Source organism: Pan troglodytes, chromosome 9 (assembly GCF_028858775.2).
Source record: "Pan troglodytes isolate AG18354 chromosome 9, NHGRI_mPanTro3-v2.0_pri, whole genome shotgun sequence".
NCBI lineage: Eukaryota > Metazoa > Chordata > Mammalia > Primates > Hominidae > Pan > Pan troglodytes.
In genome coordinates this window covers 104866126-105010304 of record NC_072407.2, presented here as the reverse complement: position 1 = coordinate 105010304, position 144179 = coordinate 104866126, and the positions used below count along the sequence as shown (strand labels likewise).

General features: G+C 39.8%; 3 protein-coding genes, 1 non-coding gene and 1 pseudogene across 4 annotated transcripts in view; 4 read left to right on the top strand and 1 right to left on the bottom strand.

The window, feature by feature from the left end:
• MMP13 (matrix metallopeptidase 13) overlaps positions 1–15684 on the top strand; it is a 15858-nt gene extending 174 nt beyond the window's left edge. The window contains exons 1-10 of the mRNA XM_001154361.6: positions 1–3093; positions 3186–3427; positions 4073–4221; positions 4402–4527; positions 6507–6668; positions 8452–8569; positions 9521–9654; positions 10628–10787; positions 12927–13030; positions 14309–15684. The exon at positions 1–3093 is cut by the window's left edge and continues 174 nt beyond it. Of these exons, the coding sequence (XP_001154361.1) occupies positions 2974–3093; positions 3186–3427; positions 4073–4221; positions 4402–4527; positions 6507–6668; positions 8452–8569; positions 9521–9654; positions 10628–10787; positions 12927–13030; positions 14309–14409 (1416 nt within the window). The 5' untranslated portion in view covers positions 1–2973 and the 3' untranslated portion in view covers positions 14410–15684. The remainder of the gene's footprint in view (positions 3094–3185; positions 3428–4072; positions 4222–4401; positions 4528–6506; positions 6669–8451; positions 8570–9520; positions 9655–10627; positions 10788–12926; positions 13031–14308) is intronic.
• A 39019-nt stretch (positions 15685–54703) lies between these two features.
• On the top strand, positions 54704–54765 carry LOC112204873 (U7 small nuclear RNA). The gene has a single exon (XR_002938619.1). It is a non-coding gene; the product is annotated as a U7 small nuclear RNA (small nuclear RNA).
• A 23248-nt stretch (positions 54766–78013) lies between these two features.
• Positions 78014–78439, bottom strand: LOC100610735 (bolA-like protein 3; annotated as a pseudogene).
• Positions 78440–83970: 5531 nt separating this feature from the next.
• On the top strand, positions 83971–95905 carry MMP12 (matrix metallopeptidase 12). Its single transcript, XM_508724.8, has 10 exons — positions 83971–84093; positions 85810–86057; positions 86972–87120; positions 87205–87330; positions 90853–91014; positions 91531–91654; positions 92476–92609; positions 92989–93148; positions 94677–94783; positions 95732–95905. The coding sequence occupies exons 1-10, from the start codon at positions 83992–83994 to the stop codon at positions 95830–95832; spliced, it is 1413 nt and encodes a 470-aa protein (XP_508724.5). The 5' UTR covers positions 83971–83991; the 3' UTR covers positions 95833–95905.
• Positions 95906–115218: 19313 nt separating this feature from the next.
• Positions 115219–123128, top strand: MMP3 (matrix metallopeptidase 3). The gene is made up of 10 exons (XM_508723.5): positions 115219–115493; positions 116025–116269; positions 116362–116510; positions 116662–116787; positions 118341–118505; positions 118682–118826; positions 119691–119824; positions 120221–120380; positions 121530–121633; positions 122703–123128. Exons 1-10 carry the CDS (start codon positions 115389–115391, stop codon positions 122801–122803), a joined length of 1434 nt encoding a protein of 477 aa, XP_508723.2. The 5' UTR covers positions 115219–115388; the 3' UTR covers positions 122804–123128.
• The last annotated feature ends 21051 nt before the right edge of the window (positions 123129–144179 follow it).

Below are 144179 nucleotides of genomic sequence, written 5' to 3'. Positions count from 1 at the left end.
AGGTAGAACAAAGCAACCATCAGAGAGTGTTTACAAAAAATTATTACTTCGTGCACTTGCAGAGTCAAATCACTTACATTTTAGAAAAATAAACACACCGCTAAGTGCCATCGACAATGAGTTTTTACTATACTCTAAACTGAAGCCAAAATCTTGATCTTAATCGTTCTTTTACTTAAAGATTTTTCATAATTTTAATCTAACTCAAATGGCCAATTGTTCATGTTATTCCTAGTCTGGGACCCCTCTGTGCTTTAGTATCTGGCTGTTCATAGACATTTTTCGTTCCCGTTTGGGTGACGTTTTGAACTTGAAAACTGATGATGACCTATGTTTTAAAAAGTCCCATATTGCTAATGTCTGAATCAGCAGTAAATACATAATTCTAATTTAGTCCAGTTTTGTTTGTTCATTCTACAGGTTTTCAAATTTCCCAGTGATTTGGTAGACTTGTTAGAACCATTTTTAAATACCAGCTGAGCCCTATTGTGTTAAAGATGACATCTGAAACCACAAATCATTTCACAGTGGTAACCAGAAGGCTTGACTTTAACAATTAACAACCTGATATAAGGACTTGTGTTGACAAGCAGTTTGCCAACACATTATGATGTGATGACACATCCCTATCACCATCTAAAAACACTTTTCCCTGAACAATATTCTATAAACGAGCAGTCTGATTATTTTCTTAATGAATTAATGTTTATTTTAATCTTCAGAGGAATTTTTATTTATTTCTACTTAAGAAAACTACAGAACATATAATAATATGTTCTCATTAACCTTTCTGTGTTTTTTCTTTTGCGCTGATTATGTTCTTAAATGGAATGAGAAACTAGTAAAATACTAAAGTTGTTTGATAATAAACTTTATTTTTAAAGTTGAAAAATAGTGGCATGTATTTATTTTCATTTGTTATTAAAAATGTTTTTTTTAATGGGGGAGGTAATATTGTAATGATCCTCAGAAAAAGGCCCTCATTTTAGCCTTCATTTCATTTCCATAGACACTAGCATGGTATCCTATATGGTTGATGCTCAATTAATATATTCATTAAATTGATAGATAAAAAAGCTTCTTTTCTTCTAGTTTGAAGTAGTAACATTTCTACAAATATGTGAAAATCTATAAGAACAGTTAGCCTATTTGATTCTTTTTCTCCACTTTCAAATGTTTAATAAAATGTTATTTGTTTTCCAGCTTCTTAAGCACTTCTTATCTAATGAGATTTTAATATATTATGAAAATTTATTTGTAAAAACAAATGCTTTCTAATAAACTAACTTTTATAAGCTTAGTCGATGAATCAAACTTTTTTGGATAATTTTTCACTTAATCTCAAAATTAAATATTATGATACATGGAAGCAACTTAAAATAAATTATTGCTTTGCATTCCTGATTGAGCAACAATCTAATCTTGAACTCACTGGAAACAATCTATTTGAAAGGGTATATTTGGCTGTATTTTGTTTGGATAAAGGCATATAGTAAATTTCCCTCAAATGATCACATACATGTTGTAGGCTTTTCTGATTTTTTCTAAGGCACTGGCTACTCTAGATTATAGGATTTTACTCATATGTTAGGATACCCATTTCGTACTCACCCTAAAGCTGTATTCATGCTCCTTCTCTTTGTCTTGCTATGTTCCTGACCTGAGCAGCATTTTCTTTCTGACTCTTAGTCACTCAAATTAACCTGCATTTCCAATCATTTATTTAAAGAAGTCCAATAAATCCAAAGATCATGGCCTATATTGCTCTACCCATTTACTTCTGCAGGGGACCAAAGATGGCACTTTGATTTCACGGTACTGAATGTGTGATGTTCTGAAAGGAATAATAGGGTAGAGGCCCCTAGGACTATTTTCCTGATGGTTGGACCAAGATTACTTCTATTATTCAAACTTAAAAATTGAGAAACTTGAAATTGGCCTACTGCAGCCCTAGTTTTCTTGGGCACTCCCTGAGATGTAGGAACCAAACAGCTCAGCTTTTAAGAAAATATCTGAGAATGGAAAGGGTGGAGGTCATAATTAGACAGGGACGGTGGTCCAGAACATTGAGTTTTGAGTTATTGGCCTAGGTTCAAATCCTGGTATCATTTATAAACTATATGACCGTATACAAGTATTTAACTTCTCAGTGTATCAGATTATTCATATGTAAAATGGAAAACAAGCTTTCTGACAGCACCTATGTGGCTGTTGTAAGGATTAAATGAGATAATGCCTTTTAAACCTAGAATGCAGTAATCCCTGTTTGTGCTAGCCATTACAGTTGTTCCGTTCCAGTGTAATTCTTCTACCTCTGTCTGGATCTGTAGGGAATTTATGCAGGACTCCATATTTGTCGAGAGGTCATGCCAGTGTGTTTAAATTCCAACCGTGGGGCTCAATCCTGCGGTTGTGCTGTAGCACTTCCAAGTCATCAAGCCTGGTTTTGGTCCAATATCGTGAACTTCAGGTAGACACAAGACATCTCTCTGTAGTTATTCTAGAGAAAATGCAGTTTATAATTTACCAGGCTGTAGTAAACATTCTAGAAGCAGTACTAAGTTTCTCTTCATGGAAGTAAACATGCCATCTTGATACACTTATTATTCGAAGAAGCAAAAGTAGATACGTTCTTACAGAAGGCAAAAAAAATTTTTTTTGCTAAGTGAAGTAAAAAATGTACTACTCTCTGCTTCTTCCCACAGTATTCATAAATATGCTGAGGCCGTTTATTTTGCCAGATGGGTTTTGAGACCCTGCTGAAACAAGAGATGCTCTCATTTATATTTCCCTCAAATTCTACCACAAACCACACTCGGGAGGGAAAAGAAAAAGTCGCCACGTAAGCATGTTTACCTTCAAGTGACTAGGAAGTGGAAACCTATCCATAAGTGATGACTCACCATTGCAGGCCTATAAAAGTAAAGGTAATCTCTGCGGAAAGACAACAGTCCCCAGGCATCACCATTCAAGATGCATCCAGGGGTCCTCGCTGCCTTCCTCTTCTTGAGCTGGGCTCATTGTCGGGCCCTGCCCCTTCCCAGTGGTGGTGATGAAGATGATTTGTCTGAGGAAGACCTCCAGTTTGCAGAGGTAGAGTATCTTGCCAATCCTGATGATGCGGTTGGTACATCTCAGAAATGTCCTTCTCTTTTAAACGCAGTTCATTTTGGTGTCTTTTCTAGCGCTACCTGAGATCATACTACCATCCTACAAATCTCGCGGGAATCCTGAAGGAGAATGCAGCAAGCTCCATGACTGAGAGGCTCCGAGAAATGCAGTCTTTTTTCGGCTTAGAGGTGACTGGCAAACTTGACGATAACACCTTAGATGTCATGAAAAAGCCAAGATGCGGGGTTCCTGATGTGGGTGAATACAATGTTTTCCCTCGAACTCTTAAATGGTCCAAAATGAATTTAACCTACAGGTAAATCATAGGCTATCTTTCTTTCATATTTGTTAGCCTTTTCTTGTAGTATTAAATGTCTAATATTAAGTAGGCCTTATTATTTAATTGGCAGTTAAATTCCAGAATAGCTTTAATATGGTTTCAGAGAAGGCCTCATAACATCTATTATTGTTACATTAACTCAGCATTATTTTTTAGTGGGCATCTCGAAGTATTTCTTTTAGAAATGAAATCAAAAGAGAAATAAAAGTAGATTAAAGAAAATTTGCAAACATAGTACATTAGGTGTATTTATTACAACAGTGCTCAAGATGAAGAGTTCCACTCTTTCTAGAAACTTTACAGAGCTATTTCATTTATTTGGGCTTTATCAATGTAATCTAAACTTTTAGCATACAAAATAAATTATATTAAACATTGGAATATTTTAAATTTAAGATGCCATATGGTCAGATATTTGGAGATACTCAAATGTGACTGAACTTTTGACTTTTTATTCCTGTATGGCATCATAAATAATACATTATTTGAAACAATAAACCTCTAGTAGAACTTTCAAAGAAATTATCGCATTTTGAATTGAAAAGCAATATACCAAGAAAATGTATTCTAAAATAGCTGTCACTTTCCAAAAAGTTCATTGAAACTTTCTCTGTTAAATAGAATTGTGAATTACACCCCTGATATGACTCATTCTGAAGTTGAAAAGGCGTTCAAAAAAGCCTTCAAAGTTTGGTCCGATGTAACTCCTCTGAATTTTACCAGACTTCACGATGGCATTGCTGACATCATGATCTCTTTTGGAATTAAGGGTAATGATGCACATTTATTTTACAAACATTTTTATATTCTAATTCTTAGTTGGTTCCATTTTTAAATTATTTCTTTCAGTCATTCATTACTTTTTAAAGCATTCAACACTAATTTACCAAACACCTGTGCTAAGTACTCCTGGATGTGATAAGACTCCTAACCCTTGCTTTTGTGTGTAGAGCATGGCGACTTCTACCCATTTGATGGGCCCTCTGGCCTGCTGGCTCACGCTTTTCCTCCTGGGCCAAATTATGGAGGAGATGCCCATTTTGATGACGATGAAACCTGGACAAGTAGTTCCAAAGGTAATATTTCTTATAAAGATATCATTTATGTGTTATTAGATTAGACAGTGAACACACTGGTATGAAGTTAAAACACATAAAAGTTAAATATATTTGGGATTTGACTATATTTTCTTAAATAAAGTTTATCTTAGATGTATTAGTGTCTCTACAAGTGACATTTCTACAAATTGATATCAACATTAAAAAATGAACAAAATCTACTTAATCTGTCACTGTGGCTTGAGGGATACTAATGAACTTTGAAGTAGGACCAAAATGTTTATGTTTGTCAGCCAACATGTTATTACTGCAAATTACCTTTTGGCATGTTGAAGAAGTACAGTTTATTATAAATATCTAACTAAAAACTACCAGGGCTGGATCTATGGGTCATACATGAATTAGATGTGAATTGAAATAGTTTTTTGCTTGGTAGAAATATGTTCAATCAAATTTCTGTTTCCCATTATATGAGTTGCTTGATTCAGTCTTGTCTATATATTGTAAACACTATTCTTAAAAACCTAGACAGACTCTTACTCCAAACAGCATGAAACAGACAAGATGATGGTTGTATTTACAAGAGCAAAATGAAACTGAATGTTGAATGAGATCAGTTAGTAGTTAAATCTTCAAGTCTCAAAATAATTGGGAATGTTAACTTAGGAAGAAAAGCCATAGATTGTTCTAACTAGGACTTAGTTATGACAAGTAGATGTTGTCTTCAAAGACAGCTGATTTTTATTTTTCATTTACATAAAAAAGATTATTTCTCCAAAGAATAAAACTGGGCCTTACATGATCAGTGTCTCAACTCTAATACCTCCATTCTGTCTATGGAGGGAAAAGTGAAAATTTATATATTTATGTTCTGGGTATTTCACAGGTAAGAATGGTTTCAGGAAGAAGAAATAATATCCAGCATTGTTAAGGCAGAATCACAGTAAGCCTCAAATTTAGGTTCCTTTATAAATTCTGGGTTTGAAATATTTAATTGAAGTGAATAAAAACATCCACAAACAAGTCTGGATTCATTTTTAGTGGAAGGCCAAGAGCGGTATCCATTACTAGTCATTCAATGAAGAATTAGTTAACACTCAGATTATGTGACCTCTAATTGCTCTCATGGTCTGCAAGATTTGCTAGGTTGGTTCATTTTCTTCATGCAGAGGCTACAATAGCAAAGGGTATTTAAGGTCAAATGGAATCCACTGGCTCTAGTTTTCAGGTAATCTAAGCACAAGTAACAACAATCCTATTGCCTTACACTTCTTATTTTTCTTTTAGTTTTTTATTTTCTTTTTTCCAGTTTGAAATACCTGCATTAGGAAGCTCAAAATTGGCAGACAGAATGCTTAGAGGGAACAATGTAAATACAGTGACATAGTAGTCTTCTAGAGTAGAGAAAAGATGGCTAATCATGTCTAGAGTTTCTGTTTCTCCAGAACCCAGAGTCTAGAGACGTTCTGGAAAGAATCATTTGGTTGGAATTTGCTCCCAAGAGTATACACAGAGAACCTATTTAGTGCATCCTCCATCCTTGGTACCGTCCCTTTGGATGCTGCCTCCTGATTGGAGGATGTTCTGGGCAGCACCCTAGCTAGGTACCACCCTATGTGATTTCCCCACTCGTTTAAGGTAATCTCTGTCCACTTCCCTCACCTGAACTGAGAATACTAAGCGCAAATCAGGAGTTCTAGTGTATTCACAGTAAATCCTTATTAATTACTAATTACATGAGAGTAATCTGTTGACATTCTAATTGTGTAGGCAGGTATAATCAAAAGAACACTAAATTATTTATAAGGATTAAATCAATACTTTGAATCTTCCTTCAAGCAACTGAATATTGATTTTAAAAAGTAAGAGACTGAAGAAAGAGAAAAGAAAGTATATAGCCAAGAAAGAAACATACCAAATAGATAAAATGATATTCCTTTCATTACATGGTCACTGGAATTCCTTTTTTCCCTCATTGTTTCTTTGTTTTCTTACAGGCTACAACTTGTTTCTTGTTGCTGCGCATGAGTTCGGCCACTCCTTAGGTCTTGACCACTCCAAGGACCCTGGAGCACTCATGTTTCCTATCTACACCTACACCGGCAAAAGCCACTTTATGCTTCCTGATGACGATGTACAAGGGATCCAGTCTCTCTATGGTAACTCAGTTATAGAAATAGAATGTATCAGTTATAAAAGCAGAAGAAACCCATGCGTTTATTTTCTAAATTGCAGTCATGCTGCATAATGATGTTTTGGTACAGTGAAGCGCATGCATGACAAAGATTTCATAATACTGTAATACAGTATTTTTAATGTACCTTTCTTATATTTAGACACACTTAATACTCACCATTGTGTTATATGTGCCTACAGTACTCAGTACAGTAATATGCTGGACAGGTTTCTAGCCTAGGAGCCATGGGCTGTTCCATATAGCCTATATCTGTAGTAGGTTATATATCTAGGTTTGTGTAAGTACATGCTACGATGTTCACCCAATGACAAAATCTCCTAACAACACATTTTTCAGAATGTATCCCTGTTGTTAAGCAACACATGACTCTACTAATTGAATTCACCACTGCCAATGCTGCTTTCTTGGTTTTGTTGTTAAAACCTAGGAAAACATACCCATTTTTTCTTTCCAAATCTAACTACCCACTCAAATAGAAAAGATTTCATTCTCCAAATTTTTGCAGACTATAACTCCTCGTATTTGTACTTTATACATTGCAATGTGCATTTGATATCCTCCAAACACCTCTGCAATAAGAAAGAAAAATATTTTATTCCCCATTTAACCAATGAAGAAACAAAGCCCTGTAGAGTTTAAGTAGCATACCTATAGTAACAAGGTTGGTGGTGAAAGTGAGATCCTAAGGCTTTTAGAAATTCCAAGTACTCTTTCAACCAGTCCAATCTGGCACAGTAGAAACCTCTCAAGTGGCCTGTGGTAGTTTTTAATCAACATCTACAGTAACCATTGTAAAAAAAAAATTCTTCCTTTTCACTTCCCCCCCCAAGTTTTCAATAATATTTACAAAATTATTAAACTTCAACCCAAGTATTTATTTATAGATGACCTGTTATAGAGTTAAAGCCACAGTACACAGTCATCAGTGTAAACACTTCTAGAGCACATAGCTCAGAAAACTTGCTCATAGCATCCAACCCATTCTTTTACCCTCTAGATTTCAATCTATCACAGTAGCTAGCATAGCCATGGGCATGAACTTGAAGATGGCAAAGGGAATTTGCAAATTTATTTTGCAATTATTATTTCTACATTGTTATGACTCAGGGACTGATGAAAGAACTAATAAAAACTAGACAGAAAGAAAAACAGTGTAGGATTATTATTATTATATACTGCACCCCCATCCTGTCTGCACTCATGGGAGACAGTTGGAAATTTACCAACATGTGGCAAGTCACATAAGTGCTGAAGGCCTGGCTTGTCACAGCTGAGATACAGCTGCACCATGGCAAACTGGTGAAGCAACATTAGCTGATGTTGACAGCTGGTAAAATAGTCAAGAGGAGGAGGCAAGATGAGGGCTTTTGCAGGAAAAATACGCCATCAAAAATGGCTTTAAGGGGAATCTAGTTTTCAAGAGCAATCTGTCAATAGATTGTGCAAGGTGTAGGGAAAATTTCTCAAATTCTGTGGCTTTTTTCCCTCCTTTTTATCATCAACCTCAAGAAACCTAAGTTTATACTTCTAAAGAATCTCGAGAGGTCTTGAAGGATGGAAGTGGAGGGGAGGAAGGAAGTAAGATTACACGGTACTTGCACCATGATGTAGGAGCCCCAGGACCTACAGCTTTTCCCGGAGAAACCCTCTCCCACTGTCCATCAGCAGATCAGCCTGTTGTGCTGTGACTCAGGTTATCAGTAATGTCACACTCATAACTTGTCTCTTGCCTTTCACGACTACAGGTCCAGGAGATGAAGACCCCAACCCTAAACATCCAAAAACGCCAGACAAATGTGACCCTTCCTTATCCCTTGATGCCATTACCAGTCTCCGAGGAGAAACAATGATCTTTAAAGACAGGTACTCTTGAGATTCTTTCATAAAGTCTGTATGCGACAAACATCTGTGAAGCTGCTTCTGCATATTGCCAAAACATCCTGTCACACTTCCAAAGGCGAAGTTAGCAGTAAAAATGGGCAGGCAGTTTATTTACATATTTCAGATCAAATAAATGACTGATGGATAAATGTTTTACTTTTCAACGTATAACCTTGACATTGTGTAGCTTCCTTTTACATCTCTAGTTACAGTCTTTCTTATAAATATAACCAAGAAAATCTAGAAATCCAATTTGTTTTAAAAACAGACAAGCATTGAAAGTAACTGCTGTATTAATAAATGGTTACTCGTTAGGCCCACACGGATTCATTTTGGTATGGAAAGACTTTGATTCTAGATACATGTTGGAATTTGAGGGATGAAATGAAATGAACCTAGAAATGCAATATAAAATTTTAATTTCTACACTGTTCTAGTATGCTTGTTTATTCATTCATTCATTGATCCCTCATCTGTGATCCAATAGCATGTTTATCCCCTCTGTTATAACTCTAATTACATTGTACTCGTGGGGCGGGGGGTGGTTCTCATGTATGTTTTCCCAGGCCATGAGACCATGGAAGACATAGTTCATATAACTCATATCTTCTCTCTGGAGGCCAACAAAATGCCTGGCACATTTGCTTGCCCCTGGCAAGATACCCAAAATTGAGCAAGACAGTTTCAACCCGCAAAGAACTCAGAGACCTCACACAGGCTCTGTGAGATTTCAAAGTTGAATACCTTACGCTAGTTAGGATAGCACAACTTGTCACTGGCGCTTAAAGGGTAATGGAATTTTTTTTCCCTTCACAGGTGGGAGGTATTGGTTGTATCTAACTTGTCTGTGTTGATGTGGAGAGAGGTGACTAGCAGGATAGAAATATTGCATTTAAAAATGTGACAGAAAACTCCATTTTACTTTTGTGTTAGATTCTTCTGGCGCCTGCATCCTCAGCAGGTTGATGCGGAGCTGTTTTTAACGAAATCATTTTGGCCAGAACTTCCCAACCGTATTGATGCTGCATATGAGCACCCTTCTCATGACCTCATCTTCATCTTCAGAGGTAAGCTTTCCACAGAGGAGGCCTCGCACAAGACCAGGGGAGGCAGTGCTGAATTTGATGCCACTAGAGATTCAGTAAAATGATCACTACTGAAAATATACCTAAATTAAAGACCAAGTATTAAAAAAATGGAAGCCAGAAAGTACCTGAAACCATTCTACCATGAATCTCCAAATTGAACATAGAAAAGGTCTACATTATTAGTCTTGTCATATCCACTCTTTCTTTCATATGAATCATGTCAGTTTTTTCTCTTAGTTCTGCTTAAAAATTGTTTATTGAGAAAACATTATACCAATATATTCTGAAAAAGTGGAAAAAATATTATGAATCATTCTTCCTTCTGAAAACTCAGTTTATTTCATTTGCTCATTTTCATTATGTAATACAAATTTTTACATATTTATTTTCATAGTATAGATACATTTTTATATTCTACTGCTTTCCTTGACATAAAATTATGACCAATTTCCAAATTGCTACTTTATCTTTATGACCATAATTTAAAATGATTACATAACTTCCTGCTGACACTGTTTCTATTGTTCAACTATTTATAATATTAATGTTATAATAAAGCTACTTTTTAGAGAATAAAATAACTTTCAAACTGGTATAACGTTTGAGTTTTCAGTCTAATTTACTCTTCCTACTGTGTTGTTTGTTCATGTACAAATTTTAATGTATTTTTTTACCTAGCTTTAAACTTAATATTCAGAGCTAATAAATTGCCAAGTTAATTGTGATATTTGATTAGCTATATTCATAATTGGGAAGTTAAGATCCTAAATTTTATTTTTTTGTTTCAAGAATGCTTATATTTTTATGTTTCATAAACATGATGACTGTAAATACTAAATATTTTATTAATATTTCTCAATGTAAAAGTGGGCCTGTCTTTAAGCACATGTCTATATATGTAAGTCCTAATAGATTCCCTTGGATAACAGAACTGTTATTTCACTCATTCCAGGTAGAAAATTTTGGGCTCTTAATGGTTATGACATTCTGGAAGGTTATCCCAAAAAAATATCTGAACTGGGTCTTCCAAAAGAAGTTAAGAAGATAAGTGCAACTGTTCACTTTGAGGATACAGGCAAGACTCTCCTGTTCTCAGGAAACCAGGTCTGGAGGTATGGCAGCAGTAGGTACTGACCCATCTGTGTCATAGCCGCAAAGTGCCTCAAACATCTGTCACTACTATACATTATTCCTACACACTACTGTAAATGTCATACTAGTCATTCATTTTCATTCCATGTCAGCTCTTTCAGGCAGCCCCTCAGACATGTATTTAAAAGTCTCAAGCTCTCTTGAACACACACACACACACACACACACACACACACACACTACTCAAACATTCCTCTTCTCAAACACTCTTTTCTTAGCCATTTGTTGTGCCTCTCAACCATCTTTGGCACCCCCTCTTTCTTTCTTTTTTTTTGAGACTGAGTCTTGCTCTGTTATCCAGGCTTGAGTGTAGTGGCATGATCTTGGCTCACTGTAACCTCTGCCTCCTGTATTGAAGCAATTCTCGTGTCTTGTGTCTCAGTCTCCCAAGAAGCTGGGATTACAGGCATGTGCCACTACACCCAACTAATTTTTGTATTTTTAGTAGAGATGGAGTTTTGCCACATTGGTCAGGCTCCTGGCTTCCAGCAATCCACCTGCCTCAGCCTCCCAAAATGGTGGAATTACAGTCGTGAGCCACTACACCTGATTGGCACCTTCTCTTTCTAATCTTTCTCCTGTATTCTCTTTCTTGTCACTTTCTCCTAATTTACATGTAGCTCCATCTTCCGTGGCCAAAGAGGATACCAGCATGAGTACAGGAAAAGATTGGTTTAGAGAAGGCCCTCCTATCTGCAGAGTTAGCTGAGCCACTGAAGAGGTTGACCAGGAAGCTGACAGGCCCATAGTTTATAAAGTGAAACTTTCTGAAGGGCGAGTGAAGCTGGAATGTTTAAAACATATGTAAAGATTTAGGCAGCATTGACATCAACAACATTTAAGAGTCCAGATTCAAGTCTATATTTGGGAATGGGAATATCTCATCAGTACCCTATATTCTAAATGTTTAAAGTGGAAACTTTCCTCCATCTCTACATATACACAGTCACACACACACATGCATACCCGCACACACGCACATACCCGTATATATCATCTTTGCCTTTTGACTTATTTCTGACAATGACATTTACAACATTCTAGAAATCACTGCCAGCTTCTACCAGGTACCGCATTTCATTCCCTACCTCCATAAGAAGTATATGGTTCAGTCAGGATTAATTGCTTACTGCATCTCAGATATGCTGTTTTTTATATCCCCTTAAGCTTCTCTTAGGCAATTTTTTTTTGCCAGAAGATCCTTCCCTGCATCTCTCCCTCTTGAAATTCTATCCATTGTTTAAAGTTCATTCGAAATATCTTTTCATCTACAAAGCCTCTTTTGATTTCCCCATTCAGGGATGATTGCCCGGCTTCCTGTACTCCCATGACATTTCATGATTACTCTCTCATGCTTGACTTCTATTGCCTGGCGTTGCAGTTATGTGTATACACATGCCTTAGCTTTATTGGTAGTTTAGTGGTTCTTATCTTTTACTTGTTGGAATATACCTCCAAGATATTCAAAAAGCTCTCATCAGTAACAGTAGTGGCACCTTATGGGAGCCTGTTTTCCTAGGTTAATTTTAGGATATGTTTGCCTGGTTAGGGTGTGGCTGTGGGCAGGGGAGAAGGAGCTTGAAATATGCAGTTATGGAGGGGGAAAGCTATGCTTCCCTTCCTACCTTTAGTATTACCATATGCCCCTACAACTTTTTAGTACAGAAATTAAACCTTAAATATTTTTGTAGCCATTACTGTACACTAAGTAAGTAAGTGCAAGTAAGTGCAAGTTGTCTTACAAATAGTGAGAGATCAACAGCTAATTGTTCTATGCACAAACATGCATTTATTTCATGCTTAAGAACATGTTCCTAATGACATACTTTTATAACAGATATATCATTTGTGAAATGGAAATGAGCTTGTAACTCTCTTTAAAGAGATGGCCTTTGGGCAAGTCAACAAATACTCATCAAGCATCCACTGTACACTCAGTATTCTCATTCCTAATTTTAAAAAGCTACCAGATGTTTAAAATGGACTGAAAATTTTAAAATTCTTGTCAATTTTGAAAGATGCCATTGTATCTATTGTATTATTTCTAAGGTACTTTCTAAGAAATATAACTGACTTAGGAGTTTTTTTTCTTTAAATAGATATGATGATACTAACCATATTATGGATAAAGACTATCCGAGACTAATAGAAGAAGAATTCCCAGGAATTGGTGATAAAGTAGATGCTGTCTACGAGAAAAATGGTAAGTAGTTACATTGCATTGACTTTAAAGAGGAGCTTCTGTAGCCCCTCAAAACTCTTTTCTGTACAAAGCATGTTTATATAGGACCTAGATGTGTTAATAAATGTATGGCAGTTAAGGAATTAATCGTTCCTGTGTGACTACCTACAAAGACAGCAAACCAAAAAAAACATGGTTAGAATAAATAAGAATTTTACTTAATGATTGCTAATTCTATAAATACGAGATGCTAAACCTTCAACATTACCTTAATCTATGCTTAAAGATGCCAGAATGCAAGGATATTGCCAGAATTCAAACTGACTGTGGAGTGGGAAGTAATTTATATATAAAGACTCATAACTACCATAACTATATAGTGACTTTTTACTTTAATTATGTTCTCAACCTTTTTTTTTTTTTTTGACAGAGTCTCACTCTGTCGCCCAGGCTGGAGTTCATTGGCGCAATCTCAGCTCGCTGCAACCTCCGCCTCCTGGGTTCAAGAGATTCTCCTGCCTCAGCCTCAGGAGTAGCTGGGATTACAGGTGCCTGCCACCATGCCCGGCTGATTTTTGCACTTTTAGTAGAGATGGGGTTTCGCCATGTTGACCAGGCTGGTCTTGACCTCCTGGCCTCAAGCGATTCACCCACCTCGGCCTCCCAAAGTGCTCAGATTACAGGCCTGACCTCACCGACCTCCTTTAACTATGAAAAGAGATATTATTGATAACTTATAACAAATAGGCTGGGTGCGGTGGCTCATGCCTGTAATCTGAGCACTTTGGGAAGCTGAGGTGGGAGGATCACTTGAGGTCAGGAGTTCAAGACCAGCCTGACCAACATGGCGAAACCCCATCTCTACTAAAAATACAAAAAAAAAAAAAAAAAAAAAAAAAAGCTGGGCGTGGTGGCATGCACCTGTAATCCCAGCTAGTCAGGAGGCTGAGGCAGGAGAATCACTTTAACTTAGGAGTCAGAGGTTGCAGTGAGCCAAGATCACTGCCACTGCACTCCAGCCTGGATGACAGAGTGAGACTCTGTCTAATATACACACACAAAAATCGATAATCCAAGTAGCAAAACTGTGTAGGAAGATTCACACCTTAAAAGAACAACTAAAAAATAAAAATAAAAAAATAAAAAATTTGAAAAGGAACAACTATTAAAGCACTAATAGAGTTTAAAAAGAAAAAGTTTGAAATTCCTACAAATGGGATCTAAGAGATTGAACCATTAACTGGATTAAAACCTTATTATTTTCAAACTCTGAAATTGTCTTTATGCTTTTTCTTATAGGTTATATCTATTTTTTCAATGGACCCATACAGTTTGAATACAGCATCTGGAGTAACCGTATTGTTCGCGTCATGCCAGCAAATTCCATATTGTGGTGTTAAGTGTCTTTTTAAAAACTGTTATTTAAATCCTGAAGAGCATTTGGGGTAATACTTCCAGAAGTGCAGGGTGGGGGAAGGAGAGCTATCAGGAGAAAGCTTGGTTCTGTGAACAAGCTTCAGTAAGTTATCTTTGAATACGTAGTATCTATATGACTATGCGTGGCTGGAACCACATTGAAGAATGTTAGAGTAATGAAATGGAGGATCTCTAAAGAGCACCTGATTCTTGTTGCTGTACAAAAGCAATGGTTGATGATACTTCCCACACCACAAATGGGACACATGGTCTGTCAATGAGACCATAATTTAAAAATATATTTATAAGGAAATTTTACAAGGGCATAAAGTAAATACATTCATATAATGAATAAATCATTCTTACTAAAAAGTATAAAATAGTATGAAAATGGAACTTTGGAAGAGCCATACATAAAAGAAATAAACCAAAGGAAAATGTCTGTAATAAATAGACTGTAACTTCCAAATAAATAATTTTCATTTTGCACTGAGGATATTCAGATGTATGTGCCCTTCGTCACACAGACACTAACAAAATATCAAAGTCATTAAAGACAGGAGACAAAAGAGCAGTGGTAAGAATAGTAGATGTGGCCTTTGAATTCTGTTTAATTTTCACTTTTGGCAATGACTCAAAGTCTGCTCTCATATAAGACAAATATTCCTTTGCATATTATAAAGGATAAAGAAGGATGATGTCTTTTTATTAAAATATTTCAGGTTCTTCAGAAGTCACACATTACAAAGTTAAAATCGTTATCAAAATAGTCTAAGGCCATGGCATCCCTTTTTCATAAATTATTTGATTATTTAAGACTAAAAGTTGCATTTTAACCCTATTTTACCTAGCTAATTATTTAATTGTCCAGTTTGTCTTGGATATATAGGCTATTTTCTAAAGACTTGTATAGCATGAAATAAAATATATCTTATAAAGTGGAAGTACGTATATTAAAAGAGAGACATCCAAATTTTTTTTTAAAGCAGTCTACTAGATTGTGATCCCTTGAGATATGTAAGGATGCCCTTTTTTCTCTGCACTTAAAAAAATCCCCCAGCACTTCCCACAGTGCCTATTGATACTTGGGGAGGGTGCTTGGCACTTATTGAATATATGATCGGCCATCAAGGGAAGAACTATTGTGCTCAGAGACACTGTTGATAAAAACTCAGGCAAAGAAAATGAAATGCATATTTGCAAAGTGTATTAGGAAGTGTTTATGTTGTTTATAATAAAAATATATTTTCAACAGACAATTGCTATATGGTACATTTTGTCTTTAGGTATAATTTCCATCTTTCCTCACCCAAAGAGGGTTCATTGCCAATATTTTTATTTTTGGAGACAGAGTCTCGCTCAGTTGCCCAGGCTTGAATGCAGTGGTGTGATTCCAGCTCACTGCAACCTCCACTTCCCGAGTTCAGGCGATTCTCCTGCCTCAGCCTCCCAAGTAGCTGGGATTACAGGTGAGCGCCACCATGCCCGGCTAGTTTTTGTATTTTTAATAGAGATGGGGTTTCACCATATTGGCCAGGTAGTCTTGAATTCCTGATCTCAGGTGATCTGCCTGCCTCAGCCTCCCAAAGTCCTGGGATTACAGGTGTGGGCCACTGCACTGGACCCTTCTTTCTTTTTTTTTTTTTTCTTTTTAAGAAAAGATGTTTAGGCCAGGTTCAGTGGCTCATGTTTACACTCCCAGCACTTTGGGAGACCAATTGTTTGGGCCCAGGATTTCAAGATTAGCCTGGGCACCATGGTGAAACACAGTCTCTACAAAAATAAATAAATAAATAAAATTAGCTGGGGGTGGTGGTATGTGTCTGTAGTCTCAGCTACTAGGGAGGCTAAGGTGGGAGGACTACATGAGGCAGGGAGAGGTCAAGGCTACAGTGAAATGTGATCACACCACTGCACTCCAGCCTGAGTGACAGAGCAAGACCTAGTCGAAGAAGAAGAAGAAGAAGGAGAAGGAGAAGGAGAAGGAGAAGGAGAAGGAGAAGAAGCCAGGTCCCAGCTACTCAGGAGGCTGAGGCAAGAGGATCACCTGAGCTCAGCAGGTTGAAGCTGCAGTGAGCTATGCTTACACCACTGCACTCCATCCTGGGTGATAGAGTGAGACCCTGTCTCAAAAAATAAACAAACAAAAATAAAAAAGATGTTTAACTTGATTTCAGAAACATGTTCCCTATGTTTGACCATTTTCTTTCATGATACTTCTCTCTCATGGATAGACAGACAGACAGACAGATATACATAAAGATATATAGATATAAAGATATACATAAAGGTATATAGAAAAATATATATAGTCAAGATTGTTTCCTGACTTCCACCTTTACTCCAGTCTCAATTCAAAATTCCAAATCCAATTGGTGTTACCTTGATGAGTGTCCTTCCACAGTAACCAAATCATCGAATTCAAATTATAGCAAATGTTTATTTGGAGTTTACCACTGGTGATAGGGGTAGCATTAAAGAGAGCTGATTATGAACTGAGCAGATGGTCCTAATAGAATCTTCTATGAAATAGGTTACAGGTAAAATACAGATAGCCAGTTTGTATAGATATTCACGAATGGGGCTGAGAAGACCAGATGAATGTTTTATGAGAAGTAATATTATATTCACAAATTAAAGTGAGAGTGCATTTACCTAGAGCTAATGTACTAGGCAAATGCACTGTCTTAAAATTGAATTGCAGCTAGTAATGGCCTCTTCATCAGATAATAAGGGTAAAAGGTTTGAAAAACTCCTCAAAGTGAACCAATAGCATACTTGTATTTGGAATAGGAGAAACTGACAAGATCTTATATTGGTGTAACAAATTTTGCTCTTGGAATTATCCTGGGAGAACTTTTGTATTAAAGCAAAAATATTGTCCTGGATTTCCATATCCTCATGTCAGAATAAAAACACGAAAACATATATAACAGAAAGATAGCCACCATAAAAGCTACCAGGTTTAACTCACTTCCCATTTAGAAAAAAAAGTGCAGCTCTCTGCACGCACAGCTTTCTCAGAGCCAACAGGAGTGGATTAAGCCCTGGTCACAGAAAATACCTTGATTTACGGATTCATCACGACGCTGTGAGATTTACAATACTTCCACTAGGTGGCACCAGCAACACCCTTTTTAAAAAGGTTGAACTGGTCAGAGAATTCAATTAAGTCACAAAACCAGTGCTTTGTTCTTTAACATAAGGTTGAGCAACTTAGCCACATCGCTGATTGTTTAACTCCTGACTTTACATTACTGACTTTCAAGTAAGATTTAATAGCTATGGAATTCAAGAACAGCTTGCTCCAGGTTTCTTAGTTTTTGTATATGAGTTCCCCTCACTGATCTCTCAGAGGTGAGTCGGAATTCTGTGTCATCCTGACTTGGTGGCTTGATGAAGCCACCAAGACCTGAAGCATGCACCCCTTAGAGCTAGGGCTTGTGAGTCATCACAGGCCCCTGGGTGACAGACTCCAACGTGAACTACAAAATGCACAATCTACACAACCAATAGAATCAGCACTCCAAAGAGAAAAGAAACCAGCACTGTTCTGGCACCAAGAGGGAGGAAAACCCAAACTACCAGGCATGATAAATTTTGTTTTCTAAATAAAAAAGTGGGCTGGGCACGGTGGCTCACGTGTGTAATCCCAGCACTTCTGGAGGCTGAGACGGGTGGATCACCTGAGGTCAGGATTTGGAGACCAGCCTGACCAACATGGTAAAACCCCGTCTCTACTAAAAATACAAAAATCAGCCAGGCGTGGTGGCGGGCACCTGTAATCCCAGCTACTTGGGAGGCTGAGGCAGGAGAATCCCTTGAATCCAGGAGGTTGAGATTACCAACCAAAAAAGTGAACAATTGCTTATTACCTGAGGACAATGGCGAGTTTAGAGGAAGAAAGGCTTTACAGTTTCCGAAGTTTCTTTCTCACATGGTTTAGTTTTTCTAATTTTTTTGGACTTTTATAACTGCCTGGTATATTGAAGTATGCGAAATGCTGATTTAAGATTCCTTGATTTTGTTCTACCTCACTGCTTACAAGACACTCAAATTGAACTGCAGCTAATAATGATCTCTGGAAAATAAAAAATGTGCTGAGTTAATAGCAACAGCGTGGCTATTTTTGTAAGAGTTTATCATGATGTCTTAATTGACCTGAATTGCCAAAACTGCCAAAGGTGTGTGAACCAGAGCAATTCCATCTTAAATAGGAGCTGGGTAAAACAAGGCTGAAATCTACTGGGCTGCATTCCCAGACCGTTAAGGCCTTCTACGTCACAGGATGAGATAGGAGGTCGGCACAAAATACAGGTCATAAAGACCTTGCTGATAAAACAGATTGCAGTAAAGGAGCTGGCTAAAACCCACCAAAACCAAAATGGCGATGAGAGTGACCTCTGGTCATCCTCACTGCTACATTCCCACCAGCACTGTGACAGTTTACAAATGCCATGGCAACATCAGGAAGTTACCCTATGTGGTCTAAAAAGGGGAGACATGAATAATCCACCCCTTGTTTAGCATATCAGCAAGAAATAACCATATAAATGGGCAACCAGAAGCCCTTGGGACTGCTCTATGGAGTAGCCATTCTTTTATTCCTTTACTTTCTTAATAAACTTGCTTTTACTTTGCACTGCAGACTCACCCTGAATTCTTTCTTGCATGAGATCCAAGGACCCTCTCTTGGTGTCTAGATCGGGACCCCTTTCCTGTAACAAAACTATACCCTAAAATTAGGTTCTGTGAGAAGGAAAATTTCTCTTTCATACATGAGCCCGAATAGGTAAAATTCTATTGCATAAATGCTATCTGAGTTGTACACACATGGAGAAACACACACAAGTATATGCAAAATTCATTGTAACCCACTCTAGAATTACTCATTCAATAATGTCATCACACATCAACTGGGCAAGGAACAATTGTAAGTATGTGATATCCAGAGAATTCTGTCTCTTAAATTTTGATTGCAATGAAACTGGACTTACTATCCAAATCCACCTGTTACGCCTTACAGTTTTTTATAAGTGAAGATAGTGATGCTCTTTTTTCATAATTAATGCTGGATTAAAGGACATTGCACAAGCATCCTTATCTGTGTTCCATCTTTTGCGCTTATCTGTGTCCGATCTCTTGCGCCAAAAATATGTAAAATTAGCAACTAAAAAGGTTTGTTTATTTATTTTTTGTTTACTTGTTTTTAAATGGTTACATATACCAGTAGCCTTCCTTTTCTGGACAATCTTCTCTTTCCTTTATTAGACTGGGCACTAAAAGCCTGTACAGGTCACAAGCAAAACCATTCACGTGGCCCTTCCAATTCTATCTAAAAAGGAGTGTTGTATTCTGGAGTTGAGAGCATCTGCCTTCCTGGGTTGTATCCTTTGGCCAGCTCGTGCCTCGGCTCAGTGAGTGCTCAGGGCCTTGTGGCTTTGCTTCCAAAACAACGCAAGGAAAAAGAAGTCTGAGTTGTGTTTCTGAGCACATGGGGTACAATGTGTACACTAGTGCTGGCTCAGTTTTTGGCCAACTCTAGTTCTGAGTATTTTGAGCTGAGCAGAGGTCTGGGACACAGCATCAACTGTGCCTCCAGCCACATCCTTTTCTGAACCCATTTATAAGGCTTTATCCCTTAATAAATAAGATATCTCCTAAATACTTGCATTCCTAATTTCATAGGAAACACCTAAATTGTTTTATGGTTTGAATAACAGCAAGATAAGATACAGGTTAAGGAAGCAGAATCTCAACGAAGTGAAATAATGGACAATATTTTGCAGTCATCGTAATGGAAGTCAGATACTTGGCAACAAAAATTACCCAGGCATTACGTGGGATTAACTGGAATATGAATTAAGCGCTCAGAGCTATTTTATGAGAAATGCACTGTACACTCTGTATATGAAATATGCTTCTACTTGGTATTTACTTTTAAAACATTTCCTGAAATCTTTCAATGGGGCAGCTTTGGGGACTAGAGAAATATGGCAATATTGTGTGTCCTGTGTTTACATAAGATACAAAAATTTAGAGAAACATATTAGATCATCTGATTTCAATTCCTTCAGTTTACAAATAAAAATCTGGGGCCAAGAGAGAGGAAATGATCCTTTCAAGAGCATACAATAATGCTGAAGACTAGGCCATAAACATCATCCACTTTTCTCCTTCTATCTTGTTAACTCCTCTACTCTCTTCCACAGGCCAGGGCATAGATTGTCTATCAGGGGGCATGAAATGTAATTCTACTGGAATGATACCACTAGCCTGATGGCATCCATGTCCCAGAGTCAAGGAAAGCTGAGCTGATGTCTCTATATTATCTTGGATGCTCAGCCTTTGCTGACCATCTTCTCCCCACTGCTGAGGCTGCTTGACCATGACTGACCTTAGTCAAAAGAGATTGAGGGAGTTGAAACTCAGCTGTCTGCAGCTCAATGAAAAATCCTTGCCAGAACAACTTTGACTTTGTATCTAGTTTTGAAAACTGGGTTTCTGTGTTTTCCCCAAGACTGAGTCCCCACTTTTGCTACAGCATAGAAAACTGGATCTCTCCATTATCCTCTATGCCAGAGTCTCGGCTTTTTATTTTTATTTTATTTTTAACTCTTATCTTAGATTCAAGGGTACATGTGCAGGTTTGTTGTATAGGTAAACTTGTCTCACGGGGGTTTGTTCAGATTATTTAGTCACCTGGGTACTAAGCTTAGTACCCAATAGTTACCTTTTCTGATCCTCTCCCTCTTCCCACCCTCCTCCCTCAAGTAGGCCCCAGTGTCTGTTGTTCCCCTTTTTGTGTCCGTGTGTTCTCATCATTTAGCTCCCACTTATAAGGAGAACATGTGGTATTTGGTTTTTGGTTCCTGTGTTCATTCATTTGCTAAGGATAATGGCCTCCAACTCCAACCATATTCCTGCAAAGGACATGATTTTGTTCTTTTTTATGGCTGCATAGTATTCCATGGTGTATACGTACCACATTTTCTTTATCCAATCTACCACTGCTGGGCATTTAGGTTGATTTCATGTCTTTGCAATAGTGACTGGTGCTGCAATGAACATGATGTGTGCCTTTGTCTTTGTGGTAGAATGATTTATATTCATTTGGGTATATACCCAGTAATGAGATTTTGGGGTCAAACGGTAGTTCTGTTTTTAATTCTCTGAGAATTGCCAAACTGCTTTCCACAATGGTTGAATGAATTTGCACTCCCACCCACAGTGTATAAGTGTTTCCTTTTCTCCACAACCTTGCCAGCATCTGTTATTTTCTGACATTTTGCTGATAGCGATTCTTACTGATGTGAGATGGTATCTCACTGTGGTTTGATTTGCATTTCTCTAATGATTAGAGATATTGAGCTATTTTCATATACTTCTTGCCTGCATACATGTCTTCTTTTCAAAAGTGTTCGTGTTCTTTGCTCACCTTTTAATGGGGTTGTTTGGTTTTTGCTTGCAAATTGGTTTATGTTCCTTATAGATGTGGGATATTAGAGTCTCTGCTTTTTAAATACTCTTTTCCCAGTGGATGCTTTTTTTTTACAGACAGGAATCTTGCTATGTTGCCCAGGCTAGAGTGTCATGGCTATTCACAGATGCAATCATTATGCACTACAGCCTCGAACACCTGGGCTCAAGCGAACCTCCTGCCCTCAGTCTCTTGAGTAGCTGGGACTACAGGCACCTGCTATTGTGTCTACCTTCTTTCCATTTGGTTGACTCGAGGGGCTCAAGTTCTGGTTCCTGCCAGAGGTTGTGTCCCACTATTTGTGAATGAGAGGCTGGCCTCTGCCTTTAGTGAAGACATAAATATTGAGACAAATACATACAACAATCTTACATTTCACTCTATTTCACACAGCTTATATTTTTCCTCTCTCTTTTGCCTTTAGCCATAAAGTTGACTTCTTTCTTCAGAAAGAAAATAGCTGTCAGCCAGCCATGGTGGTTCATGCCTATAATCCCAGACCTTTGAAAGGCTGAGGCAGGTGGATTGCCTGCAGGAGTTTGAGACCAGTCTGGCCAACATGGGTTTAGTAGAAACCCTGTCTCTAATAAAAATACAAAAATAAGCTGGGAATGATGGTGGCGCCTGTAATCCCAGCTGCTCTGGAGGCTGAGGCGGGAGAATCACTTGAACCAAGGAGGCAGAGGTTGCAGTGAGCTGAGATTGTGTCATTGTACTCCAGCCTGGCTGACAAGAGCGAGACTCCATCTCCCTCTTCCCCCCCCGAAAAAATAGCTGTCAACTGCAAAGACCTGCACCCCCACTCACATGAGTGCACACCCTATAGCGTTGCTTGAGACATTGTCAGAATAAATGCCAATCCCAACCTTTATTCTTCCAGCTCCCTCACTGTCATCTCCTGCAACAATACATGTTCTTTGACCTCCTCAAGTCCACCTTTACCAGAGTCCAGGCCTGTCCCTGACACTTATGAGGCCCCTCCTCTGGGCTGGTTCTTCTCTTCCGATCCCTGGCTTTGCTCTGCATTGCAAGGGACTTTAGGTGCAAGGGTATGGACATGCCACCTATAGGTCCCTCCACATCTGCTGACCCAGTAGTCCATTGGCCACCACTAGGGGTGTGCACATCATTGAGGGGTTCCACCCTTGGGAGAATGAGCCTGTGGAAGAGGCCCACTGAGGCCTTGGAAGTACGAAATTCAAGGGACCTGTGGTCTAGAGCAGCCCTGTCTAAGAGAACTATAGCACAAGTCACATGCAGAAGTCTACATTTTCTAGTGACCACATTAAAAGCAGTAAAAAGAAATAGGTAAAATGAACTTAAATGATATATTTTATCTTTTTTTTTTTTTTTTTTTTTTTTTTTTTGAGACAGAGTCTCATTCTGTCACCCAGGCTGGAGTACAATGGCATGATCTCGGCTCACTGCAACCTCCGCCTCCTGGGTTCAAGCGATTCTTCTGCCTCAGCCTCCCGAATAGCTGGGATTACAGGTGTGCACTATCACGCCCAGCTAATTTTTGTATTTTTAGTAGAGATGGGGTTTCACCATGTTGGCCAGGCTGGCCTCGAACTCCTGACCTCAGGTGATCCACCTGCCTCGGCCTCCAAAGTCCTGGGATTACAGGCGTGAGCCACCATGCTCAGCTAATGAAGATTTTTTAAAAAGATGGTTTTACCTCCTGTTTCTCACATAAAGTCTTCAAAATCTGGTGTGTGTTTCATCCTTAACAGCATATCTCAATTCTGACCAGCCACATTTCCAGTGCTCAGTCGCTACCTGCAGCTACAGAAAGGGACAGTATAGGAAATGGGTGGGTACAGGCATCTGAAGGCACATCTCTGAACCTGCAGAGAGCTGCAGCCTGGGGAGAGCAAAGCAGGCCCAAATACAGGGTGGCGCTGTCACCTTTTCTAAATCTAATAGCCTCCTTTTGTCTCACTGTATTCTGAATCTACCCCAGACCTCTCGACAACAATCCTGCTCCTTTGCCCTTTTCACCACTCCAGCCTACCAACACTTCTATTTCCTTTCAAAATGAGGAACGTGGAGGAGTTGTTGGAGGAAAACACAAAGCTGTTGGAATCTGAAGTCTCCACCTTCAGGAGTATTGGATTTTATTTTTTTATTCTTTATTCTTTATTTTTATTTTTTGGGGGTGGGGATGGAGTCTCGCTCTGTCACCCACGCTGGAGTGCAGTGGCGCGATCTCGGCTCACTGCAACCTCCGCCTTCCAGGTTCAAGCATTCTCCTGCCTCAGCCTCCCGAGTAGCTGGGACTACAGGCGCACGCCACTGTGACCGGCTAATTTTTGTCTTTTTAGTAGAAATGGGGTTTCACCATTTTGGTCAGGTTTGTCTTGAACTCCTGAGCTCAAGTGATCCACCCGCCTCAGCCTCCCAAAGTGCTGAGATTACAGGTGTGAGCCACCACACCTAGCCAGGAGTATTGGTTTGATGATGAGGATGCTCCTGGGTGGCTGCAGTAAAGAAACTGGAGCCAATGTGATAATACAGACAAGAAATTATCTATAAAACATTGTGTAAATCAGCCTCAAGGCAGTTCTTAACCTGCTCCCAGAAGAATGATGTGAAACACTGAAGAAACTAAGTAGCCCCCAAAAGTCTCAGTTTCTAAAATATGGCTAATCATAGTAACAAACATGTATACTTTTCTATGTGCCAGGGATGTTTACATGCTTCACATATATTAATTAACTTATTGTCACAAAAGTTCTATTTTTGTTCTTATGAGTGAGGAAGAAAGCACAGAGAGGTGAAGAGACTTGCGCTAGGTCACACAACCAGTATGTGGAAGAACTGGGATTTGAACCCAGCCATTCTACCTCTAGAACTATGCACTAAACTGAAAGAATGGGTCTACAGCACTTAGCAGACTCCTTGGCACATAGCAAGTGCTCAGTAAGTCATAGCTGCTACTTCCTCCATCCTGAAGATGGCGGTAAAAGTGGGTCATGGGTGGTAGAGGTATGGGTGAGAGGTCTAACGAAATCACACACAAACCTCACCCTCAACACCAGTATCTGAAGTCTTTCTTTCAGGTTTACAGCAGTGGTCCTCAAGTACTTCCTCTGTCTGTACAACCTCAGGGCCACTTCTCAGTTTAGTCAAATAATTAAGTGTTTGTATATCTACTGTGTATTTTTGAGGATATAAAGTTCTGTTTTAAAAATTCAAAAAAATATATCTAGAATTAAAACGAAAAACATGAATCAGGGTTTTTTTTATTTGCAACTAATAAGTCTTGCCTCCCTTCATTTGGTTCTGGACAAACAGAGGGTCCTTCCTCAATGGGTGGTGGAATCAGAAGACCCTTCTGCCCTTTGTGAAGACCATTCAACCTTTTAGCCAACTACTGAACTGTCCACACTAATGGTGATTATTGGCATGGGAATATGGTGGCTTAGGAAACAGGAACAAATGCCCAAGAAAAGATGCATTATTATTGGTCCACAGAATAAAGTTTAAGCTTTGTTTGAGGAAACAGTTTTTCTTTTACTAGATATCTTAGTTAGGCTAGTTTTAAAATTCATCTGTATTTCCTGAGCATATACAAAGCCAAGGGGGAACGACCCAGTGGTTTCTAAAATACAAAGAATATTAGCCAGTCATCAGGAATTTCTCTCAGGGAAAGGTGAAGACCAGATGGGATGATGGAAGCACTGTATTTGGGACATAAAACATCTGAGACTAAAATCTTGCTGGATCCTCAAGTGGGCACAGACAAAAAGTGTTGACATCCAACGCTTCCCTGAACCTATTTACTCCCATACTTACACAACTTGGCCATGCCATATGACCCAGTCAGCTGAAGTACAAGGTAGTCATTTTTTCCAAACATATGCCTGCCTTTATTTCTACATCAGTAATTGAATCAACTCTGAGGACTCATAGAGTTGCTGAAAACACCAAATCCTCTTGAGCCTTAACCCATTGTTTTAAAACCACGTGGAGTGTATGTAGTCATTCCACAGACAGCACGTCGACGTGGCCACACCCTTTGATCACTGAAACGTGTCTCACGCTACCCGGAGGATATGTTCATATCTCTCTGCCAAGTCCAGTAGTAACTGACAGTTGATGCTATCAACTCCCAATTCCTCCTTGAGAAAAGGAAGAAGATAGTTTAAGGTGTTCCCTTCAGTGGTATAGTCATTAATGATTCTTTACTTAGTGAAGAAGGATTAAGACTTTGGACCTGGGGGTAAAAACACACCCTGTAGAAGCATAGTTTTATACCAGCTGATTGCATGTTACTGAACATGAAATCACAATCATCAGAATTGAGTCAAGTTTGAGAAGGCTCTCTGTATATCCCCTCTAGGCTAATTCCCATAGCTGGAGCTCTCAGGAGGTGGGCAAGCTACCATTAATAAAACTGTCATCCAAATTTCTTAAAATAAAATTTAACTCTGAGTTTTTGTTCATTCCTTCCTAATTCACTAGGGATAGCAATACTGTGTATATAGCAAGTCAATTCTGATTACTGAGGTTGTTGGTATATTTCTCAGGGAGGAACTAAAATTAGGTTTAGGTTTAAAACTGAGCCAAGCCACTCATGTGAGAAGTTTAAGTAAAAAGTGCCAGAATAACATACAAAAGACACTTCAAAAGAAAAAAAAAATTGAAAGTAGCAGGACATATTTAGTTCATCATATAAATTGACTGGCAGGTTAGAGTTGCAAGATATCAGATTATTTGATCTATATAATTTTACCACCTAGGGTTACACATCATTCCCATGGCAAAGTAGGTACATTCTCATGGTTGCTGACCACTGGCAACATACTTGGTGACCAAGGGCAGAGTAGTTTGGGGAATAACAGGTCCCTGAAATTAATTGGGTCTCCCTTCTTACCCTCAATGAAAGTGCAAAAACTTCCAGTATTCCAGTGACTCCCCGTGTAGCTTCTCTCCGAGGTAGTATAGTTCTACTGCAATCCCTAGACAAACACTCTGTTAAGACAGAGACTCATTTTATCTGTGTGGCACTGAGTAGTTTCATCTTTTACCTGTGACAAAGGATAGCGACTTTGGCATGCCCTCCCAGGCTGGCAGTCCCCGTTGTGATGGTTCCTGTACCTGAGCCATGGTGACGAGGTGACTGTGATGATCACCCGCACGCCAGGGCTGGCTGTAGGACCTTAAATGAATCTAGCAGGTTTTCTGCTTTGGTGAGAGTCACGTTGGCTACAAAGCTTCCCAGCTTCATGGTCTTATTCTGACTCAGAAACACCCCTGTGTATGAAATGCTGGTCACTGGCTTAGAGGAGGGTTTAGACAACAGAAGCTGATTACAGTGTGCAAGGAGAAAGGGAAGAGAAATGGGAGGAAATAAGGGGCCTTGGAATGGAATAAAAGAAAGAAAAGACTGCATATTCTGCAGCTATTCACCCTGCTACAAACTGCTGTGCCCAAAGGGCACTTGGGAGATGTGCCTCCCACCCCAAATGAGTACACATTAAACAGTGCAGAAGTGGAATATGCTGTCTGGAGTGTGTGTGTTTGTGTGTGCTCATCAGGGGAGCTATTACATCCACCTAGTCCTATTTTCCTGCAGCATGGACCACAATAAGAGCACATGAGCCCTAGAGCACAGTGACTGGAAGATCGACAGCCCAAGACTAGAGGTGGTCCCACAGCCTCTGCAGACCCAAAGATACACATTTAAATTCCCTCTCTGGAGATACCCAGAATTTCTTTTGGTGTTCTGGCCACAGCAGCACAGCTGTCAAATGTGATAATGCAGCACAGTAATGCCAAAAAAATAAAATATCAAAGTTTGAATTTGAGCTCTAGCACTTTCAAGCACCTCTGTATTTCACATTCTTGTGCATTAAAATGAAGATAGAAATACTTGCCTTGCCTACCTCACAGGGTTGCTCTAAAGATCATATAAAATAGCATCCTTGAAACATGTAAATGATAAAGTATGTATTAACATGAAGTATTATTGGTTATTCCTAGATCCCAGCTCCCTCTCCCTCCTTCCCTTTTTTCCTTCTTTCCTCCCCTCCCTCCCTTTCCTTCCTTCCTTCCTTCCTTCCTTCCTTCCTTCTTACATTCCTACTATCTTCTAAGATCTCCAAAGGCTAAGTGCTAAGCAATGGGGAGTTTGGCTTGCATCACTGGAAGTTATTGTTCAAATCATCTCTGAATGAATTCACTTATACCTCCTCACATTTAAACTGAAGGAATCATAAAGTAACAAACACTAACAGGAAGGAATAGAGGCACAGCAAGTTCATAGGGCATATTTAGAGCTCGTTTATTATATAGAAAAGCATCTTTCAGATTTTCTAGACTAATAAATATTTTGTCCCTTTCTTCAGTTTTTGGTAGTTCTTTAAAATCTGTTCCTTCAAAACCTTTTGACTTTGGAATTAGGATCTTTAAGGTGTTGTACCAATAAATTTAGAAAAAGACTTCTGTCATTACATGATGTCTAAGCCAGTACAAACTAGACAGGGAAAATACAGCCCTGGAACAAGCTGAATCTTGTAGTTCATTTGTGGTTTTAAAACGATTAACTTGTGGGAAAGGAAAAGCAATTATACTGTAATAAACCTTATTACAGAGAAGAGCTTTAAAGCAAGCACATGTTTAATTAGTAACCTAGACATTATTACTCACTCACAGCCTTCCTTGCCTTTCATGTGGTAATATATGTAATTTATTAACCATTTTGGAAAATCTGTTTGGCCATGAAGCTCCAGTTCCAGTAAATGTAATACAATCCAGAGGACTGAGAAGGAGAGGATGATGAAGCGTATAGACCCCTAGTCTAGTGTGACTCTAAGACACTGCTATTTCAGTGGGCAAACATTTGAGTAACCCCTAGGTTGTCCTTAAGCCTAGTTGAATGAGCAAGATAGGCGGGGACCCCTCTATTCTATTACCAGTTATAAAATTGCGCTCTATCAATTTTACTGACTAGAGAAGAGTGCTTACTAAAGGCCTAGCCGACCTTACACGTTCAGATAGAATTCTCTTTTCCTTTTCTACAAAGCACATTGCTTTTACTTTTCTTCCAGCATTTGTATCTCCCATTAGCTTGCAGAAGCATTGTGGGATCACATCTTGTGCCTACAGCTCTGCCTTTTACATAGAACGTTCTGAACCAAATTGGATTGAAGCTTGACCCTGATATGGAACTATGAGGCTCCACATAACACACAACTTTTACAACACAATGATGGCGCCAATGTTTCTAAAGGACTCAAAGCCGCCACAGAAATGGTAACCAGAACAGGTTCATCATTGTCACATTAAACAGTAAACTTCTGGGGACATAAGTAGCGAATGCATTTGATTCTGACAGACTCTCACGCTGTCCTCAGCTTTCCTCTCCCTCTCTCTTCTAGATAATATATTACTTGAGGGTGGAGGCACTAATTGTCTCCTATTGTTGATGATTCTTTTCCTATCTCTCTACCCCAATGTCAAATGCTGTTATAGCACATGTCAGTGCTCGATGCATAGTTCATGAACTGCACTGAGTCTACTTCTGACACGTAATTAATTCATCCAATCCTTGTTATGCGGCTTCAACCCAAAGCCCTACTATCCTACTGAGACTGTGCTTTCCAAGGTTTTCTGAATAGCTGTGTTTCTTTAATTGTCAAGCATAAGAGTCTTTATTCCTCATGTCTTTGACTATTTTTGGACATCAGGGAATTGTTAGGGGTGGAAGCTTTTGACGCTGCTGACATCTGCCCACTTTTCAAAGGTCCTGGCATCCATGGCTTCTGTAAGGTCACACTTAATTGGTGTTTTGCTTAGTTCTCTTAGTTCTGAGATTTTTTTCTTCTGCTTTCCCATAAATGTTCTCTAAGTTTCTCTCTTCAGGCCTTTTCTTTCTCCTTGTCATCCTGCCTTTTCCTGCTTAATGCACTTCTGGCATTTCCAATGGCTCTTTCCTGAGAAGACACTGCCTCTTAAGGCTGTATCTCTAGCCCAATCTTGATCTGAATTTTGAGTGGTGGTTGCAACTCTCCATTTGAAGTTCTTGGTGGTGACACTGAACTTCACAAAGCAAGACAGTGCCTTATTGGTCCCAATTTGCATCACCGATGTCACTCACCTCTTGTTACTTATCTCCTAATTTTTTCCCTGTTCTTTGACCACATTGGTGCCTTTCTGTTCTTTCCACCTATCAAGCTCATTCCTGCCCCAGGGTCTTTGCAATTGCTCTTCCCCTTTGGGACCCACCTCCCCTGGTTCTCCACACCGCTGGCTCCTTACTCTTAGGCAGCCTGGGGGCAGCTGCTGTCTTTCATGGAACTCTGTTCTACTTCCTCCATAGGGTTTATCACTCTCTCAGTGTGGATCTGTTACCTGTTTGTTTAAATGCAAGTTTTATGAGACTGAGTCTCGGTCACATTGTAGCCTTAGCACCTAGCACCCATTAGACATTACATTACTGAATTCTGCATTAAGAAAACCTGGGTTTTAGTCCTAGATCTGTTACTGACCAGCTGTGTACCCTTGGGCAATTCACTTTGCCTCCTCAGACAACCGTTTTCTCTTCTGTAAAAAGATGGAGCTCTGATTTTTAAACCACTTTCCATGCACCGTCTAAGAGCCCCCCTTAGGTGTGTGTTGGGGTTGGGGAAGTAATGAGAGGAGGCCTGAGTAGGAAGTATGTGGGACCCTCCCACCCAATCTTACCCCAACAAGAATCATTTTCCTTTTATTTTGCTACACGTATTGGACTCCCATTTAAAATTTCATGTGCAGAAAGATACCTACATTAAAATTAAACATATAAATTTTAAAATCACTGATTCTGATCATTATTAGGCCTTTTTCATCTTGAATTATGACTCTATCCAAAGCACCTTTCCTGTCCTCCCACAAGCCAATTTGAATTTCCTAGTACTATTTTTGGTTTTGTCACACAAATCCAAAACTTCAGAGTTGTTTTTGACAGATTCCTGTTCCTCCCCTCCTCCACCCAGCTGGTTGCCCAATTCTCCTAAACGCCTTCCTCATCAGTTTCTTATTTTTATTCCCACTGCCTAAGCCCTGGGTCAGGATCTGATAACTTCTTACCCAGACCATTGCAATAGCCTGCATACTGTCCTCCCTGCCTCCTGTGCTGGTCATCCTTTCCCACACAGTTACTAATTCATCTTTCTAAACAATATTCTAGTAGTTTTTGTTTAAAACCTTCAGTGGCTTTTTATTGCCTATACAGTGAATCTAGATGACTTATCCAGGATCCTGTCCTAGACAAAGCACAGTCTATACCTACCATATCCACAGCCCTCTCCTCACAGTCCCATACACAGGGGTCACCATGTTCTCTCCCACAGGATCCCACTGTCCTGGCCAAAGCATCTGGCTAGACATATACAGTCTGGACAATGACCTCTAAGGCAACCCGGCAAAAGAACTTTGCCTAACAGATGTTCTATATTGGATGGCAGTCAATTGACTAATCAGCTGCTCTCTCACAGAAAATTTAAATGCAAGATTTGAGGGAATCCACAGACATTAGGGTACAACAGAGTAAAAAGATACAGAAAGAAGATGAGTCGGAAGAAGCTATGAGTCAGGAGAAGTCATGAGTGGGTGAGAAACCATCACGCAGAGACGGGAGCAGAGGGAGTTCTTTGCCAGCAAGAACAGAAGCGGAAATGGAGATAGAGAGTGGCTGACCCGTATGGATGGACACATGTCGTATACGCTACTTTCTCCACAAAGCCACCCTTTGTCACACTAGACCAATGTCATCTGCCTTCTAAACACAGCACTTAACTCTTCTATTTTGGTTTTAATTCCATTTTGTATCTTTTGGGGTTCTTTGAATGCAAGTAGTAGAACTGAATTCTAGCTAAGGATGCTGGGGAGTTCACAGAATTGAAAGTAAAGCTCAACTCCTAGATATCAGGAAGGACAGGATCCAACAGAGTCCTGATATATTGGAGCAGGAACCCAGACTTCCTCTGGCACTCCACTGAGATGATTCTGCTCTCCTGCTTCCATCTTATACTAGTCTACCCAAGAGGGAAACTCCAGGAAGAGAGAGCTGTGTTCTCTTGGCTTAAGGCCATCAGCCACTCTTGGTGGGGCAGCATAGGGCTGACTAGACTTACAGCCCATAGCACAATGATCCTGGGGGACAAGGAAGGGAAAGGTCCTCAGAACAGAAATTGGGTGCTTTTACTAAAAGAGAGAATATTCTGCAGGCAAACAAAGCAAAACAGATTTGCAGTACATACCCTTCATATTTTATGATTATTTGCAGAATTGTCTTTTTCTCCACCTTAATGGAGGCGAGTAAAACATTTTCCCCTTGAGAGAAGGATCCATTCTTTACTTTTCTTTGATTCCTCAATAATTACAGTCTTATTACTAATGGCTAACATTTGTGGAACACACACAATGCGCCATGCACTGTGCTGAGTGTGTTATGTCTATATCATCTGATCTTCTCAACAGACAGATATAGTAATTCTATTATTAAGCTCACTTTATAGGAGAAAAAAACCATGGCTTGAAGAGGTTAAGAATTTTCTTTGAAACACAGCCAGTAAGAAATAGAATCAGGGTGTGGACTTTTGTGTGATCCTAAAGTTCATGTTCTTAACCACTCTGATGTACTGACTCCATGGTATAGGAGATGACTGATATATATTTCTAATAAGAGTGTTTTCCTTGCTTGTTCAAAAACTATTTTAAAACTTCATGTAGTCCTGCACATATCTACAACTTAACAGATTTAGCGAAGACTCAGAGAAAAGCTAAGGAGAAATAGCAAAATAGCAGAGAAATCACTGAGGAAAGAAAGCCTGAAAGAAAATTAAGATCCTCAGTGTGAAAAACCCCAAAGTACATGGTCAAGTGAACCCCAGTGATCATGGACAAAGAGACATCCAGGTTGTTGAAAATAAATGAGACTGCCTGGGTGCAGTGGCTCACGCCTGTAATCCCAGCACTTTGGGAGACCAAAGCGGGCAGATTACCTGAGGCCAGGAGTTCGAGACCAACTTGGGCAACAGGGTGAAACTCTGTCTCTACTGAAAATACAAAATTTAGCCGGGTATAGTTGTACGTGCCTGTAATCCCAGCTATTCGGGAGGCTGAGGCACGAGAATCACTTGAACCTGGGAGGCGGAGGGTGCAGTGAGTGGAGATCGGGCCGCTGCACTCCAGCCTGGGAAACAGAGCGAGACTCTGTCTCAAATAAATAAATAAAAATAAAATAAAATAAAATAAAAGAGACTGCCTATGAGGACCTTTTGTAGACTGAGAGAACATGGTTATTTTTACTCTAACACATAGAACACATCAAAATGTAAGTAAAACTAACAAGTTTTAAATAAAGTTATAGTTCACATGAAGGTTAAGGCTCTCTCAGGCCGCCACTACTTTTGCCGGTTGAAGTTAATGGAGCTCTCCACCACCCTGATCCTGCTGAGGGGCCTGGAGGCAATTTGAGCTTGCTTCACTTCCTCAATCTTCATATTCTTAGAATGTGACTTTCCGCCTCTAGCCGCCAGAGAAGTAAAACTGTCAGGATTTTTAGGCTACTGCTGGACGTTAGCACTGCAAGGACAAATTTGCTTCAAGGAGATCTCATGTGAGTCACTTGTGTTCCTAGAATGCAGGCCTCAGGAGGGACAAAAGACAGCATGGGCAAAACTGAGCTGAAATGAATGGTATCCGAAGGCTTTTGTGGCTCAGGTGGCCGTGCTCTGTGCACTGACTTTACAACAAAGAATCATGGTTGTTCCCCTTTCTGGGTCCCATCCAGGGGATCTCAGCTGAGGGTGTATCCCATGGCAGGGTTACCCAGATTTAGAAAAGACGACAATTGAGGGACGGGAGTGGGTTACATGGAAGTTCGTGGCTTCCTCCACACTGTGACTCATTTAACCCGTGTTCTGACCATAACTTCCATCTGCCTTCAGGCTCTTTGGATAATAGGGAAATAAAATCTTCATTCCTTCCTTTTCATTTTCTGCAGCACTTTTTAGCAGCTTTTGCTGATAAACACACACTGAGACATGCTAATTCTAACTCCCAGTTTGCTCGAGATGTTATTTCACATCTGCTTCAAAGCTGCTTTGTTAACCTCTCGAGCATCTCTGTCTTTTTATCTCCTCTGCCTGTGATCTAATTAGATCATAAGTCTTTGAGACCTGGATGGATCTTTTCATTCTCCAGTATACCTGAAGTTACATCTCACATGTTTACAAGATACGTAGGAGTTCATGATTGACCAAAAGCAAACAGAAACTGTTCCTCCATCCCTACGCAGTGTGCGAGTATCTGGGCTGGGTTTGAACAACAAAGAATCGCCTTCTAGGTAGAAAGAACCAATCAATCAGATAAGAAATGCATAAAGTTTTTCAGTACAAATTTATATGGATGACTCAAAACACATGAAAAAAAGGAAATATGGAATGTTAAAATATTTTTGTTTTCAAGAAGTTGTTTTTCATCAGTTCATTTTATTTAGAACATTATCTACATGGGGTCAAAATATCATTTCCTCTTACTCTATACTTAGGACAGATCTATTGTTTTCCTTTATTATTAATCAAAAATAATTCCAAATTAGTTCCCCATTAGACAAAAGTGCAAACATACACCAGAGGCCAAAGTCACCCAGTAGTCTTAATCATTTTTTCAGGAAAGAGAAAAAAGGATCTAGTAACTTCCTCCTTATTGAACAATATGTCACTCCCTTGTTTAAAACCCATCAATGGCTGGGGTCAGTGGCTCATGCCTGTAATCCCAGCACTTTGGGAGGCCAAGGTGAGTGGATCACCTGAGGTCAGGAGTTCGAGACCAGCCTGGCCAACATGGTGAAACCCCGTCTCTACTAAAAATACAAAATTAGCCGGGCATGGTGACCCACGCCTGTAGTGCCAGCTAGTCGGGAGGCTGAGACAGGAGAACAGCTTGAACCTGACAGGCAGAGGTTGCAGTGAGCCGAGATCGCACTACTGCATGCCAGTCTGGGCAGGACAGAGTAAGACTCCATCTCAAAATAAATAAATAAAATAAAACCCATCAATGGTTCTACTTGGCTTTCAGAATTCAACTGAGACTCTTCAGAATGGCTTATAAACATCCACCTGTCCTGATGCCATGCACCCCATCTGCCTCTCACTCTGTGGCCCCGCGTTCTCCTCTCCCCCACCTCCATACCTCCCCACCCCATTGCAGCCTCAGCTTCAGTCATTCTTTCAGTTCCTTGAAGATGTGATGCTCTCTATCCTTTCTGGCCTTGGTATAGGACATTCCTCCCATCCCAGCTAACTCCCTCTTCAACCTTTAAGTCTCATTTTAAATGTCACTTCATCTCAGAAGTATTCCCTGGCTCCAGGTTTGAGTTAGGGGCATGGCCTCCCCCAACCCTTTTTTTTTTTTTGGCCTTAAAATTGCCTATTATCTTTTCTGTATTCTCACTGGAAACTCAGTATATGGCGGGGATCATGAAAAGTATATTCATATATGTGTATTTGTACATATCTGTGTAAGCTTCATGTATACATACATGTATATGTAATAAAATGAGTAGGAGACAGGTAGAGAGATTTGTCTCCCTTCTCATGATCTAGTGTCCTGGAGTTAGGTATTTTCGAGTGCTGGGCACAGGGAAACCCCGGGTTACCTGGAAAGTGGGAGTTCATGGTGAGGATGCTTGTAGATATGAGGAAGATCGGTGGAAACTCTGTGGGCTCACAGCCATGCCATCCTTGGAGCAGGGCAAGAAGGACCCCCAGACTGGGCCCCATACTTTATAGAGTGTCTTACACATTAAAAAAAAACACTTTTTAAATTTGGTATCATAAGAAGGTTTTTGAAATTTTGCTCCCCCTTTGAGTGAATGGCATTATGGGAGAAGGAGGCACAAGCTGCATTGGCCCACAGAGTCAGTACAGACAAGGCTGAGAGTGCGGCAATATGTGTACATGGATGGTGGGGTTGGCGGGGATCAAGTTTAAAATTGTCTGCCTCAGATCACATGAAGTGGGCATCTATGCAGATGAGCTCACCCAGATATCTTTGTTCCCTTGCTCCTCCCTGCTGGGGTCATGTAGTTTGGGCAGGTGCTTAGAACCACCTGAAAATCTTACGTCAGAAAAGCGAGGCATTGGGGAAGGTCATCTATGCACTATAGGGCACTTGAACTAGTCAGTTCCCATTCTAGGCTTGAGCAGGTCTAGTTATGCCGTGGTGTCAGAGCACAGCTTCCAGCCTGTCTTGCCCTCAGAGAGCCACACTAACACTCGGACTGACAGGCTGCTGGCCTGGAGGTTGGGGGCTGGAGGTGAGAGGTAGTGAAGGGATGGGATAAAGTGGAAGTGGGGACAGAGGAGTTCACACAACTTTGGCCTCTAGTCTGTGAGGGCCACATCTGAGGAATAAGCTGCAGGTTGTCGGTTGGGAATAAGAGCTGAGCCATGGGCATGAGTTGATGCGTAACTTCTAAATATTTAGACATATAGTCAGTAGGTTTCCACTCGCACTCTTACCCTTTACTCCCCTCCAATATTTGCAGTCGTCCTCCACCCAGCCTTGCTTCATAATCAAAATTTCCTGTGCTAATTGACTTCCTATAAGTGGGCCTCATTACTTTCTACTTTAACTTTCTATTCAAGGAGTGATTTAACTTTTTTTCCATAAAAGGTATAATTAAAAGTAGGAATTGTATATATTTAAGGTGTACAACTTGATGTTTCCTACGAGTGTATATTGAAAAATGATCACCACATTCAAGCTAATTAGCTTGATTTATCACATCCCGTAGTTACTATTTCCCTCCTTCTTTCCTTCCTTTTCTTCTGTGGTGAGAATACTTTAGACCTACCCTCCTAGCAAATTTCAAGTAGACAATTCAGCATCATTAACTGTAGTCACGATGCTATACATTAGATTTCAAAAACTCATTCATCTTGCATAACCAAAGGTTTGTACCCTTTGCCCCACATCTCCCCAATTCCCCATCCCCCAGTTCCTGGCAGCCTCCATTCTACTCTCTGCTTCCCTGAACCTGACTTTTTAGATTCCACATAGAAGTGAGATAATGCAGTATTTGTCTTTCTGTGTCTGACTTATTTCACTTAGCACAATGTCTTCCAGGTTTATTCATGTCGTTGCAAGCTTTTTTATGGATGAGTACTATTCTGTTGTGTCTCTTTCTGTGTGTGTATATACATACATATATATATATATATATCTCACATTTTTAATTTTTGAGACAGAGTTTCACTCTCATTGCCCAGGCTGGAGTTCAATGGCCTGATCTTGGCTCACCACAACCTCTGCCTCCTGGGTTCAAGTGATTCTCCTGCCTCAGCCTCCTGAGTAGCTGGGATTACAGGCATGCACCGCCATGCCTAGTTAATTTTGTATTTTTAGTAGAGACAGCGTTTCTCCATGTTGGTCAGGCTAGTCTCGAACTCCCGACCTCAGATGATCCGGCTGCCTCAGCCTCCCAAAGTGCTGGGATTACAGGCGTGAGCCACCACGCCCTGCCTAGCACATTTTCTTTATCCATTTATTCATTGTTGGACATTTAAGTTGTTTCTATATTTTGGCAATTGTGAATAATGCTGCAAAGAACATGGGAGTGGAGATACTTCTTCAAAATCCAAATTTCATTTCCTTTGGGCATATACCTAGTGGGAGTGACTTAACTTTTTTTTGTGTGATAGAGTCTTGCTCTGTTGCCCAGGCTGGAGTGCAGTGGTGCCACCTCAGCTCACTGCAACCCCTGCCTTCTGGGTTCAAGTGGTTCTCACCCCTCAGCCTCCCAAGTACCTGGGACCACAGGTGCCCACCACTACACCTGGCTAATTTTTGTATTTTCAGTAGAGTTCAGGTTTTACCATGTTGGTCAGGCTGGTCTCAAACTACTGACCTCAAGCGATCTGCCTGCCTTGGCCTCCCAAAGTACTGGGATTACAGGCATGAGCCACAGCATCTGGCCAGGAGTAACCAAACTTTTAAGGTGGACTTGTACTGATCCTATTTCTGTCTCTATTGATTTACCAACATGCCCATGTTCAAGCTTTCTCTGAGAGAGAATCCAATTGGTTGACCAGTCACTATTCAGTGTGGAGCCTCTCTGTTGGGCAGACCTTTCGTGATCATGTTCCAGAGACTATTTTCCCACCACGAGTGCCTTGGGTGAGGGATCACTCTTTGAGCTAATCATCTGTGGTCGCAATGGCAGGTCACACGTCTATATCAGCATGGTGACTTTTGCTCGGGAAACCACTTTGAGCAGCAGCTCTGAAGAGACTGCAAGCAGAGGAGGCGCTCAGCTCCATGCCCTGTACGTGCTCTTTCCCCCATCCCATACCCCTATCTTGGCCACCGGATGCAACTTTTGCACTAATTTTTTTTAAACAGTCGTTTGAGCAATTATTGTCATTCCCACCTAAAATACGCCAGCTGTGAAAATGTGTGAGAATGTAATCTAAACCATTCTGACTTTTGCAAAAGAGGAAGAAAAAAATAAGAACTCTTCCTACTTCAGTGTATGACTTAGAGCTTTTCACATTATTTAGGAAGATGCGGTCAGCTTATTTTACTGTGAATTTACTACGCTTACAGTAATACATTATGTGTCTGGGTTTCATTTCCTCTACAATGATCGAAATTCTTCGTAATAAAATTAAGACAGTGGAAAAATAAGCTGTGTCTATTTGTAGACAACACATAAACTCCTTTTCATTGCATAATAGTTCAGACAAGTTTAGTGACTATCTTTGTATAATCTATAGAGAAATAAAGAAGGTTAGTTATAGAGCTTCTATCATCATGTCCTTAAGCTGACCTAAATACTGAATTGGTCATTTTTTAGTCCAGCAGTTTGGTCATACAGCCTTAGTTATACTTCATAATGTTACGTGGTACCTACCGCTCTGAGTGGTGTGCTATGCTCAAAAGTAAACCAGACTGGGCGCAGTGGCTCACGCCTGAAACCCCAACACTTTGGGAGGCCGAGGCAGCTGGATCGCTTGAGGTCAGGAGTTCAAGACCAACCTGGTCAACACGGCAAAATCTTGTCTCTATTAAAAATACAAAAATTAGCCAGATGCGGTGGTGCATACCTGTAATCCCAGCAACTCAGGAGGCTGAGACACGAGAATCACTTGAACCTGGGAGGGAGAGGTTGCAGAGTGAGCCAAGATTTTTGCCTTTTCACTCCAGCCTGTATGTTGGAGTGAGACTCTGTCTCAAAAAAAAAAAAAAAAAAAAAAAAAAAAAAAAAAGTGAACCAGTAGGTTGACCTCAATCTTTCTTTCACGCCTACTATTGGCTCCTTACTCACCTTTCCTCTGAAAGGATGCAGCAGAGGGATTTCCCAGGACTCTTTTGAGTTCTGGGTCCCACCTTCCTGAACCTAGTTCTACAAAATGTGGATGTGGCATCAAAGGCTTCTCTAAAATGACCTATCTCAGTCTTTGTTCCACCTTGGGAAAAGAGCAGAAAAGAGATGAGAAAAATTGAAGCTTGAATTTGTTCTAACTAGAGAATTCAAGTTGTCAGAATCAAGAAAAGCTTCAAATATTGGATTTCTCAACTTTGATTATTCATTGGAACCAATCACCAGAGGTCTATGTTTTCTTTTTTTCTTTTTATTTATATACATTTTTAGAGACAGAGTGTTTCTGTGTTGCCTAGGCTGGAATGCAGTGGATATTCACAGGCCTGATTATGGTACACTACAGACTCAAACTCCCGGGCTCAAGTGATCCTCCTGCCTCAGCTCCTGAGTAGCTGGGACTACATGTGAGTGTCACCATGCTCGGCCAGAACTACATCTCAAACACTCACACTTTAGTGCCAACCTGAGGATTCCAATGTCAAAGTCAAGGGTGGAGATTGGCATGTGTTTATATTTTAAGTTTCTAATGGGAAATTGATACTTAGGCAGGTTCGAGAACCAGTAACTTGGATGAGAGGTTTATAATTTGCTCTTTTCCCTCCTCCATTAGTAAGCTAGAGTTTTATTTCACTAAACAATAGACAGCACACATTGGTGCTATCCCTGCCTTGGAAGGAGAAAAGTTGGTTTTCAAGAGTAACCTCCTCAATCCACCACAGCCCTTGAAAGAAAAGTGTGCAGAATCAACAAAACAGAATCATCCAACAACAAAGCAGCCTGACTTTGGATATTTACTTCCATCAGAAATTCTTGTGTTTCCATATCACTTCTGTTTCTTAGGTATCGTGTTTGTTTTGGGGGAACATGAATTACAGATGTTTGGTATAGCGTTACATATTGGACTTCAATCGAATTCTTGAGAAAGTCAAAACAAACTGGAATACTACTCAGCAATTAAAAGAAACAAACCACGTACATGCAACCATAGGAAAGAATCTTAAAAACATATTACTGGTAAGAATTCAGACATAACATGTTATATACTGCCTAATTTACTTATGTGACATTCTAGAAAGTACAAATGTCCACATCAATGGTCTCCAGGGGCTGGGAGTGGGAGAGAGGGACTGATGCAAAAGGGCGAAAGGAATTTTCTGAGATAATGGAAATGGCTATGTCTTCCTTTAATCTAGCATGTGATGTTTACCGGAGGACAACATGGCCTAGGTTGTTGAAGCAATGCTTGGGTGTCACATGAAGTTTCGATGCTGGGTTAAACTGTATTCTTTCTTCTGCTTGATCAAGTCTACTGTTGAACCCCTTATCTTAATTTGTTTAGGCTACTACAACAAAATATCTTAGGGTGGCTTATAAACAATAGAAATGTATTTCTCACAGTTCTGGAGGCTAAGTTCAAGATCATGGTGCTGACAGATTTGGTGTTTGGTGATGGCCCAGTTTCTGGTTCATGGATAACACCTTCTTGCTATGTCCTCACAGAGGGGAAGAGGGTCTCTCATATAAGGGCACTAACCCCAATCATGAGGGCCCTGCTTTCAAGACCGAATCACCTCCTAATCCCCAATATTATCATCTTGGGGATTAGGATTTCAACAAAGAAATTTTGGGGGTGGGACACAAACATTTAGACCATGGCACACTGAAATGCAACTTTGCATTTTTTCCTTCCTCTGAGCCCCTGGCACAACCATTGTTATATTTTCTGCTTCTGTGAGTTTGACTATTTTAGATACCTCATCTGAGTGGAATCATGTGGTATTTAATATTTGTCTGCGAATACTGGTTTATTTTATTTAGTATGATCTCCTCAAGGTGCCTAAAGTTTGATTTTATTTAGCATGATTTCCTCAAGGTTAGGATTTCTAACAGGATTTCCTTATTTCTTAAGGCTGAATAATATATCTTTATGTGTATATATATATATATATATATACACACACACACACGCACACACACACACCCCTATATATTACATTTTCACTTTTTTTGAGACAGGGTCTCACTCTGTTGCCCAGGCTAGAGTACAGGGGCACCATCTCTGCTCACTATCACTACAACCTCTGCCTCCCGGGGTCAAGCGATTCTCCTGCCTCAGCCTCCCAAGTAGCTAGGATTACAGGCGCCTGCCGCCACGCCCAGCTAATTTTCATATTTTTAGCAGAGATGGGGTTTCATCATGTTGGCCAGGCTGGTCTCGAACCCCTGACCTCAGGTAATCTGCCTGTCTTGTCCTCCCAAATTGCTTGGATTACAGGCGTGAGCCATCACACCCAGCCTATAATACATTTTTCCTTCCTTCCTTCCTTCTTTCTTTTTCTTTTCTCTCTTTTTTTTTTTTTTTTCCAGAGTCTTGTTCTGTCACCCAAGCTGGAGTGCAGTGGTACAATCTCAGTCTCAGCTCACTGCAACCTCCGCCTTCCAGATTCAAGCGATTCTGGTACCACAGCCTCCTGAGTAGCTGGGATTACAGGCGCGTGCCCCCATGCCTGGCTATATTTTGTATTTTTAGTAGAGATGGGATTTCGCCATATTGGCCAGGCTGGTCTCAAACTCCTGACCTCAAGCGATCTGCCCACCTGAGCCTCCCAAAGTGCTGAGATTACAGGCGTGAGTCACCGCACCTGGCTAATACATCTTCTCTAACCATCCATCTGTCGATGGACATTTAGGGTATTTCTACATCTTGGCTGTTATGAATAATGCTTCATTGAACATGGGAGTGCAAATACATCCTATTTTCAGTTGTTTTGAATAAACATTCAAAAGTGGTATTGCTGGATCACTTGGTAGTTCTATTTTTAATTTTTGAGGAATCTTCAAACTCTTGTCCACAGTGGCTGCGCAATTTTACATCCCCACAAACAGTATATTAAAGTTCTAACTTCTTCACAACCTTGTCAACACTTGTTATTTTCCGTTTTATTTAATGATGCTATCCTAACAGGTGTGCAGTAATATCTCATTGTAGATTTGATTTGCATTTCTCTGATAATTAGTGATGTTGAACATCTTTTAATATACCTGTTGGCCATTTGTATGTCTTCTTTGGAGAAATGGTTATTCTGTCCTTTGCCCAATTTTTTTAAAAAATGGGTTATCAGTTATTTTTGCTATTGAGTTGTAAGAGTCTCTTATATATTTTGGATATTAATCCCTTATCAGATATATGGTTTGCAAATATTTTCTCCCATTCCACAGGTTGACTCTGTTGATGGCTTCCTTTGCTACACAGAAGCATTTTAGTTTGATGGTGTCTCACTCGTCTATTTTTACTTTTGTTGCCTGTGGTTTTAGGGTCATATCCAAGAAATCAATGTCAAGACCAATGTTATCAAGGTTTTCCCCTATGTCTTCTTCTAGAGTTTTTGTAGTTTCAGGTCATATATATATATATAAGTCTTTAATCCATTTTGAGTTGATTTTTGTGTATGGTATAAGATAAGGGTCTAATTACATTTTTTGCATGTGAATAACGTTTTCTCATTTTTAAAAGTTGAGTATTGAAATCTCCCACTGTTATTGTACTGCTATTTCCCTATTCACTTCTATCAATGTTTGCTTCATATAATTGGGTCCTTGGATGTTGGTTGCATATATGTTTATAGCTGTTTATCTTGCTGGTGAATTCACCTTTTTATCAATAAATAATGTCCTTCTTTGTCTTTTGTCATGATTTTTGACTTAAAGTCTATTTTATCTGTCTTTGAGTTCACTGATTCTTTCTTCTGCTTGACTAAGTCTGCTGTCGAACCCCTTATCTTAATTTGTTGGGCTACTATTACAAAACACCTTAGACTGTGTTGCTCATAAACAACAGAAATTTGTTTCTCAAAGTTCTGGAAATCGGGAAGTCCAACATCAAGGTGCCAGCAGATTTGGTGCCTGGTGAGGGCCCACTTCCTTCATAGAGGAAGATCTTTCCACTGTAACTTCACATTGCATTCTGCAGATCCAGAATTTTTGTTTGGATCTTTTTTATATTTTCTCTTTGTTGACATTCTCATTTTGTTCATGTATCACTTTCTTGAGCTCTTTAAGCATCTTTATAACATCTGGACTTTTTTCAGGCAATTCATATACCTCTGTTTCTTTAGGATCATTTTTTGGAGGTTTATTTTGTTCTTTGATTGGGCCAGGCTTTCTGTTTCTTTGTATGCCTTGTAACTGTGTTGGGATCTACACATTTGAAAAAACAGCCACCTCTCCCAGTCTTCGTGGGCTGACTTTGAACAGGAAAATACCCTCACCAATTATCCCAGCTAGAGATTCTGGGGGTCTCCCAAACTTTTTCTGTGGGTGCATTATCTCTGTATTTGAGCACATAAATTCTGAATTAGAGGGATTTGCCAGTTTATTTTTGGAGGAGCTCACAATCTCTTGCTCCCTCTGGTGTCTGTCTGCAACACTGAAGATTTTCTGGAGCTGCTTCAAGCTGCCCCATTCTCTTTTGGTTTTAGCAACCTCCAGGCTTCTAGCATATTCCAGGTCCTGTCAGTGCTGTGAGACTAGGGATACAGAAACCAGTGTCTTGGGCAGCTCCCAGAATAGTTGGAACGTGGACATACACGGAATTCTTCTCTTTCTACCCCAACGAGGAGGCTATGGAGCTGTGTTGCCCTCTGTCTGCTATACCACAGGTCCTCCTAAGCAGTATCAAGCTGCCCAATTCTTTTGTTGTCAGTGGTCCCTACATCTCTATATTGTCAGGTCCTGTCAGTGCTCTGAGACAGGTGAGACAGAAACCAATCCCTTGGCAGCTCCCTGAAAAAACAGAACATTGAACACATGCTCCAATAATTTTCCTCCCCAGGGAAAAGCCAGGAGTTGGTGGTTTTCTCCTACTTATTTTACAATGAGCCAGGAGGAGCAAGTACATCAAGTGAGTGCTGCAAACCTTCACCTTTGTTCTTAGCAGCCTTCAACCTGACACTCTTTTCTGTCTGCACTTAGATTCAGGCAAGACAGAAACCAGTCCCTTGACCAGCCCCCTAAAGAGTCTGAATGTTGGATGTACTGTCTATCCTTCTCTTTCCCTCCCCAAGCAGAAGACAGTAGCTGGAAGTTTTCTTTTGATCATTCACACTGAAATGGGAGAAAGGACTATGGTGCGTGAGTGCCATGAGTTTTTCTACTGGCTTTAGTGAGGCTGGTTTTGCCTTCCCTTGAAGTGCAGGAACCTCCTAACTTGTTTCTGGTTTTCTTATAAAGGGAATTGATTTATGTATTCTTGTTGATTCAGTATCTCCCCGCAGGGAAGTAGAGTCTGGCGCTTCCTATTCTGCTATCTTGCTGACATAACCCCTTAGATGGTTTATATTTTGTGGTTTGCATCTTAATTTGCCAACACTCAGCAAAGTATAAATTTTACTGTATGAAAATTATACATATTTTACTGTATGAAAATTATACATAATTATGTATGTAAATTATACTTCAGTGAATATGACTTAAAATAAAATAAAAAAATTAATGTAACAAAAAGTTTAAAAAAATCCAAACAACGATATAACCTAAACTCTCCTGGATATTCTCCCTTGATACCCAGCAATTTATGTATCATTAAGTTCCATTTAGAACACGGCTTTGTATCGATAAAATTTTCTTTTCTTTATATTTTTTTGGTAGAGATAGGATCTTCGCCATGTTAGCCAGGCTGGTCTTGTACTCTTGGACTCAAGCAATCTGTTCACCTCGGCTTCCCAAAGTGTTGAGATTACAGGCGTGAGCCACTAAAATAGGCCAAAATTTTCGAATGTATGGTCTGTGCTTACCTCTGGTTTAAATTTTTTTTCTTTCTATTCTCAAGTATGATTTTAACCAAATTCTAAAATTTTCAATACCATGGAGAAGATATCATACAGGGTTCATCATTTCTAAATAAAAAGTAAATTTCATTCTACATTCATCACTGCATTCTCAGTGCCTGAAAAATGTCTGGTACATAATAACGTTCAGCAATTTAAAAAAATATAAATGAATAGAATGTCCTTTGACAATTCACTGTCAAAGTGGTTAAGAAAATTAGGCTTCAGAGTTAGCTCCCGTTTTTGAATCTTGCCTTTGCCAGTTAGAAGCTGTGTGGCCTTGGGTAGTCTGAGGCTCATTACCTCTGTTTGCAAAAGGGGATAATAATAATGCTTATGTCACATGGAAAGTGCTTGGCTTAATGAGAGCTTAACGAATGACACACTTCCCTTGTCTAAGTGTTGTTATTCAAATAATAATTTCTCATCAATTCTTTCCTACACATTTTCTTAATTGGCTGATTACTAGCAATCTGTGTTCATTCCAATCAATTTTGAGGAGACTTGAAATGCCAACAAAACTGTTTCTTTACAGCATTTTACTTTTACTCTCAAATATAATTACATTACTCATTTCCACTTTTAGCAGTTGATAGAACCTAGCAAATGACCAACATAAACTATGCCTTCAATAAATGTCATGTTCCTTATTCACATATTTATACCCACTGTGTTTCATTTTCTCAAAGTTCTTCACTTGGCACAAGAACTATATTAGAGTGGAGCCACCTCATCTCATCTATTCCTATCTCATTCCACTTGCTTTCCTGTTCACAAGCCTGACCCTAGCGGGCTTCTGGTCTGATTTCCTCTTGTTTCTCCAGTTCTAGTTTCCAGGAGGCTTTAGCCTCTGGCTCTGTTCTCTTGGGCTCCTCACCTTAGCTCTCCTTACAACCACTATTACTGATGAATCATAGGATATCTTTCTCCTCCATGCCTCACCCACCATCCACTGTCATGAAAGAAAAGCAACAGTTGATATCCTGCAGGCCCAGACGTTGACAGTGTTTGTTATATTTGCTTCAAGCTGTTGTTTTATTTCTATTAACAATAACTTATTATATATGTATGTACAGTATATTATTAAATATATTTATGTTGTAGAAAAAACTGGGTTCTTGTCACACAACCAAGAAAGATTGTTATGCGTGTCTGTGTGAAGAGACTGCCAAACAGGCTTTGTGTGAGCAATAAAGCTTTTTAATCACCTGGGTACGGGCGGACTGAGTCCGAAAAAGGAGTCAGCAAAGGGAGACAGGTGTGGGGCAGCTTTACAGGATTTGGGTAGGTAGTGGAAAATTACAGTTAAAGGGGATTGTTCTCTTGTGGGCAGGGGTCACAAGGTGCTCAGTGGGGAGCTCCTGAGATTCATTGTCCAGGAGAAGGAATGTCACAAGGTCAATTGATCATTAGGGTGGGGCAGGAACAAATCACTATGGTGGAATGTCATCAGTTAGGGCAGGAACTGGCTGTTTTCACTTCTTTTGTGGTTTTTCAATTGCTTCAGGCCATCTGGATGTGTTCGTGCAGGTCACAGGGGATATGATGGCTTAGCTCGGGCTCAGAGGCCTGACAAAGATTAGGCTTGCAGACACTTTAAAGGGTGAAGAGGAACAGAATGTATTGGCTGAAAGGGAAAAACAACACAGCAAAATGCGATGAAGCCCTGCTAACAGGCTCTCCACCTCACCAATTGAATCCCAGGTTTCCACACAGGAACAGGAGGGGCCAGGCTCCTTCTGACTACAAATGGCGTAAACTTCCGTGGCTCCACCCCGTTCTCCCAGTGCGCAGGCTGGTTGGAGATGCTCTGGTGGCCCCTTTATACTTGGCTGTCTCCTTTATATATAGTAATTTATAATATTTAATATTTCTATAATAATTTAATTTATTTCTTTGGCAAATATTTAATATACTTATCACAGAAAGACCATATTACAGATAGTGTTGAAGCTCCCCCTTCCCTATGAATCTAAAAGTTTTCTTTTTGAACTAAAACTTTGCTCATTGTTTTAGAGTGATGCATGTGTGACTGAAAATTACTTGGTAAAATTTAAGTAGCTCCTAAAGAGTGTGGTGATGAGATCAGCTTAGGAGTCCTTCTCTTCTCTCTTTTTTTTGAAGAATGCCTACCAGAAGCTTCTGGTAGGGGGCCACACTATGAGAATTACTTACAGTTTTACTCCTACTCTAATTATCCTCACTTAATGCAACTCAAAATTGGCATAAATCAACAAAGCTTCAGAATGCATTTCTGCTGCTCTTCAACAAGACCTGGAGACTGACACTCACTTCTATACAATAAAAGCAGGCAGATGATTTAGCTTTACTGAACCATAAACTTTTGTGACAGAACCAATTTCCTTCTTTTTCATTCTTCCCCTTTTAGGAAAAGCATATTTTTATTTGTTTGTTTTATAGCAAAATATTACATTAGTTTTGCCTTGAGATGAAGTCAAAATTAGCAACAGAAAGCTTTCTTGATCTTGTAGACCCTCCATCTGAATAGGAAGCTAATTCTGGAGAGACCTGACACTTCATTTCCAGTAGAGTTAGGGCTGAGCAGGAATTGATGCAGGCAGGAGGGGATGGAAAAAAGACCCTAAGAAATGGAAGGGGTCTGAGGCTATCCCTTCTGAAGCACATTCCACTCCAGACAGAAAGGTGATAGGAAAATGGAAGGACCATTTTTTTTTTATTGTACTTTAAGTTCTAGGGTACATGTGCACAACGTGCAGGTTTGTTACATGTGTATCCATGTGCCATGTTGTTGTGCTGCACCCATTAACTCATCATTTACATTAGGTATATCTCCTAATGCTATCCCTCCCCACTCCCACCACCCCATAATAGGCCCCGGTGTGTGATGTTCCCCTTCCTGCGTCCAAGTGTTCTCATTGTTCAATTCCCACCTATGAGTGAGAACATGCGGTGTTTGGTTTTCTGTCCTTGTGATAGTTTGCTAAGAATGATGGTTTCCAGCTTCATCTGTGTCCCTACAAAGGACATGAACTCATCCTTTTTTATGGCTGCATAGTATTCCATGGTGTATATGTGCCACATTTTCTTAATCCAGTCTATCATTGTTGGACATTTGGGTTGGTTCCAAGTCTTTGCTATTGTGAATAGTGACGCAATAAACATACGTGTGCGTGTGTCTTTAAAGCAGCACGATTTATAATCCTTTGGGTATATAACTAGTAATGGGATGGCTGGGTCAAAGGGTATTTCTAGTTCTAGATCCTTGAGGAATCGCCACACTGTGGAAGGACTATTTTAAAGCAACGGCTCTCAAGCTTTAATCTGTATCAGAAAATATAGATTGTTGAGTCCCATCACCAGAGTTTCTGAAGTCTTAGGCCTAGGGCCACTGGAGAATTAAAATTTCTAACAAATTTCCAGGGGACACTGGTGTTGCTGGTCTGGGGACCACATTATGAGAACCACTATTTTATACCAATCCCAATACTCCAGGTCTATGCATAAATGCATAACATAAGATTCTCTTTTGTGTAACAAACTGAACTTCTGTAAGCTTCCGGATATTATTGTCATAACTATGGGTTACACATTGCAGTGGGATCATTATAATTCCCTTAAAATATTTTAACCTGTGCTCAAAAACAAAATGTCAGGCCTCTAAGCCCAAGCTAAGCCATCATATCCCCTGTGACCTGCACGTACACATCCAGATGGCCGGTTCCTGCCTTAACTGATGACATTCCACCACAAAAGAAGTGAAAATGGTCTGTTCCTGCCTTAACTGATGACATTCTCTTGTGAAATTCCTTCTCCTGGCTCATCCTGGCTCAAAAACTCCCCTACTGAGCACCTTGTGACCCCCACTCCTACCCGCCAGAGAACAACCCCTTTGACTGTAATTTTCCTTTACCTACCCAAATCCTATAAAACGGCCCCACCTCTATCTCCTTTCGCTGACTCTCTTTTCAGACTCAGCCCACCTGCACCCAGGTGATTAAAAGCTTTATTGCTCACACAAAACCTGTTTGGTGGTCTCTTCACACAAACGTGCATGAAATTTGGTGCCGTGACTCAGATTGGGGGACCTCCCTTGGGAGATCAATCCCCTGTCCTCCTGCTCTTCGCTCTGTGAGAAAGATCCACCTACGACCTCAGGTCCTCAGACCAACCAGCCCAAGAAACATCTCACCAATGTCAAATCCAGTAAGCGGCCTCTTTTTACTCTCTTCTGCAACCTCCCTCACTATCCCTCACCCTCTTTCTCCTTTCAATCTTGGCGCCACACTTCAATCTCTCCCTTCTCTTAATTTCAATTCCTTTCATTTTCTGGTAGAGACAAAGGAGACACGTTTTATCCATGGACCCAAAACTCCAGCACCAGTCACGGACTGGGAAGGCAGCCTTCCCTTGGTGTTTAATCATTTCAGGGACACCTCTCTGATTATTCGTCCACGTTTCAGAGGTGTCAGACCATGCAGGGACGCCTGCCTTGGTCCTTCACCTTTAGTGGCAAGTTCCACTTTTCTGGGAGAGGGGCAAGTACCCCAACCCCTTCTCTCCATGTCTCTACCCTTTCTCTGCTTTTCTGGAGAGGCAAGAACCCCTCAACACCTTCTCCTTCACCCTTAGCGGCAAGTCCCGCTTTTCTAGGGGGCAAGAATCCCCAATCCCTTATTTCCGCGCCCTGACCTCTTATCTCTGTGCCCCAATCCCTTATTTCTATGCCCTGACCTCTTATCTCTGCACCCCAATCCCTTATTTCCATGACCCAACCTCTTATCTCTGTGCCCCAATCCCTCATTTCCACACCCCGATCTCTTATCTCTGTGCCCCAATCCCTTATTTCCACATCCCGACCTCTTATCTCTGCACCCCAACCCCTTATTTCCGTGCCCTGACCCCTTTCCTGCTTTTCTGGAGGGTAAGAACCCCCGAGCCCCTTCCCTCCATGTCTCTACGCTTCTCTTTAAACTTGCCTCCTTCACTATAGGCAAACTTCCACCTTCCATTCCTCCTTCTTCTCCCTTAGCCTGTGTTCCTAAGAACTTAAAACCTCTTCAACTCTCGCCTGACCTAAAATCTAAGCATCTTATTTTCTTCTGAAATGCCTCTTGACCCCAATACAAACTCGACAGTAGTTCCAAATAGCCAGAAAATGGCACTTTCAATTTTTCCATCCTACAAGATCTAAATAATTCTTATCATAAAATGGGCAAATGGTCTGAAGTGCCTGATGTCCAGGCATTCTTTTACACATTGGTCCCTCCCTAGTCTCTGTTCCCGAAGCAACTCATCCCAAATCTTCCTTCTTTCCCTCCCGCCTGTCCCCTCAGTCCCAACCCCAAGCGTCGCTGAGTCTTTCTAATCTTCCTTTTCTACAGACCCATCTGACCTCTCCCCTCCTTGCCAGGCTGAGCTAGGTCCCAATTCTTCCTCAGCCTCCGCTCCTCCACCCTATAATCCTTTTATCACCTCCCTTCCTCACACCTGGTCCGGCTTACAGTTTCGTTCCGTGACTAGCCCTCCCCCACCTGCCCAGCAATTTACTCTTAAAAAGGTGGCTGGAGCTAAAGGCATAGTCAAAGTTAATGCTCCTTTTTCTTTATCCCAAATCAGATAGCGTTTAGGCTCTTTTTCATCAAATATAAAAACCCAGCCCAGTTCATGGCTCATTTGGCAGCAACCCTGAGATGCTTTACAGCCCTAGACCCTAAAAGGTCAAAAGGCCATCTTATTCTCAATATACATTTTATTACCCAATCTGCTCCCGACATTAAATAAAACTCCAAAAATTAAATTCTGGCTCTCAAACACAACAACAGGACTTAATTAACCTCGCCTACTAGGTGTACAATAACAGAGTAGAGGCAGCCAAGTAGCAACACATTTCTGAGTTGCAATTCCTTGCCTCCACCATGAGACAAACCCCAGCCACATTTCGAGCACACAAGAACTTCCAAACACCTAAACCGCAGTGGCCAGGCGTTCCTCCAGGCCCGCCTCCCCCAGGAGCTTGCTACAAGTGCCAGAAATCTGGCCACTAGGCCAAGGAATGCCCGCAGCCCGGGATTCCTCCTAAGCCGCGTCCCATCTGTGTGGGACCCCAGTGAAAATCGCACTGTTCAACTCACCTGGCAGCCACTCCCAGAGCCTCTGGAACTCTGGCCCAGGGCTCTCTGACTCCTTCCCAGATCTTCTCGGCTTAGCGGCTGAAGACTGACGCTGCCCGATCACCTCAGAAGCCCCGTAGACCATCACGGACGCCGAGCTTTAGGTAACTCTCACAGTGGAGTGTAAGTCCGTCCCCTTCTTAATCAATACGGAGGCTATGCACTCCACATTACCTTCTTTTCAAGGGCCTGTTTCCCTTGCCTCCATAACTGTTGTGGGTATTGATGGCCAGGCTTCTAAACCTCTTAAAACTCCCCAAATCTGGTGCCAACTTAGACGATACTCTTTTAAGCACTCCTTTTTAGTTATCCCCACCTGCCCAGTTCCCTTATTAGGCCGAGACACTTTAACTAAGTGATCTGCTTCCCTGACTATTCCTGGACTACAGCTACATCTCATTGCCGCCCTTCTTCCCAATCCAAAGCCTCCTTTGCATCCTCCTCTTGTATCCCCCCACCTTAACCCACAAGTATAAGATACCTCTACTCCCTCCTTGGCGACCGATCATGCACCCCTTACCATCTCATTAAAACCTAATCACCCTTACCTCGCTCAATGCCAATATCCCATCCCATAGCACACTTTAAAAGGATTTAAGGTAGCAGCCTGTTATCACTCGCCTGCTAAAGCATGGCTTTTTAAAGCCTATAAACTCTCCTTACAATTCCCCCATTTTACCTGTCCTAGAACCAGACAAGGCTTACAGGTTAGTTCAGGATCTGCGCCTTATCAACAAAATTGTTTTGCCTCTCCACCCCGTGGTGCCAAACCCATATACTCTCCTATCCTCAATACCTCCCTCGACAACCCATTATTCTGTTCTAGATCTCAAATATGCTTTCTTTACTATTCCTTTGCACTCTTCATCCCAGCCTCTCTTTGCTTTCACTTGGACTGACCCTGACACCCATCAGGCTCAGCAAATTACCTGGGCTGTACTGCCACAAGTCTTCACAGACAGCCCCCATTACTTCAGTCAAGCCCAAATTTCTTCCTCATCTGTTACCTATCTCAGCGTAATTCTCATAAAAACACACATGCTCTCCCTGCCGATCATGTCCAGCTGATCTCTCAAACCCCAACACCTTCTACAAAACAATAACTCCTTTCCTTCCTAGGCATGGTTAGATACTTTCGACTTTAGATACCTGGTTTTGCCATCCTAACAAAACCATTATATAAACTCGCAAAAAGAAACCTAGCTGGACCCATAGATCCTAAATCCTTTCCCCACTCCTCTTTCCATTCCTTGAAGACAGCTTTAGAGACTGCCCCCACCCTAGCTCTGACTCACCCCAACCCTTTTCATTACCCACAGCCGAAGTGCAGAGCTGTGCAGTTGGAATTCTTACACAAGAACTGGGACCGCGCCCTGTAGCCTTTTTATCCAAACAACTTGACCTTACTGTTTTGCCTAGCCCTCAAGTCTGTGTGTGGCAGCCACCACTGCCCTAGTACTTTTAGAGGCCCTTAAAATCACAAACTGTGCTCAACTCACTCTCTACAGTTCTCATAACTTCCAAAATCTATTTTCTTCCTCACACCTGATGCATATACTTTCTGCTCCCTGGCTCCTTCAGCTGTACTCACTCTTTGTTGAGTCTCCCACAATTACCATTGTTCCCGGCCCATACTTCAATCCAGCCTCCCACGTTATTCCTGATACCACACCTGACCCCCATGACTCTATCTCTGATCCACCTGACATTCACCGCATTTCCCCATATTTCCTTCTTTCCTGTTCCTTACCCTGATCACACTTAGTTTATTGATGGCAGTTCCACCAGGCCTAATGGCCACACACCAGCAAAGGCAGGCTATGCTATAGTACAAGCCACTAGCCCGCCTCTTAGAACCTCTCATTTCCTTTCCATTGTGGAAATCTATCCTCAAGGAAACGATTTCTCAGTGTTCCATCTGCTATTCTACTACTCCTCAGGGATTATTCAGGCCCCCTCCCTTCCCTACACATCAAGCTCGAAGATTTGCCCCCGCCCAGGACTGGCAAATTGGCTTTACTCAACATGCCCTGAGTCAGAAAACAAAAATACCTGTTAGTCTAAGTAGACACTTTCACTGGATAAGTAGAGGCCTTTCCTACAGGGTCTGAGAAGGCCACCACAGTCATTTCTTCCCTTCTGTCAGATGTAATTCCTCAATTTAGCCTTCCCACCTCTATACAGTCTGATAACAGACCAGCCTTTATTAGTCAAATCAGCCAAGCAGTTTTTCAGGCTCTTGGTATTCAGTGAAACCTTTATATCCCTTACAGTCCTCAGTCTTCAGGAAAAGTAGAACGGACTAAAGGTCTTTTAAAAACACACCTCACCAAGCTCAGCCACCAATTTAAAAAGGAATGGACAATACTTTTACCACTTTCCCTTCTCAGAATTCAGGCCTGTCCTCAGAATGCTACAAGGTACAGCCCATTTGAGCTCCTGAAGAGATGCTCCTTTTTATTAGGCCCCAGTCTCATCCCAGACACCAGACCAACTTAGACTGTGCCCCCAAAAAACTTGTCATCCCTACTATTTTCTGTCTAGTCATACTCCTATTCACCGTTCTCAACTACTCATAAATGCCCTGCTCTTGTTTACACTGCCAGTTTACACTGTTTCTCCAATCACAGCTGATATCTCCTGGTGCTATACCCAAACCACCACTCTTAAAGTAAATAAATAATCTTTGCTGGCAAGGCTATGCTGAACCTCCTTAGGCACTCTCTAATTAGATGTCCTAGGTCCTCCCAATTCTTAGTCCTTTAATACCTGTTTTTCTCCTTCTCTTATTCTGTTTAGTTTTTTCAATTCATTCAAAACCGTATCCAGGCCATCACTAATAATTCTACACGACAAATGTTTCTTCTAACAACCCCACAATATCACCCCTTACCACAAAATCTTCCTTCAGCTTAATCTCTCCCACTCTAGGTTCCCACGCTACCCGTAATCCCGCTTGAAGCAGCCCTGAGAAACATCACCCATTATCTCTCCATACTACATCTAAAAATTTTCGCCGCCCCAACACTTTACTATTTTGTTTTATTTTTCTTATTAATATAAGAATACAGAAATGTCAGGCCTCTGAGCCCAAGCTAAGCCATCATATCCCCTGTGACTTGCACGTACACATCCAGATGGCTGGTTCCTGCCTTAACTGATGACATTCCACCACAAAAGAAGTGAAAATGGCCTGTTCCTGCCTTAACTGATGACATTCTCTTGTGAAATTCCTTCTCCTGGCTCATCCTGGCTCAAAAGCCCCTAAAACGGCCCCACCCCTATCTCCTTTCGCTGACTCTCTTTTTGGACTCAGTCCGCCTGCACCCAGGTGATTAAAAGCTTTATTGCTCACACAAAGCCTGTTTGGTGGTCTCTTCACATGGACATGAATGAAACAAACTCTTGGCATCCAAATTAAGCCATCAAAGCCTCAGCTTCCACAGTCAAGGCTCTTTTAGAATTTGCCTAGTGGGTTTTCTGGTGAAAACTAGACTGCCCCCAAAAAGTGTGGGCTCGCTTTTATCACTGACCTTTGCTTGAGTCCCTTTCTAGACATTATTAGATGGCAACAAAGAATGGAAAAGCACAAATTAAACTGATATCCCATGTACTGACTGATCCAGATTCAAGTGGTAACTGAGACAACTGAAGACTGAAAATAAAATGGCTTCCTGTTGACAGCACCCTGGTCTTGCTGCATACTTGCTGCTTTTGTGTTCTCATTATTAATACAGAATTTCGGCCTTTTAAAAAAAGTATTGCATGTGAGTATGGATCAATTGCTATAAAGTTGAATTTGTATAAGAAGCATGCTGTGTAACCCAGGAAGCACATTCATCTTCAATGTAGTAATAATGCCTTTCCTATGTGCCAGTTGCCATTTGTTTTACAGGTGTTAATTCGTGTACTCCTCAGAACAACCCTGTGAAGGGGGTACTACATTTATAAAGGAGGAAACAGGCACAGAGAGGTTGAGGCATGTACTGACGGTCACACAGTAAGTGGCACAGCCAGGATGTTAGCTCAAGTAGTCTGCATCCTGTCTGAGCTCTTAACCAGTAAGATATATGAGCCCTCATGGTCCCATAGACTCAGCTACTTTATCTCTGGCTTCATGCCTTCAATTTCCCTTTTTTAAATTTTATTTTATTTTATTTTTGATACAGAGTCTTGCTCTGTCACCCACGCTGGAGTGCAGTGGTGCAATCATGGCTTACTGCAGCCTCAACCTCCTAGGCTCAAACCATCTTCCCACTTAGCTTTCTGAGTAGCTGGGACTACAGGCGTGCCACCACGCAGGGCTTTTTTTTTAAATTTTTTTTTAGAGACATGGTCTCGCCATGTTGCCCAGGCTAGTCTCTAACTCCTGGGCTTAAGTGATCCTCCTGTCTCTGCCTCACCTCCTAAAGTACAGGTGAGAGCCACCACTCCCAACCCCAGGAGTCTTGCTCTGTCACCCAGGCTGGAGTGGCAGTGGCGTGATCTTGGCTCACTGCAACCTCTGCCTCCTGGGTTCAAGTGATTCCCCTGCCTCAGCCTCCTGAGTAGTTGGGATTACAGGCGCCTACCACCACATCCAGCTACTTTTTGTATTTTTAGTAGAAACAGGGTTAACCATGTTGCCCAGGCTGGTTTCGAACTTGTGACCTCAACTAATCTGCCTGACTCGGTCTCCCAAAGTGCTGGGACTTCAGGTGTGTGCCACTGTGCCTGGCCCCAATTTCCCTTCTTGAAGCTCTGCCATCTTCCTATCTTCCTCATGTGCTCCACCACCCAGTTTCAGAGTTGAGATGGACTGACCCAGTCATAATTTTCCAGTCCTTCCTAGTGTCTTCTCATAGCATGCCCCTAGTAGAGACAAGAGCACTCATCTTATGATACACATTTAGTTGGTTACATGCCCATCTTTTTGGGGGGACTCTTTAAGGGGAGACATCTTATCTTATTCCTCTTTTATATCCTCCACTACTTATACTAGACCTGGCAAGTAGCAAATGCCAATTAACTGAAGATATATCACTACCCTTTCTCCACACTCTTTATTTTCCTTCTTTCCTTTATTTTTCACAGTACTTAGACCTCTAATATACTATTTGTTTTTTAATTAAAAATTTTTTTTTACTACGTGGCTGTAAGACATGCTTATTTTGGCTTTAATAGATAGGACAATTTTCCAAAATGGTTGTGCCAATTTACAATCCTACCAGCAATGTATGAGATTCCAAACTGCTCCAAATCATTGCCAACCCTTGAAATTGACAAGTCATTTTTAATTCTAGCCATTCTGGTGATCTGGGGTAGTGGTATTCAACTGTGGTTTTAATGTGCACATTTCAATTAGCACCTTTTCATGTGCTTTGTGGCCATTTGTATAGCCTGTATTGTGAAGACATTATTGTGTTCAAGCGTTTTGCCTACATTTTTAAGAAGTTGTGTTGTCTATCATTTTCTTATTGATCTATGGAAGTTCTTTATATATTTTCTATATGAATTCTTTCTATACACAAGAATGTATATGTATATTTAAAATTGACTCAGCCAATTCACTCTTAATTTCTAATAAAAAATGTAAATTTCTATATAAAAAATATATAATTGACTCAGCCAATTCACTCCTGAGTTCAGAGAAATTAGTAATGTGATCAGTTATATATATGTATAAGAATGTTCATAGCAACTTTATTCCCAATATCCCCAAACTGGAAGCAATAAAATGTCCAGGAGAACAATAAAAAAATTATGGCATATTTATAATACAGAATATAATACAACGAAAAATAAATTTCAGCTATGTGCAACTACATGGCGAATCGCAGGTAAAATTTTGAGTGAAAGAAGCCAACACAAAACAGTACCTCCCATATAATACCATTACTGGTTTTCTTATATATAATTTCATTAATTATATGGAATGTAGTGTTTTGTGTCTGGCTCTTTCACTCAGAAAACTAATATATACTGATACAAATCAGAATAATAGTTATCTTTGGAGGCTTATTACTTTTAGAAGGGAAACAAGGAAACCTTCTGAAAGGCTGAAAATATCCTTTCTCTATCTGGATATGGGTATCGGTTACAAATACGTAAAAGTTAATTAAACTGTTCTTAAGTTTGTATTGGTTATATCCCAGTTAAAAATAAAGTTTTTAAGGAATGTTTATATATATATATGTCAGGTACTGTGGCTCACGCCTATAATCCCACCACTTAGAGATCACCAATCTGCCGAGGTAGGTGGATTGCTTGAGCCCAGGAGTTCAAGACCAGCCTGGCCAACATGGTGAAATCCCATCTCTACAAAAAATACAAAAATTATCTGGGCATGGTAGTGCAAGATTGTAGTCCCAGCTACTCAGGCCTGGGACTAGGTCTCGAGAATCACTTGAGCCTGGGAGGTCAAGGCTGCAGTGAGCTGTGATCACACCACTGTACTCCAGCCTGGGCGAAAAAGTGACACTCTGTCTCAAAAAAGAAAATAATGTGTTTATTTTCTGTCTCCTCCTTCTTGCCTCATGAGGGCCAGGACTTCTGACTATGATTGTATACCCAATGTCTAGGGTAGTACCTGTTATATAGTAGGTGCTCAGTATTGAATGAATTGACATGTTAATGCATGTGTGCCTGCTCGGTGTCCTTATTGAAATAGCACCCACTGTTAGGCACAACCAGACTTTTCTGTTTTATCTGCTTTCCTTCAAACATCTTCCTGGTTAATTAAATCACATTTAGAAAGGATTAGTCTGTAGAAAGAGCCCACGTAGAGGTGAGACGGAAAACCACACTGGCATTATTCTGAGAGGAGCTGCGTGGTGATGTGCAGTTCCCAGGGCTTCAGGGAACACCACAGCACATTTTCAGTGAACATGTCTAGACAGCTGAGCAGTTGAATCATATGCGTAGTTACAGGAATATGTATATGTTCCTGTATGCAGGAACTTTGGCTTTAATCAAAACAAGGATTTTAACAAGAGTTCAGCAATTAATCTATAAAAAGAAAGAGAGTGAAGAGGAAGAGTGAAATATATACAAAAAGTTGATATAAGACAAAAGTGGTATTTTAAATTCTGTTGGGAACTTGTTAGTTAGTTTGAAAAATAATACTGGGATAATTGGTTATGCCGAAAGTAAGTTAGCCTCTTATTCGTGCCTTGTATAAAATTAAATTCTGGATAGATTAAATATCCAAATGTAAGAAAGAAAATATTTAAAAAATATTCAGGAGAACACACTTATATATTTAAGAGTATGGGAGACACATGCTTTAAGCATTATAGGAAATCTAAAAGCCAGAAGAGAAAAGATGAACAGGTATGGGGTGAATATAACAAAGAGTCAATTTTCTTTGTAAATATAAAAGCTTTTAAAGATTGATAAGAAAGAAAGAAAATAACCTAAGAGAAAAATGTGCTAAATATATGAACAGAAAATTCAAAGAAAAGCGTGTAAGTAAAAATGTTAAATCTCCCTAGCAGTCATAAAAATACAAATTAAAACAATAAGATGCCATTATTTTATCAATAATTGGCAACAACAATTTGTTTTTTTATTTTCTTGGTTCTATAGGGCTTTTTGGACATACTCATTAAACGCCTTTGGAAGAGGCCAGGCATGGTGGCTCACACCAGTAATCCCAGCAATTTGGGAGGCCAAGGCAGGCTGATTAGTTGAAGTCAGGAGTTCGAGACCAGCTTGGCCAACATGGTGAAACCCCAACTCTACTAAAAATACAAAAATTAGTCGGGCGTGGTGGTGCCCACCTGTGGTCCCAGCTACTCAGGAGGCTAAGGCGGGAGGATCGCTTGAACCTAGGAGGTGGAGGCTGCAATGAGCCAAGATTGTGCCACTGCACTCCAGCCTGGGTAACAGAGTGAAACTCCATCTCAAATAATAATAATAATAATAAAATAATAATAATAAATGTCTTTGGAGGAGTAAACTGGAATTTAATATTTCCTCTGAGAATTGGAGGACTAATGGTTGAAAACTTCAAATAAGTAGCGCAGGTTAGAAACATGACAAAAAAGAAAGGCAGCTGCTTAAAAATATAAATGCAATGCCTCAGTCTCTCTCCTACTGCTAGCTTACCGGATGAAACCCACTTTGAGATTCTGCTTTTAAATGCCCTGCCTCCACAACCTCCATACATTCTTGCCTCCCAATATTTGCTGGGAACAAAATCTTAAAGGAATGTTTTTATTTACCACTTATTAAGTAAAAGTAGACAAAGCTTGTAACTAAGGCAAAGAGAAGATAGCATGTTCTGTTTTTAACGTTTATGTTTTTATTTTTATTATTTATTTGAGACAGGGTCTCGCTTTGTCACAGCCCAGGCTGGGGTGCAGTGGCACCATCTCCGCTCACTGCAACCTCCGCCTCCTGCAGTGAAGCTATGCTCCCTCCCTCCTCACCTTCCCAAGTAGCTGGTATTACAGGAGCCCACCACCATGCCCGGCTAATTTTTGTATTTTTAGTGGAGACAGGGTTTCACCATGTTGGCCAGGCTTATCTCGAGCCCCTGGCCTCAAGTAATCTGCCTGCCTCGGCCTCCCAAAATGCTGGGATTGAGGTGTGAACCCCCGCACTCGGCCAGCATGTCCTTTTGATTGTGTAACTGGTTCACCCAAGGATTGATCATTTAGGGGAAAGTATTATTATTTGACTTGCTATTCACTATTTATTAAAGGTCTAAACTTTGTGAAGTTACATATTAATTTATAAGTTTTTGCCTGTTAGCAAAATGATTTGTGTTCAATAGAAAAGATAACCCTAATGATTATGGTTTTATTGTCCTGTAGGATATTAACCAATGTTTAAACCTAACCTAAACTTATTCTAACATTCTTTTTCAAATTCTTATATATACTGAGTTTCTCAAATATTCTTCGGACCAGCTTTATCATCATGCTAGTTCTCTCATTAATAAATTGAACAAATCCTCATATAAGCCATGTTTTGAAATTTTTGAAAATGTCCTTTGGCTAGGCACAGTGGCTCATGCCTGTAATCCCAGCACTTTGAGAAGCTGAGGCAGGAGGATCCCTTGAGCCCAGAGTTCGAGACCAGCCTGGCCAACATGGTGAAACCCTGTCTCTACCAAAAATACAAAAATTAGCCAGGTGTGTTAACATGCACCTGTAGTCCCAGCTAGTTGGGAGGCTGAGGTAGGAGGATGGTTTGAGTACGGGAGACAGAGGTTGCAATGAGCCAAGATTGTGCCACTGCAGTCTAGCCTGAACGACAGAGCCAGATCTTGTCTCAATTAAAAAAAAAATTAAAAATTAAAAAAAGAAAAGATATTTTGGCACTCTCTTTTGAAAATTTTACCCAATCTTCAAAGCCCAGCTCAATGCTTGTATTAGTCCATTTTAACACTGTTGATAAAGACACACCTGAAACTGGGTAGTTTATAAAGAAAAAGAGGTTTAATGGACCCACAGTTCCACATGGCTGGGGAGGCCTCACAATCATGGTGGAAGGTGAAAGGTACATCTTACATGGCAGCAGACAAGAGAGAATGAGAGCCAAGCAAAAGGGGAAACCCCTTATCAAACCATCAGATCTCATGAGACTTACTGCCATGAGAACAGTATGGGGGAAACTGCCCCCATGATTCAATTATCTCCCACCAGGTCCTTCCCACAACACATGGGAATTATGGGAGCTACAATTCAAGATTAGATTTGGGTGGGGACATAGCCAAACTATAACAATGCTCATTTTTTTCCCAATGCATATATATTTTTTTAATTTCGGAAGGTTTTTGGGGAACAGGTGGTGTTTGGTTACATGGATAAGTTCTTTAGTGGTAATTCTTGTCAATGCTCATTTTCCCAAAGAAAACTTGCTTAACTCCTCCAGATGATCTCCTCCTGCACTGAACTCCTATAGTAATTTTTTCAACTAGGCATCCTAGGGTTTCTTGAAGGTGTCAGGGAAGTTAGGGAAGGAAGAAACATGAAAAGTGAGGGAAAAGAGGTAGTGATGGTTGACCAAATGGGACCTAGGTTTCTTTTTGTTTGTTTGTTTTTTGGTTTTGTTTTGCTTTTTGAGATGGAGTTTTGCTCTTGTCGCCCAGGCTGGAGTGCAATGGCACGATCTGGGCTCACTGCAACCTCCACCACCCAGGTTCAAGCAATTCTCCTGCCTCAGCCTCCTGAGTAGCTGGGATTACAGGTGCCTGCCACCACGCCTGGCTAATTTTTGTATTTTTAGTAGAGACAAGGTTTCACCATGTTGGCCAGGCTGGTCTTAAACTCCTTTTTTTTTTTTTTTTTAGGTGGAGTCTCACTCTGTTGCCCAGGCTGGAGTGCAGTGGTGCGGTCTCGGCTCACTGCAAGCTCCACCTTCCAGGTTCATGCCATTCTCCTGCCTCAGCCTCCCAAGTACCTGGGACTACAGGCACCCGCAACCACACCCAGCTAATTTTTTTTTTGTATTTTTAGTAGAGATGGGGTTTCACCGTGTTAGCCAGGATGGTCTCGATCTCCTGACCTCAAGATCCACCAACCTCATCCTCCCAAAGTGCTGGGATTACAGGCGTGAGCCACCATGCCCAGCCCATTTTTTTTTATATATATTGCTTTTCTTGTAAAATAATTTGGAAACCCCTGTCCTATAGCAGGAGTCAGAAAACTGTATCTGTAAAGGATTGGCAAAAATATTTGCTAACTACCCATTTGACAAGAGAATAATGCCAAAATATGTAAGGAGCTCAAACAACTCAATTGCAAAAAACCACAAATAATTCAATTTAAAAATGGGCAAAAGATCCAAATAGACATTTCTCAAAAGAAGATATACAAATGACCAACAGTTACATTAAAAAAATGCTCAATCATCAGAGAAATGCAAATCAAACTACAATGAGATATCACCTCATCCCAGTTAAAATAACTCTTATCAAAAACACAGGCAATAACGAATGCTGGAGAGGATGTGGGAAGAGGGAAACTCTTGTACACTGCTAGGAAGAACAGTATAGAGTACAGACACTAGGAAGAACAGTATAGAGATTCCTCAAAAAACTAAAAACAGAGGTAGCATATGATGCAGCAATTCCACCACTGGGTACATATTCAAAAGAAAGAAAATCAACATATCAAAAAGACATCTACACTCTCATTCTATTAGTCCATTTTTACACTGCTGATAAAGACATACCCAAGACTGGGCAATTTACAAAAGAAAGAGGTTCATTGGGCTTACAGTTCCAGATGGCTGGGTGGGCCTCACAATCATGGCTGAAGGCAAGGAGGAGCAAATCACATCTTATGTGGATGGCAGCAGGCAAAGAGAGAGCTTGTGTACTGCAACTCCCATTTTTTAAAACCATCAGATCTCATGAGACCCATTCACTATCATGAGAACAGCATGGGAAAGACCCACCCCCATAATTCAGTCGTCTCCCACCAGATCCCTCACACAACACATGGGAATTATGGGAGCTACATGATGAGATTTGGGTAGGGACACAGAGCCAAACCATATCACCCATGTTTACTGTGGCACTATTCACAATATTGACAATGTGGAATCTACTTGTGTCCATCAATAGATGAATAGATAAAGAAAATATGGTATGTATACAGAATGGAATATTATTCAGCCAAAAAAATTAAATCCTTTGACCATGTTTGGTTATGTTTAAAAAAAAAGAATGAAATCCTGTCATTTGCAGAAAAATGGATGGAACTGGAGGTCATTACATTAACTGAAATATTGCGTGTTCTCACTCACATATGGGACCTTAGAAAGTAGATCTGTAGCAAAGACATGTAATCAACCTAAATGCCCATCAATGGTAGACTGGATAAAGAAAATGTGATATATATACATTATGGAATACTGATATGGCTTAGCTGTGTCCCCACCCAAATCTCACACGGAATTGTAATAATCCCCACATGTCAAGGGTGGGGCCATCTGGAGAAAATTGAATCTTTGGGGCGGTTTCCCACATACTGTTCTTGTAGCAGTGAATAAATCTCACAAGATCTGATGATTTTATAAATGGGAGTTCCTTTGCACAAACTCTCTTGCCTGCCACCATGTAAGATGTGACTTTGCTCCTCATTTGCCTTCCACCATGATTGTGAGGCCTCCCCAGCCATGTGGAACTGTGAGTCAATTAAACCTCTTTTGTTTATAAATTACCCAGTCTCTGGTATGTGTTGTTGTTATTATTATTATTATTATTATTATTGAGATTGAGTCTTGCTCTGTCACCCAGGCTGGAGTGCAGTGGCACAATCTTGGCTCACTGCACCCTCTACCTCCTGGGCTCAAGTGATTCTCCTGCCTCACCACCCAAGTAGCTGTGATTACAGCGCTTACCACCATGCCCAGCTAATTTTTCTGTATTTTTAGTAGAGACAGGGTTTCACCATGTTGGCCAGGCTGGTCTCAAACTCCTGACCTCAAGTGATCCACATGCCTCAGCCTCCCAAAGTGCTGGGATTATGGGCATGAGACATCACACCTGGCTCAGGTATGTCTTTATTAGCAGAATGAGAACAGACTAATATAGTAAATTGGTACTGGTAGAGTGAGGTGCTGCTGTAAAGATACCTGAAAATCTGGAAGCAACTTTGGAATTGGGTAACAGGCAGAGATTGGAATAGTTTGGAGGGCTCAGAAGAGGACAGAAAGATGTGGGAAAGTTTGGAATTTTCCAGAGACTTGTTCAATGGCTTTGACCAAAATGCTGATAGTGATATGGATAATGAAGTCCAGGTTGAGGTGGTCTCAGACGGAGGTGAGGAACATGTGGGAACTGGAATAAAGGTGACTCTTGCTATGTTTTAGCCAAGAGAATGGGAACATTTTGTCCCAGCTCTGGAGATTTGTGGAACTTTGAACTTGAAGGAGATGATTTAGGGCATCTGGTAGAAGAAATTTCTAAGCAGGCAAGCATTCAAGAGGGGATGGGTGCTGTTAAAAGCATTCAGTTTTATGTATTTACAAAGATAGATTTGTAATTGGAACTTATGTTTAAAAGGGAAGCAGAGCATCACAGTTTGGAAAATAGGCTATATGGTCTTTGTTGCAACTACTCAACTCTGCCACTGGGGGCTGGGTGTGATGGCTCACACCTGTAATCCCAGTGCTTTGGGAGGCCGAGGCGAGAGGATCACTTGAGATCAGGAGTTCAAGACCAGCCTCGCCAACATAGTGAAACCCCCACTCTACTAAAAAAAAATACACAGATTAGCCAGGTATGGTGGCGTGCACCTGTAGTCCCAGCTACTCAGGAGGCTGAGGCAGGAGAATCTCTTGAACTTGGAGGTGGAGGCTGCAGTGACCAAGATCATGCCACTGCACTCCAGCTGAGGCAACAGAGTATATTAGTCAATTTTCCCACTGCTGATAAAGACGTGGACTTATAGTTCCAGTTGGCTGGGGAGACCTCATAAATATGGTGGAAGGTGAAAGTCACGTCTCATATGGCAGCAGACAAAAGAAGAAGAACTTGTGGAGGGAAACTCCCCTTTTTAAAACCATCAGATCTTGTGAGACACATTCACTATCAGGAGACCAGTGCAGGAAAGACTCACCCCCATAATTCAATCACCTCCCACCGGGTTCCTCCCATGACACATGGGAATTGTGAGAGTTACAATTCAAGATGAGATTTGGGTGGGGACACAGCTAAACCATATCACACAGTGAGACTCTGTCTCAAAAAAAGAAAAAAAAATCAACTCTGCCCTTGGAGAAAGAAAGCAGCCATAGATGATATATAATTGAATGCATATGACTGTGTTTCAATAAAATTTTATTTGTAGATACTGATATTTGAATTTCATATAGTTTTCATGTGTCTCTGTGTATTACTTTTATTTCATTTTTCAACCATTTAAAAATGGAACCTGGGTCAGTGACATGTGCTGTCATCCCAGTACTCAAGAAACTGAGGCATGAAGATCACTTGAGCCCAATAGTTTGAGACCAGCTTAGGCAATATGGTGAGACCTTGTCTTAAAAAAAAAAAAAAAAAAAAAAAAAAAAAACCAACAACAACAAAATAAAATAAAAGTGGAAGGAAGGACCATTTTTAGCTTGCAGGCTGGATTTGGTCTGTGGCCCATAACTTGTCAAGCCATGTCCTTCTATGGGGTTTACAGTTCATATAATTATTTACTAAGTCATTTGCAGTCTAAATTGTTATTTTTTATATCTAGGTCTTGTGTCTTTAATTGGGTTGTGAGTTTTCTGAGGGAAGGCACCTCATACTTGTTTGTAAATGCTCTAAAGACCAAGTTCATTGGTGAAAAGCAAGTGTGATAAATGTTGATTAGAAGAATCAGTTTTGCCCATGATGATCTTGGTCACAGGGAGCTGTAGATGGTGGGAGGAGATTAGTGCTTCTAGTATGTGGAAGATCTAGGCAGAAACAGTGGGAACAGAAGACTCAGGAAAATCCTTGAAAGACAGCCAGAAAATAGAGTTGGATTCAATATTGAACTTTAAGGTAGAGAGAAACTAGGAAGTAGATGTCTCTTTTTCATCCAAGCCATGAAATCAAAGTGAAGTCAGGCAGTAAAAACCAAACTCCTGTGCAGCTGCGTTTCTGCAATGCTCTAGTATATCTTTCTGGATCAAAATATTCACAAGGGAATTACTGAGCATTTCTACAACTGGTCCTTTGGCTAAAGTGCATCTTCCTACCTTTGACCTCGTGCTCCAATCGACTTTTCAAAACGCAATTTGGGATTCATCATTTCCAAAAAGCCTTTCCCACTTTCCACTTCATCCCCATCCCAACACGGATACAAACACACACACACACATACTGCCTTGAGCAGGCCTCCTCTAGTGCAGGGATAGTTGCTCTCTTTCTGTTTACTGTGCCTCAGACAGTGGCTGGTGCACTGCAGGTACTCAATGAGTTTTTTTGGTTGGTTTTTTTTTTTTTTTTTTTTTTTTTTTTGAGGTGGTGTCTCACTCTATTACCCAGGCTGGAGTGCAGTGGCATAATCTCAGCTCACTACAACCTCCAACTCCTGGGCTCAAGTGATTCTCCCACCTCAGCCTCCTGAGTAGCTGGGACTACAGGGACATGCCACCACACTCAGCTTTTTGTAGAGATGGGGTTTCACTATGTTGTTAAGGGTGGTCTCAAACTCCTGGGCTCAAGTGATCCACCAGCCTCGGCCTCCCAAAGTGTTAGGATTACAGGTGTGAACCACCTGGCCCTTTTTTTTAAATGCAGTTTTAAAATAGAACTTCTTCAAATCCAGCCATTCAGAGAAGCACTTAGTTTTTACTATATTTTTATCTTTGTTGCCTAGGAGCAGGGAAAGAGGGAAAAAGGGAAAAAAAACTAAAGGCAGGCTGTAGCGCAAATCCTCTGTAGATCCTTCCTTTAAACGCTAGAGCAGTGGTCCTCAAACTGCCATTGCTGGACTCCACCTCTAGAGTTTCTGATTCAAGAAGTCTGGGAAAGAAACCAACATTTTGCATTCCTAACAAATTCCTAGGAAAGGCTGATGCTGCTGGTCTGGGACCACACTATGAGAAACAGTGCTCTAGAACCTGAGCTCTACTACTGCCCTATACCATGAAGAAGTTTGGGAAGCTTGTCTTCTGACTTGGTGGCTTCCATTCCTATCATGTACATTTCCTCTCCAACCTCAGATTTCTGATGTTTCCTCTCAGCCCCACATTATCATTGTTCTTTAGCTAGGTTGCTTTCAAACACCAAAAAGAAAAAGCACATGAGAAGGTTTCATATTGAAGTAAAAATAAATGGTAAAGCTTTCTTTTACATCAAAAAATCAACCTTTAAAAGGGAGTACAGGCCAGGCATAGTAACTTGCACCTGTAATCCCAAATCCCTTTGGGAGCCTAAGACTGGAGGATCGCTTGAGCCCAGGAGTTTGAGATCAGCCTGGGCAATATAGTGAGACTCCACTTCTATAAAAAATAAAATGTAAAACTATAATATTTTTTAAAAACAGGGAGTACACTTGTGTAAGCTAATAAAATGGAACTCCAGGAAGAGAGCTTCAGAGTTTATCTAGGTGAAAAAGAAGCTTTGCCCACAGGAAATTACACAATCCAACCCACATCCACCACTTGGGGATACATCCATCTCAGAGTAGGTATTAAGGTATTAGAACCCTGCCTGGATCATAATTTTAAGTCACTATCATTTGAAACAGCACATCTTGAGTTTTGCTTTTTGTAGGTGTGTGGTGATAGCTGGGACCACAGGCAGATATAAAGCAAAGTCACAATTCCTAGGAGCATGAAAAGCAGGGAGATGGGACTGTGGCTGGGAGATGGGACTGTGGCTGGGAGTATCTGAGAGGTGGAGGGAGGTTAAGATCTGGAGAGATCAAGGGGCACAGAGGAAGAAAAAGTTCTTTGTCAGGAAGAAGTAACTACAGCAGCAAAGTCAGAGGGATAGGAATAGAAGGCTGGCAGTGTTGGTTGCAGGGAACTGTGGGAGAAGAGGCAAGAAAAGGAGGAAGGGGGCAGATAGTAAGGACTTTGACAAGTGAAGAAATTTGACCTTGATAAATTGGGTTCTGACTGTATCTTACACAGTCTCCGCAAGGTGACCAGAATGACGTTTCTAAACGCAAATATGACCATGCCTTGCCTCTACTTAAATTCTTCAGTGGTTCCCAGTGCTGTCAAGACTGAATTGGAACTCCTTAGCAGAATCTGGGCTCCTGCATTCCTCTGCAGTTCCCACTCCAGAAACATCCTTGACCCATATCTCTCTCTCTCACACACACACACACAAACACCTCTGCGCTTCAGTTGTGTCACCCTAATCCTCCTGGGCGTTGCACACTCTCTCACTTCTGTGGGCTTCAACTTCCTCACCCTCTGCCTTCCCTCACACTCTCACCTGATTTAAGATTCTCTTTGACTTATTCTAGGATTCAGAAGAAGGGTGTAGCCGGGTGTGGTAGGGCTCGCCTGTGGTCCCAGCTACTCAAGAGGCTGAGGTGGGAGGATTACATGAGCCCAGAAGGTTGAGGCTGCATGAGCTATGGTCACACCACTGCACTCCAGCCTAGGCAACACAGTGAGCCCTGTCTCCAAAAAGAAAAGAAAAAAAGAAAAGGGTGTGTTCCCCACGTGTGTCCCCCACGTGTGTCCCTTCTGGGATCCATAACTCTGCATGGTCATTCATGTAAAGCCCCTTGTGCAGCAAACAGAGGATACATCTTTATCAGTTGACTGTCATTATCTGTTTCATTCTCTGTCTCCCCTCTTACACTGTGAGCACCCTGAAAACAAGAATTGCATCCCTAGCACCTAAAACAATGCCTGACACACAGGCGGGAAATATTTGTGGAATTAACTTTGAAACAATGATATTATTTTTTTAAAAAATGTATTGGAATTTTGAAATAAAAATTAATCTATAAATTCAGAAAATACAGAAAAATACAAAGGAGGAAGTAAAAATCCCTTGTAATTGCTCTGCTCTGAGATAACCCCTTTCAGTTTATTTTGAGAATATTTGAGAATTTTTGAGAAAAGGAACACTATGTAAAAAATGGAACATAGGAAAAAAATTCTGACAACTGTGTGTCTCACAGAGAATGGAATTAAAAGACTAATTAGGACATTTAAGACTCAAGGTATGAGATGTTAAACTTATGGACTAGATGGGATTAGAAAAAGAATGAAGATGAGTGTGATAAGTAGTACATGAAATAACAAGACTTCAAAATTGATTAAAAGTGGTGGTGGGAGGGGAATAGAGTAAAGGAAGAGTATCAGGTGACCCTAAAAGTTAACAAAATGTTTGTTAAGTACATGAAAGAGTTGGAGATTGGATGAGTGGAAGTATTCTTCACTCTCTCTATCAAATGTCTCCTGGGCACATACTGCATCTAGGCACTGGTCTAGGTACTGGGATACATCAATGAACAAAACAGCACAACCCATAACCCTCCTGGAGTTTCAGTTATGGTGGTGAAAATTATGGTACCAGTTAGAGAAATAGGCAGATTTAGACTGGGAGATAAATTTAAACAGTTCTTTAAAGCGTTTTGAAAGAGCCCGTGTCTTCCTTTAATTCCCTGAACATATGTGTAGACTGACATGGGTAAAGCATATTCAGAGCTGCCACACCGTAATGAGATGGGATCTTTCTGTCCAGCAAAGAGAGAAGACAGGTTGCTGGAGAGAGGGGAGTAGAAATCCCTAATTATGCAATGGCTGTTGTTAGGTCTGTGCCAGATGTGGATATGGGTGGAATTCCTTCTGGACAAAAACTGAAATTAGTGTATTTCTGAAAAGAAATCCCCTAATAAAAAATTTTATTAACAGTCAATAGTTGGAAAAGCCACAAAAAATTTAAGAAACTCATGAAGAAAAACACTAAATAAGGCCAGGCACAGTGGCTCACCCCCATAATCCCAGCACTTTGGGAGAACAAGGTGAGAGGATTGCTCGAGCCCAGGAATTTGAGACCATCCTGGGCAACATAGTGAGATCCTATGTCTACAGAAATTTAAAAAATCAGCCAGGTGTGATGGCACACACCAGTAGTCCCAGCTACTTGAGAGGCTGAGGTGGGAGGATCACTTGAGCCTGGGAGGTAGAGGCTGCAGTGAGCCATGACCATGCCACTGCACTCCAGCCTGGGCAACTGAGTGAGACCTTGTGATATAGTTTGGCTGTGTTCCCACCCAAATCTCACTTTGAATTGTAGCTCCCATAATCCCCATGTTGTGGGAGGGACCGAGTGGGAGGTAATTGAATCAAAGGTGCAGTTTCCTGATACCATACTTGAGGTAGTGAATGTCTCACGAGATCTGATGGTTTTATAAATGAGAGGTGCCCTGCACAAGCTCTCCTTGCCTGCCTCTGTGCAAGACGTGACTTTGCTCCTCCTTTGCCTTCTGCCGTAATTGTGAGGCCTCCCCAGCCATGTGGAACTGTGAATCAATTAGACCTCTTTCCTTTAGAAATTACCTGGTCTCAGGTATGTCTTTATTAGCAGTGTGAGAACGACTAATACCTTGTTTCAAAAAGAAAAAGAAAAACTAAACACTAAATAAACAAAATGGCCTGATTATTATTTTATGGCCATATTCATTTTGTGAAAATTCATTGAGATCAGCATTTATTATTTGTACATTTTTCTTTTCTTTTCTTTTTTTTTGAGATGGAGTTTCGCTCTGTTGCCCAGGCTGGAGTGCAGTGGCACAATCTTGGCTCACTGTAACCTCTGCCTCCCGGTTCAAGCGATTCTCCTGCCTCAGCCTCCTGAGTAGCTGGGATTACAGGCGTGAGCCACCACACCTGGTTAATTTTTGTATTTTTAGTAGAGATGGAGTTTCATCATGTTGGTCAGGCTGGTCTCGAACTCCTGACCTCATGATCCGCCCATCTTGGCCTCCCAAAGTGCTGGGATTATAGGCGTAAGCCACCATGCCTGGCCTATTTGTACATTTTTCTATGTTTGTGTATATATATATATATATATATATATATATATATATATATATATAATACATCAATAAAAATTTTACCTAAAAGCATTCCAGTTCCTTAACTAGCTGGTTGGCCACAGGCAGTTATTAGGGTGCTTTGAACTTTGTGTTCCCTAATACCAACACTTCAGGGTCATTATGAGCTTGAAGAAATAATGTGTATAAAGTGTCTGGCCTACTTCTTGCCATACAAAATGCCCTCATTCATGTGAGGTCTTTATCTTCTCCAATTTCCTTATTTTACACTTCACCAGATTTTTTTTTTTTTTTTTTTTTTGAGACTAGGTCTCACTCTGTTGTCCAGGCTGGGGTGCAGTGGCAGGATCACAGCTCACGGCAGCCTCAGCCTTGACCTCCTGGGCTCCGCTTCCGAGTAGCTGGGACTACAGGCACGAACCACCACACCTGGCTAATTTTTGTATTTTTTGTAGAGATGGGGTTTTGCCCATTGCCCAGGCTGGTCTCGAACTCTTGGGCTCCAACAATCTGCCCACCTCGGCCTCCCAAAGTGCTAGAACTACAGGTATGAGCCACTGCGCCTGGCCTTTCACTAGCTTTCCAGGTCTGAGTTCCTAATAAAGTCAAAGGGATATACTGCTGGACCCGATGCACCAAAGGCTGAAGAGCAGAAGACAGAACATCTGTGCCTTCAGGAGAAGCCAGTGCCAGCCAGGCCCTGGGACTCCTGAGTAATAGGGAAAATGCGAAAGTATCCCTGTCATAATTGAAACGCAGCCAAACACTGCTGCTGAGGTGCCAATGATAATACAACGATGGGCAGCTGAAATTACAGGATTTGCTCACTGTGCAGATTTTCCCCACAGAAACATAGAGGGGTAAGTCAAACAGACGGCAATATGAAATATCAAAACAGTGGGTTTTCCCAGGGATGATTATAGCAGGGAATTTGGGTTTACTTTTTGGTACCAGTCTTACAGGAATGTTTGGTTGACTCATTAAAATCCAATCAATGGCTATTTTCATGTGTGCCATCTTCTGACACAGGATTTGGGGAAACGGACATATTCTGCTGTCAGCAGCATGTGGTGTTAACTTGCTTTTCTTAACAAAGTTTCTATTCTGAGTTTTCTATTCTCCCTAGTTTGGTGCCACCGAAGGTAACCTGGTATATCAATGCTCACCTAGCAAGAGAATCTCTATGCTCTAAAACTTCCCCTGGGTTACTCCCTCTGCGGCTCAGGAACCCACCTGTTCATTCACCTCTGCCCTTGGGTGCCTGAGGTGGCACTGTGTGTTGCTAACATGGTTACCGTAAGAATTCCCTCCACATCACACATCATTGATTCAGTGTTCCCCCATTAACATCCCATCTCCTTGGGGTAGGAGGTTCTGGTTTCCATGCATACCATGCCACCTTAGACACATGTGGGTTGTATTTTGTTCTTTGCAGATTTCTATTTTTCTTTTCCTTTTCTTTTGTTTTCTTTTCTTCTTTTTGACACAGGGTCTCATTCTGTCCCCCAGGCTGCAGTGCAGTGTTTCAATCATGGCTCACTGAAGCCTCAACCTCCTGGGCTCAAGTTATCCTCCCACCTTAGTCTCCTTAGTAGCTGGGACCTCAGGTGCACACCACCATGCCTGGCTAATTTTTTTTTTTTTTTTTTTAAGACAGAGTCTTGCTCTGTTGCTCAGGCTGGAGTGCTGTGGCACAATCCTGGCTCATTGCAACCTCCGCCTCTCGGGTTCAAATGACTCTCCTGCCTCAGCCTCCTGAGTAGCTGGGAATACAGGCACCCACCACCATGCCCAGCCAATTTTTGTATTTTTAGTAGAGATGGGGTTTCACCATGTTGGCCAGGCTGTTCGCGAACTCTCAACCTCAAGTGATCTGCCCACCTCAGCCTCCCAAAGAATTTTGGTATATTTCGTAGAGATAAGATCTTTCTATGTTGCCCAGATTGGTCTCCCAGGCTCAAGCAATCCCCCTGCCTCAGTCTCTCAAAGTGCTGGGATTTCAGGTGTGAGCCACCAGCGCCCAGTTGTTCTTTGTGAGGTTTCTTAAATGTAAAGTAACAATTCCATCCACCTGTCACTTAAATAAGAGGATATTTATTATTTAAAACTACATATTAAACAAAAAGCTACTTGCTCCAAATGTGATAGCATATGTGTGGTTGGGTGACAAGGTTCCAGCCTTGGTTCAGCAGAACATCTGATCTTGTCTGGTCCTGATGTCTTATGGTCTTGGGCTTCCCTCTGACTTTCAGGGGACAGTGACAAATGAGACACAGATGTAGGAGCAGTGATATATGGAGTTTGAGTCCCTAACCTCAGCATCTCCAGCCCATTTCATTATTATTACTACAGAAACAGGTGTGGCACTTAAAAAGGTTTCTGGTCTCTCGCCCCTCAGTCTGAGCATATGACATAACTGCTCTTCCTACCCTATGAAGGTGGGAACAGACAGGTGAAGACTGCTCTTGGCTAGAGTTTGGGACTGATTTCTGCCCTTGAAACATAGGCTCACAGGCAAGCATAAGGGGTGTAGGGAGTTAAGACAGCATGCATCATCCAAGGAATGATTACACCCATTATCTCTATAAGAATGAGAACTGGCCGGCCGGGCACAGTGGCTCATGCCTGTAATCTCAGCACTTTGGGAGGCCGAGGCAGGTGGATTACCTGAGGTCAGGAGTCTGAGACCAGCCTGGCCAACATGGTGAAACCCCTTCTCTACTAAAAATACAAAACTTAGCCAGGCATGATGGTGCGCACCTGTAATACTGGTTCTTGGGAGGCTGATGCAGGAGAATAACTTAAACCCGGGAGGGAGAAGTTGCAGTGTGCTGAGATCGTGTGCCACTGCACTCCAGCCTGGACAACACAGCAAGACTTTGTCTCAAAAAAAAAAAAAAGAGAACCACTGCAACATTAACAACGGCAAATGGCAAGTTTATAAGTCAAGTGATATATGAATGATAAGCACTTGATAATTATGTGACATGTAGGTTGACAATCACTTCCATATTGGCCCTCAAACTCACCCAAGTGAGGAGGTAAAGAAGGAATGTGTTCAGTGGCCTGTGAAGTGTCTTGTCCTTTCTACAGAGAAGGGTGTGGACAAGTGTGGCCTGGTTTCACCTTCTCAGCTGCCTGCCTTTACTATGCTGAGTCCATAATCTGTTATGGGTCATCATCAGGAGGAAGAGTTTTGGAAATTTGGGGGATGATTACAACCATAAAAGAATCTTCTTTGTTGTGCAAAATTTTTCTCAAATTCAGGAAGTTGTCACCTAGGTTCAAGGCCACTAAAATTACATGCAGTTCTTAAAAATGTCAGTACATTTTTGGGGAGAGGTTTGATCACTTTCATGAAATTTTCAAAGGGACTCATGATCTCCAAAAGATTTTGAACCATGGCTCCAGTCAAGTCACTTGACAGTGGGACAGAGAAGAAACAGAAAATTACCTTGGCAAATCTTCAAAAGTGAGATAAGAAAATTGCTATAGTATGGCCGGGCGTGGTGGCTCACGCCTGTAATCCTAGCACTTTGGGAGGCCGAGACGGGCGGATCACGAGGTCAGGAGATCGAGACCATCTTGGCTAACACGGTGAAACCCCGTTTCTACTAAAAATACAAAAAATTAGCCGGGCGTGTTGGCGGGCGCCTGTAGTCCCAGCTACTTGGGAGGCTGAGGCAGGAGAATGGCGTGAACCCGGGAGGCGGAGCTTGCAGTGAGCCGAGATCGCGCCACTGCACTCCAACCTGGGAGACAGAGCAAGACTCCGTCTCAAAAAAAAAAAAAAAAAGAAAATTGCTACAGTAGAGTGGACTTAAGATTTCCTTTCTATTGTGGAGGTAAAAAACTGGAAACAGTATATGCTCATCAATGCAAAAAGCCTTAAATTTTATGGTATATTAAAACTATGAGATTAATAATAAAGATATTTTATGAGGATGAAGACATTTATTCTATACCAGTTGATTTGCAGGATTTTCCATGCTGTGATCAAAAGTGAGAAGAGCAAGAATCAGAGAAGTCTTTGTAATGTAATTCCATTTTTATAGAATAAATCATGACAAGCTTCCTTTCCCCTTACATATGTGTATATGTATGTGTGTGTGTGTATGTGTGTGTACATACAATATGAACAAGGAGAAAAAATCTAGAAGACCAGATATCAGATTGTTAATGAAGAGAAACCAAGAGCAGGTGAGGGTGAGTTATTCAGTTAAGGGAGTAAAGGAGAAGCGGGATGTGTATAAAACAAATGAACAAACAAGTGAACAAATAAATAACAGCAAAAAGACCCACTATATTGAAAAAGGAAGGCCTATAATAGGAGCTGCAGACATCATATGAACACAGTTATATAAAATTAAATATATGTACGTATATGCATAAGGAGAGGCATGGAAGAATGATGATTCAAATGGTGGTTATCTCAGAAAGAGAATAGCTATTGATATTTTATTCTATTTCTCATATTTTCTGAAGATGATTCGTTTATTTTTTATAAATTTTTAAAAAATAAATAGAGATGAGGGTCTCACTATGTTGGCCAGGTTGGTCTTGGACTCCTGGCCTCAAGTGATCCTCCTACCTCGGCCTCCCAAAGTGCTGGAATTACAGACATGAGCCACCATGCCTGTCCCCTGAGGTTGATTCTTTACTCTTTTTCTTCTTTTTTTGTAATTCAAGTATTATATGACTGATATGTATTATTTATATAATTAGAGAAAACTTAAAATTTGATGGTGATAAAAATTATTTTTATTTCAGGTGGCATTCATTTTTCATTCTCTGTTGACATTCATTATTTTCAGATATGAGACATGGAAAGTACATAAGTCGTGATTTCTATATCATGCACCCTAGTTGAGCAGATTTGGCAAGGATGTGGCATGTGGGTAGGTGCCAATGTGAGTCGCACCAATGGAGTAGCCTAGTAGTTGGGAGGAAACAGACCCACTAAATTCAGTTCAGTGGATTTAGGCTCTGGGAAAAAGGTCAGAATGTGAATATCTGTTTAGGGTCACAAATGCTGAGGCAAGAAGCACAGAGCCCACTAGCAACTTGAATGGGGCTTCAAGTGAAGGAGTGGGCCATGAGATAAGGCTTGATGGGAGTTACCATACCACATCTGGGCCTGGGAAGACAGACTACACTTTGATTAATGAGAAACAGGATCAAAGTCCTTCCAGAAACAGACATGAGCATGGCTAAAGACATGAAACACTTTCTTGAACTTCTTGAACTATGCCAAAAACACAGTTGTTTAGACATATTTGTCACTCACCATGAGATATTTTGCATTTACAAAATGAATTCTAAGAATGATTCACTCTTCTTTGCAGGGCTTACTAATCATCTGATGGACTTGGTATTAGAAACAAGGAAGTTCCTTGCTCTCTCCACAGTGTGGATGTTCTCAGAGCTGACTTGGGTTGGAAAATCCCAAGAGATTTGTTGTTCATAATGAAACTAGGATGTGGAACTTGAGCTCATGAAATTCCCTGGTGCTAAGGAAGGACCTCTCTTTTTCATCTGTATTTGTCTAAGATATGTTAGATGACCACTTTGGGCAAAAAAGAATTCCACTTCGATTTGATAAAGCTATGCTCAAGTGACTTCATTCTGTTCCTCTCTCTCTCTCTCTCTCTCTGTGTGTGTGTGTGTGTGTGTGTGTGTTTCTTTTACTTTTCTCTTTCCCTTCCCTGAATCACCCTCCTTCTGTTCCTCTGTATGGTCTCATCTGATTCGCCAGCAGAACATGCATGGTTTATTTTTGGTCAAGACACTAGCAAAAGCAGGCAACCTGGGATAATAACAGGGCTTCCAGTGCGAGAGTCCTCGCTCAAAAATCTTTTTTAAAATCTCCATTCCATTCTTTTCTTTCTTTTTTCTTTTTTTTTTTTTAAGTTAGTGGTTACTTCTTTTTTTTTTTTTTTTTTTTTTTTGAGATGGGTTCCAGCTCTGTCACCCAGGCTGGAGTGCAGTGGCTCACTGCAACCTCCACCTCCCAGGCTCAAGTGATCCTCCCGCATACTTGGGACTACAAGTGAGTGCCACCATGCCCAGCTAATTTTTTGGTATTTTCTGTAGCGATGGAGTTTCGCCATGTTGCCCAGGCTGGTCTTGAACTCCAGAGCACAGGCAATCCACCAACCTTGGCCTCCCAAAGTGCTGGGATTACAGGTGTGAGCCACTGCGCCTGGCCTCAAGAACTATCTCCCTTGCAAACTAGCCATGATGCCCCCAAGACCTCCAGCAGAGAGTCCATGCATGGCTCTCCACATTTTTCCAGTAGAGGGTCTTACTTCAATATTTTGAAGTTATGCCTTTCAGAGTTGTCTATGACAATGAAGATGCCCACAATATGGGTAGCTCTTTAAGGAGCCATCGAACAATACCTTGTGTAAGGATTGACTGAAACAGGGCATGGTGGCTCCCGCCTATAATCCCACCACTTTGGGAGGCCAAGGCAGGCGGATCACTTGAGGTTAGGAGTTCAAGACCACCTTGGCCAACATGGTGAAATCCTGTCTCTTCTAAAAATACAAAAAATTAGCTGGGTGTGGTGGCAGCTGCGGGTGCCTGTAGTCCCAGGTACTTGGGAGGCTGAGGCAGGAGAATCACTTGAATCCCAGAGGTGGAAGTTGCAGTGAGCCGAGATCGCACCACTGCATTCCAGCCTGGGCAACAGAGCAAGACTCTGTTTCAAAAAAAAAAAAAAAAGTCAGCTGAGAGCAAAAGAGGCTTCTGAGAACCCTGATTTATTTGGAAAGTGGACTACCTGCTGGAGAAAAGTGAGCATGTGCCTGTACTAGCCAGTGATAACATCTCCAGGCTTTTGTTTCAGTTTATTTAAAGTCTATTGCTCTATATTAACTGTCTAGCAGTACGATTGTTTTTTGTGGTCTTTGAAGGCTAAAAAAGGGTCTACAATCCATGAAGTTTATATACTTTCTTGAAAAATGAGGCAAAACATACTATGCTTAAAATATACTAATAGTAACAATAGTAAGAATAATATTAATGATAATACAGCACACCTACTATGTAGAAAGTACCATGTTAAGTATCTCTCCTGTGTATGTAGTATGTGTGAATCTCAGTCCAGCTGTGCCACATATATTGCATTTTCTTCCCTAACATTTTTTTTTATAGTTTTATTTTCATTTTTTTTACATTTTTTTTGACCCTTCAAAACTTCAGTTGTTTGTTTCCTTTAATTAACATGCAAGTGGATTACACATCTTCCATAATTATAACATGGAAATGTATATGAACAAAATATACACATTTTTTGGTGAATGTCTAGGGAAGAACGGTATCAGTGAAGTTCATCCAAGGTTTAAAGCAGCAGCATCCATGCAGCAAGGGCATGGTCAGCGTTTGGGGACAGAGGTAAATATCTGTAATCCATGCATCCCTTTGATTTCTTCTTTTAGTGCCTGATTAACCATGTGGTACTGCTGAACAGTTCTCTTCTGCTTAAATTCTTCTGATTCAATTTTAATTTCATTTTAAATTCAATTTAAATTAATTAATTCAATTAAATTTCTATTTAATTTCAACCTCCTGAAATGTCAGTGACTTTGATCACTGTAGCACAAGGAAACTTTTCTTTGAGAATTTGGGTCACTTTGAGCTCCCTTTCATTCTGGGAGGCAAATATCCTATGGACATAGCGGATCCCGCAGAGCAGAGGTGCTGCCGCGGCCGGGCTTCATGCCACCATGTCTGGCTGATATCTACATTTTAAAATACAGACAAAGTCTCATTATGTTGCTCAGGCTGGTGTCAAACCCCTGGGCTCAAGCAATCCTCCCTCCTTGGCCTCCCAAAGTGCTGGGATTATAGGCATGAGCCACCAAACCTGGCCAAATTTTATTTTCATTTTTAAAAATAAAGATAGGGTCTCGCTTTGTTGCCCAGGCTGGTCTTGAACTTCTGGCCTCAAGCAATCATCCCACCTCTCCCTCCCAAAGTGTTCGGATTACAAGAGTGAGCCACCATGCCCAGCCACTTCCCGAAAATTTAACTTCTATTCTGAGCCTCCATCCCTTTCGGCTGGAAGGAAATTCAGCCGTAATCATCTGGAGTTCCATCTCCTCCCTATTGGTCCACCCAGCCTGCATATCTTCTCAGTTCTGCTCACTGCTGTTTTTGTGGCATGCTTGCTTCAGGGAAGTTAGAGGCACCAGGCCCTGCATCTCACTTCCCTGCAGCATCCTGTGATGATTCCTTCTGTGGTCCCACCACATCCTTACAGCGCTGCCATAGAGTGGGGCTCAGTTCTTTCTGGCACCCAGAACCCACGGACTCTCCCACCACTCTCAGTATTAACTCACTTCAGGAGAAATTACTCTCTTCTTAAACTGTATTCACTTTAGTGGATTTAGGCTCTTGGAAAGAAGTAAGAATGTGAATAACGTGCTCAGGGTCATAAATGCCGAGGCAAGCAATGTGGCTTCTCCCCAGCATTTCTCTGAGGCTGGGACTCCAGGAGAATAATTCTCTTCTCAGGTAGAAGAAAAAGAGGCCCTCTGCATAGTCCCTGGCATCCACCTGCAAACCCTACCTTTTTTAAGTTCTGTGATCTGACCTCTAGGACCCTCTGGTGTTTCCTTTGAAAATGAGGATAATGGCTGGGTGCGGTGGCTCACACCTGTAATCCCAGCATTGGGAGGCCAAGGCGAGTGGATTACCTGAGCTCAGAAGTTCAAGACCAGCCTGGCCAACATGGTAAAACCCCGTCTCTACTAAAAATACAAAAGTTAGCTGGGCGTGGTGGTGTGCACCTGTAATCCCAGCTACTCAGGAGGCTGAGGCAGGAGTATCGCTTGAACCTGGGAGGCAGAGGTTGCAGTGAGCCGAGATCACGTCACTGCACTCCAGCCTGGGCAACAGAGGGAAACTCCATCTTTTAAAAAAATGAGGATAATAACTTTTGCCTGTGCTGATGCACACCTGTAGTTCCAGCTACTTGGAGGCCGAGTTGGGGGGATCACTTGAGCCTAGGAGTTGTAGTGAGCTATGATCGTGCCACTGTACTCCAGCCTCAGCAATAGAGTGAGACCTCATCTCTAAAAAAATAAATAAATAACGTTTGCCTCTTTATGCTTTAGTGATGATTAAATGAGGCAATGTATTATAAATACTGGGACATACTATCTCTGCTCACTAATATTTATTCTCTTCCCCTTAGCCCGAGAGGAGAACATCGTGCATCTAAGTCTGCAGCCAGATGAGATTCTGGTTCTCCACCACTGTATTCCTGGTGCCTAGAACTACCTTGAAGTTAGTAGGTGCTCGGTAAACATGCATGAATGAATCTAGCAAGACAATAGGGCCCAAAGGACATCAGGAGTGAACTTCCCTTGTGGAATAGTCATTACAGGGAGGATGTGTTCCCAAGACTCACTGAAAGCAAGAACTGGCCTTAACCACAGCAGGAAGGAACCTGTTCTTGGAAGATTGGCGGGAAGTCTCTTGAGAGAGTTGTAGGATGTAAGATACAGAAAAAAAGCTGCTAAAGATACAAAGAAGTGAAAGCATGTCCTCACTGGAAATAAAAATAGGATATTGCACTCAGATTTTGATTCTCTCTAGGCCTTGACTCACCAAGTGTCCCAGATAGGTCAAGTATGAGGCGATCAAGACCCCTTGGGCAGCCATGGAACACTGAGGTCGTTACAAACTAAGGTCGTAGAGTCAAGATGACCACTTTGGGCAAAAAAGAATTCCACTTCGATTTGATAAAGCTATGCTCAAGTGACTTGCTTAATAAAGCTATGCTCAAGATGACTTGCCTTGGAATCTTAGCTCTGACATTTTATGACCTTGGGCAATCACTTCAAGCTCTTTCTCACTTAATTTCTTCATTCGTAAAACTGGAATAATAATGGTAGCTACTGGAACAGAGTTGTTACAATAATTCCATTAAATAATAGGGAAAAGTATTTAGTCTACGGCCTGACACACTGAGGGGTCAATGATTGCTATCTTCCTTTACTGCACTCTTAGGTAAGCCTCTAAAAGAGGTTGGTAAAGGGAATGAGAAGGGAGATCAACTATCTGCCCAGATCTCTCTCCTGTGGTAGAAAGGAGCTATGAGATGATTCTGACATAGGCCCAGACTGGAAGCTGGGGGTCCCAGCAAAGACATGGCTTCCAGGGGCCACACTGAGGAAAGCAAGAATCAAGGGATCATTGTCAATGCTCTGTGTGAAGAAGAGCACGTTTATGAAAGTGTAGAAAGTAGCTGACTTCGGAGTTGCTCGTAAGAAAGTGCTGAGAGCAGTTTCCTTATCATAAGGCAGATTTTGTAGCACCAACCTTCCAAAAGCATCTATTATGTTTTTCCTTCTTTAGCCAGACACCAGGACATTCCAGGGTATATCCCTGATACAATCACCTGAAGTCATTTGTGGTATCATCCCCAGGAATCCAGAGGCAAATCTAAGTACGTCATCAGCAAGGACCAGAAGGGAAGAATTCTTCCAAGATATACAAAGAAATCTCTTTCACACGCCAAGAGTCTGTCCATGGAGGAAGAAAACTTCAGCTAGTTCACCTTTCCTTTTATGGATGAAGAAATGGAAATTCAGAAAAGGGAAGTGAATTGCTTAAGGAGACATCTGGGAGGTCTCCTGACCCTGTCCTGACTTGTTGCTACAACACATTTCATTTTGTCATTTTGATTTTTTTTCAAATTTGGGTCTTCTTATGAATATCTCTTTTTTTTAAAGACAGGGTCTTGCTGTGTTGCCCAGGCTGGCCTCGAACTCCAGGCCCAAGAGATCCTCCCACCTCAGCCTCCTGAGTAGCTGGGACTCCAGTTGTAAGCCACCCTTCCAAGTTCTATGAGTATCTTATTACTGCAAACACTACAAAAATAATACTGTGATACATACTTTCCTGCTTTTTGGTTAAAGCCATGCTATCCCCTTTGCTCTTGCAGGTGCCAGGAATAAGCAGACAGTCCTAGCAATATTGTAGGTGGATCTGGGTTCCCCAGGGTGGTAGCAGTTCTCGTCTGTTCTCTGGAGGATAAACTTCTGCCATCTCCTCCCCTGCCATGGCCTGAGCAGTGCCCTGCTGCTAAGGTGCCTTCAGCTGCTAGGGCTCCCCAGGAATTGGCCCAGAGCACCTCTGAGGAGCATAATGTTTGGAGCCATCTTAGCCAGTTGTGTTCACATAGACAAATTAACTAGTCCTATGTGTACATCATAAGGTAGAGACAATGTGATGACATATACATATGTACTGTTAGTGATTTGATTATTTTCCTGTTCTTACTCTCCAACAACAAGGTAAATATCTGGGGACAGAGAGAATGACTCAAGCATCTTTGAACTGACTTTGACTTTGCAGCCTGGTTTAATGGAAGCAGAAAGGCTTTGGAAACAGACTTGGCCTCAAACCTCAGCTATGCCACCTACTAGTTGTGTGGCTTTGGGTAAGTTAAGTTCAGTTTCCTCATCCATAAATGACTACTGTGAGGATTAAATAAGATGGTGCATGAAACTGCTGGCAGCTGTTAAAGCCTCTCCATAAATTTTAGTTCTGTTTCCTTTATAATACATAGATCAGGGTTTCTCAACATTTATTACTATTCCTGATAAAGAGGCTATGTAGACACTTTAGAGATTTCCCCCCATACAAATTTAATAGCAGAGATAAATTGTGTATCTGCTCATGTGCTGTATGCATATCTGTCTTTTATACACACAAATATATATTTTTTGCCTTTGATGACCAATTTTTCACCCAGTTGGGGGTGATATCGCCCCCATTGAGGAAGGACATCTTAATGGAGTAGCCTGTAATCTACACCACAAGATCAGTAAGTGACCCATGACACCAGTGTCACCTGGTCTGATGTGGCATCTCACCACAGGATTGATAACAATTTTCTGGAAAACATTTATAAAGCCAAGTGATCTGGATTTAGAGATACTATTTAGATCACAGAAGGCAAGTCTGTTAAACTTTGTGTCATTAAAAAGTGACATTCTCACAGCAGAATAACCAGCTGTATTTGTAGGTTAGATAGACACAGAGAAAACAAATCAATGGCTAGAGAGAGGAGAACAGATCAGCAAGAATCTGCATAGTTCTCTGCAAGAGTGAGGCAAGATAATTTTTAAATTGGAAAATTATTTTTTTCTATATTTTTCTCCTTTTCTTTAAGCCTCACTCAAGCAGCCAGCAGACTGTTTCCCAGGCCACTGAGGTGGGTAAGAGCAATGGCTAAATCTTAACACACTCTTACGTGCACCCTACCCCACCATCCAGACCGTCCCCATACAATCAGGAGGCAGCAAACTTATGGTGTGATTTGAAGGGGTGTTGAGTAGAGTCTATCCTCACACCGCAGCACCACTGCTTGCAATTCTACCTTTGGAATTTTATTCCCTGACTTGTAAAAGTTTTTAGTGCTTAAATATTCTCTATTGAGTAAGAGACAGATTCTGTGCAATGGGACAATTAGGTCAAGAGGGAAAGAAGCTGAGGTGATAGGCAGATAGATTCCAGAGGCAAACTTTTCCCATCTGCTAAAGTTGAAAAGAGTTAACCCACATCCTACCAACGCTAGACAATCTAGGATGTAGAGAAAGTTTGTCTCTGGAATCTATCCAGGTACCCAGTTGGGACTGAGCTTCAGCTTAGATGTCTGAAGATGTTAAGTTATAGAATCAGGATCTGAGCCGGTACAACACGTGGAATAAACAATGAAGTCGATATTACAAATTTTTTTTTGCTACATGTAAAATCTCTGTATCACATTTCTCTAGGGAGCTGGATTCCGTTTAGAAAGCACTCATTTACTCCAGGAAAAGCATTTTATCTAATCTTTCAACATTTACTTTAAACACTTTTTTTATTTATAATGAATATAAGGAAAGTATTATAATGAAAATCGAGAATATCAGGCTTTAAGAAAATATATTTTAAGTTCTCCTCTTTTAGTTGCTTGATATTTCTTTTACAAGGGCTTATTTCGTAGGATAGGTGGAAGTAGGGGCTTATTTATCATTTTGAAGGTACATACTCTGAATTGCTTGAGAGATGGACTAGATGCTAATTGATCCATTGTCGTCTGAATAAAGTCATGCTTTTGTTTGCATGTTTTTGAGATAGATCAAGGGATGATATCAACTATGAGTCACTCATAGGATTCATATTCACAGAACCCGGACTAAGGGCTATATAAAGAGGAACAGTTCAGGAACTTAGGCTAGAAAGGAACACAGTAAACTGAATTGATCCATTTAGAAGTTTACAATGAAGTTTCTTCTAATACTGCTCCTGCAGGCCACTGCTTCTGGAGCTCTTCCCCTGAACAGCTCTACAAGCCTGGAAAAAAATAATGTGCTATTTGGTGAAGTAAGTATGGACACTACAGTATTTATCAAGCTTGATGTTTGTCTTTAAGATTTAATTGCATTAACCAGTTTGTTTGTTTGTTTGCTTTTACGTATCAGCTGAAAATTGGTCTAGGAGGCTGTCTGCTTTCAGTATTAAGTTTTACTTTGTCAAAGAGGAATATAAAAAAGAGGTATTGGTTTTGAAGGACTGTTATGAAATTGGCAAGTGAACTTGTTTCTTCTTCTAAAAACCTTTGGCCAAGAAATTTCCATTCAATATAATTGGAGTTCACTTCTGTTATGGTATTTTACACTAATCATTAAATGCCAGTTAATAATCTGAGATCTGAACAATGGCAGGATTAATATAACCACTTCAGGCTGCCATGATAATTTAAGCATATTCCCTTTACCCTCAGTCATCTCAGTTATATCTCTACAGCTTTTCTTTTTCTTTTTTATGGAGATGGGGTTCCACTGTGTTGCCCAGGCTCGTCTGTAACTTCTGGGCTCAAGCAATCCCCCCCCTCAGCCTCCCAAAGTGATAGGATTACAGGCGGGAGCCACCATGCCAGGCCCCATCTTTATAGCATTTTTTATGGATTTTTTTTCAATTCTTAAATTCTTTTCCTTAATTAAAAGAGTTTGGTCTCCCTATTTTCTAAGATGATTTTAACATTGAATTTATCATAGTTATCCATTTTGTTTAGCTTTGAGTTTTTAAGCAAGAAATTTGTGTCCCAACTTATATTAATAACATTAATAATTCATGTATCCTTTTGTTTTCTTTTCTTTTTCTTTTTTTTTTTTTTTTTTTTGAGACAGGGTTTTACTCTGACACCCAGGCTACAGTGCAGTGGCACCATCTTAGCTCACTGCAACCTCCGTCTCCTGGGTTCAGGTGATCCTACTGCCTCATCTTCCCAAGTAGCTGGGACTACAGGCATGTGCCACCACTCCTGGCTAATTTTTGTATTTTTAGTAGAGACAGGGTTTCACCCTGTTGCCCAAGCTGGTCTCAAACTCTGGGGCTCAAGCAATCCTTCCACCCTGGCCCCTCAAAGTGCTGGGATTACAGGTATGCACCACTGTGGCCAGCCTGGGTGACCAAGAGAAACTCCTCTGTCTTAAAAATGAATAAATGACGTTTTAAAAAAGATACTTCCACTGGGATTCCGGGAATAAATCTAGCTAATAGTTTATGACATGTCTTTGTGTTTTTTTTGTTTTTCTTTTTCTTTTTTTTGAGACAGGGTCTGTGTCTGTCATCCAGGCTGGAGTGCAGTGGTACAATCACGGCTCACTGCAGCTTCTACCTCCCAAGCTCAAGTGATCCTCTCACCTCAGCCTCCTGAGTAGCTGGGACTACAGGCATGCACCAACGCTCTGGGATAATTTTTGCGTTTTTTGTACAGAGGAGGTTTCGCCATGTTGTCCAGGCTAGTCTTGAACTCCTGGGCTCAAGCAATCCTCCTGCCTCACCCTCCCAAAATGCTGGGATTACAGGCCTGAGCTACTGCTCCTGGCTGACATGTCTTTGATAGCACAAAAAATTAAGGTTTTTTTCCCTGATTATAATTAATTGTCCAAATAACAATAATCTAACCTGTGAGTAAGATGTGCAAAATTCCTGGTCCAAAAGCATCAGTGTGCAATTGAGTCATATATGTGGAGCTCCCAACAGAAACTTTTCTGTGTGTACTTACACATTGCTGAATGTATTTTTTTTTTCCAGAGATACTTAGAAAAATTTTATGGCCTTGAGATAAACAAACTTCCAGTGACAAAAATGAAATATAGTGGAAACTTAATGAAAGAAAAAATCCAAGAAATGCAGCACTTCTTGGGTCTGAAAGTGACCGGGCAACTGGACACATCTACCCTGGAGATGATGCACGCACCTCGATGTGGAGTCCCCGATGTCCAACATTTCAGGGAAATGCCAGGGGGGCCCGTATGGAGGAAACATTATATCACCTACAGGTAACGTTGGTGTATGTCGCCCTGTATTTTTCTACTTTCCCATAGGTCTGACTTCTAACCTGAACCAGTTAGACAGCCCTAAATCTGGAAGTAGATAAAGTAACCTCCCTCCATTGTTAATGCTATCTCTGCTAAAATTCATTTTCTCTAGAAGGAAGAATTGTTCACTCAGGGGAGAATTGTTTGGCTTGCCAGTCCAAAGCAGATTTTAAAAGCTGCAAATAGGCCAGGCACGGTGGCTCACGCCTGTAATCCCAGCACTTTGGGAGGCCAAGGTGGGTGGATCACGAGGTCAGGAGATGGAGACCATCCTGGCCAACATGGTGAAACCTCGTCTTTACTAAACACACAAAAAAATTAGCTGGGCGTGGTGGTGCGCACCTGTAGTCCCAGCTACTCGGGAGGCTGAGGCAGGAGAATGGCGTGAACCCAGGAGGCGGAGCTTGCAGTGAGCCGAGATCGTGCCACCGCACTCCAGCCTAAGTAACAAAGTGAGACTCCATCTCAAAAAAAAAGAAAAAAAAAATCTGCAAATAAAAGGAGAATGAAGCTAAATTTACTATAAATAAGATAATTTACTATAAAGAAGAGACAGGGAAGTTTATAGAGTAGTCAAGATGGATAAATGCAGAACCTGGGAGCAGGAGCAAAAAGCATAACCTTCTATGAAAGCAAATCCTTCACAGTGATGATCTGTGAGTTTTAAATAGGAAGAAATTAAGTTAGATTTTGGTTAAGGAGGAGGCTGTCCAAGAAAAAATGTTTCTGTAGTTAATGAAGCAAGTTTTAAAATCTGGACTCTTGATTTATGAAATGATCCATTTTCCAATTGTGCTAGCAAAAATGAAGTACTGTGGTAAGACAAAATTAACACTGCCTTCCATACATTTTTCTCTCTCTTTTTGCTGATAAAGAATCAATAATTACACACCTGACATGAACCGTGAGGATGTTGACTACGCAATCCGGAAAGCTTTCCAAGTATGGAGTAATGTTACCCCCTTGAAATTCAGCAAGATTAACACAGGCATGGCTGACATTTTGGTGGTTTTTGCCCGTGGAGGTAGGGAACTTGTATTTCATCTTTGTCATTTGGCATGATCTATAGGATGTATAGAAGGACTAATTTTCTTTCCTTTTCCAAAAGCTCATGGAGACTTCCATGCTTTTGATGGCAAAGGTGGAATCCTAGCCCATGCTTTTGGACCTGGATCTGGCATTGGAGGGGATGCACATTTCGATGAGGACGAATTCTGGACTACACATTCAGGAGGTGGGCAAAACAAACAAACAAACAAACAAAAAACTAAGCAAACAGGAAAGGAAAACAACAAAAACCCTAACAAATTCAAAATTCTGGTTTCGAGAGACTACATTCTGACAAATGATTATATGATGGAAAATCTTGTTCTGATTATAATTTTGCCTCTAAATCAAATTTAACACTTTGTATGGGTCTCAATTTTACCCTCTGTAAATTGAGGATATTAAACTAGATCATCTTGAAGATCAGCTCTAACAATCTATGAGGATGCTATGAACTATGAGCTAGTTCATTAGCATAAGCTCAGAGGAACCTTAAGAAGCGTAATATGAAAAGGTAAAAGCTGTTAATTAGGTGGTAAGTTTTTTTTTTTTGAGACAAGGTCTTGCTCTGTCACTTAGGCTGGCATGACGTATCATGATGCTAACTTACTACAGCCCGGAACTCCTGTGCTCAAGCAAACCTCCCACTTCAACCTCCCTAGTAGCTAGGACCACAGGTGTGCGCTACCCGCCCGGCTAATTTTTTAATTTTTTATAGGGACAGGATCTTGCTATGTTGCCTCGAGATCCTCCTGTCCCAGCCTCCCAAAGTGTTAGGATTGCAGGCAGCCTAGGTGATAAGTTTTTGACCTAGTGAAATCCATAAACTCAAAAGCAAACACATACTAATTCTGTGTGTGCCAACAATTAGAGGATAAGATGGTCATCTGTATGATTCATAATATGCTGACAATTTCTTAGATTCATAGTGAGCAAGAAAGAAAAAGTTACAGAGAATCTAAGTATCCCTATAGAGAAACACAAGATTATACAGTCATGTACTTTCATGTGGTCTTGGGATAAAAATTTCAGAATGCCCAACTGAACATTTAATACCTTGGGGGCATTTACATAAGGACTCAGATAGTTGACATGGGGTTAATTAAACTCCCCTGTTATTTAGAGGAATCACTAGCATGGGAAAACCCTAACCATCATGACAGAAGCCTTCTTAATTTTTCTATTGGAAATTTTAGATTCTATGACTCCCTCATGTGGAAAGTAAAGGAGGAGAAAGTCATCAATAATATTCTCTACTCAGCATCCTCCTCTCTAGCTGATATTGCACAAGTTGGATGGCAATACTTTTATAAATACTATGTCCACCAGAAAGACTATTTGTTTTAGTCTAACACATAGCCTAAGGCTTAAAAAGTTTTTGATGAGAAGAGGACTTTTGTATTGTCAAAAGACAGATCATGTAGGATTAGGTAGTTGCTAAACTGCAAATCCTCAGCCAGACATGTTATATGTGCCTAAATTTTATCCAAGGTTATTTGGGGGATTGTAATTCCTTCATCTAAAATGGGATATGTGTGCTAGTTAGCCTCAAAAAAAGTTTTGGAATTCTAATGGACCTTAGAAGAGTAATTTAATGCAGCTTTCTGTAGGTAGAGGAAATTAAGACAAAGAGAAGGTTAGTGGCTAGTTTGTGGAAAAGCTGGGCCAGAATATGCATTCCTACCTCTCAACCCAGTATTTTCTATCTGTCCATATTGCCTTATTTTTTAATTGGATTGATTCAATGCTTTCAAAAAGTGAAGTTATTTATGACAATTATAACTTAAAATGCTTATTTTCAGCCGTTTTTGTTGTTGTTGTTGTTGTTGTTGCTGTTATTTGCTTTTTTTGAGATGGAGTCTTGCTCTGTTGCCCAGGCTGGAGTGCAGTGGTGCAATCTCAGCTCACTGCAACCTTCGCCTCCAGGGTTCAAGCAATTCTCCTACTTCAGCCTCCTGACTAGCTGGGATTACATTACAGGTACTGGCCACCACACCCTGCTAATTTTTTTTTTTTTTTTTTTTTTGGTAGAGATGGGGTTTCACCATGTTGGCCAGGCTGCTCTCGAACTCCTGACCTCAGGTGATCCGCCTGCCTTGGCCTCCCATAGTGCTGGGATTACAGGTGTGAGTCACCGCATCCAGCCTCAGCCTGTTTTCTTTTACCCAGTAAATCAAATAAACAAATAGGTCAATGTTTGCTTACCTATTCTATTATGGTATTGGGTGATGAGGTTACTTGAGTACAGAGATGAAAAGTACACAATCCAACCCCTGAGCACACAATCTAGTGAGAAACAGAATACAAACATAAACCCATTATTTCCAGATGAGGGTCAGTGGTGGTGGCTCATAGGCATATTATAGGAATTGAGAATAGTTCAGGTTTAGAATAAATTGTAAAAACTTTGCTTACTCTTCCCAGTCTTGCTGGGAAGGTTACTGGACCCATGATACAGAAAATTCTTGAAGGATTTGTGTCTAGACACTCCCCGAGAGAGGTGTAGACTCTTTGCACTTGGGTATGGGAGAGTATTCCAAGGCCAGGCTCTGCAGCTAAGTGACGTGTGACTCTGGGCAAGTCAGTTCTTCTGAACTATAATTTTGTCATAGAAAAAGACAAAAATGAAGGCATTGGACTAGGGGACAAGAATGTTAGTCAGGAATTTTCAAATATTCTGCAAATTGAGCAATTTGAGAGAAGGGACATACCCCTCTCTCTTACCTACAAAGGTGCATTCTCTAGGACATAACACAAAAATGAACAAGGATTTCTTATGGGACTCAAAAGAAAAGCCAGATATAAAGCCAGATTATTTTAATCATAGATAAAAATGGTGAAGTCTGAATGGGGCTCAAAAAAAAAAGACAGAAAACACTGTAACTTGGTAGTCCAAATATGTCTAAATTATAAGTATAGACTCTTTTAAGAATTATTTATTTTTTCTCTTTTTTGTTTTTTATATTCTTTCCTTGAGTCATATAGACTCTTTAATTTTATTTAGAATCATGTGTAGTAAAAGCAGAAACATTAATCTTGGCTCAAGCACTTAATTTGATTTAATCTTATAAATACTGTTTCCTCATCTGTAATGGAGAGCACAGTGGCTTCCTTTCATTTGTATGAGAATTAGACATAATGTGTTACATTTCTCAGTGACTCACAGTACCTGAAACTTAATGATAGCCTTATATTTGGGTTTACGAAAAGACGGTTGCTAAAGACATTTTTTTCTATATCTAGTAAAGCTTCATGAAGACTAAAAATAGAATTGAGTCGTGAGAGTTGAGAATTATTTAGAAGCAATGAAAACTGTTGAACGCAGCTGTGAGTTATTCTAGGAATTTTTACAACAGAATATATTTCATTTGTCTACTAGTACAGAGGTCCCTAACCCTAGGCAATTTTGTCCCCAAGGAGATATCTGACAATGTCTGGAGACATTTTTTGGTTGTCAAAACAAAAAGGATTTGCTACTTGCATTTAGGGGTAAAACCTGAGATTTCTAAACAACTATAATGCACAGAACAGCCCAGACTACTGGCCTGTAATGTCAGAAGTGCTGAGATTGAGAAACCCAACTCAAAAGAGTAAAGAGATAAGTAAAAGATTCTCAAATCTTTCTTTTTCACTGTGTCAGATATTGTGTTATTGTCCAAGATGATAATGCATTTCACAGCTTTCTGTCTTTTGGTTGGTTTCTTCTTAGGCACAAACTTGTTCCTCACTGCTGTTCACGAGATTGGCCATTCCTTAGGTCTCGGCCATTCCAGTGATCCAAAGGCCGTAATGTTCCCCACCTACAAATATGTCGACATCAACACATTTCGCCTCTCTGCTGATGACATACGTGGCATTCAGTCCCTGTATGGTGAGTTGAATTTCTTTATCATTTTGCCATATAAAGATACTCGCTTTTATGAGTAGTCTAACAATATCTATATTTGGATAAAACGTTAATATCTGTCTTTTTTTTAAGCCGCATAAGAACCCTGTGTGGCAGGTGACACAGGTATTATCTTCATTATACAGATGAGGACAAGAGATCTAGTATGTTAATGTCAGAGCCAGAGGCAGAACCAGAGGCCTCAAGTCTGGTGTTCTTTCTATCCAAGATACCATTGCCTTACTGATGAAGGCCCACACATTAAACAATCTATTATAACTGGAAAAGGAAAGTAAAGATAATCAGATTTTCTTCCTCCATGATATTGCAACCGTATGGAAAAAAAACCTTACTTTATACTTCCTGTGAATGTTATAGAAAGCTTAAAATGATTTTGATGCAATGTTCATTAAGAAAATTGAGTATTTAAAACATAACTGTTCCTCCTCTGAACTAAAATGCAGATTTTGTTTACTAATGCTTCTCGAAATGTATTTTCAGGAGACCCAAAAGAGAACCAACGCTTGCCAAATCCTGCCAATTCAGAACCAGCTCTCTGTGACCCCAATTTGAGTTTTGATGCTGTCACTACCGTGGGAAATAAGATCTTTTTCTTCAAAGACAGGTAGGATCATTTTCATATCTAACCAATATTAAAGTTTCTGCCTTTAAATTTTTTTTGTCAGAAAACAGTGGAAAATAATTGAAAATGAAGTAGATGAAACTTGTAAGCAGGAACTTGGACTCGATTCTGTAGGCAGTGAGGAGATCTTAAAGGTTTTGAAGCAGGAGACAGGTGTAATTACATTTGTGTTTTAACTAGAAAACTGGTGTGTAAAAAACGATTTGCAGTAGGAATCTGGGATGGGGATTTAGAAGATAAGAAACAGAAGCCAGACTATTTTAATCATAGATAAAAATGGTGAAGTCTGAAACCAAGACTGTAAAACAGTACCTATGCAAGAGACTTGATTTCCTGGTTATGGAGGAGAGAATTCCAGGATAACTTATGGTTTCTTTCTTAGAACACAGACTGAAGCAGATATTGGTGGTAAGGAGGGGCAGTTGGGAAGACTAACATTTGTCAAGTAGGACAAATATTTCCCATTTTTGAGATTATAAGACTGAGACACTTGAGGATAGTGACTTCCTTGAGGTTACAAAACTGGTGAGTGGATTGTAGGGTCAAACCAGAAGCTTAGATCCCTGGATTCCAAGCTCCAGGGTATTTCTGTATACCAGATTGCTTGTTAAAGTCATTGTTATTATCAAAGAGTTGATTGATATCCTTTTCTTGTGGATCCATGAACATCAGACATCCATGGAACAGAATGTGAAGACAATGGAAAGAAATATTGGGTCTTTTCACAGTTCCCTCCCATTCACGTGCCATGGTTCTTGAGTCTACATTGTCTTTTAACATGTGTCAAATGTCTTTCATGTCAGGTTCTTCTGGCTGAAGGCTTCTGAGAGACCAAAGACCAGTGTTAATTTAATTTCTTCCTTATGGCCAACCTTGCCATCTGGCATTGAAGCTGCTTATGAAATTGAAGCCAGAAATCAAGTTTTTCTTTTTAAAGGTAATTCTAATCTTTAGTTTTGCCATTGAGTTTACTTCAAGGAAGAGAATAAATTGAGAAGAGACTACTACTTTTTAATAGATATAGACCAAGAAAGCACTCTTGATTTTATTAATAGTGGCTCGCTCTGAAGTGTAAACTAAAATAGCCTAAATACCTAAGTAATATATACAACTTCTGGGAAAAGTTTGTAAACTACAAAATAGTAATACTTGTGAAAAAAAACCATGGGAACCATAGAAAAGAGACTATGTTTAAGATCAATAAGCAATAAATATTATAACTGTTGGAAAGGAATTATGTTGTTTATAGTAAATCAATATTTTCTTATTACTCTTTCTGTATAATTCAAATTTACCCTATTTCTTTGTCTTCACAGATGACAAATACTGGTTAATTAGAAATTTAAGACCAGAGCCAAATTATCCCAAGAGCATACATTCTTTTGGTTTTCCTAACTTTGTGAAAAAAATTGATGCAGCTGTTTTTAACCCACGTTTTTATAGGACCTACTTCTTTGTAGATAACCAGTATTGGAGGTGAGTTTTAATGGTTGGTCATTCGACCCCTCAGATTGAGAAACAGGTATGGAATGAGGTTTTCTAGAAGGCACATTTTCTGTGCAAGTTCCCAAAGCTCCTTGACCTTCCAGGGAGAGAGATTAAGAGAATATAGGACTGAAATAGTTATTGTCAACTTAGTTCTTTGTGTTTTTGGTTTCTGATATGTGAAACAGTAGATAATGTGTGTTTTTTTTTTAAAAAAAAAAACACTCTAAATAAAATGTCATCTTATTAATCATAGTGGAAACACATTGGAAAATAGTGTCATAGATGTAGAAGACCAAGTATTTAATCTACAGTCAGTTTCGAGGGTTATGGATTTCCAGATTCCTTTCTGTAATCACTGGATTCAAAAGACAAAATGAGACAACGATCCTCTAAATGACAGGAGGTCAGGAGGTCCTGCAAGATCTTCCTTAAAAGAAAGTCATATGGTCAAGTGAGGATAGGAGCTCATTTGAGTGTCTGTCTCTGTTGTCTCAATTGTCTACATTTTGAAGGAGGAGAGGATTCTCTATTCCTTCTTCTGAGTAAGCCAGTCATTTCCTAGATTGCTTGCTTGGTTGACATGAGACATAACATATATGTTAAGCTTACATTTACAACTGTTATTTATTCTTAAGCATTTAAAACACAACATCTAATTCCAATTGAATACCGGGTGCTTATGACTTGAATTTGTCCACCAGCCCTTAGCTCTGTTTGAGAAACAAAACTTGATTTTAGCAAATAACACTTTCCAAAGAGCTCACAAATGGGCGTAGTTTGCTGTAGCCTGTTATTATGAACATTGGCATTTCAACTCTGAACAGTGTTTCTGTTTAGTTTTCCGCTCCTACTTGGCCCAGGATTTTTCCCTTAAAGGCCATTGAGAGAGTGCTAAGCAAGCCATAAATACTTAGAGAACCAAATTGATAAACACAAGATAACAGTTAGATTCAGTTGCCACTTGGAAGTCTAGAGAGACACAAAGCTCTTTTCACTTGCTGGTAAAAGAGAATTTAAGAGAGAAACCAGGATATGACCATACAGCCTGGAAACAAAAGTGTTTATTTTCAATTTCTCTCAAACGTGTGTATAAAACCCTTTGGTTCCCTGGCTCTTAGTCCCTTGACCTGTTTATTATCTTCTTGGGGGAAATGGGTATTTTTGTCTCAGTGAATAGCTTTGAAAAGAAGGCAATGACAGGCAACTGAAGAATCGGTCACTGGGGCCTATGCTGTAGCCAAATCACCTTCTATGCCAGACTCTATAAAGCAGGACCAAGCACTAGAGGAAGTATTATGGGGTAGTGGGAAAAAGATTTAACCAGAGTCAGGAAGCATAGGTTTGAGTCCTATAGGGACTTAGAGGAAATCAGTGAACTGTTTAGGTCCTTGGTTTTCTTCATCAGAGCAACTTAAGTCCTTTGGGGAAGAGCTCTTCAGTAGAGAAGGTGGGTTTGTGGTGCATGTCAGGAAAGCCACTTTCTGATTGAGTTCCTGCTGGTTACTTCTTTGCTCAGGTATGATGAAAGGAGACAGATGATGGACCCTGGTTATCCCAAACTGATTACCAAGAACTTCCAAGGAATCGGGCCTAAAATTGATGCAGTCTTCTACTCTAAAAACAGTAAGTAGATGAGGAAACCATGAAGATACTGGAAATAACATTTCAAAGCTATAAATCCTCTAAGATTAGAGAATAGGGCTCCAAATTGGAAAGGGACAGGTCTCTGCAGTTCCCCATAGGGCCGCAAGGAAAAACTCACACTGTACGTGGCTCTGAATAGGAGAGCTAGAATGAGCAGGGGCTGGTGGCACAAGTGGTATATTCCCAGGGTTGTCTAGCAGGCAGAGGGAATGTGATTGTTCCTATTTCTCATGTACCTGAGTCTCTGGAATTTCCTTTTACCACATCAGCCACACAGTATGTGCAAGCGAGCACATGGCAGCCAAGACTCAGGCAGTCTGGAGTCTCACCCTTTCCTACACCTTGCACTCTTGACCTTTCCTATAGTCCCTTCTGCCCTGATAGGCCCTCATGGACTGGGGACTGCGGGTGGGTTAAGAAAAGCTTGAGTTTGTATCATATGTCTTCAAACAAGACCAGCCTAGGCAACTGTTCATGGGGCCAAGATTTTTTGTTTGTATTCCCTCCCCTCCCCAGTGTTGTTTCCTCCATCAAAGCCCCTGTGTGCCCTAGCTGGGTCCAATATCCTGTCTCATGAGTCCTCCACTTGGAGTATGACTGGCTGTTGGTAGATGTTTTGGGGGCATGATACCAAGGGCCCTCAACATTTATATCCTCAAATCACATCTCATCTTATTTTTTATTTGTTATTTTTTGATGAAAAAATAGAGATGGGGTCTTGTGATGATGGCCAGGCTGATCTCAAACTCCTGGCCTCAAGCAGTCTTCCCATCTCAGCCTCTCAAAGTGTGTAGTTAAGGGCATGAACCACAGCCCATAGGTCATCTATTCTAGATAATCTATGAGAAGAGATTTGTGTTGTTGTTGTTGTTGTTGTAAAGAAATACAGGGAGGGAATTAAACTATTTAATTTGTTTTCATTTTCAGAATACTACTATTTCTTCCAAGGATCTAACCAATTTGAATATGACTTCCTACTCCAACGTATCACCAAAACACTGAAAAGCAATAGCTGGTTTGGTTGTTAGAAATGGTGTAATTAATGGTTTTTGTTAGTTCACTTCAGCTTAATAAGTATTTATTGCATATTTGCTATGTCCTCAGTGTACCACTACTTAGAGATATGTATCATAAAAATAAAATCTGTAAACCATAGGTAATGATTATATAAAATACATAATATTTTTCAATTTTGAAAACTCTAATTGTCCATTCTTGCTTGACTCTACTATTAAGTTTGAAAATAGTTACCTTCAAAGGCCAAGAAAATTCTATTTGAAGCATGCTCTGTAAGTTGGTTCCTAACATCCTTGGACTGAGAAATTATACTTACTTCTGGCATAACTAAAATTAAGTATATATATTTTGGCTCAAATAAAATTGAAAAAAAATCATTTGGTTTTTAATATATTTTTCTCGAGAAACAGAATGTGTATTTTGAAAATAACTCTGAACCTACTCCTAAATAAAAACAAGTCTCTCTGACTGTATCAAGAGATGAAGAGAAATATGGCAAGTAGAAATAAAAGCTTAGATTTCTTTTGGTCACTTGGGTAACACCACTTGTGTCCTTGGTCTCAAGGCAAGAAAACATCCTCTAGGCTACACACAACCCCAAGGAGTACTTACAGAGTACAGCCACAAGACTGGAGAGAAGGGATGAAATGGGAATTTCCCGTTCTGGTAAAATCCACAGTCAAGTCTCACAGTGTAATTGCTGTGTGACCTTAACAAGCAATTAAATCTAAGCTTCCTTAAATTTAGGAGGAAATAAACTTAGGAGGTACCCACCTCATAGGTTTATTGTGAAAAACCACACAATGCATGGTAAGCACATCATTCTGGCAGTGTGGCCTGTCCTGTGTCCATTTTCTCCACTACCCTGACACATAGTTCCCCTATCTTCTGGGTTGCATACATTGTAGAGCTCTCACTTATAGCTTACGGGTTTGTGGAATGCTTTTAGTTTTCAATTTATTAGTAAATCATTGCTGATTGATGTACTTAAGTTTGCAGAAATGGCCAAGTCCATTTCAAGCTGGATGATCATTTTTGGCTAGTGAAATGAACTGAAATCAGGGGAAATATGAGGCTCAGAAAGTACCTAGAGGGAGATAGAGCTCTTTGTCCTTCATGTCTCAGATATTTTTTCTTTTTTTTTTGAAACAGAGTCTCACTCTGCCGCCCAGGCTGGAGTGCAGTGGCACAATCTCGGCTCACTGCAACCACCGCCTCCTGGGTTCAAGAGATTCTCCCAACTCAGCCTCCAGATTAGCTGGGATTACACGTGCCAGCCACCACGCCCAGCTAATTTTTGTATTTTTAGTAGAGACGGGGGTCTTACCATGTTGGCCATGCTGGTCTTGAACTTCTGACCTCAAGTGATACCCCCAACCTAGGCCTCCCAAAGTGCTGGGATTACAGGCATGAGCCGCTGTGCTCAGATCCATTCTTAACTCAAGTATGTGCTCCTTCAGTATTATTAGAGTTCTTTGCAAAGAGTAGAATCGATTCACCACTATAAGAAATGTTATTCCCCACAGGTTACTAAATGCTGGATTTCCCTCAAAAGAAGAAAATTCCCTTCAGAATCATCATCAAAAAAAATTGAATGGTATCTGCATGAATTGTCTTTGGCCTTAGGTAACTCAGGAGGGAGGCATTTCTCTTAAATGACAACTGAATAGGAATAAAAGTCCAGAGTCGCTATCATGAATGTTCATAAAGATGCCTTCAAAGACTTAAATGTGAACCTTTCTTCCTTTTCTTCTATCCGTGGCGTACTTTCAAATTTTGTTAAACAAATCCTTATAATGTTAACCATGTGCCAGGCACTGTTCCAAGGCTGTATATACACAAAATATAAAATGAAAATAGCTCATTTAATCCTGATTACAAACATGAGGTAAGTACCGTCATTCTCATTTTTCAGATGAGATAACTAAAGCATCAAGAGTTTTTACCTTGCTCTAGGTCAGGTAGCCTTGGAGCTTGATGCACAGTCAGGCAGCCTGACACCAGAATCTATGCTATTAACTACCACAAGATTGTGCCTTTTAGATTTATAAAGTGGAAAAAGTTAAAGCTAAAACTTCTGGCATTTCACTCTATAAAGCTTTGCATTTTTACTTTTCAATTAAAACTCTTCAAAATGTCTTAAGAGTTGCATGTATGTCCCGCCTGGGGAATATCACTTTTTCTCTGGGAAATGGAGGAGTATTATTTCATTGATGTCAGGAAAGAAAATGTTCAAGACTTGGAAATTACAGGTGTCTTTACAATTGAGGACTGCACATTATGTAACTAATATTCTGGAGTAACTGATTTTATGAGGGTATGCATCTTTGACTTTTTATTGGGTAGACTAGTTTATAAATCTGTAAGGGTAGAAATAGTAGAGAACTGACAGTTACACGAAAGGTTTTTTCTATATCAATGCAAATAAATCTTACCTCTTAGGGATAAAATTCATTTGTGCCAGATAGAAGAGATGCTCTCAAACATTACATTTTACCGTCCTATAAAGATATTACCTATTTATATCATTAAGAAATTTCTTTCACATTCCTTACTGTATATATGTCTGTTCTTCAGGCCCTTCTTTGAACTGATTCCCTCATTAGCTAGTGAGTTAAAGAATATCTTTAACAAGTTCATTTCATATTTGCATAAAATCATATTTTTAGCCTTTAAAAATTATACTTCAGCACAAATTAGTCAACAAGGAAGAGAACAGGACTGTCTACCTTGTGGACTACAAGTAGAAAAAACCTTAAATTAGTAGACAATTTCTCAAGCCTGCCAGAACTGTAGTTTCGTCTTTCTGATTCTGCTTCTACCCTTATACTGTAATAGGATAGTGAGGAATCCTGTGCCTTTACAGAAGAAAGGAAAGGATGTACCATGTTTGGGCTGCATAAAGTTTCCCAGATTCACATTTTTGATGTTGATACTAGATTTGAGTCCCTGTGATAGGCATGAGGGTTTCAAAGATGACTAGGAATCTATGTCTTCAAAGGCACAAAATATGGTAAAGACAAACAAGACATATAAACAAATTATAATGCAATGTAATAAGTAGATCAATAGAAGCATTTACAAAATAGAGGGGTAATTATATCTCTGCAAAAAGATTTGGGGGCCACAGAACATTTCCTATGGGAAACAACATTTGAGATGTGTTTTTAAAATATGAGAGGGATTTGTTAGGTGGAGACGTAGCTAAAGGGATTCCAGGTGGAAATGGAGCCTCCTCAAAGACTCACTAAAATAATATTTTTGTAAAAGTGGAGCATAAAACAAAAAGGGAAAAGATGAGAAGGAGATACCAGGTCATTAACAAAATTTATTGTCATGAAACTTTATGTTTATCTCATAAATGATATGGCTTTAGTGAAGGGATTTTAATAGGGATAAAGACCAAATTGCATCTTAGAATATCTTTTGAATGGAAATATAGAAGATAGGTCAGAAGTAATTAAGGCAATGTGCAGAGAAGAACAGCTACCATAGTACTGTACTAGTCCATGCAAAAAATACTAGAAACCTAAATTATAGACGTGGGGAAGACATGTGAGCAACAGCTAGAAGGGAGAAATCATAAGGTTTGGTGACTGCTTTGCATATGGAGTATGGCTGAAAAGGAATAGTATAGGGTGATTTTTTTAAGCATCTGGTTTAAGAAGTGACTTTGAATAGGGAAGGAAAATCTGGTTGCAGAAGAGATGGTGGTGTGATTGATGGAAAGGAAATAACTAGGCCTGTTGAAACTGGGGAGCCAAGGGGAGATGTCTAGTAGATAACGGGATGGGGTCAAGGCCCAATAAAGGTGTCTGAACCAGAAATTAAAATGTTGAAGTGGTTAGTGTGTAGGTAGAAGGTCGCAACTTGGAAGTTAATGGGATATCTTAGGAGGACCATAAGTAATAGTCTTTCCAATATGTATCATCTCTGGGGTGATTTTCTAGATTATAGCATTATGGTATAAGAACACCAAAACATTTTAAGGAGGTCATAATATACCATAGAAAAAGGATTTGCTGATTTATGCAAGACAGCTCCCAGTCCATGAGGATTAAAATCTAAGCTCTTGTCTCTTTTTGTTAGTATATAAATATAATATCCCAGGATCACTTTTGTTTCTGGTCATATTGCAGTAACTAGTACTGGATTTTGCTTCTTGCTGTGATCAACTATAAAACTGAACAAAATGTATGAAAAAGATGGTTTCATTCGTTGAGCACTAGGTAGTGTAGGAAATAGTCCAGGAAGGAAGAAAATGGATGGTGCAAACCCCCAAGTCTTGCCTGCTTTCTCCCTTTAGGTAATTTCCAGGACACAGCACAGGGGAAAGGAACCAAGTAGAATGCAGTGGTCTCACTGAGTTGAGAGATAGAGATTAAAGTTCAGGGAGTTAGAGGTGGCTATAATTTTCAGGGAAAAGTAAGGAAGAGGAGGAAGTTACATAGAGAATGCACTCCAGAAATTGGGAGAGAAGACCCCTCGAGTCTGCTGATGAATACTGAACTGCATATGCACCACCAAGGAACTGTAGACTGAACAATTCTCAGAGATTACATAGGGCTAGCAGAGGTTTGAATTTCATCCAGCCTGAATGGCAAGATGTCTTTTAACACCTGGGGAAATCAGTGAAGCCACTTTAATAGTAGGACTCAGTTAGTGCTACAGATAAGGGTACACTAGACCCACCCTAAACAAAACTTAAAATCAAACTTTGAAAAGATCAAACTGATCTGTAAATCACTTGACTAATCCCAACACTTTGGGAGGCTGAGGTTGGAGGATGGCTTGAGCCCAGGAGTTTGACACCAGCCTGAGCAACACAGGGAGACCTTGTCTCTACAAAAAATTAGCCAATACCAGTGGCACACACCTGTGGTCCCAGCTACTTGGGAGGCTGAGTTGAGAGGATTGCTTGAGCCTGGGAGGTCAAGGTGAGCCATGATCATACCACTGCACTCCAGCCTGGGTGATGGGGCAAGACCCTGTCTTACATATATATAAATATATATATATATATAAATATATTTCTAAAATATATATATTTTAGAAACATTTATTGACTTTTTTCTATATATGTAGAGAAATAATATGTACTTATAGAGATTTATTTATATTTATAAAATGTAACCTTATATAAACATAATCTTATATTATTAAACATTATAAAATTTATATAAACATTTATATTTACATAAATAAATCTCTCTAAATATATATATATATTTACATATCGAGAGAAGACAATGGAGTGACACATTTAATATGTTGAAAGAAAAAAGGCATTATCAATTTAGAATTCAATATCTAGTGAAAATAACTTCCAAAAATAAAAAATGGTGCAGACTTTTTCAGACAAGGCAATAATTGAGAGAATTGACTGTTAGAAGACAAAGCACTACAGGAAATGTTAAGGGAAGTTCTTCAAGTAGAAGGAAAATGATAATGACTGGTAACGTATCAATACAAAGAAACGAAGAGCATCATAATGAGTAAATATATAGGTAAATATAAAAGGCAATTTTCTACATTTAATTATTAAAAATAACTATGTGAAGCAAAGAAATAAAAATGTGTTATGGAGTTGACAGGATATATACAAGTAAAATAAATGTATGACAACAATAGCACAAAGGATGTGAGGAAAAATATAGATGCGAGATTCTTATAGGTATAATTGAAGTGGTATAATTCTATATGAAGGTAAACTCTGAAAAGATAGAGATAAAAATTTTAATTCTAAAAACATCCACTAAAAATAGACAAATAGGTATAACTAATAAGCCAATAATGTTGATATAATGGAATACTGAAAATTATTCTATTAATCCAAAAGAAGATATGAAAAGAGGAAAAGGGAAGAAAGAACAGATGGGACAAAATAGGAACAAATAGCAAGCGAGTAGATCTAAGTCCAATCATATCTGTAATTACATTAATTATAAATTGTCCAAACACTCTGATGAAAAGAGATTGTCAGACTGAAACTATTTCCTGTCTCTAAGAAAACCACTTTAAATATAACGACATTTATTTTAAAAGTAAAAGGATGAAAATAATATACCATGCAAACACTAATCATAAGAAAGATGGAATGGGTACATTAATAACAGCTAAATTAGATACGAAACTGGTTTTCCTAATGTGGTTCCTTATCCAGGAGCATCAATAAATCAGGAACTTATTAGAAATGCAAATTTCAGGTCCCATTTTAGACTTACTGTATCAATTTAAAATTGAAGTCCAGAAGTCTGTTTCATCAAGCAAGCCCTCCGAGTGACTTTGATTCATGCTACAGTTTGAGACTCACTGTATACAGAGGAGCATTTCATAATTATAAATGTATCAATTATTTAAAAAGACCAAAGTATCCAAGATGAATTTGGATACCAGTGCTGCTACTCATCTGACTACATCACTTTGTGAAGGTCACTTAATCTGCTGAATCTTGGTTTACTCATCTGTGAAGTGTGGCTATTAAATGCTAGAGATTTCATATAATATATGTATGTATCTATACCACTGACACATACATAAAACAGTGACTGATAAATGTACTGTTAGAGTTGTGCAATGATTTGATAGGTTCATATTGAATCTCTCCTGTCATACCAATGGCCCCCTCTGCACATTTGCTCCTCATGTCTTTTTTCCTTAACTGCCGCACTCTTGGTCTTATATACAAATCCTAACTACCTTTCTAGTAACAAGCAAGTCCAGACTTCACTGGTCTTCATCTCCCCAGATGTACTTTTTATATCTCATATTTTGGTTCTTAAGTAGATAATAGTTCCTCCCTTTAAAAAATTCATATATACTTTATTTTTGTAATATTTGATAATACTAAGTATAGTTGTAGCATTTTATATGTTTGAATGCTTAATAAAGTTATAAAACATTATATGAATATACTACAATTTATCCACTCTACTGTCCAATGACCATCTGGGTTATTTCTTGTCTTTTGCTATTACAGATGAGGCGGTAGATTTCCGTCCAACTTACAAAACATAAATGCAAGAGTTTCTCTATGGTATATTCCTAAATGTGGAATGACTACATTTTGGAATTATCAAATGTTTAACTGCTCGGGCAGCTATGATGTTAAACAACTACTGCTGATTGTTTTTGACAAATGACCTGGGAAAATGTTGATTGCACTGGGTGTGTTCTGAGTCAGGTTAAATAAAAACAAGCCTTGTGAGTGGTGTTTTCCAGGAAACCGGCAGACAGGTCAAATAATGACAATTCTTCGGATAGGGCTTTGAAAGAGCTCTTACCTTATTTGGACACCAGCAGCTGCTAGGTTGCTTGTTTTCATTGTAATTGTGGGTTGTTCATTTACAAGACCACCGTTGAGCAGCTCTCTGAACATTCAGCCACTTTTTTTGCTGCCAAGATTGTTGTATGCAGTTGATTCATTTTCAGGATTCTGAAAAAGTTGATTTTGACTTTTTGTTTCTGCCAATGTTCTTGTTTTTATGGAAAAGGACATTTTAAAGGTCCTTACTCTACCATCCCAGCTGACATCATTTGAAATTAATTTTGATGTACTTAAATTAATCAGCCTATTATTCTACAGTGCCATGTTTAAGAAGTTCTTTTCTGTCACAGGCTGCTGAAAATATGGCAAGCTGACTTTCTGGAGAAATTCTGATGATACATACAAGCTCTGCAAGAGGATTTGAAGATTGTGTTGTAGTCAAGAATGTACAATGAAATTACTGTATGCATCAGTGTAGAAAAAAATTCCTTTTTAAAAGAATTATAAAACCATAGCTTTATAAATCAGTGGACAGTGGCTTACAGAGAGATCTATCAGATGTGTTTACATCACATCTTATCCACTTTTTTTTTTTTTTTTTTTGAGACAGAGTCTCACTCTGTCACCAGGCTGGAGTGCAGTGGCACGATCTCAGCTCACTGCAACCTTCATCTCTCAGGTCAAGTGATTCTCCTGCCTCAGCCTCCTGAGTAGCTGGGATTACAGGTGCCAGCCACCACACCTGGCTAATTTTTGTATTTTTAGTAGAGACGGGGTTTCACCATGTTGGCCAGTATGCTCTTGATCTCTTGACCTCATTATTCACTTTTTTTTAACGGCTCAAATCCTTTGGCATTGCTATGTTCATATTTGTGTATTCCTTTTTTATAGCTCTGATAGCTTTAATTTTCTAAGCAGTCTTTCTATCAGATATGCACATCTACTGTGCTTGAAGTATAGTGGAACTCATCAGTAATAATGTGTACTAGTTATGACTTGTTGACATTTCCATTATAAACTTTAATTTTGAATTGTTTATGCATTATAACTGTGGATTTCTATAGTATTGGACTGAAAGTTGACAGGATTTCAGCCACCACTTATGAATTTTGATTTAGATTCATTATGTGTATCAGAATCTTCTTTTTTTTAAATAAGAGATGGAAAGCATTTCTTGTAATCTGCTCTTTAACAAAGAATTTTTTTTTAAACAGTTTGTTGGGCAGCTAATAGTGTGAACCAGGTCATTTTTGTATTAAGTAAAAAATAAAACTTTGAGAAACTTGAATTTTAAAAGTAATGACAATGCTTACATTAGTATTATTTGTAATTTGAATCATTTACATCTAATAAGAATGTTAGTTGAGAATGTTTCCTTAAAGTTTTATACCCTATAAATGAAGGCCCAGGAAAAATAACATATAAGATGAAACAGCAAACGCTTAAAATTCCTGCTTATTTTATTAGATAAAAGTAATTTGAGTGCTTACCTAATTAAAAAAAAAGATTGTAGTTGTTTCATGGTGAAATAGTCCTTCAGAATATATCGTCTGCTATATTGCAGGAAGTGAAAGTGTGGCTTGTCTCAACCTGTTGCAAATATCTTGAAAGGCAGAGTTCCGGGCAGTGACTGGTTATACAAAGTCCACAATTTTGATAAGTTAGAAAATCTGCTCTGTGACTCACTGTGTGATCTTAGACAAGTTATTGACCTCTTTGACTCTCAGGGAAAACAATACCTGCCTTTTAGATTTGTTCTGAGAATTAAGTAGGTAAAGCCTCTGACACTTAGTAGGCTGAACTAAATAAGGAAAGAAACTTATTTCTTCACATCTCAACTTCTTCTGGACCCAGAATTTCCCAGTTTTGCTGCTCTCCTCCTCACTAAGTACATTCATCCCCTAATAACCACTCTGACTTGTCGAGAAGGAAGAGAACTCATGTGGTCACTCTTCGTTTTCCCTATATTGCCCTCATTCCCAACTGCTTAAGCCCATCCAAAGTTAGACATACCTCATTTTCTTTTGCCCTCATTCTAGCTATCTGATTGCTATGAATAATCATGTTTATTATTTTCTGAGAAGTTCTTACATAATTTCTGTTACCTATATCAAGCCCATAAAATAGACATTTAAATTGCCATTTTTAAGAGTGAGGAAAAAGGGGCACAGAGAAGATAAGCAATTTGTTTGGTGTCAGAGCTACTGAGTACAGAAACTAGGATTCTAACTGGGGGCTGTTTAACCCCAAAACCCATGCTTTTTCTACTATAGCACTTAGATTCTTTTGGCTGATAATCTTGTAGTTAACAAGGAATATGTTTTGATACTATTTGGCCCAATTATTAGGTACAAAATGTAAAAGTTGGTAAATTATCAACATCCTCTGTAATTTTTGGAGCAGTCAAGTTACCATGAAAATACTAAGAAAGATGTGAACGTAAGTGAGGTTTGAGGAGAGGTTTTTCCACTTATTCTCTAAATTCATGATCTTGAACAGCATGTTCCCATCTTATAATTGAATAAAATATGACTTTCAAAACAAAAAAGGATTGTGAAATGTGTATCAAACCACAAAGGTACTGGATTGGATGTGTATGCTCAGAACCTTAGAGTTGGATTTTGTTGACGTTGATGAGTGCTTACAAATTCACAGCCAGAAAGATTTTGTTCTTTTCCCAGGATTTGGAACATTTACTAATCTTCGTGAATGAGGAGGCTTTGTATTTTTGAATCATAGCGACACATAATGACTGCACATAGACTTGGGTCCTAACTGGGTCACATTCGGGCAGCACCAGTGGAAGATGATGGGCAGAGAAGACCAAGCTTAAAGAGAGGGGAAGGAAGTTAGAAAAATGATGAGAGGTACCCCGAAAATTTATGCTAATTATCCATTAGACACTGAGTTAAGAGACACTTCCAGGTTTCAGTTTTCAAGAATATGAAAATTTGAAAGATAAAATTTATAGAAAGGGTTAAGTCCAGGCCAAGAAAGTGTTATAAACAGATAAGAAGCAGGAGTTGAGATAAGTCTAAAGACTGCAAACTCTTATTTCTGTTTGTTCTGGTTTTGATTGGACAATGTTTGTACATCTCTGCTGCTTACTGTCCACGTTAACTTGAATAAACCTTTTGACTTTTTCTGATCAATTTATTTATCTGTGAAATGGAGATATTAATCTTTACCTTGCAATGTAGGTGTAAAGATTAGACATAATATATGTAACGTGTTGGGTACATAACTGATGATCAGTATACGGTGGTTTTCCTCTTTCTTAAAGGACAGTTGTATATACATATAACATATATGTGTGTGTGTGTGTGTGTGTGTTATATATATATATATATATATATGTTGGGCATGGTGGCTCATGCCTGTGATCTCAGCACTTTGGGAGGCTGAAGCGGGTGGATTGCTTGAGGCCAGGAGTTCAAGACCAGCCTGGACAACATAGTGAAACCCTGTCTCTACTAAAAATACAAAAAATTAGCCTGGCGTAGTGGCACATGCCTGTAACCTCAGCTACTCAGGAGGCTGAGGCATGAGAATCGCTTGAACCCAGGAGGTGGAGGTTGCAGCGAGCCGAGATCATGCCACTGCACTCCTGCCTGGACAACAGTGCGAGACTCTGTTTCAAAAAAATAAAATAAAATGAAATAAAAAATAAGTTATATATATATTTATGTTCTTAAAGGACAAGTTATATATATATAACTTGTGTGTGTGTGTGTATATATATATTTATAATGTGAACCAGGTGAGTATATATATAGTGTGTGTGTGTATATATATATAATATATATAGTGTGTACATATATATAATAGTGTGAACCAGTTTACTTTTGTATTAAGTAAAAAACAAAACTTTGAGAAACTTGAATTTTAAAAGTAATGACAATGCTTAGATATATATATATATTTTGTCCTTTAAGAAAGGAGAAAACTATCATGTATATGTATGTGTACATGTATGCGTACACATATGTAGACATATACACACATATATGTGTGTATATAAACGTATATATGTCTGTTTGACCACATTACACACTCTGAGAAGATTCAAAGTCATTAATTACCAAAAACTATAAAATATAATGAAAGTTTAGAACCCTGGTTCCATTCTTTCCACCACATGGGTTAATGTGGAATAAGCTGGCTCACCAACAGCAGCTCTATGGAGTTGTATGAGTGAGCTCTGCCTTGGTGTATATCCAACCTTAATTTTAGCTGTTACTACAACACAAACTTTCATTCTGTCATTCTTACATAATGTGACCCATTCAAAGGATGTGTCAGCATTCATGAAGTCATGACTCAGAAGACGATGAGCTGTGTCAGAGCTGAGGTGAAGCAGCGCCTAGGACCATTACCACAGATTTGTCAGGGCAACGAGCATTACTGGTTAAAACTATTTGAAGAAACCTCTGGAATGAAGCACTTATGAATTCCGGAGTTTAAGCAAAAATTATGTGAGTAGCAAAAGAAGAGGTCATTGAGCCAAGGAAATACCCAGGACTCATCCATTACAGAGATGCTTAAGCCATGGAATTAAGAGACAATTTTACAGTGAGAAACTGAATGTACAAATGGACAACTGCCAGATCATATATATATAACTTTGACCCACAACCTGCGGCAAACTGCCCAGGAAACCAATCCTCTTGTCTAAAATAAATAGGCGAATTTATTGTCTACAATAAACAGGCCAGCCTGCTGCAAGTCAGATTTGCACACTGCCAGATTGTTACCTCTAGTGACAATCCAGGAAGCTAAACAATAACTTCTATCACAATTGGCCCCAAATGACCGAGAGTTGATTAATAACTGACAGGATCCCTAATTTTTGTCCCTGCTGCCAACTTAGAGAAAGATATGCCTTCCTAACCAATCACACAGGATGCCTACAGCTAGTTAGCCTCCCTATAGCATCCCCATTCCAAAGCCTCCAGTTTATCTCCAGTTTTTTCCACTATAAAGCTTTCCTTCCTCCTTCACCTGTCTTTGAGTCTCTGCTAAAACACAAGCAACAGTAGCTGACACCCTTGCTATGGCAAGCTCTGAATAAACAGCCTTTGCTTCTTCCTATTTAGTTGGTCTTTGTTTATTTCCACACCAGACAAAGATCTGCCAAGTCATAAAGAAAGGACCCCAACCTTAACTACAGACTAGCTCATTCCAATTCTTCCCAATTGACAAGCCTCAATGCCAAGCCACGCCTTTCTCATCTTGCCTGTCTTTTTTCTGTCTGTAATATCACTTTCCTTTCTTAATTCTTTTTACTTATATCTGCAGTCCTTCGGGTTGCCCTTGCGCCTCACTTGGAAGATTATAACAGCCTCTGAAATAGTCAACTTCATTTGCTTCACATTCTAATCCATCTCCATCACTGCCACCAGATAAATCTCACAGAAACACAGTTCTGATGTCACTTATCTGATCAAGAGCAATACATAGAAAATTTTCAGTCTAAGAGGACAATTCCTTAGCAGCCACTGAAGCAGCCTTTCCCAAACTTGCACTAGAGCACATAAAATGAAAAGCTTTTTTTAAGAATGATTTTTCCAGTTTTTATAAAAACAGTGAAGTTATATTAGAAAAAATATTCAGAAGCCTGTCTATGTTTGTCTTACAAAACCTGAAGAACCTCTTGTCATCTGAAAGATCTAGAAAGATATTTGTTCTCAGGGTCCAGGACATATATTTTTCTATCAACTAGAATAGAAAACACTGAAGCTGTATCTCTACTGAACAGGTTTTGATTTTGGAAGAGAGAAAAACGATTGTGAACTGAGTGTTGTATTCACCTAAGATATTTCCCATAGGATATTTTAACAAAAGACATGCTCAGACATGCTGGAATCAGTAAATTTCACTCCTGAACCACCTTTGGAAAAAGTTTACGTAAAGACACACAACTGCCAACTGGCTAAAAGCGAACATTTCCAGAATGCATAGGTCAGGCTATGAAAAGCTTAATGGAGCTACGTTTACTGAACTTGTTTGAAAAAGTCAGTTTTCTGATTGAAAAGTGTCTTTTCAGGTGGATTTGACAGCCTGGAGTTAAGCTTTATCCATAATGTTTTTCATACCTGTTCTCCTGCTTCCACTCTAATCCTCATATGAGAAAAATTGTTTATCAAGCATCATTACTTTACCCTACAACCAGATGAAATATACTGCCTGTTGGAGAACCACTGAAAACTTTATGTTACTCTGTTTTACATAACTGAAATATTTGTGCCAAGAGTATTACAAAATGCTCTTTCCCTCCATAAAAACAGAGTTGCCTAGAGCCACATAAAAGCTATTGTCATTCTCAAAGAATTTAAGTGATAGATTTCAACATTTTTACCACTCATGTGGAGTGATCTGAGTCATTATGCTTTTAAAAATGAAAAAAGACTGAGCCATCACGTGCAGAAATTACCTGTGCCTCATCCCTTTTCTATTCTAATTCCCCTTCCAACTAGAATGTTTGAAAGTTTCTATGGCAAATAGGCATAAAAATCAGAATATATAGTCTGATTTCAACTATGAAAACCTATGTGATATGAAAAAGTGCTCAACATCACTGATTATCAGAGAAATGCAAATCAAAACTACAATGAGATATCATCTTACCCCAGTAAAAATGGCTTTTTTCCCAAAAAACAGGCAATAACAAATTCTGGCAAGGATGTGGAGAAACGGGAACCCTCATACATCCTTGGTGAGGATGTAAATTAGTGCAACCACCATGGAGAACAGTACGGAAGTTTCTCAAAAAACTAAAAATAGACCTACCATATGATCCAGCAATTCCACTACTGAATATTTATCTAAAGGAAATGAAATCAACATGTCAAAGAGATATTTACACTTCCATGTTAACTGCAGCACTATTCACAATAGCCAAGATTTGGAAGCAACGTGTGTCCATCAACAGATGAAGTGATAAAGAAAATACAGTACATATACACTGTGGAGTCCCATTCAACCATGAAAAAGAATGAGACCTGTCATTTGCAACAACATTGATAGAACTGGAGGACATTACATTAAGTGAAATAAGCAAGGCACAAAAAGACAAACTTCACATGTTTTCACTTATTTGTGGGATCTAAAAATTAAAACAATTAAATTCATGGAGATAGAGAGTAGAATGAGGGTTACCAGTAGCTGAGAAGTGTAGTGGGGGGTAGTGGGAGTGTGTATGGTTAATGGGTACAAAAATATAGTTAGAATGAATATTATATAGTATTTGATAGCACAACAGGGTGACTACAGTCAACAACAATTTATTGTATATTTTAAAATAACTAAACAATAAATTGGAATGTTTGTAACACAAAGAAGTGATCAATGTTTGAGGTGATGAATACCCCCATTTACCCCAGTGTGATTGCTACACATTGCATACCAGTATCAAAATATTTTATTGTTAGGCATAGTGGCTCATGTCTGTAATCTTAGCACTTTGCGGGGCCAAGGTGGGCAAATCACTCAGGCCTAGGAATTTGGAACCAGTCTGAGCAACATGGCCCTATAATTCAGATGGAATATGTTGCCTTATTAGTACTTCTGTCCAGCTAGTGATATTCAAAATTGTGGAAAATATAGATGAAATTTTATAAACTCCCATGACCAGCACGATGTGAAAAAGAATACACAGGTATAAAAAAATTAGAGGAAATACATAGTTAATAGTGTTAGTAGTGTTTTTCTTTTTGGGTCATGACTATAAAAGATATATTTTCTTCTTTGTACTTTTTTATATATTCTAAATTTTCTATAATAAACATTTATCATTTTATTTAAGTATGTAAAATTTATTTAAAATGTTTTGTAGAAACTAGTGTATTATTTTGTTTTCACACTGCTGATAAAGACATACCAGAGACTGGGAAGAAAAAGAGGTTTAATATGGACTTACAGTTCCACGTGGCTGGGAAAGCCTCACAATCATGGCAGAAGGTAACGAGGAGCAAGTCATGTCTTACGTGGAAGGCAGCAGGCAAAAAAAGTGCTTGTGCAGGGAAACTACCATTTTTAAAACCATCAGATCTCATGAGACTCATTCACTATCATGAGAACAGCGCAGGGAAGACCCACCCCCATAATTCAATCACCTCCCACTGGGTTCTTCCCACGACACGTGGGAATTGTTGGAGTTACAATTCAAGATGAGATTTGGTTGGGGACACAGCCAGACCATATCACATGGCTTTCCACCAACAATGGAATAAACTCTAAGCACCTTAGCTACAGACTAATGGTCTTCTATGACTGGACTCCAACCTATCTTTTCACAACTTCATTTTTTATTTTTCATTATTACCCTTCACATACCTTTTATTTCAATAAAAAGTAACTCTTTGACGTTTTCCATATAGAGTCTTTCTTGACTCTGCATACTTGTATACTCTGTTACTGAATTTTCCTCCATTTCCACCCTTGTTCTTAGCCAAAAGGCCAAGAAGCAATTTTCCTCCATTTCCAGATCATTCCAGGCTCACTTTATCTGCTACTTTGAGTTTTTTCTAAAGGAAGCACCTAAAGTAAGCAAGCACCTTCTGCTTAATTCATGTACAACTTTTTACTTTTTTTTTTTTTTGAGACAGGGTCTTGCTCTCTTGCCCAGGCTGGAGTGCAGTGGCACCATCACAGCTCACTTCCAGGGCTCAAGTGATCCTCCTGCCTCAGCTTCCCAAATAGCTGGGACTACAGGTGTGCACTGCCACAAGTGGCTAATTATTTTTATTTTTTCGTGGAGCTGAGGTCTCCCTATGTTGCCTAGATGGGTCTTCAACTTCTGGGCTCAAGCAATCCTCCTATCTCAGTCTCCCAAAGTGCTGAGGTTATAGGCAGGAGCCACCATACCAGGCTTATTTCTTACAGAATTAATTATATAGGGGATTCTTTCCTTGGCTAGGTTATATTCTCTCCTTCCCTCCTTCCTTCCCTCCCTCCCTCCTTCCCTCCCTCCCTCCCTCTTTCCTTCCTTCCTTCCTTTCTTCCTCCCTTCCTTTCTTCCTTCCTCTACCTCCTTCCCTTCCTTCCTTCCTCTACCTCCTTCCCTTCCTTCCTTTCTTCTTTCTTTCCTGCTTTTAAACAGCTAGTTTGTTCACTTATTTTTTTTACTAAAATTTTCTAAACTTTATCTCCAAATCTATACTCTTAGTTTGGGTATTCTGAAGCCCTTGAGACTCAGATACTTGATAAATGAATGTATAGCTGAAATAATGATTATATCAGTTATCAGCTAGAGGTAGAAAGGATCCTGCACAATCATGTCTGATTAGTCATGGAGAAGTGTGACAAATAGGAAGACAAATGTGAAAAGTTACGAGATAGAATGTTACCTGGGATCACTGCCAGTTTTTAAATCCAAGGATTAGATTGAATGTAAATTTAATTCTAAGCCTCTGATCCCTGGGAGGTCAGATTTATAAAACTAGCCATTATCTGACCCTTGTATTTATTTAACCATACAACAAATGATTGTTCTGTGGAACAGTCATTTTGATTTCTTGCTGGAAATGCCCACTTTTTTTCCGCTGGTATTCAGTTCCTTCCTCTACACCTGGAGTGTTTGCTCTCCTCCTCCCCTCCCCTCATCTTCCTCCCCCTTTCTCTTCTCCCTCCTTCTCCCTCTGTTCCTTCTTACACTCAGTTGCTCTTTAATTTTACCTATTCCTTCTCATTACTGCATTGATTTTTAAAACATACTCTACAAAATGCAATTTGACTATCTCATGCACGGTTAGAAAACTCCTGGTTCTACAAGATTAGTTTGAGTGTTCTGCAGACATATGAATGAGGACTTCAATTATATATTAGAGAGATTTTAGATGATACCTTGATCTTTTCTTGTGGAAATACAACTTCTAAAAAATTTAGTTTTTAGAGTATTTAGTATATATGACATGTAGAATCTGCAAATCTAGAAATGTCTGCATGATTTTTGGATTTTTTGACTTTTAATTTACCTGTTTGACATTTGCTATGAGCCTTTTACTCATAACTAATATATTATTTAGTTCTCTAAGTAATTTTTGGTTACCTACTACATATCAGATACCATGCTAAGTACTAGGAATACAGAATCAAATGAGGCATGGTCCATACCCTCAAGTAGCTTACATTAGAATGAGAGAGACAGATAAACCATTTCACTACAGTTCAGTGTGGAAAATAGAGTAGCAGAGGCAGGTACAAGGTACCATTGAACAATAATTAATGACTCTTCCTGGGACTTGGGAAACATCTTCCAGGGAAGTCGTCGAAGCTGTTTTAAAATATGGCAAACTTTTGTATTTAGTTCAGGAACAGCATGGCCCATTTTGCCAATCACATCTTAACAGTTGGAAAAGCAAACATATTATCTATCAGGCTTTCCTCTAAACTTTAAATATGTGTTATAAGTTATAACTCCAGAGAAAATTTACAAAGGATAAACCTTAATATAGAAGGAATTAGAGCTGCCACAGCTTCTACACTTTTAACCTCTCAATATTTTATCTGTTGGGCTCCACTGTTTCTTCCTGGAATTCACATCACTGCTACCACTCTGTTCTCCTTGTCCTCATATCAATGTGGCCAAATATTTTCCCTGTATTTCAATCAGGACAAGACATGGTTTTTTTCCTCCCCTCAAAGGAATGGAGAACCATAGAATACTAGTTTTAAAATGTCTTTAGGCCAGGTGCCGTGACCCATGTCTGTAATCCCAGCACTTTGAGAGGTTGAGGCAGGAGAATTACTTGAGCCCAGAGCTCGAAACCAGCCTGGGCAACATAGTGAAACCTCTGTCTCTATTTTTTAAATAAAATTTGAAAAAGTCTTTAGACATAATCTAGTCTAAAAATGAAGGCTTAAATGTGATGTATAGCCCCCTGCCAAGTGGCTATCTCCTGTGTGGGCATCTTCAGTCATAGGGATCTTATTGCCACAGAGAAATCCCTTTAAACTTATTGGGTAAAATCTCTCCAATGTTTATTAAGAAACACTCAAAAAATAAAGCAAAGAAGAAAATGCAAAAGAGTTATAAATGAGAGGAAGCAAAATGGGCACTTATTAAAGGTCTAATAAATGCACATTTGTATCCATCATTCTACTGAGTTCTTACTCCCAAGATGTTCTTCCCTTTAGCAAACAAATAAGCAAGTCAGCAAAGAAAGAAAGAACAAACAAAATGTGGTGATCAGGGAAGCATTGAGGAGATGGATGGTGGCAGGTGGCAAGAGGACTATAAGTTTTACAAAATGTCTTCCTCTGAATATGTTTAGAGTCTTGCGTTCAAGCATTTATTATACACCAATAATGTGAGCAACACTTTACTTGACAAAGAAACAGAAAAGAAAGGAAAGGAAGAAAACAGAAGAGCATGAAGAGAAAATTTAGAATGGATTCTGTTCTTCAACTTCAAATCATCTGCTAATTTAAATTTAGGGAGGAGGGGAAAAAATTGAAAGAGAATAAGACACGTGTAGAAGACAGGGACAGAGAGAATTTCAGTCCAGTAAGCAATGTAATTCATTTCAATTCTACAACTATTTATGGAGCAGCTACGTGGGCCCATCACCCATTAATAAATTGGTTACAGAATTAAAACCAACCCAAAGGGAATATACTTCCTTCTTTTTCACAGACCCTCTTTGTTCTATTCTGCCCATGAGGTTTTCCTCCTCAAGAACCAGCAAATCCAACGACAGTCAATAGCAGGCATTACAAATCAGATTCAGAAAAATAAATCACCCCTTCTAAACTTCTTCTAGATATTATCTTCTATGTTTTGAGTATAATTGTATATAGTATAGACTATAGCTATGTATGTACACTTTCCACTTACATCTTTTATTTGCTTTTATAATGTCTTTCTCAAAATAAAACTGCTTTTAGAAGTTCTGCACAATTCTGATTTTTACCAAGTCAACCTACTTCTTCTCTCAAAAGGACAAACATAAATTGTCTAGTGAATTCCAGTCAATTTTTCCAGAAGAAAAAAAAATGCTCCAGTTTTCTCCTCTATCAAGACAGGAAGCACTTCCTGGAGATTAATCACTGTGTTGCCTTGCAAAATTGGGAAGGTTGAGAGAAATTAGTAAAGTAGGTTGTATCATCCTACTTTGAATTTGGAATGTTTGGAAATGGTCCTGCTGCCATTTGGATGAAAGCAAGGATGAGTCAAGCTGCGGGTGATCCAAACAAACACTGTCACTCTTTAAAAGCTGCGCTCCCGAGGTTGGACCTACAAGGAGGCAGGCAAGACAGCAAGGCATAGAGACAACATAGAGCTAAGTAAAGCCAGTGGAAATGAAGAGTCTTCCAATCCTACTGTTGCTGTGCGTGGCAGTTTGCTCAGCCTATCCATTGGATGGAGCTGCAAGGAGTGAGGACACCAGCATGAACCTTGTTCAGGTAATTAACACTAACTGACCTGGCCAAGTGGGGAGCTGCCAGAGTAAGCTGAAACCATTCTGTGTGTCTTAAAACCCACATAGAATGCTTGAGCTTACTGTGTAGGAACAGTTCAAGAATAGAGAGCTATAGAGTGTTGAAAGTGGAAAGGGTCTCATTATCACACCATTTGGGCTTCTCCTCTTATGGAGGAAGAAACAAAGGCCAGAAATGTTAGGTGTTTTCTTAAGATCACACAACACCATAGCAGTAGCAGCACTGGGGCTTAAGGCACGTGAATAACAAGTGGAGAGTGGATGAACCATATCTTGCTTTGGAACAGCTTCAGTTTTTTTTTTTTTTAATGCAACGTAATTTTAGCTAAATATTTATGTTGCTAGTATCATATTATAAAATTTGGCATTATTTCAGCAAACTAGAGAAATACTCCAAATAGATTAAGAAAAGTGAGCAACTGCAAAAACTTACTATAAATAGATAGCTATAGTAAAAATTGTAAGAGTGACCTAAAAACTATACTTATTCTGTTAGAAATATCTAGAAAACTACTACGACCTCGAAAAAGACGTGAAACAGTTTGTTAGGAGAAAGGACAGTGGTCCTGTTGTTAAAAAAATCCGAGAAATGCAGAAGTTCCTTGGGTTGGAGGTGACGGGGAAGCTGGACTCTGACACTCTGGAGGTGATGCGCAAACCCAGGTGTGGAGTTCCTGACGTTGGTCACTTCAGAACATTTCCTGGCATCCCGAAGTGGAGGAAAACCCACCTTACATACAGGTAATGGTTCAGAGGGGTTTTCACATAAGATTGGAATTTTATAAACTATATCATAGGAGAAAATAGCATCTGCTTCAATTTTTCTCCTACAGGATTGTGAATTATACACCAGATTTGCCAAAAGATGCTGTTGATTCTGCTGTTGAGAAAGCTCTGAAAGTCTGGGAAGAGGTGACTCCACTCACATTCTCCAGGCTGTATGAAGGAGAGGCTGATATAATGATCTCTTTTGCAGTTAGAGGTAAAAAAAAAAAAAAAAAAAAAAAAGCAAGACAAAACAAAACAAAAAACACATGAAATGTATCCATTCATCTATTTGGTGTTGTTGTACTGGAAAAGGCTCAAAAGGGATCCTTATTACATATCTTTCCAATAAATTTTTTTCCTACTAGAACATGGAGACTTTTACCCTTTTGATGGACCTGGAAATGTTTTGGCCCATGCCTATGCCCCTGGGCCAGGGATTAATGGAGATGCCCACTTTGATGATGATGAACAATGGACAAAGGATACAACAGGTTAGTTACACATCTCTCAGAATGATTTTGGCATTAATTTTTTTATATGTAGAAATCTGTTAATAACCAAGAATGCTCAAGAAATGAGATGTTCTGGATTTTCCAGTGGATCAGAGATCAGCAGAATATATTTTTGTTTTAATTATTATTGAAAATATTTTCAGATGCTTTAACAGTTTTCCTATATTGGTAAGCACAATATAGGAAATATCATTAAGTATTTCTTTAATGACTGGATCTTTGTGATCTAGGGGTAACTATTATTAAGAAAAATTTCTCATATCAAAATACAAACATTCAAGGGATAGTATATTGCACTGAATCTACATTAAAATGTGCTCTGGATGTTACTTATGTAATTTCCTCTACTTCTTTACTCTTCAAACCAGAAATAAGAATTAAATTTCAGAAACTGAGATTCTCTTTTTTTTTTTCTGGCTGAGGCATTATTTTAGTACTTTTAGGTTAAAAGAATTTTTATGGCCTCGTTCTGAAGGAAAAGACTAACTCCCAAATACAACGTTCAAACTGTTTAGGTAGAAGAATGTTTCTCAGTTCATAACTGTATGTTTTGGGGAATGACATGCAAAGTTTTCAAGAAAATCAGCTAAAACAATTAACACTACTTCTAAAAAAATAGGAAAACAATTAATACTATGTCTGAGGTTTAACTGGGATTTATAATGAAAATGTAAACCTCTGTAGGATGTACAAATGTGAGTTTAGTCCTGGATAGAATTCTTGATTGGTTGAGTTAACGAATTCTTGTAAAGAAACCTTCCTGCAAACTCTCAAATGAGATTGTTCCTAGCATCACAAGTTACACAAGTAATACTAGCAAAAGTAAGGTAGATTTACTTACTATATTGATCATAATTACCCAATGCCTCCCAATTTTAGCATTATGGGTGTTTTTAAAAATATGAAGGAAAAAATTTTGAATAAAGCCAGTGTTTATGTATTCTAAATCTGTTGTGTGACAAATGCTAGACATGATTGGGCATACTGTGTTTTAAACCAATTTTGCAAATCCTATGACATCTATCATTATTCATGTTTTTAGTCTCAATATGTACTTCATGATGATGAGGCTGAGACATTATCAATTAATATGAATATAGTTTCCTTTAACTGAGACTGCAAATGGCAAATGTAAATATATTAAAACAGTGTTTAGCTTTGCATTGACAAATGAAGGTAAATATCTGATATGCTAAGCAAGTGGGTTCATTCCATTCCTGAGTACAAGAAAAGGGATCTGGTTCTTCTGGAGTTAATATGCTTGTGAGGCTGGGGGTGGGTTTGGGGCCATGGGGGGCAAGTGGATGTAACTGGGAAATCAATCTCAAAGATTGATTTCAGGTATGAGTTTTAAAATACACTTAGCTTTCCATTAAGTGTGTAATTAGTCAATTGTTCATTTAACCAACAAACAAGGTGTAAAAAGCCCTGTGTGGTTCCAAGAAGTAAAAACCAATACAATGCACAGCAGACCTGTATAATGCACATGTATTTAAAAAATAAGTAACTATTGTTCTCAATTTCTTAAATAGGGACCAATTTATTCCTCGTTGCTGCTCATGAAATTGGCCACTCCCTGGGTCTCTTTCACTCAGCCAACACTGAAGCTTTGATGTACCCACTCTACCACTCACTCACAGACCTGACTCGGTTCCGCCTGTCTCAGGATGATATAAATGGCATTCAGTCCCTCTATGGTGAGTGACACTGGGAAAATCAGCCATTGTAGTTTTGCAACGATGGTCTTCAGAAGAGCTTTCAAATGCTACATAAAGTATTTATGATTTAGTTCAAAGCACCGTGAGAATGTTTGGAAAGCATACAAATGGGCATATATTGAAACGTATCACATTTCCCCTAATGTTCCCTTTAGGACCTCCCCCTGACTCCCCTGAGACCCCTCTGGTACCCACGGAACCTGTCCCTCCAGAACCTGGGACGCCAGCCAAGTGTGATCCTGCTTTGTCCTTTGATGCCGTCAGCACTCTGAGGGGAGAAATCCTGATCTTTAAAGACAGGTCAGGCTGAAAAATTATATTTTCCTACCATTTTAATCCACAATGCTTAGAAAGGAAAACACGCAGAAACTTGATAGAGAGTCTTAAACATTTAAAACAAAAACGTTTCTTCTGAGCTTGGAATCGTTTAGATCTGGTGCTGCCTTTTCCCACATTTTCCAAAAATTGTCAGGTTCATTTTTGAAGGCACAGGCTGATCTGGTTCTTAGCTTCTAATTGCTGTTTCCAAATGTCTTAAGTCACGGTTACTTTTCAAAAGGCATGAGTAGATCTTTTGAATAATAATTTTATTTTTACTTCCTTTAAAAATGACATCAGGATCAACATTACATTTAATCAAGTAATTTACTTACTGATGGATCAATATGCACATGACAAACATTCAAAGAACACAAATGAGAAGAAAACTAAAAATTTTAGTTCCCAGTTCTCCCTGTATTCATCCAGAGTCAAGACATTTTGTGCATCCTTCCAGAATCTTTCTACACATATACAAGAATATATTTATACAGCACATACACGTATACAAACACTGCCTAGCTTTTGGAAGAGGGTATAACACACGCACTGTTTTGCATACATTGCAGGTAATTAAAGCTTATGCTGGGCTAATTCATTTGCACGATAGAATAATTTTTCTTTCATAGAAGACATTACTCTGGAAACCTGTGACAGGAGACTCACTGCAGTCTTCTGAAGAAAAAGGAAAGAAATTTTCTAATGGCAATATACCTGATTTCTATCTGTCATCCAGCCTAGAAGATGAGAGAATGGGGAAAGCTGGGTGAGGCAAGACGGTGAGGAAAATATTCTAAAGGTGAAAGACTGTTTTTCAATTTACATTTCTTTTTACATATATTTTAGGCACTTTTGGCGCAAATCCCTCAGGAAGCTTGAACCTGAATTGTATTTGATCTCTTCATTTTGGCCATCTCTTCCTTCAGGCGTGGATGCCGCATATGAAGTTACTAGCAAGGACCTTGTTTTCATTTTTAAAGGTAATTATTATATCATCATTTGTTTAACTTGCCAAAGTAAACCCTCTCATAAGAAATTGAACAACACTTTAATTTTCCTTACTACAAGTTCTGGCTAGTACAGTAGTCAACGGTAATGAAGAAATAACCAGGGCTGATATTGTATTTATATTTCATAGATGATAAAAATAAAGACAAGAAGATAAATTACCCAGAGTTGTAAATTCTCTCATTTGACCTTAGTTCATTCATTCAGTCTGCAAATTTTTGTGAAAAGCCCACTGTAAGCTGGTGACTAAATCTAAAATTTGGGCTACTACTTTACCATGAAAATCAAAGATGCTAAAGTGTATTTCTAAAGCGAAAGGGCTTAACTGTTATAATTCAATATGATTCTGAATTATTTATATTTAACAGGAAATCAATTCTGGGCCATCAGAGGAAATGAGGTACAAGCTGGATACCCAAGAGGCATCCACACCCTAGGTTTCCCTCCAACCGTGAGGAAAATCGATGCAGCCATTTCTGATAAGGAAAAGAACAAAACATATTTCTTTGTAGAGGACAAATACTGGAGGTGAGATGCAAGAGAAACGACTTTGTATGGAGCCTCATTAGGGAAATTAGTTTCTTTTACTAAGGAAATACCCCACCCCAACCTTAGGCCTGCCTCTCTCTTAGTAGGAAGGATGGGACTTCAGACAACTGTGGAAAAGTTCTTACTTTAAAACAGCAGCACCTTAGGCTCTCCTGCTTTCAGTCCCAAGTGCAGCTGGCTGGTGCTTCCCTTGGTGCTGTCGCCCCACCTGCCTGGCGCCCCCTCTTCTCTCCTCAACCTATTCAAATCTTGCCCATCCTTCAAGTCCTGGCTCAAGTCTCATCACCTCCATGCAGCTTTCCCTCGTGGACTTTAGACCCATTGGGAAAATGTTCTGAGAACCCAGACTGCAATTTAGCATTCCCTTCCCATTGTCTTTTAGTTTGGCTCACTGTCTCACTGTGTGTTTGTCACTGTCTCATTGTGTGTTTGTTTTGTCTTCCTAACACTACCATATGATTTTCAAGGGCTACCTCTAACCTCACCCATTTGTTACCTCTACCTGATAATGATGGCACATTTAAGAGATGATGATCAATAGCAGTCCAGTTTATGGATACAACCCAACACTCACAGACAGGTTGATTCCTGGGTCATTTGGCCAGACTTTGAGACATCGAGGCTGACCATCTGATATCCAGCCAATGGGCTAAAAACACACTTACTGTGCTTTGCTTCTAATCCTAATCCCTTTTCCCAGGAGGCCACCGTAGAAGACTTAGATGTGCAGGGGAGGGGACAGCAGGTATATATGGGCCAATTGTGGTAGGGAATTAAAACTGCATTTTAGATGTTGATTCAATTCACTTTATATATTTGTTCACACTTTCATGTCTTTGTGACAGAAAGATGATTAAGGTTCTTTCTGTCCAGGCTTAAGAAATATGATGACAAACAGCATGTGCTACATACAGCAGGATGCTGCCTCTGTTCCGGATGGAGATATGGCTTTCAGAACTCTTTACAGTACCATTAAAGTCACATATTTCTATAGTCCCAAATATGCCTGGCATTTATTTGCAGTATTTATAAAGTTTAGTAAAATTCCACATTAAACCTAACATGATCTAAGATGTTCGGTAACATGGCCTCTATGCAATGCTGAGCTGTTTCTTTTACTTGGTACAGATTTGATGAGAAGAGAAATTCCATGGAGCCAGGCTTTCCCAAGCGAATAGCTGAAGACTTTCCAGGGATTGACTCAAAGATTGATGCTGTTTTTGAAGAATTTGGTAAGAGGATACTTACTGTGTTGGCCATAGAGCACTTGAAACATTTTATGATATCAGAGGGAAGAGGAGCATTGAAACTTTTTAATAACAAGTGTTTCTTAGGGCCAGTTCCCTCCTCAAAATTTTCATTCGCCTACATTTGTACTCATTATAGAACTACTTCACAAAATAACTTGTTTGGAACCATAAAGATAATTACACAAATCTCACTACTTTATCTTATACATGCATATCAAATCAAAGTGCTCCAGTGTCACTTACATCTCGAGCTAACATGTGAAGTCAAGCTCGACTTTCAGATTACCATGTTAGCATAAAAATCCCATCGAGTGGTGTGGCCAGGTTTAATGTTGGTTAGCTGGCCTTCTCCTCCACCCTATCTTATTGCTGCTACTAACTCCCAGGGAGATTTTTTGCCTGTCTTTCCTGAGTTGTCAGTCATTGCCCATGCCAGTCATTTGCAAATACTTACCTTTCCATGTGCCCAAAGTATAAAAAAAAAAAGATTTTGTTTTCTACTCAAGGTAAGGAAGTGGAGGCTGATGATCTTTATTGAAAGGTAACCTGATCACCATGTTTGCAGAGCACTAAAGGGTCCTGTGGTGTTTTGAAATAGTTGCTGTGCTTCCTAGACTGCAATGCAGGGAAAAGGGAGGAGGATTTTTGGGGAAGAAAGAAATAGGTGATTAGAGTTTCCAAGCAAGTGGAGAATTTATCTGATCGGAAGCAGAATAACCTTGTAACCTGGAACCTGGCTGTGTTGTCAGACAGAGCTGGCACCGAGTGCTGTCTCCATTCTTCCTCGCTGAGTAACCTTGAGGAAGCATCGAAATCTGTCTAAATCTCAACTTGCTCAATCTGTAAATGGAGTTAGACATACAACCTCATAGGGTTGTTGCAGAAATAAATGAACATAAATTCATGTAACAAGCTTGGCATAGTCCCTGACATAAAGTAAAGCTCTATAAACACTTTCTATGTTTAGTTCTCTATGATTCTGAGTTTTGTATATTGTCAAATGTCTTTATTTGGAAAAATATCTTACTATTTACCTTGTCTGTATTTGCAGGGTTCTTTTATTTCTTTACTGGATCTTCACAGTTGGAGTTTGACCCAAATGCAAAGAAAGTGACACACACTTTGAAGAGTAACAGCTGGCTTAATTGTTGAAAGAGATATGTAGAAGGCACAATATGGGCACTTTAAATGAAGCTAATAATTCTTCACCTAAGTCTCTGTGAATTGAAATGTTCGTTTTCTCCTGCCTGTGCTGTGACTCGAGTCACACTCAAGGGAACTTGAGCGTGAATCTGTATCTTGCCGGCCATTTTTATGTTATTACAGGGCATTCAAATGGGCTGCTGCTTAGCTTGCACCTTGTCACATAGAGTGATCTTTCCCAAGAGAAGGGGAAGCACTCGTGTGCAACAGACAAGTGACTGTATCTATGTAGACTATTTGCTTATTTAATAAAGACGATTTGTCAATTATTTTATCTTATTGTTGTGTTTGTTTGTTTCAAGGGCAAGTTGTTCTCATAATTTGGGCACTTTATGGGCTGAACATGCTCAGCCAGTAGACTAGAGTCTCCATGGCTTGGGGTTCACAATGGGTTCCAGAACTGCAGAGAATCTAACACTTGCCCTCCTCATGAGCCCTGCAAACAGGATGCTTATTTCTACCACCCAGACATTTTATGTGTCCTGACATACCTAAGGCAAAAAATCTAGAGGGGTTGTGACATTGTAGAGCAGGCTGTAGGAAAAACTGTGAAGGGAATCCTATAATCATAGCAAATTGCCTCGTTTGCACGTCTCATTTTACAGGGTGAGGAAATCAGACTTGTTTTTCATCTTTTCCTTTTACTTATAAATTCCCTCAGTGCAGGTCCCTCCCCTGACCTAGCAAGCAAACTTCCTCATATCTACCCTATTCACATGGTAAAATATACTCTTGTATTCATTTTGTATCTGCCTGTGCCTGGAGGTAAATGCCCATTGGCAAATGATGATTCTAACACTGGTTTATCATCCATAACTAATGTCTCTAGCACAATGCCTCGTACATGGTAAGAGCCGTTTTTAACTTATCCATTCATCTGAGAGTAATTTACAAATCATATTCCATATTCCAGGCATTATGCTAGGTTGCAGGCATAAGAATTTGAAAATAATAGACACAGGCCCCTGCCCTCATCGAGATTATAATCCAGCGAAAAGAACACGTGTAGATAACCACAAATATAAATACACAATTGTAAATTTCATAAGAGTTATAAAGGGAAAAAAGTAATAGGAGGATCTATTTTGAACCAGATGGTTTTAGAAGAACTTTTGAGGGAATGGCATTGAAGGAGGTTTTGAAAGGAGGTGTGGAGACTAAGAGGGGAGATGACGGCTTGGACCACATGGGCACACGGGAGAGTTAGGAATGAGAGTAGACTCTATAGATATGAGATAGATAACAGAACTTAGTGATGGATTAGATATGCAATTTGAGAGAAAAGGAAATGTTCCGAGTAAATCCTAAGTAGCTTGCTTGAGCATAAGAGCTGATGGTGACGGCATTTACTGAGATGGGGAAAGACTTGGAGAGAAGAAGGTTTGTGAAGGAAGGGCAAGAGTTAGGATGAATTTTTTATGTTTGCCCATTTTTGAAATGTGTTGGAGAAATTCAAGCACCCAAGAGCTAAAGGAATCTGAAATGCAAAAGAGACACACACATATATATGAAACATATATGTATATGGAAGGTTTCAACATTGAGATTATTCTTAAAGCCAGAAGTATGGGAGAGATCATATGGGGAGAGTTTAAGATAAAACTAATGAATAGCAACATTTAGTCAAAATTTACAGCATTTCTTTATTTTTAAAATTACCTGATTTTATTTATTTCTAATAGGTACTACCTTAGCCACAACACAAAATCCAAAAGTTAAAAGACATTATGCAATATAAACAATTTTCCTCCCACCCCTGTTTCCAACATCTAACTCCTTTTCTCAGAGGTAACCAAGCAGATCTTTCTTGAATCCTTCCAGAGCTATTTTATGCATACCAAGCATTAATATAATCTTTCAAAATAAAAATGGTACTATGCAAAATTACACTGTCTTGCTCTTTGATTTCTTTCACTTAATGTATCTTGGCAGCTATTCCACATTAGTACATGTAGAATTGCTTTATTCAATTTTTTTTCTTTAGGTGCACTTAATTTAATATCAAGAACACAATACAAAAGGCCCAAATACAATGAAAAAACACATTTGTCCATTAACACCAGTGATAATGCTCTTTCAGCACATGCCTGCCGAATGGAATGGGGATTTAATAAAGCTCACTCCTGAAAAAAATAACCCAGTGAGCCTCACCACAGCCAACATCCTTAAGCAATCTGGTTGTGAAATGAATGTTTATAATGCTTCAAACAGCTTAAACCTGAAGTTTGATACCACACCTTCACGTTTGCACAGTTCTCAATAAGATTATCTACGGTATTTACAACCATTCAAAGGTAAACCATTGATTAAAACCACATTCATTTAAGACTCAATAATTCCCATGAATATGTACAATTATTATGTATCAATAAAAAAGAATCAAGTAATATAGAGCCTCAAACTAAATGGTTAAATATATGAACTACTTATACTGACAACTAATATTTGATTTTCTGTGACTATTTAAGGTTGGTAGTTAGCAAATAATCCCTTTAAAGGCAAAATTCACCTCATTTGAGTTTTGACCCAGCAGTTCAACAACAATGATGAAGTTCACAGTCTTACTGGCAAAACCAATATGTTGAAAAGTCCTCATTTAACGTCTGGATAAGTTCTTGGAAACTGATTTTAAGCAAAGGGATGCATAAGGAAACCATTTTTACCATAGGCTAATTGATATAAACAAGAGTTAAATTTCTATGGCATATTTCTAAGTCACAAAAACATCACCAAACTTCTAACTAAAGACCAAAACACTTCTAAATAGTAAACACTGTAGGCCCAGCACAGTGGCTGACACCTGGAATCTCAGCACTTTGGGAGGTCAAGACGGGCAGATCACTTGAGGTCAGGAGTTCAAGACAAGCCTGGCCAACATGGTGAAACCCTGTCTCTACTAAAAATACAAAAATCAGCAAGACGTGGTGGCATATGCCTCTAATCCCAGCTACTCAGGAGGCTGAGGCAGGAAAATCGTTTGAACCAGGGAGGCAGAGGCTGCAGTGAGCCGAGATCGCGCCACTGCACTCCAGCCTGGGCGACAAAGTGAGACTCCGTCTCAAAAAAAAAAAAAAAAAAAAAAAAAAGGAAAAGTAAACATTGAAATAAATGCGAGTTATGCACACATTTAAGAAAAATTAATAAAAAGCAAGTAAGATATTTATTTACCTTCTTGTTCCAGTTCAGAGTGTTGAGTGGCTGGAGCCCATCCTGGCAGCTCAGGCCAGCCCTGGATAGGACTCCATTCCATCATCGCAGGGCGCACTCATACTCACTCACACTCACCAGTTTGCGACCATGTAGACAAGCCAGCGAGCCTCATGTGCACAGCTGTGGGATGTGGAAGGAAACCAAGTACCCAGAGAAAATCCACAAAGACACAGGGAGAACCTGAAAACTCCACACAGACCATGGCCCTGACCAGAAATGGATTTTTTTTCTCTTCGACGTCATAACTAATCCATGTTATTTGAAGACCTGCTCTTTAGAGTTTCTAAGTCACTATGCTCAAGGGTAAGAGCAATGCATAGTCCATTTTCCATTTTACTGGAATTTATGTTCAATTCATGATTTAAAGTCTCCAGGTTTTCATTTCTCCGAACTGTCCAAAGACATTGTGTGCCTTAGGACCTTGTTTCTCCCTCTATTTTCTTCAAACAGAAACATTTCTCAAGTATCCACATGTTCCCAAAGAGGAATTCTTCAGAGGTGGCCGCTTCTTTGGGATAGTGCAAGTCTACCAGGCTTCTGAAGCAAAGCGGATGGGGAGGGAAAGAACTGAAGTGCAAGGTTCATTGGTAAGTTTCACATTAACCATTAGGAGCTGGGGAGTATAAGAATGCGGCTTTTTTCCTTTCCTCTCAAAAAGTCTGAGTGTTGGTGTAGAAACGAGTCCTTGGCTGTCCCCCCAGTGACTTTCTAGTAGTGGCACTGTCAGGGAAGCCTTGACTGAGAATATGACTGGAGAGTTTACCTACCAGGCGTAAACTTCCAGGCACTCTGTTCATTTTGGGCTTGTTCCCGTTTGTCTTCAGTCAGGGCCAGATCACCTTTCATTTTTAGGAAAACAGGTTGATGGCTCGGTCTACCATTGTTGATCAGGCCACGCTGGGCCACAGGTTTGCTGGAGGTACTAAATTCGGGTAGGACGCCTCGCATCTCCTGCCTCTTGTCTGCTAGTCGCATCGCAAGGACGTTTTTCCCGCGCAGACTCTTGCTGCTCTTGCTTTAGTTTTCACTGAGGTTAAGGTCAGCGTTCTTGCCTCCAAAGCTTGCGCATGTGTTTCATATTGTTTCCATTTTAGAATTCATTCATCTCCTGCCATCTGTTTGAAGTTTCGCTCAGTCTAACACTTTGGGGAAGAGGGTTTTTTGTTGGTCATCTTGAATCCGAAGAGTCGCCTCCCAGATGCGGCCGTGGTCACCCACCGCCAGCCCCACCAGGGAGGAAAGGAAGGGGGCAGGTCGCCAGCAGAGCCCGATTCGTCGGACCTCGCCCTGGCTCTTCCCCGGAGTCTGGCGCCCCTCCGCGGCCACGGGACTCTGCGAGCTTCTGTTTATTGCACCAGCTGCGCTCAAAGGAAGAAATACGCAGCTTATTCAGTCCCCTATTGGTGATTCAGTAAATACATTTATACATTAAATACATGCAAAAACCAAATAAATAAAATGTTAAAATAACAAAAAATAAAATTAATTTGAAATAAGTGTAAATATTAAGAGAAAATAATTTTATAACATTTGAATATATTTATATAATATTTAAAATTAAAATATATTTAAGATAAAAATAATAAAACATAAATGAAATAAAATTGTGTGCATCAGTAGATTATTTTCAGTATTCAGTGTATCAGTAGCCTGTTTTTTAATATTTTGCTGTGATATCCAACGCTACAATGAATATCCTCAAGCACACTTGCATATTGGATGGAAAGTCTAATCTTCAAAGGCTGAGCAGAGATACAGGAGCAGGAAAACTATTTGTTGGATTCTCCAACATGAGGGCCACTGATGCTCTTTACAACAGCAGCGTTGGTGAAGTGATGGAGCTGAATTCTGATTGAAGCTGGTAGAAAAGTTGGCAAGTTAGGGTGTTTTTGGCTATAGGTAGCAGAAAATCTCAACTGATTTAAAAATAAGGAATTTTCTGGTTCATATTACATAAAAGTACAGCACTAAGACAGGTTTTAGTTTCGGTGCGATCAGAGTTCTGGCTCCATCACTTTGCGGTTATCTTGATTCTGTCCTTGTGTCAGTTTTACCTTGAGGCTGGCTTTCCTCACGGCAGCAACACAGCTATGTTGTTTAGTGTCCAGGCAACGCACCTTCTTAAATCACCACCTTCAAACACGAAAGGACAGTTCTGAGTGTCCTCCTGTTTGGACCATCTCTTACCATATGGTCATCCTAGACCAATCACCATGGCAAGGAGGATCAATCAATTTCACTGCAGTCATGTTTTTGTTACACAGTGAGGTGAAGGAAAGACATTGAGTCACCAATCTCTGTCCATCTACTACAAAGAGAAACTGGAATGTGAGAAAGTCGAAATAACAGATGCAAATAATTCTTAGGAAATGTTGTGCTGAGAAGGAAGTGGAAAATACTTTCTCTGTGCTATCAGACCTGATTCATAGTTCTTATGCATGTCTTAACTGTTAGGCTGGTGGTTGATCTCAATAATGCAGAAATATAAGTTTAGAGTAATTCAGTAGCATTGTCATGATCACATAGCAAGTACATAGCCAGGATCCAATTTCATATCCTTCTAGATTCAAAGATCATGTTCTTATTTTGTCTAGGGACCCAGACAATAAATCAGCCTGGTTGCCTTATCTTTTTAGTTTTGACTCCATTCCGAACTAGGGGTTCTGTAGTGTCATATGGCATGACCACATTGGGACTGGTTCTTCCTCAATTCTGCAGTTTAAAATCCCCACAACCCAAGGGCCGGGGTTCTTTTGAGTCTGATATCTAGCCCTGCTAAATTTCTTTGTGCTGTCCTAAATTGTAATGAACAATGGAGAACCTCACACCAGCTACTCGTCTGTAAATTTCCCCAAGCAATCTTGTTCCAGAAATGTTTGTTTGTTCCAGGTATGTATTTTTGTGCTGACAAGGCTTTCACCTGAATTTGACACCGACCAGAGGCTAAGCCCCAGGGACCAGACATGTAGCCTATGTCGGGACAAGACCAGCCCTAATGGTGACTGATGCTGAATCCCAGAATGATGTTTGATAGCTGGCTCAATTCCTCTTGCTTCAGGCAGGCTTATTGGAGTACGTTTGCATTTACAGGAAATCATGCAGTGACACTAGACTGGGGGAGGGACACTAGACTGGGGGACAGGGGAGGAAAGCAGAAGCTGGGAATCTGGTTTGGACTCAGCAATAAACCAACAGAAATATGGGTTTGACACAAATGAGAACGTTCATAAACGATAAAGTACAGAATCTCACCAGTTAGTGAGCAGATGGGTTATCATGACAGAAGCATTTAAGAAGCCTATTATCACAAATCAAGCAATATGGAGATTAGCCGTGATCCTATTGTGAAGGAGCACAGTGGGAAGAGTGCATTGAAGCTACTCAGATCTGGCAGGAATAACTTGTGAAAGCAATTTTCTGTAAAATTGAAGAAGTTGGCAGGGTTTAATTATGAGAAAAAGTCCAGCTTGCTAACCACCTGGGATTTGGGTAGAATCATTCTGGAAGCAGCACAAACACCCTTTGCCTTGGTTTATAATCACTGATAATAATCTGTGTGTAAAACTTTAGTGGCTGTAGCGGACCTAAAATAGTAATTATCTTTTCTTTGGTTGGGAGCAAATTAGCTACTTCTGGAAGGAATATATGTACGTACATTATATATAATGTATATTATACATAATGTATGTAATGTATATTATACATAATATATTATATTATACAATGTAATCTAATATAATACATGAAACTCTATTACATTATGCATAATATACATTATATTATGTATGTATATTATATATACATGTATATATACGTGTATAAAAACGTGTATATACATATATACGTGTATATACATATATACGTGTATATACATATATACGTGTATAAAAACGTGTATATACATATATACGTGTATAAAAATGTATATATACATATATATGTGTATAAAAATGTATATATACATATATACGTGTATAAAAATGTATATATACATATATACGTGTATAAATGTATATATATACTTGTATAAATGTATATTATGCATAATGTACATAATGTATATTATGCATAATGTACATGTTTATTATACACAATGTATATTGTATATAATGTATATATACTATATAACATTTATGTGTATTACATATTTATACAATGTAGATCATATATAATGTATGTTATGTATAATATATATTTAATAGAGAATGAATACAAGTGAGACTTTTGTTTAAGGAATGTTATTATGCTGTGTTATGTTTTGCAGTCACTGCTATTTTGAATGTTTTCTGTTTTTAAGTTGTTTGCAAAGTGTATGAGAATTTGAGTTAAGTGAGTCAATTGATTGATTTATTAGATTACTAAGCATTACTTAAGTGTTTAGAAATATCTGGCTTGTTGGGTTTTAAGTCTGCATAATAGACTTGCATTATCTGAAAAAATTACCTACATTGAAATTGTAATTATGATTTGAAGTGTTGATGAAAATATTACTTATGAATTCAAATAGCATTAAATGATTAAGGATAATTTATTATTTTTACTGTACAAATCAATAAATATTAATCAAAGCTAGTGAAAATGATTGTACTTATTTTTATATGAATATACTAGATTAATAAACAAGATTGGAAAGCTGAACTTAAAATATTAAGAAAACTTAGGATTTAACTCTTTAATAGATGGAGTATTATTATAATAAAAGTAAAACTCTAAGTATTAATAGGCAGGCAAAAAAGGCCCCCTTAGACATTAGCAAATCCAACTGAAAGGCTAACGTATATTACTATTGCTATCTTTACACAGAAGGGAAACAAATACTTTGTATATACTATCTCATTTAATTCTCACCTATGAAGAAGATATTATTAAACTTTTTTACAAATATAGGGATGTATAGAGAGATTGCACAACATCCTCAAGGTCATACAGATAGTAAATGGCAGAGCCAGATATCTAATGCATCTAGTCTGACACCAAGCTTATGTTACATCCACTTTGCTGCCTCTCTATTCTTTAAGTTAACATGAATTAACCTATGATATGGTGTGGCTGTATCCCCACCCAAATCTCATCTTGAGTTGTTGCTCCCATAATCCACATGTATCATGGAAAGGACCTGTTGGGAGGTAACTGAATCATGGGGCTGAGTTTTTCCCATGTTGTTCACATGAGAGTGAGTAAGGCTCACAAGATCTGATGGTTTTACAAAGAGCAATTCCCTTATGCACGCTCTCTTGCCTGCCACCATGTAACATGTGCCTTTGCTCCTCCTTTGCCTTCTGCCATGATTGTGAGGCCTCCTCAGTCATGTGGAACTGTCAGTCTATCAAACTTCTTTCCTTTATAAATTACCCAGTCTTGGGTATGTCTTTATTAGCAGTGTGAGAACAGACTAATACAGTAAATTGGTATCAGTAGAGTGGGGTGCTACTGTAAAGATACCCGAAAATGTGGAAGTGACTTTGGAACTGGGTAACAGGCTAGGTTGGAACAGTTTGGAGGGCTCAGAAGATATGAAAATGTGGAAAAGTTTGAAACTTCCTAGAGACTCAGAGGGCTCAGAAGACAGGAAGATGTGGGAAATTTGGAACTTCCTAGAGACTTGTTGAATGGCTTTGACCAAAATGCTGGCAGTGATTTGGACAAAAAGGTCCATGCTGAGGTTGTCTCAGATAGAGATGAGGATCCTGTTGGGAACTGGAGGTCACTCTTTTATTTATTTTTCTGAGATGGAGTCTAGCTCTGTCACCCAGGCTGGACTGCAGTGGCGCAATCTCGGCTCACTGCAAGCTCCACCTCCCGGGTTCATGCCATTCTCCTGCCTCAGCCTCCCAAGTAGCTGGGACTACAGGCACCTGCCACCGTGCCTAGCTAATTTTTTGTATTTTTAGTAGAGACGGGGTTTCACCTTGTTAGCCAAGATGGTCTCAATCTCCTGACCTCGTGATCCGCCCGCCTTGGCCTCCCAAAGTGCTGGGATTACAGGCATGAGCCACTGCACCTGGCCAGGTCACTCTTGCTATGCAAAGAGACTGGTGGCATTTTGCCCTTGCCCTAGAGGTGTGTGGAATTTTGAACTTAGGAGAGATGATTTAGGGTATCTAGGGGAACAAATTTCTAAGTGGCTAAGCATTCAAGAGGTGATGGAATATAAAAGTTTTGAAAATTTGCAGTCTGACAATGAGATAGGAGAGAAAAACTTTTTTTTCTGAGGAGAAATTCATACCTGTTGCAGAAACTTATATAAAACGAGGAGCCAAATGTTAATCACCAAGACAATGGGCAAAATGTCTCCAGGGCATGTCAGAGACCTTCATGGCAGTCCTTCCCATCACAGGCCCAGAGGCCTGGGAGGGAAAAATGGTTCTGCGGGCCAGGGCCAGGACCCCCCCTTTGCTGTGCACAGCCTTGGGACTTGGTGCCGTGCGTCCCAGCCACTCCAGCTGTAGCTAAAAAGGGCCAACATACAGCTCAGGCAATTGCTTCAGAGGGTGCAAGCCCCAAGCCTTGGAAACTTCCACGTAGTGTTGGGCCTGTGGGTACAGAGAAGTCAAGAATTGAGATTTGGGAATCTCTGCCTAGATTTCAGAAGATGCATGGAAATGCCTGGATGTCCAGGCAAGAAGTTTGCTGCAGGGGTGGAGCCCTCATGGAGAAACTCTCTAGGGCAGTGTGGAAGTGAAATGTGGGGTTGGAGCACCCACAAAGAGTCCCCACTGGGGCACTGCTTAGTGGAGCTGTGAGAAGAGGCCCACTGTCCTGAAGACCCCAGAATGGTAGATCCAATGACAGCTTGCACTGTGCACCTGGAAAAGCCACACTCAATGCCAGCCAGTGAAAGCAGCCAAAATGGGGGCCATACCCTGCAAAGCCACAGAGGCAGAGCTGCCCAAGGCTGTGGGAGCCCACCTCTTGCATCAGCATGACCTGGATGTGAGACATGGAGTCAAAGGAGATCATTTTGTAACTTTAAGGTTTAATGACTGCCCTGTTGGATTTTGGACTTTCCAGGGGACTGTAGCCCCTTTGTTTTAGCCAATTTTTCCCATTTGGAGCAGGTATATTTACCCAATGCCTGGTACCCACATTGTATCTAGGAAGTAACTAACTTGCTTTTGGCAGAAGGGACTTGCCTGTCTTAGATGAGACTTTGGACTGTGGACTTTTGAGTTAATGCTGAAATGAGTTCAGACTTTGGGGGACTGTTGGGAAGGCATGATTAGTTTTGAAATGTGAGGACATGAGATTTGGGAGGGGCCAGGGGTGGAATGATATGGTATGGCTGTGTCCCCACCCAAATCTCAACTTGAATTGTAGCTCCCATAATCCACATATGTTGTGAGAGGGACTCACTGGGAGGTAATTGAATCATGGAGGTGAGTTTTTCCCATGCTATTCTCACGACAGTGCATAAATCTCATGAGATCTGATGGTTTTATAAAGAGTACTTCCCTTACACATGCCCTCTTGCTTGCCACCATGTAAGACAAGCCTTTGCCCCTCCTTTGCCCTCTGCCATGATTGTAAATCCTCCTCAGCCATATGGAATTGTGAGTCCATTAAAACTCTTTCCTTTATAAATTTCCCAGTCTTGGGTATGTCTTTATTAGCAGCATAAGAATGAACTAATACAGCCTATAAATGTGATTAATAGCAAAAGAGATAGAGCAAAGAACAGACTGAGTGACATAATAGGGCAAGAGTTGGAATAAAGAAACAGCTGGAGTAGAGGAAGTGGTTGGCTCTTTGTAGCAGGTTGAGTCAAAGGGGTAAGTTTAGGTGACCTAGGAATGGATGTATAATACAGACATTCAGAAGTGGAAGGTTCATAATTTTGATAAGATCCTTTAAGTGCCATTTTATATTATTTTTCTATTAATAAAATAAATCTTAAGCCTGGTAATGAAATATCTCATGTGCACCCAAGGGCCTATTTCTAAGTAATGTAGCCATTTCATAATTCAAAAATAGCTGATAATTTCTCAATTAGGAAATGTCCATTATAAAATCACTGCAAAATCTGATGCCACAGGAGAAGCTTGAGTGACTTATAAAAGAGTACTGTGTAGGACATCTACACTCCTGGAACAACATGTGGTATCTGAGACTACAAATGGATTCTTAAAGGCATGGAAATATTTTATGCATCTGCTGCAGAATACTGAACCAATATCCCTAACAAATTTATCTGAAAATGACAATTTAATCTTAAATTTTTCTGTGTGTGAACTTCCTTTGAATTTATTATCTCTCAAGTCCTAATATGTTACCCTTTGACTGTCAGGTAGATGAAGTAGTCTTTTTCTCAATGTTCTGAGACCACATCAGTCTTGTGATTAATCAGATGCAAATTACATCCTTGTGAATGAGTGATCAACTTACAAAAAGAGTCATAACCATAAGACTATAGTTTGCAGAAATTTAGGTCAAAATCCTGCTCTGCTAAGAAAGTACAAAAATGCTTTCTACCTTTCGGGAGCTCACAATTTGAGAATTATACCACTGATATGGAGATACATAAAGAGCAGACAGGGTAGGAGATATTAATTTGCTTTTTCATTCATTCATTCTTTCAACAATATTCACTAACCACTCATTATATGCCAAGCACTTCTAAGAGCTTTGATAAATCAGTATATTAGTTCATATTCATGCTGCTGATAAAGACATACCCAAGACTGGGCAATTTACAAAAGAAAGAGATTTAATGGACTTACAGTTGCACATGGCTGAGGAGACCTCACAATCATGGCAGAAGCTTAGGAGGAGCAGTCATGTCTTATATGGATGGCAGCAGGCAAAGAGAGCTTGTGCAGGGAAACTCCCCTTTTTAAAACCATCAGATCTTGTGAGACTTATTCACTAGCATGAGAACAGCACAAGAAAGACCTGCCCTCATGATTCAATTACCTCCCACTGGATCTCTCCCATAACGTGGGAATTCAAGATGAGATTTGTCAGGGAACACAGCCAAACCATATCAATCAGTGAAAAAAACAAATATCTTTGTCTTCTTAGAACTTGCATTCAAACAAGAGAGACAGATAATAGCAAATAAATACCTTATGTCATATATTAGAAGGAGATAAGTACTATGGAAAATAGAAAAAGTAGAGTGAGGTTGGGATTGCAAGCAAAGAGGGCTTGGGGTGGTGACGGTTGCAGTAGGGTGCTCAAAGTAAGCCTCGTGGAGAAGATGATATCTGAACAAAGACTGGGAGAAGGCGAGAGAGCTTGCCAAGTGAATCTAGGAAAAAAGCACTCCAGCCTGAATAACAGCTAGAGTGGAGGATCCTAAGATGGAGTGTGATCATGATGGTCAAAGGACAGCAAGAGGACTACTTACAACAATCAAATAGGTGGGAGGGGAGTGGAAGTGCTAGAAGATAAAGTCCCAGGGATAAGGGTTGAGGTGGAAGGCAAAGTGTGTGGGGGTATTGGGCCAATATAAACACGGGCTTTCACTGTGAGTGAAATGGGGGTGGGCATTGGAAGGTGTGGAGCAGAAGAGCCTCTGGTGCTCTGCTAGGTTAGATTGTATGGGAGAAAGGGTAGATTCACAGAGACCTATGAGGAAGTTACTGCAGTATTCCGGCCAAGAGAGAATGGTGACTCCAATCAGGATGGGAACAGTGGAAATGGAGAGAAGGATATATTAGAGGGTGGAACCAGCAGGATTTAATGACAGACTGGCTGGGAAGTGTGAGAAAGAGAGAGGAGTTTAGGATGACTTCAAGTCTTTTGGACTGAGCAACTGAAAGGATGAAGCTGCCAAGTTGCCATCACCTGAAACGTGGAAGGCTGTGGGTGGAGCAGGGAGTTGGGGCAAGATTAGAGGTTCCATTTTGGACACATTGTGTGTCTGAGAGGTCTATTTGACATCCAAGTAGAGATGTTGGATATAGGAGTATGCAGTTTAGGGAAAAGGTCTGGATTGGAGACATAAATTTGGGAGTTATCAGCACATAGATGATTTTAAGGCTTGAGAATGGATGAGTTTAACAATGTAGTAAGAACAAAGAAGTGAAGAGATCCAAGGACTGAGTCTTGAGGCATTTCAATATTGAATTAGAAAACATCTACAATATAAGTTCATATTTTGCCACTCTTCCTTTGTAATAGAATGCAACACCACAATCATTAATGGAATAAAGCAGGATAGCATATATTATATATAATCTATATAACCTATATATAGATTGTATGTGTATAATCTATAATTATAGGTTGCTGCTTGTTGATATTTGTGAGAGTCAACAGTAGGAATTATAATATTTATATATATATACATTTATATACATATATTCAATGTTTATATACATGTGATGTGCTGGTAAGATGGACAGTTTGGGACAGAAAAGTGTAAACTCTTCATAGATGCTCCTAGGATGCGCAGCTGATGAGTGGAGGACTATTTAAGTTTATTTCCTTTCTCAAGGAAGGAAATGAGGGAGAAGTGATTGGAAAAGAGAAAGGATTAAGATGGTAAAATACAGAATGACATTAGGAAACTAATCTAGATTGATCATGTAGGAAGTGGGCAGGTGTATGGGACACCTCATACAGGAGAGCTCCGGCTGGCATCTGGCACAATCATGGCAGAAGGCAAGGAGGAGCAGTCATGTCTTACATGGATGGGAGCAGGCAAAGAGAGCCTGTGCAGGGAAACCCCTTTTTAAAACCCTTCTCACCCCTCTGGGATGAAGCTTCCAGAGGAAGGAGCAGGGAAGAGAGTGGTGTCTGGGGACAATATTCAGAGTCCCCAGGTTGGGACCAGAGAATCTGCAGGGGTGTCTTCATTCCTCAAGGATTAGAGGCTGAGAGGGCTTCAGTCAGTCTAACTAAGAAGCAAGGCCAGGCTTAACCTCAAGCAAGGAAAGGGATACTTGAGGTTGCTTGATTTGTGTCCATCTCATTCATTCATTGATGGATTCATTCCTTAAACAGGACATTTACAGAATGTCTGTGATTGCCAGGCACTGCGCTATGGATAAAAGATATATTCAGACAGGATTCCTGCTTATACTCTAGCAGGAGAGACAGAAAAGTGAACAGGCAAGCAGGTTACAGGATATGAGTACTATTTAGTGCAGGCACACAGAGCTGGGGAAACACATAGCAAGTAACCAGGCTTCAGAGATCAGGGAAGGATTTTCGAAAAGGTACATTTAAGCTGAGACCCAAAGGGCAAATGCTTAGTAAGTCAAGGAAAGGAGGGGTGGTATCTCTTCCAAATAGATGGTATAGGATGTAAAAGCCAAGAAAGGAGAGAAAACCTGACTTTTTATCTACTTCGACTCCTTAGCAGGGTATCAAAGCCCTTCATAATTCCAGCCCTGGTTACTGATCCATCTCATCTCTTATTATCTCCTACCCCAAATGCTACACTCCAGCCATTCTGAACCACTTGAAGTTCCCTATATGTACCAAGCTCTCTTCTTTCTCCAGCCCTCAAGGTCGCTGTACCCACTGCCTGGAATATTGTGAATGATATGTTTGTTATGCATGCCTATTTGTTTTTCCTTCTCTGACATGTCCTCCAAATCCCCATGGATATGGCAGACCTAGACAATAATGTTTGTACCAGCAACCTCACCACTATGGCTCTAGTTGATTGGATTAGAGATGAACACAAGAATAAAGCAGAGCCTGTCATGTGCTCTTTCCCAGAATTAGAAATGATAGACCCAGAACACATGTCCATGATCAAATTCATAAGATGAACTAGGATTGGAACCAGAATTAGAAACATAGCAAGTCCTAGTCACGCACAGGCTGATGTTACGGAGGGGGAGCATCAGTTTGAAGGGGACTACAGAAAGAAAAAATAGCAAACATTCAGGTTCAGTCTATGTAAGAAAAAGAGAGAAACACAGAGAAGGCAGAGGGATGGGGGAGAGAATGAGAGAGACAGAGACAGAGCTTATAATCTTTCCATTTCTCAAGAAGGCTGTCCTGAGATTAGATTCCATGAGAATCCTCAAGTTCCTTACTATAAATCCCCTGTAAATGATCTCCCAACAAAAACATTTTAGGCTTAGACATAAGTTAAAAGTGGGTTGGCAAGCTACAGACCCTCAGAGGATATGCGGAATTGGTGGTGGGGGTCCCAGGAGGGCAGCGTAAAATACCATGTCAAAGTGAAGCCAGTACTTGAGGAGGGGGAAAAATCAGCTGATTACCTGCCATCTGTATTAAACTGTGTCCTGGAACCCAAGCCATGGGCTTCCTGAGGGTGAAGTTTTAAGGTCTTTGGATAAAAAGTAAATGTATTTGAAGGTGTTGATTATTCCTCATCATCTAAAGTCTATAATGAAAGGAACATGTTATAATCCAGATTTCCTTACAGAAAATGAGTAAGTAAGTAAAATAAGTCAAAAAATAAAGAAGGCCTGAGACTTAGAGGCAAGATGGCCGAGTAAGAACAGCTCTAGTCTGCAGCTCCTAGTGAGACCAATGCAGAAGCTAGGTGATTTCTGTATTTGCAACTGAGGTACGTAGTTCATCTCATTGGGACTGGTTAGACAATGGATGCAGCCCACGGAGGGTAAGCAGGAGCAGGGTGGGGCGTCACCTCACCTGGGAAGTACAAGCGGTTGGGGAACTCCTTCCCCTAGCCAAGGGAAGCCATAAGGGACTGTGCCGTCAGGGACTGTACCATGAGGAACAGTGCACTCCAGAGCAGACACTACACTTTTCCATGGTCTTTGTAAACCGCAGACCAGGAAATTCCTCAGGTGCCTACACCACCAGGGCCCTAGGTTTCAAGCACAAAACTAGGTGGCCGTTTGAGCAGACACAAAGCTAGCTGCAGGAGTTTTTTTGGTTTTTTTTGTTTTTTGTACCCCAGTGGTGCCTGGAACACCAGCGGGACAGAACCATGCACTCCCCTGAAAAGGGGGCTGAAGCCAGAGAGCCGAGTGGTCTTCTCAGCGGATCCCACCCTCACGGAGCCCAACAAGCTAAGACCCACTGGTTTGAAATTCTCACTGCCAGCACAGTAGTCCGAAGTCGACCTGGGACTCCCAAGCTTGGTGCAGGGAGGGGCATCCACCATTAGTGAGGCTCCAGTAGGCTGTTTTCCCCTCATAGTGTAAACAAAGCCACCAGGAAGTTTGAACTGGGTGTGAAACCAGTGTGGTGAAGCCACTGTAGCCAGATTGCCTCTCTAGATTCCTCCTCTCTGGGCAGGGCATCTCTGAAAGAAAGGCAGAAGCCCCAGTCAGGGGCTTATAGATTAAAACTCTCATCTCCCTGGGACAGAGCACCTGGGGGAAGGAGCAGCTGTGGGCACAGCTTCAGCAAACTTAAACATTCCTGCCTGTCAGCTCTGAAGAGAGCAGCAGATCTCCCGGCACAGTGCTTGAGCTCTGCTAAGGGACAAACTGCCTCCTCAAGTGGGTCCCTGACCCTCATGCCTCCTGACTGGGAAACATCTCCTAGCAGGGGTCAACAGACACCTCATACAGGAGAGCTCCTGCTGGCATCTGGCAGGTGCCCCTCTGTGACGAAGCTTCCAGAGGAAGGAGCAGACAGCAATCTTTGCTGTTCTGCAGCCTCTGCTGGTGATAGCCAGGCAAACAGGGTCTGGAGTGGACCTCCAGCAAACTCCAGCAGACCTGCCAAAGAGAGCCCTCAATGTCAGAATAAAAACTAACAAACAGAAAGCAATAGCATCAACATCAACAAAAAGGACACCCACATAAAAACCCCATCCAAAGGTCACCAACGTCAAAGACCAAAGGTAGATAAATCCACGAAGATGAGGAAAAAACAGCACAAAAAGGCTGAAAATACCAAAAACCAGAATGCCTCTTCTCCTCCAAAGGATCACAACTCTTCGCCAGCAAGGGAACAAAACTGGACGGAGAACAAGTTTCATGAATTGACAGAAGTAGTCTTCAGATGGTGGGTAATAACAGACTCCACCAAGCTAAAGGAGCATGTTCCAACCCAATGCAAGGAAGCTAAGAACCTTGATAAAAGGTTACAGAAACTGCTAACTAGAATAACCAGTTTAGAGAAGAACATAAATGACCTGATAGAGTTGAAAAACACAGCACAAGAACTTCGTGAAGCATACACAAGTATCAATAGCTAAATCAATCAAGTGGAAGAAAGGATATCAGAGATTGAAGATCAACTTAATGAAATAAAACATGAAGATAAGATTAGAGAAGAAATAATAAAAAGGAATGAACAAAGCCTCCAAGAAATATGGGACTATGTGAAAAGACCAAACCTACGTTTGATTGGTGTACCTGAAAGTGACGGGGGAATGGAATCAAGTTGGAAAACACACTTCATGATATTATGCAAGAGAACTTCCTCAACCTAGTAAGACAGGCCAACATTCAAATTCAGGAAATACAGAGAACACTACAAAGATACTCCCTGAGAAGAGCAACCTCAAGACACATAATCATCAGATTCACCAAGATGAAATGGAGGAAAAAATGTTAAGGGCAGCCAGAGAGAAAGGTCGGGTTACCCACAAAGGGAAGCTCATTACACTAACAGTGGATCTCTCTGCAGAAACCCTACAAGCCAGAAGAGAATGGGGGCCAATATTCAACATTCTTAAAGAAAAGAATTTTCAACCCAGAGTTTCATATCCAGCCAAACTAAGCTTCATAAGTAAAGGAGAAATAAAATCCTTTACAGACAAGCAAATGCTGAGGGATTTTGTCACTATCAGGCCTGCCTTACAAGAGCTCCAGAAGGAAGTACTAAATATGGAAAGGAAAAACCGGTACTAGCCACTGCAAAAGCATACCAAATTGTAAAGACCACCTACACTATGAAGAAACTGCATCAACTAACGGGCAAAATAACCAGCTAGCATCATAATGACAGGATCAAATTCACACATAACAATATTAACCTTAAATGTAAATGAGCTAAATGCCCCAATTAAAAGACACAGACTGGCAAATTAGATAAAGAGTCAAGGCCCATTGGTGCGCTGTATTCAGAAGACCCATCTCACATGCAAATACACACATAGGCTCAAAATAAAGGGATAGAGAAATATTTACCAAGTAAATGGAAAGCAAAAAAAAAAAAAAAAAAAAAGCAGGAGTTGCAATCCTAGTCTCTGATAAAACAGACTTTAAACTAACAAAGATCAAAAAAGACAAACAAGGGCATTACATAATGGTAAAGGTATCAATACAACATGAAGAACTAACTATCCTAAATATATATACAGCCAAAACAGGAGCACCCAGATTCATAAAGCAACTTCTTAGAGACCTACAAAGAGACTTAGACTCCCACACAATAATAGCAGGAAAATTTAACAGCCCACTGTCAACATTAGATCAAGGAGACAGAAAATTAACAAGGATATTCAGGACTTGAACTCAACTCTGGACCAAGTGGACCTAATAGACATATACAGAACTTTCCACCCCAAATCAACAGAATATACATTCTTCTCAGCACCACATAGCACTTTTTCTAAAATTGACCACATAATTCAAAGTAAAACACTCCTCAGCAAATGCAAAATAATGGAAATAATAAAAAACAGTCTCTCAGACCACAGTGCAATCAAATTAGGATTCAGGATTAAGAAACTCACTCAAAGCCAAACAACTACATGGAAACTGAACAACCTGTTCCTGAATGACTACTGGGTAAATAACGAAATTAAGGTAGGAATAAATAAGTTCTTTGAAACAAATGAGGAAAACAAGACACAATGTACCAGAATCTCTGGGGCACAGCTAAAGCAGTGTTAAGAGGGAAATTTATAGCACTAAGTGCCCACACGAGAAAACCAGGAAGATCTAAAATCGACACCCTAACATCTCAATTAAAAGAGCTAGAGAAGCAAGAGCAAAAAATTCAAAAGTTAGCAGAAGACAGTAAATAACTAAGATTAGAGCAGACCTGCAGGAGATAGAGACACAAAAAAATCCTTCAAAAAATCAAAGAATCCAGGAGCTGGTTTTTTGAAAAGATTAACAAAAGAGATCGACGACTAGCAAGACTAATAAAGAAGAAAAGAGAAGAATCAAATAGGCACAATAAAAAATGATAAAGGGAGAATACCACTGATCCCACAGAAATGCAAACTACCATCAGAGAATACTATAAATACCTCTATGCAAATAAACTAGAAAATCTGGAAGAAATGGATACATCCCTGGACACATACACCCACCCAAGACTAAACCAGGAAGAAGTCGAATCCCTGAATAGATGAATAACAAGCTCTGAAATTGAGGCAGTAATTAATAGCCTACCAACCATAAAAAGCCCAGGATCAGACAAATTCACAGACGGATTCTACCAGAGGTACAAAAAGGAGCTGGTACCATTCCTTCTGAAACTATTTCAATAGAAAAGGAGGGACTCCTCCCTAACTCATTTTATGAGATCAGCATCACTCTGATACCAAAACCTGGCAGAGACACAACAAAAAAAGAAAATTTTAGGCCAATATCCATGATGAACATCGATGCAAAAATCCTCAATAAAATACTGGCAAACCAAATCCAGCAGCACATTAAAAACCTTATCCACAATGATCAAGTCAGCTTCATCCCTGGGATGCAAGGCTGGTTCAACATACGCAAATCAATAAATGTAATCCATCACATAAACAGAACCAATGGCAAAAACCACATGATTATTTCAATAGATGCAGAGAAGACTTTTGATAAAATTCAACACCCTTTCATGCTAAAAACACTAAATAAAGTAGGTATTGATGGAACGTATCTCAAAATAATAAGAGCTATTTATGACAAACCCACAGCCAATATAATACTGAATGGGCAAAAGCTGGAAGCATTCCCTTTGAAAACCAGCACAAGACAAAGGATACACTCTCTCACCAGTCCTATTCAACATAGTGTTGAAAGTTATTGCAGGGCAATATTGAAAGATAGCAGGGCAATCATGCAAGAGAAAGAAATAAAGCATATTCAAATAGAAAGAGAGGAAGTCAAATTGTCTGTTTGCAGATGACGTGATTGTGTATTTAGAAAACCCATCATCTCAGCCCAAAAACTCCTTAAGCTGATAAGAAACTTCAGCAAAGTTTCAGGATACAAAATCAGTGTGCAAAAATCAGGAGCATTCCTATACACCAATAATAGACAAACAGAGAGCCAAATCATGAGTGAACACCTGTTCACAATTGCTACAAAGAGAATAAAATACCTAGGAATCCAACTTACAAGGGATGTGAAGGACCTCTTCAAGGAGAACTACAAACCACTGCTCAAGGAAATGAGAGGACACAAACAAATGAAAAAACATTCCATGCTCATGGATAAGAAGAATCAATATCACGAAAATGGCCATACTGCCCAAAGTAATATATAGATTCAATGCCATCCCCATCAAGCTACCATTGACTTTCTCAACAGAATTAGAAAAAAACTACTTTAAATTTCATATGGAACCAAAAATAGCCAAGACAATCCTAAGCAAAAAGAACAAAGCTAGAGGAATCACGTTACCTGACTTCAAACTATACTACAAGGTTACAGTAACCAAAACAGCTTGGTACTGATACCAAAACAGATGTATAGGCCAATGGAACAGAACAGAGGCCTCAGAAGTAACATCACACATCTACAACCATCTGATCTTTGACAAACCTGACAAAAACAAGCAATGGGAAAAGAATTCCCTATTTAATAAATGATGTTGGGAAAACTGGCTAGCCATATGCAGAAAACTGAAACTAGACCCCTTCCTTCACCTTATACAAAAATTAACTCAAGATGGATTAAAGACTTAAATAAAAGACCTAAAACCATAAAAAAACCCTAGACCTAGGCAATACCATTCAGGACACAGGCATGGACAAAGACTTCATGACTAAAACACCAAAAGCAATGGCAACAAAAGCCAAAATTGACAAACAGGATCTAATTAAAGCGCCACTGCACAGCTAAAGAAACTATCATTAGAGTGAAAAGGCAACCTACAGAATGGGAGAAAGTTTTTGCAGTCTATCCATCTGACAAAGGGCTAATATCCAGCATCTACAAGGAACTTAAATTTACAAGAAAAAAAAACCCCATCAAAAAGTGGGCAAAGGATATGAATAGACATTTCTCAAAAGAAGACATTAATGTGGCCAATAAACATA

Bases quoted from the DNA above. Each gene is read 5' to 3' on its own strand.
- MMP12 (XM_508724.8), top strand. From the start codon at position 83,992: ATGAAGTTTCTTCTAATACTGCTCCTGCAGGCCACTGCTTCTGGAGCT. The intron at 87,331-90,852 runs GTGGGCAAAACA...GTTTCTTCTTAG, and splicing joins CTGGACTACACATTCAGGAG to GCACAAACTTGTTCCTCACT. The intron at 93,149-94,676 runs GTGAGTTTTAAT...TTCTTTGCTCAG, and splicing joins GTAGATAACCAGTATTGGAG to GTATGATGAAAGGAGACAGA.
- MMP3 (XM_508723.5), top strand. From the start codon at position 115,389: ATGAAGAGTCTTCCAATCCTACTGTTGCTGTGCGTGGCAGTTTGCTCA. The intron at 118,506-118,681 runs GTGAGTGACACT...TGTTCCCTTTAG, and splicing joins TGGCATTCAGTCCCTCTATG to GACCTCCCCCTGACTCCCCT. The intron at 120,381-121,529 runs GTGAGATGCAAG...TACTTGGTACAG, and splicing joins GTAGAGGACAAATACTGGAG to ATTTGATGAGAAGAGAAATT.